Source organism: Haliotis cracherodii, unplaced genomic scaffold, assembly GCF_022045235.1.
Source record: "Haliotis cracherodii isolate W230 unplaced genomic scaffold, xgHalCrac1.p SCAF_2, whole genome shotgun sequence".
Taxonomy (NCBI): Eukaryota; Metazoa; Mollusca; class Gastropoda; order Lepetellida; family Haliotidae; genus Haliotis; species Haliotis cracherodii.
The window spans coordinates 50,155,936-50,300,114 of record NW_027266275.1 but is presented as its reverse complement, the minus strand read 5'-3'; the positions used below and the strand labels follow the sequence as shown (position 1 = coordinate 50,300,114).

The window sequence follows — 144,179 nt, the reverse complement described above, 5'->3', positions numbered from 1 at the left end:
GTGAGAAAACACATACAACATAAGATTGTGGCAGTTATTATTAAAAGTGCACCAACTGCTCAGGAGGTTACTCGTCCATATCTCTAAAGACTGTCCAGTGTGGAAACAGCAAATGGAAATAAACAAAATAAAATTCACAAGAAGCATTCGTTTTGTTAATTGGTTACCAATTCGCCTGGAACCATATCTTCAATAACCAGTCAAACAATTTTGACATTAGTGAAAACGGATTCTCAAACTGCAGACTCACTTCAAAAAACATCTCAAATTCAATCTGAAACAAATATTAAACAGATTTTTAAAAGCCAATTCAAAGCTAGCCAGAACCAAAGTTGCAGATTTCCAAATGGTTTAGAAATTCCTAACAAACTATTTCATAAGTTTGGATCACTTGAGGACATGGATGTATCTGAAAATATCCATCCTCAAAGATAGTGCGGGTTGAATCCCAATAAAGCCAATGAAAAGATAGTTTATTATTCCAATACTATTTTTCAGTGGAATTTAAGAGGACTAACCGATTCTCTAACCGATTCCAACCTACGAATTCGAATGGCCTTTGTGGAACTGAACATTTCACAACGACCCTTTCACCAATATATACATCTGACATTCCACCTTCTACCAATTTTTACAATAGCTAACTGGTTTCTATTTCAGACATTGTGCATAAACATGTTCAGACATGAGTGTTTCAGTTATGTCGCTGATCCTATTCAGCGCGTTTTTGACTGTTTTTAATGAGATTGCTAATGAGTGTAAGTACTCTGCAAATACCCATATACGTTAATCATGGTTTAATACCGATTGTAAACAAGCTAGGAAAACCAGGAAAAGGGCAGAAAAATAGTTCTGCCATAAACTAACTGTCAATAATTTAAATAAATTAAAAACATTAAAAGCAAAAGCTTGTCACACGTTCTAACAACATAAACGCCACTCCGAACACCTAAGGTTTGGAATAGGATAAAGGATCAAAACCTAGAGATCACCATCTTAACGAGGGTGACACACTTTTAACCGATAAATGTGATATAGCAAACAAATTAGAAAAAAACTTTAGCTAAACACCAGTCCTCATCAAATTTTACAACAGTAATTCAAAGACGTGAAGAACAACAAGAAAGAAAGAAAAGTAATGTTATTCTGATAATGGTGAGGATTATAATGATTTTTTTCCATTCATGAGCTGAATACTGCCATAGGGTAAGCTCATGACACTGTTACAGGTGCTGATAATATTCATTACCAATTGCTTAAACAGTTACTTGATTCCTCTTCGAAGACATTGTTGGCTAATGTTGATGATATATGGATAATGGGTAAAGTTGTAAGATCATGGAAAGAATGGTCAATAACAGATTAATATGGTACTTAGAAAGAAATAATATACTTACAAATAATCAACGGGGCTTTTGAAAATACAATAAAGTACCACTGACCATTTGGTTCGATAAAAATCACTTGTTAAATATGCTGTCATCAATAAACAACACACTTGTTGGGTAGGCATTACTTGAAACACACCGTATCTATATTTTTCGATTCAGAAAAGGCATACGTTACGACCTAGAAACATGGAATTCTAAATATAACATCACATTTTTTAACCGGAAGGGCATTTCGACGTCCGTGTGGAACCACCATGTCTAATCTTTATGATCCAGATCAGGTTGTCCCACAAGGTAGCATCTTATCAGTAACGCTATTTAGCATAAAGATTAAAAGTTTACTTAAGGTTTTAAAAGACTGTGTTGATTTTTCCATCACAAGCGACAACTATTTCAAAGTTTCATCCCAAAATGGATCTTTTTTAACAATATCAGCTCTCATTTAATTCTTGTTGGGTTTTTTTGTAAAGTGATAGAAGTATAGAAGTGTTAAATAAGTTTGAAACATATGGTTTGTAATAAATAAATGATCTTTTTAGACTTTGAAGAAACAAAATGGTATCTGAGATTGTTTGTGGCTGTATCCTCGAAGGGGGTTGTGGTAGTGTTAAATGATTGTTCCCAAGAGTGGGTAAAAAAGACCACGCAATTCCAAGTAGTTTTTTTTTTGCCACCTTTTTAATCGTAGAATATGTGTTCTTTTAACTTTCTAGCTAAGAGTCCTTCTTTTCAATCCAGCGCATTAGCTACTTCAGTTGAATCTTTTGAGGTTAATGGTTCAGCCCCTTTGTATTGACAAGCTATATCTACTACAACTGATGCATATTTATGTTTTGCATCTTACCTTATCATTTGGAAGAAACAAGAGATCTGCCTGAAGAACGTCATTAGTTGTGGAAATGTTCAACTTTTTTCCTAGTATATATCCTGGGTTTGGCAAGTATATTGCCGTATTCCTTGTTTCTTTAACCGGTCCTCAGACCAACATCTTTTGATAAAGCAGCTGTTGTAACCCTTGTTTTGTGTTGCTCATTTATACCTTTCCAGTATCCTTGCAGGCAATTATAAATTTTACTCATTATTAATTAATATTGATGTTGCTTTATACAACAAAAACATTCCATCTAGTTAAGTGTTTACATAAGTGTGTAACACTGAGCGATTATAGGCCATCAAAATAGGAACTTGAAATGCAGTTTAAGTATTTAATGCAGCGACGGCTAATAGCCTTATAGTAGATATGATGACATGGTTGCAACGGATGAATCTCATGGATTTCAAGCCAACATAATACAGTTATTAAAAGAAAAAGAGTATTAAGTCTGGTCTCCTAGTAAAAAGAAAGCATTTATAAGACCTGGACGTGCAATTATCAAACTGCATTTTGAAAATAATTACATGTCACTAAGAATTTTGAAGGAATACCGTGAGACTGAATATGATATAATTGATACAAAAAAAGCTATGACAACTTTTGCATACATTTGGCTGCAGATACAAAAAGATAAGTGGTAAAAATTAGGGCTGTGTTATGTGAAGGATCCCATATCCTTTGTCTCCAAAATCATTATCTTCGAACCATCAAGCAGAAATTTGAAGAATTATATGAGAAGGATTTTCCTAGATGAGACGTGAAAAATGCCTTTCATACAGTCAGCAGTCAGTGGGTACCCAGTTTGGACTGCAAGGAGTTCTTGAAGAAAGTTACCAATGGGAAAAGGTGAAAGTCTTATTATTCTCCATGTTGGCTGTGCTTGTCAGGGTTTACCTCAGGTTGTGACCTTGTCCGTCGAGCCAAGGCATCAGGGTGTACCACGCAGAAATGAGGGGCAAGACGTTTCTGGAGTGGGTGAAAAATAAATTGGTCCCTGCTTTGTACGCCAAGTCCCGCATTATCATGGACAATGCACCATATCACAGCATGCAGGATCCAGACAGCAAGGCCACGACGTCTAATAGTCTTAAAGTAGATATAGTGACGTGGTTGAGACGGATGAATATGACCTTTCCTTCCAGTGCTAGAAAACCACAACTCTATGAAATCATCAATTCTAACAAACCTGAGCCCATGTATATTGTTGACAATTACATCAAAGATCAAGGCCTAGGTCACCCCAACTTACAACATAACCTTTACCACGGATATCTGAACCCAGAATAGAGGCTCAGGGGCATCGTCAAAGCTAACGTTGAACGATTGAACACAAAGTTTGAATTGCTGGACGTTGAATTCAGGATGACACGCAGTCTGATTAACATTTTGATTCTTGAGGATATGAAGTTGATGTGATACTGGGCTCAGTGATGGTGCTGGTAGTATCAGACTGATCTGACTTGACCTATGCCATCTCAGTTTGGCGAAGAAGGCGAGTATTGGCTGATAACCAAATTTGGGGGATCAGCAGAAGAAAAATTGGTTTCACATTAACTTTTATTTACTTTGTTTGGCTTAACTTTGCCACTATGGGCACAATGTTGAAGAAGCAAACTTGTTGGCACCACAATTCGCACAATGGAAGTCCTTATCACTGAATTCGAAGAGCATTTTGAGGCATGGCCAAATGGTTGACATATATAGCATCTTAGAGGATTGGGGATATACACCTCCACTCCAAAATTTGAATATCCCGCTTTTAGAGATTGAGTTGAGCAAGCAAGAGGAAAGAGATAAGTGTTCGATTTGCTGATGACACCATTTGTTTTGTTGTGAAGTGTTTTACTGAGGTGACGCTTTGGCTCTTGAATTCCGCTGCAATACCCTGTTCAGCCATGTCACATTTTCAGTTGTGCTTTCAATTTACAGACGTCTCGGTTGTTTTTATTTCATTTCGAGTTGAACCAGGCATTTGTTGTGACATGCTGAATCAATAATATTCGGCATCACTGCTCCCCACCCACCACCGAGTGTCAACAAGAACAGTGTTAAACTGCAAAGGATATCCAAGATGGAAACACCAGAGATACAGGGCTGTTATGCTCCAGTATATATGACACGCCCCCAAGGGTTTGGTTGAAAATGTAAACACGAGGCAGAGGGACAAAAACAGGGCCGGAGACCCGAGGTTTTGTCCCGAGGCAGAGTGTTTACATTTTCAAAAAACCCCGAGGGGAAGTGTTTTATATGTCATATAAATCGACAGAAAATACGAAAAATGCACTTTTTCATGACAAATTTTATTTGGGTATTTTGTATTTGTATAATTGTAATGCATGGAAGAGGGAAACTCAGAAACGAATACATCCAAGCACATGCACGGGCATCAGACTTTCCATGATTTGCACGTGCTGGAAGTTCGCGATTTAAGTCGTACACGAGGGACGTCTTTTCATTTCTGTCAGCAGTACGGTGCAGGACAAGAAGGATGGAGAGAAGAGACGGCGATGATATTTTTGTGACTCAGTCGAGCTTATTGAAATTGAGGAAAAGGATGATAGTGAACGTGAGTTTCAGTTTAGATTTGGTGATCCTCTGGAAAGCATGGGCATTGATAAGGAACTCGAAATTTGTGTACCTAAATCGACAAGGTTCAAAAGCGACTGGGCCCTTTCGGTTTACCAAAGATGGCAAGAGGAGAGAAGACAAAGGGCTATGGATTGCAATTTTGATCTTTCGAGTGAATGTACTCAATTTTATACCTGACAGGCAAGTTGAATTTTTGTGTATATGCCGTTGACGTAAGTGATACGAGTTTTACTTAAAAACATATAATTGTGTAAACAAAGTGTAAATTGCACCTAATTTTACAGACCACATTCTGACCATGAGTGAAATTCAAATTGTAATGACCCGGATTGGATAGTTGATTGGAAACTGATCTAAAGCAGACATATACTCTTAATTTACGTCAGTGTCAAGCATATCATTATTTTTCTCCTCCGGGTCATAGGGCCGCTGAAGGATCTTCAATCATTGTTAAGAATGAACTACTTTGAATGTTGCTTTTACTCTGTGCTCACTGAATATTCCGCCTTTTACAGCACTTCAGCTATCGGATCTTCAAGCTCTCTATGATCAACACCCTAAACCCTGTTTAATCATGGGTGATCTGAATGGCCACAACCCACTCTTGGGTGGTACAAACACTAACACTAAATGTAAAATACTTCAGGATTTCAGATCCAATCATGACCTATGTATACTCACACGCAAAAGAAACGCAAGTGGTTTTAAGCAAATAGGTAACAAATGCGGAACCATAAATTGATACGACTTTTAGCACGTAGTGAAGCCTGTTGGTGTTATCAATATTTTGGTTACCATTTTGGAAGCCCCGAGTAAAAACGCAACATAAAAAACGAATCGCAAAAACGCACCATTTCAATGAATATGTGGGTATCATGCTCCCATTTCTCGCGAAATCGAAAATGCCCGAACTGTCACGAACTGTAGCGGGTATAAAACTGTAGCCGATTCTAGGACCTACCACTCCTTGGTCAACAATGCCACGCCTAACTCAAATTCAGAGAAAGCAGGCTATCGGACGTGTGGAAGCTGGAGAGTCTGTCCAAGATGTCGCCCGTAATTTCAACGTTAACATAACCAAAATTGTCCGTCTCCTGCATCGATACAATGCTACACAGACCACAGATGACCTTCCTCGGAGCGGTCGTCCTAGGGTCACCAAACCTCGACAAGATCGGCAGATTACCCGTCAACACCAGCGACATCCGTTCCTAACTGCAAGTGAAAGTGCTCGACAGACCATAGGAACACATAATCGACACATTAGCCGGGACACTGTGATCCGACGTCTCCGTTCCAACAACCTCAGATGTCGCCGACCAGAACGTCGTCCTGTTCTCCAACCACGGCATCGACAAGCACGACTTCAGTGGGCACAGGGTCATCGCAGTTGGCGTCATCGTGAGTGGAGGCGTGTCATCTTCTCTGATGAAAGTCGCATTTATGTCTCCCATGCAGACGGAAGAGTAAGAATTTGGCGGCGTCGGGAAATGCGTAAATGAAATTACTGATGAATGTATTTCAAAGTTCTCTAGAAATCCACATATTCGTATCCATGGTTTTCGAATATGTGGATTTCTAGAGAACTTTGAAATACATTCATCAGTAATTTCATTTACGCATTATTGAAAAGAAGCTATGAAAAAGGCAATCACATATTTGCGACGCCACCCAACTGTCCATAACCTAATAGAACTTTAACTGCAAAATTTCGTCATACGTTTGAACAGAATATAGGTCAATCGTGGCTAAAGTATGTTCCGAAAAGAAATTCCCGAAAACCCATGTCTAAGATTTGGATTATGGTGTAAAGGATCAAAGGTTCACTATCTTAAAAATAATGTGACACATTATTAACGCTAAATCTGATATAGCTTAATAAATTAGGAGAAACTTTAGCTAAACATTCTTCCACCTCAAATCATACCCCCAAATTTCAGAAATTTAAAGAACATGAAGAAAAAAAAGGAAATTAGTTTTTAATTCTCTTTATGAAATATTTTCCGTTCATAAGCTGCATACAGCCTTAGAGCTTGCTCATGATACTGGTACGGGGTGCTGATAATATCCATTATCAATTACTTAAACGTTTACCTAATTCCTGTTTAGAGACATTGTCAACTATATTTGATAATATCTCGACAACGGGTAATTTCCCTTCATCGTGGCGAAATGCTGTCATAATTCCAATACCAAAACCTGGCCGTGACTATACTGATCCTTCTAATTTTAGGCCAATATCACTTACTAGCTGTGCTTGCAAGACCATGGAAAGAACTTATAACTAATATTCAGTGTGATTGTAGGGAAAAATAGAAGTACCATTGACCTTTTGGTGCGTTTGTTAAAAATGCCATTCGAAATAAACAACACAACGTATCTATATTTTTCGACTTTCGAAAGCTTATGATACGACCTGGAAATATGGAATTTTAAAAGATCTTCATGAAATGGGATTGCGAGGTCGTTTGTCCCGTTTTATATCACAGTTTTTAACAGATAGATATTTCCAGGTACGTGATGAATCAGCCTTTGCAGATTTCTATGATCAAGATCAGGGTGTCCCTCAAGGTATCGGTAACGTTGTTTTATATCAAAATAAATAGTTTTAAACGACTCTATGGGTTATTTTTTGTCAATGATTTTCATGTATCATGTGGGGGTAAAAATATGAACACAACTGAGCGACAATTGCAGCTTTGTCTACATAAACTCAATTATTGGTCTCAACGTAACGGTTTCAAGGTTTTAAAATAAATAAAAAATTGCATTCATTTCTGTCGAAAATATAGACCACATAGGGACCAAGAATTACATCTAGCGGGAACTCCATTTAGAGTTGTAAAGGAAGCTAAAGTTTAAGGAATATTTTTTTATCATCACCTAACTTGCTTACCACATATTAAATATCTGAAAGCTAAATGTCTGAAGACACTGGTTTAATTAAAGGTTGCTTCTAATTCCAAGTGGGGAGGAGAACAGTCGACCCTCCTCCACTTGTAAAGATCACTTATAGGTTCTAAACTCGATTATGGCTCCATCGTCTATGGAGGAGCTTGTAAAACTAACCTTACATTACGCGATCCAATACATCAGCAAGGTCGAAGACTTTGTCTTTGATCTATAATAACTTCTCCCATTAACAGTCTGTGTCCTCTTCATGAGCATCTGTATAGTAAGAAGTCCACTTTGGGTGTCAGTCTAGATTGAAGAGGTCATATTGAGACTATGTCTATTGGTCATTCACGATATATTCATGAATATTTATTCGATGATGAAAGAATCAAAGTCAAGCAAGTCCTGCTTGACGGTATTGAATTGTCCTTCACATTGGATCAATATTTCAAAGTTTCATCCCTAAAGGATCCTTTCAACATAGGTTCACATTTAATTCTTGGATTTTTAACAGAAATTGAATTGACTCGTGTTTTTTACGTACATAGTTGTTTCTTATAAATTGGCAGTACATAATTGTTTTATATAATGAGTTGTAAGTAGCCGTGCCTACGATGGAGGTTGAAGTAGCGTTAACTTATTTCCCCCCAAATAGGGTATCGTAAGTCCATGTCATTCAAAGCATAGTCATATATACCATTATCTTAAACGTAGAATATGTCATTTTAATTTTTGGATATAATTGCATACAATCGGCAGTGGCTGAAGGGCTGGTGTAAATCCTGCTGGGGAACCAGGCAGGTAGCAGAAGTATCGTAAGTACCCACGGTCCCTAGTATGGTGGCAAAACTTTGGCTGCTGGCTGCGTAAATCCCGTTTTTATATTGTTATGAATAGTGATTTATTTTTATGGTTCCCTGCTAGTTATAAATATCAATATGTGATAACTCTAGTTATTTCGCTGCCCTTTTATATTTTACATGCATTTGTTATGTACAATCTTTGAAAGTCACGATATGGCTGAAATACTGACGATGTGACTTTAAATTTTATCTCACTCACTCATTCAACCTCCAGACTACCTTCCTCTGACGACACAGGGACGCAACCTACGGCATATGTGTTGCCCAACTCGGTGGCTTCTTACTACCAGCAATGGGTTGCTGGCGACACATTCCACCTCGGGTCGCCATGGGGCAAATACTGAAAGAATATTTGTTTGAAGGCGCAAGATTTATTAAATGTTGTCTCCAAATCAAAGTGGGGAGGGGATCAGAAAACACCCCTCAAAACATACAGAACACTTATGATTATGACACCATCATAACAGTAGGGCTTGTAAAAGCAATTAAAATTATTTGATGCTTTTCATCATCAATGCCTAAGGCTTTGCCTTGGAGCCTTCAAAAGTCCTATTCATAATTTGTATATGGAATCTGACGAGCCATCCCTTGAACACCGTCGCATTAAATTATCTGTGCAGTACATCGCAAAATTACGGGAGCAATGGGGAGTGGGCAATATCAATAATGGATCTGTTTAATAATGTGCCACCTCATTTAATAATTAGCTTTTTGAAATGCATTGAAATGATTCATATTTTTTTATTCTGTGTACAAAGTTAGCACTTCACAGTACCAATAGTGTTTAACGTGTAACTGGGTTTGTTAGTGGCTGTATCATCAAAGGGGGTTAAAGTACTGTAAAACTATTGTCCCACTGAGAGGGTATATAGGATCACATCATTCAAGGATACCTTTGAGTCGCAGAATAATACAAATCGATCCATTCTAGTTCTAAAATATAAATCTGTGATAATCTAGTTGTTTTACTGTCCTTTGTTGACAGGTTTTATAATCTAAATATGTTTTATTACTCTTTAACTTAACTAAGTCTGACTTAACTATGGCTGAAATATTGCCGATTTGACTATGAATATTCACTCACTCACTCATTTTGGTTAATCTTACAATGCAGACATCTTGATTAGACAATCATTAAAAAACCATACATGTCCTCTCCATGGGGATAACTAAAATGTATAGGTCCAGGATATATAATTGTCTACTCAATTTATGGATTGGTATTTCGGTTATGGGCCGGAAGAGCGAAACCTAGCCATAATCAACTCTAAAATCTCTTCGCTTTCGTGTAGCTACAGTAAGACTGGTCACGCTACAGTAAACACGGGATATTGCTATGCCGGGACTCAGAAATGCGTATACCGTAATTACAGTAGTAATTTATTAGATGCTGAAGTATAGTATAGTTGCACAAAAATACTTTACATTTAACAAATTTAATAACTCTAATACTTTAATATTTCATAGATGCACATTATGATTTCTACAAAAAACAACAATAACTTATATCTTAAAATATAATGGTAAATACATAAATACATTCTATAATAAATTTGCGGTTGCACTGGCATACACGTTGTGTTCAAGTCATTCACTCCAAGTGGATCAGGTCACCAATGTGATCTGTATACTCAACGTCGCTGATGACGTTGTTGACGAGATTGTCTTTCAGAGCCTGAAGACGGTTGTCAATCAGCCAGTATCTTCTCTTTCTGGGTGGTGCTGACCAGTGGGCTCCAATTCGTTGAATGGCGACTTCTACGTTGGATTGTTCTCTTTGAAATAGCGTAACAACTTCAAAAATGTGACAAATACCTGTGGTATCTAAAAATAAGTAATAATAATAAGTAAAATAAATAACTGAATAGTTTGTTAAGCAAAGTCTTTTGAGTCTATGTCTTTCAGATTATTATCATCATTATCATGTGCATTATTTTCTTACCTGCAAAACCGCTTGAAGAATGCCGTTTTCAGTGATCACCGACGCTCTGCAGGCAGCAACAACGCAGTTCCAATACTTCTTCTCACGGACCGTTTTCTTACAACAACGAAACTTGAATCCCTCATAAAACAAGTGCTGACCACCTCGCACGGTATCAACCATGGTCACTCGAACTTGTGCATTAGCCATTTTGGACATAGTTAAATAAGTTGCACTCTTTGTATATACCATCAAATACATACTGTATGTATTCTTAAGAAACGACTCTCCTCTAAACCCATCGGTATCATAACCCATATCAACTAAGAAACTAATTGTTTGGTCAATTAAGAAACTGATCATCTCTTCATCCAACTGTATTATTTTTTTACGAAACGACTCTCTAGTAAATGTCCTCTCCTCTCCTCTCCTCTCCTCTCCCATCCTCTGTTTGTAACAGCACGGGCGCTAATCTAAACTACGGTAATCCGGTGTTTTTATAGCAATTAATCATTTTCGCCTTCGCAGGACAAATACCCCAACTTGGGTTTTCGCTTTACTGATACTAGGGAAAATTGGATATTCGCTAACCCGGCACGACACCGGTATTTCCGCTACCCCGCGTGAAAGCCGGGTTAAGACGAGACGCATATAGACATATAAGAGATAGCTACTTGTCGGCGGAAGAGGGGATAGATTTTGTAACAAACTACATATTTCCGTATTAGATTGGGCATTTTAGTTTGCACCCAAACACTTCCAATTATATACTTGGCATGTATGGGCAGTATGTGGGCAGGTATGTATGTGATCAGGAAATGGCTACGTCACCACAGACGTTAGAAACGTTACGATGTAAAAGTAAAATCGATTTGTCAACGTGCAACATCCCGACATTCTACAATCCTATTATATTCACCTTGAACACTGGGAGTAATTCCTGTGGAGTTTTTTTTAAAACGGACTTCGTGGTCTTCGTATACACACATTACATACATGACTATTGTTGAAGGAAATATAACAATGTAAGAAGTTTCATGCATTTTGAAAAATTTAGATACATCTAAGTCTTCACTTCCATCCCATTCTAAAACAGAGTAATAGAGACATAACTGAAACTTGTTAAAAACAAGAGAAACATCAATTGGGATCAGATCTACACTTGAAAACTATCGTGAATATGTTGACTCTTTATATAGCTTTACTACACATACTTGTCACTGGTTTAGATCATCTAACCGTTTTGATGTAGTTCCTCAAAGCATGCTCGGTTGACATCAAAGGGTGTGCTGCAACTTAAGTGCCCTTGTCAATAATCTACTGAGAACTCCTTGCATCAAAGTACGTAGGATGTTGGCATTCGAAGTGATATGCACCGAAGTCTATGATTCGGGGACTGACATATTTAACACTGATATAACCAAAGTAATGACAATCACGTATAATTACAGTTTTCCTCGGGTTATGCTTCTAACGAGTTTGTCATGTAAACTTGAACAAATTTTCAGTTACCTTTGAAGAACATGAAAAAATATTTCCAATAAGTGTTATCATGTTTATATGCAGTCATTATGTAATGAACATTTGCAATGAAACAGCTTTATCACACTGGTGTTGTGTTCTGGAAACTAATTCAATCAAATATGCTGTAATCCAGTGTGAATTGATCTTTCTTTGATCGTTGTGTTAACATGGCACATACAGGAAACAAAACAGACATTTTAAATTAAATGCGTGTAACGTTTTTCATGTGACGAAGAGAGCTATGATATGAGTTCGATTTCTGCTAGGGGCATAAAATATTAAACATTGATCATGCATGAGATGTAACAACAAAGCCTCATTTAGCTAGAATGTTTCGCGTTTACTCTGGAGATGCTCTGTCGCATATGCATCAACAGCTCAATCTACATTTCCACCTCCTACTCAGTTTCCAACAGAAACGAAGTGAGTGTTTTACTTCGTTCCCCAAACTATTCCACTCATTCCATCGCGTTTCAGCTCAATATGAGCGACACGTCAACTCACACAGGCCAAAGGCGCTCACCGCTGATGAAAGAAACGAGCATTGTTTCTTTTGTCGAGAAGCTAAGATTTGTTGAATGCATAACCAGATGACAAACCTTAGACAGCCATGTAGTGAATTGTCTTGATATAGGGTGACGAAAATGCAATGCTCCACAGTCGTCTGTTCTCGTATAGTTTAGGGTACAAAATATGTAATTTGTCCCACGTTTGAAACTGAGACAATGTCTGATTCGAATAGTCGTGAAGTGTTAGATTGACAAACATCACAAAATATAATCCTAGAGATATCCAAAGTGATGTTTGAACGTATGTATGAAGCATGATGGCACTGACAATTTGCAAGAGCCTCGTACCCTTTTAAACGACGAGTGAAAACGAGAACAAGAAGCACATGTCCAGAAAGTGTTATGCAAATGTAATGGATTGCTTACTGATATCAGTGTCTACTTAAGTCAGCTATGTACCGGTCACCAGATAGCTGTGCACGTACATTGCACATGGGAAATTGAACCGGGAATATTATCTTGGGAAAGCTATAAACACGATAATTCAGTTGCGATATGGCAGGACTCTTTAAATGATAAAAATGAATGTACTTGCAGTTGACCCTAAAATTATTATATATGTATAGCTGGGTCTAGCGACATTTCTCAAGAGAAGTGGTGTCTTATATATGTTTGCGTTAGGGAATTCTGAAGACGCTCTGGTAATTCGATTGCAAAAGATTTAGAACGTGTTTAATGTAGCATGAAAAACATTAGGATGATACGGTCAAATATATTTGTCTGTTCTTCAGAAACTAATTCTGACAATGTCTCCAATTTCTCCCCCGATACACTTTTGTTCAGGGTTGGATGAGAATACAGAATTTGTGTTAAAGAAAATTAAACGCCTGTGCAACAAAATGTCCTCTGACAAATAACAGAAATTGTAGCTATTCGTGAATCGTCAAGCAGTCGAATCGTTTCGTTATGACAATATTATGACAAAATTATTTTATATTTGAAAGATAAAAGAGACCGCTAATGGTTACATGTATGACCAAACATAACCGCCGTGACATTAGCTGGAATATTGCTGAAACCGGCGTAAAAACAAAACCCATGTCAGAGCTGAGTGACGTGCAATGATGTACAATGTGAGTGAAATAGATTTCACAGCATTCTTTCAAGAATTACACACTCACAAAGTAACAGTCAGGTTCAGGGTGATGGTTTGTGAAACGGTTAAAGCTTAAATGACTCTGTGTAAGAGTTCACATTGCTCCTCCATCCACCGAACGATAGCTTGGTCTGTTCCAGGCACGATTACTTCACCTAAAGCAGGAACATTACTGATTATGATGTGAAATAACCTTTATAATTATGACGTCTATGTATGAAATATAATTATATTTCTGAAATGTACACCACTAATAATCGAATCTAATTCGATGAACAGTAGTGTCAGTAATATCAGTTGATGTTCGCGGGAACAGAGCGTCTGTTTGGGCACTTACTGTGATGGTAGAAGTAAAAGCAAATAAAAAAACAAATAGATGTTGATAAAAATCGTTATATCAATAGCAAATTACGCCTGACAAAAGAAAAATGTGCGTGAAAAAGCATTGAGAAGTGTATAGTCACTACCATCATTAACCAAATAATGACGTCGAGTTAGATTACGTATGGTATCTCAGGGGCCGACCATCTAATATTCTTCGGTGCGGGAGCGCGTGTCTTTGCGATTATACACACTAATTTGTGCCTTGGAAACGGGCAAACACTTATGCTCAGGAATTTGTGGCTTTAATTTACGCTGGTGCCTGGAATAAAACGTCTTGTGAGAAGAAATTATGTTTTTTGGCACAGTTTTCCTACTTCTCACATGAACACGTCGTGATTTAACTGAAATAGTGTTCACATTGGTGTCAAACAAATTCACTCAGACCTGTGAAGATCCGAGGTAGAATAGGTCTTCAGCAACCCATGATTGCTGTACAGGTTATACTTGTTGTAAGAAGCGACTAATGGGATCGGTTGCTCAGGCTCGCTGACTTGATTGATGCATGTCATCGTATCCCATTTGCATGGATCGATGCTCATGATGTGAATCACAGGATTGTCTGGCCCAGACCCGATTATTTACAGACTGCCGTCATAAAGCTGGCATATTGTTGAGTGCAACAACAAACAAACATGATAAACAAACTGTTTGATGAAAGCGACCAAGTCGCAATTCATGTCTTGAACATATTGTATAGAGAGGACTATGAAGCAAACTGTATTTTGGTGCCGTACGAACATTATACATCGAACTGAATGTGTGGGTACATTAAGATTTATCCTATCACAGCATTAATACACACATGATAAAAGCACATGTTGTCTGCCGTTACGAACATGTAATTTCCTCAAGCCAATGATTTCTTACTTACATGTAGTATTAATACCAGTCAATATCATTTAACACTTTTCGACTAGTGACGCCTTCCCGGTCTAGTGGTAGAGCGTAGAGTACTAGCAACCACAATAAGTGCAATAATCTTGGACGCGACGCTAAACCCCATCTCACCTCACCTCACCTTTCTTCTACGAGAAACAACGAATATCTTCCCAGAACATTAACAGTTAATGCCCTCTTTTGTGTATTGCAACGGCAAAATATGGCATCATTTCTGAAATTATGAGGGTAGCTCTATTTTGATCTGTGACAGTAATTGCAATATTTTGTCTACTCCAATGCCTACAAGCCAATATAAGTGGTTTAAATGACCAAAACAGGTGATGTATTACTGATCATTGTATTGTTTTATCCAGTTTAATACAAGCCATACCAAAGCCACACCAAAGCTGATTATCATGCACAGCTTGTACGTAGCTACGTGTCTTATATCAGTGGCTAAGATTGTAATTGTTCCTGTTTCTAAATTTCAACGTCCAATGAATATTAAAGATTGCGTGTTGTTTGAGGCTGCACTCAGCATTATTCCAGCTATATGACGGCGGCCTGATCTTGTGGGCAACAAACCACGCAATGGGTATACGATGACGGGCTGTCATCCATGCACAATGAGCCACAATTGGTTTGAATGTTACGACGATCATACAATGTTGCTGGTATAAGTTTTAAAAATTCGTCTAAATATATCTAGACATGAAGGGGATGCAATTCATGAAGAATGCTACATGAACACATAACAATGAAACAACAAATTTATAATTACCGCTCCAAGCAAGGAAAAGACCACATAAAATGCCGATTTTCAACTGTGTAACTACGAAGAAATCATCAGGGACATTGTTTTAAACCGCAAACCACATTCGTATTGTATACTATAGTTTCAGTTTTATTTATAGTATTTGCAAACAATCCTTGAGGATATATAGGTTGTACTACATGTTTAATATACACTTGAACAAGCCTATAAGAGTTACATGTACAACACTTTCACAACAGTAATAAGAGAGCGCTGCTATAGGTTCTACTACACTAAATCAGAACCTTTTGTGACTGTGCAGTTTTCGTAGCCTTAAGTGCAGACGGAGAGATATCTGAAGGCTGTGATTGGATGATATTGTGTAAAATTCTTATCTTATGTCTTTGAAATGTACATCCACCAGTGATTCAAACTGACCATGTCTTTCTATATTTAGTACTGTCTTTTTCAACATGATGATTCATGCTGAAAGTGACCACAGATATTTGAAAGTAGGTGACATTTGGTGCGGATCTGGGGGTGATGTGTATAGCTTCCTGTACTCGGAAAAGGAGCTGGCTAAGCTAGTCATTTTGTTTTGTTTTTATTGCTCCTCTAATGCCAAAATGTGCACACAGGTAGAGGTAACAGCTGTACTCAGTTTTAAATATGAATTGTCTCAACGATGTATGGAATTGACCCTTGACACCCCACCCCCCTCTTCTATGAAATTAGCCCCATATACATATTACGCGGGTAGAGTTACAGTCCTTGTTTAAAGTAGTTTTTTTGTGTTCATATGGAATCCTTCGACATGTCCCGGAATGGCACGATCGCGAATTGGTCAGGAATGGTCAAAGCATTATATATCCGGGCGTTTTTCAACAACCAGCAGTTCAGTTTATGACATCATGCTATTTGAATGTCGAGTAACTCTCGTTAAGAAACCATACGTATTCTATCGCGTGTTTAACCTATCTTCCTCCCCATGACGCCAGGTGGCCTTGACGCTTCCTACGTCTCACTAATGAGATGTCCAGTCACATCATGTCAGTTTCAGCAGCCAGTCAGAAACACCGCGTAAACTTGACATTGTATCCCCGCTTGATGTCGAGGGAGCTCCTAGTTATGAGTAATTCAATACGGTTGGAAGGGCGCAGGATGACACTCTTCCATCTCCAGGCAACAATAGTTCATTAACTTGTCTTTTGTGCCTTGTCACTTAGATGTTGTATCGTGTGTGATTTCTAGTCATGCTTGATGTTAGTTATAAGCACTTAAGAATAGGCAGAAGTTGCTTGTGTTTCGCTGTGTTTTTTTAATGTTTTGTTGTTGTTTTAGGGTGGGGGATTAATGTTCAGACTGTCATATTATGTCTCTGTAGAAACTATTTTGCTCTTACTTTCATTTGTCACCTCAGTCGTAATTTTCCATGTCAGCATTTGGCGACAGATAAATGTAGTCTCACGTCTGTCAGATAATATTCTAATACAACGGCTTAGCTCTTGCTGTGCCCCGATTCAATCTGGATGATTTATAACTGATTGCTCTTTATACGATTTGTATGTCAGGCATCGAGTAAATTAAATCCGGACATAATTGAAATAAACTTCTCGATACACAAAATGTCAGTACCAAACAAATCATGAACTACATATATTTTAAAAAATTTCTGTCTTTGAAGTAAAAGCACCAATTCATTTCTATTTCGGTGGGAGAAATTTTATATCCCAGACACTGGAAGGCCATTAAGCCGTCATAGGTCGCCTGATGACAATCTAAGTTTGTTGACCGAGCTACAGCGGGAAATATACATGTAGGTTCAAGGTCAAACCCTATCAGTAAATGCTATCTAGACACTGCCATTGAAGTGAGTGAGTGAGTTAATATTTAACGTCACATCGGCAATATTTCAGCCATATCGTGACGAGAAGTTAGACATTACTGATGTATATATTTAAACTTTATAAAAAAACTGTCATCGAAGGACAGTACGATAACTAGCATATCACAGATTAGATTTAAAACTAGTTGAGGCACATTTAAAAGGAGAAAGAATCAATTGACATCACAATATAAAAATGGGCTTGGGATCGTCAGTAACTAAAGGGAGATCACCATACCAGGGACCATGGGGACTTACAGTGCCATTGCTTCCTGCATGGACCCCAGCAGGTTTTTTTATCATCCCTTCAGTCACTGGCGATATTTTACCAGTTAAGCCAAATATTAAAAGGACGAAAAGTCTACGTTTTGAAATTCTGGCATGCATATAAATACTTCGAATGATGTGGGACTTACATACCCTCTTAGGGGGACGATAATTTTACGCTACTTCAACCCCCCTTGAAGGTACAGCCACTAACAATCTAAGTTATGAATTAGCACTACCAAATTTTAAAACAATACAGTAAATGCATCAAAATTTATGAATCAGTTCTATCTCTTTTAAAAAACATAGTATTAAATGAGAATTAACTTTACTAAAAAGATCCTTCACTGTTTTTAAACTGAAATATTTATCCCTTGTGATGGAAAAATCAATACAATCAAGCAGGACATGCTTGACCGTGATTCTATCATCACAAGGGATGCAGAACGGCTGCCATTGAAGATAGTAAACATATTTTTGTTAATACAATTAATTGTTTCCCATAGTGTGATCAATCAATACAGCGGAAACCTTACCATTGAACCTGAACGGAAACGTGAGAGACCATGTTCTTAAGCAGCCATTGTGAGCAGGTGTAATAAGGATTGCAACAACATGGGCGAATAACAGCGTACAGAAGATCATACGTCTGCCTTTAATTCGCAATCTATACAAGCTTCTCAGCAATACAACCTTACATATACTGAACCAAATTAAAAACTTCACAATCCTAAAATTTTAACATTTTGACCAGTTATCATTGTGGGCCCTTATTGTGTATTTAAACAGTAATGGCCATGTATTGTCTTCAGGTAACACCCGTTTTTGTGCAGGTGAATCGATCAAAATTATGTGCACAGCACTATAGTGGCAAAAGGGTTTTTTCACGTGCAACTGGTCACGTGGCTATAATACCGCACTTGTTTTCAGCCATACTTGTTAGCAGTTATTAACAAAAAAGAAAAACACAAGAAAACAAAAGTCTTTACGGCCATTTGTCATGCCACGCCTTTCAAATGTGCAACGTGAATGTGCCATCGGCATGTTGCAGACGGGAACGTCCGTAGCTGAAGTCGCAAGGACGATGGGCTGTAGTCGACGGACTGTTTATGATTTACAGACGCGTCTACAGCAAACGGGTACCACCGCTGTTCGCCCTCGGCCAGGTCGACCACGTGTGACGTCACATGCAGAGGATCGTCAGATTGTCTTACGTCACCTCTGTAACCGATTTTGACGGCTACATCAACCAAAAATGAACTGTTTAGGGGTAGACTGAGTGCGCAAACTGTTCGAAACCGTCTGAGAACTGCTCACCTTCAAGCACGACGGCCATACTGCGGGCCAATTCTGACTCAATTACACAGACGTCAACGTCAATTGTGGGCACAGCGACACTTTACTGGACTACAGTGATGAATCCCGATTTGCTGATGGTAGGGCGAGGGTGTGGAGGCGCCGTCATGAACGTTACGTCCAGTGTTGTGTACAGAAAGTTGACAGATTTCGAGACGGAAGTGTCATGGTGTTGGGTGCTTTCTGTGGCAATGCACGTTCCAGTCTTCTTGTCATCCGTGGCAACCTCAACGCTGCTGCTTACCGCGACCAGGTACTGACACCAGAACTTCTGCCTTTTATGGCAGCACATAGACCCGGTTTGACCTTCAAACACAACAATGCCAGACCCCACACAGCAATTTGGACAAGCAATTTGGACAAGGAATTTCCTTCAGAATGCGGGAGTCAACGTCATGGACTGGCCGTCAAGGTCTCCCGACCTCAATCCCATCGAACACGTCTGGGATGCTCTTGGCAGAAGTCTGCGCACTCTCCAGAACCAACCACAGAATTCGCAAGATCTTGGCACCATTTTGCAGCAACAATGGCGTCGTCTTCCCAATCATGTGTTCACAAGCATCACAAGGTCCATGCGGAGGCGTTGTGTGGCAGTTGTCAACGCACATGGTGGTCATACACGCTACTGAACTTGTGTGCCATCAGATTCTCGTGCTTGGGACTTATGATTTAAACTGTTGATGTTATTACCGAATACCGTAGGTGCTTGGAACAAATTATGGCTACCACCGTTAATTAAAATCCTTCCTTGGATATTAATGATTAAAAATTACCTTCTCTGATACATTTGTCCGTTGTATATCATATATGGGATTACTTTTAAAAATGTGAAGTTTTTAATTTGACTCAGTATATATTACAGATATTGCTGATAAGCTTGAAAATATTGTGCATCAAAGGTATATGTGACTTTTGTGTTCTTATGTGCGTTATAATTGGCCATTTTTGCCGAACATTGTCACCGTTGATGCACAAAAAACAAACACTTCCATAGCTTGAATCTAGATATGTCTTAAGTGTGTGTGATCTTTGTTTGGGCATATCTTCACCTCGTAATGGTAACAGTGACCTAGATTAGCACCTCTGTCGCACCAACAAACATTTTTACCTCAAGTAGCCGAAGCTTAACCAATCCATACTGATATGATGTTATATATCAACGCTCAAAATAATGTAAGGGAATCCATTAGAATGTGCGTGTTGCTGCCACGTGTATTGATGAAATACTAGTAAATGGAACGAGGGTAGAAAGTACTTAAAGTACTCGTGGTTTTCAAAACGCAATGTATGCTCGAGGCAAAGAGTTGCTTACTTCTTCAAAACAATTAATCGGTGCATGTACATCTACATACCATGAGTGACCCCAATAAAATCAAATAACTCTCTCTTTAATATTGTTAAGCCAATTGTGATGCGTCCTGTTTAATGTATTAAAGTGCGATCAGTACGACATCTCACGTAACTGTCTTTCAGAACAGATTTTGCACTGCTTGCTAAAAATGTTCTAAATATATCATTTAACTCTCTTCTATAGCGCCGAGTTTCCACCAGTCTGTTTACCGACACTTCACAAGACAGTTTAACTCTTCAAACACAGGCACCAAGAGTTCGAAACCTCAAAACAAACAGAAATTCTTATGAAACGTATGAAAAAAATAGGATTTCAATGATTTGGACAAGGTAGCAGACAAAACATTCATTGATGTTTTACATCTGGGTTCATCAAGGAGATCATTGTCTTGATATCTCACAGGCAGTAGGTTCCAAGGTGGGAGGCAATATAGAGTAGTGCATAATCATGAACAAAATCTTGATGTGGAGGGTGTTTCTCCCTAACACGTCTCGTTAACAGATCCCATACGTGTTCAATGGGTGCCATATCAGGAGAATATGCTGGCCATTCCATGCGAGTAACATTGTTTTGTCCCAGAAAGTCAGTGACTATGCGTGCACGATGAGGTCTAGCATTGTCATCTTGGAAAACCACCTTTGGGCCTATTCAATGAAGACAAGGAATCACCATTGGTCTCAGAATCTCATCCCTGGTAGCGAACAGCATTCAAATTCCCATTGATGACGTACAGATTGGTTCTGTGATGAAATGAGAAGGCCATGACACTATCACCACCAAAACGATTGTGCTGACGGACGTTGACGTCAGCAAAACGTTCCCCACGCCGTCTGTAGACAAGAACACGACCGTCATTATGATGCAGTGAGAACCGAGATTTGTCAGAAAAAAGAACTGCTGACCACTGTTATCTTGTCCACGGTCGGTGTTGCCGTGCCCATGCGTCTTTGGGTGCTCTGTGACGCGGAAGAAGAAGCGGTCTAACGGCGTGACGTCGGGGCCTGATGTTTCTTTCCCTCATACGGTTTCTTGTTGTTTGGTCACTGACATTTGTTCCTATAGCAGCGCTCAGTTGCCTTCGAAGATGGTTTGCTGTGACTGTTCTCCTCCTCAATGCTTCAACAACGACGTACCAGTCTTCTCTTCCTGTTGTCACACGAGGGCGTCCTGACCTTGGTCTATCACGTGCTGTCTGTGTTTGTTGGAATCTCTGACGTAATCTGCAAATAACGGATGGACTAACATTTAACCTTCGCGCAGCTTCCCGCTGTGAAACATTCTCCTTTAGCCACCTAATAGCTCTGGCTCTTTCTTCAATCGTGAGGTGTCGACGTTGTGGCATGTTGAATACAGTGATGCAGGTTCATAGCGACCTGCCTTTATCAACCCAAATTTCGAACACAAATTCCTTGTGGCTCGTGCTTCATGAGAATAAGTGAGCAAATGCACAATCTCCATTTTTACGGCAGCTGTGAGGATGATTCAATTTCTTTGTTCTGGTCATGAAGTCACTTGTGTAAGGGTAGTCTTCAAGATCAGTACGTTAGCCGCCGATCAGGAGGCCATTTACCAAATTTAAAAGGACTCGAATGAACAGTGCTACAGTAATATCAGTGTTCCCTAACTTATTTGACGAGCATATATATCGTGAGAGTGAGACGACAGATAGAACACAAAGATAGCTGCAGTACTTCAGTATTGAGCTGACAAGTGCCTAAGAAATACGAGGTGGGTGGTCTTACCAGTAATCATGTGAAATAAGCATACACGCTTGTAGTTCTCTGTTCAAGTCGAAGTAATCTATTGCCATTTACGTTGCATCTACTTCTGCTCCTTTATCAATATGCATCTCTTGGAGTGTCCTTGAGCTCAGAGATGTCCACTTTAATTCGAGATGGTATGGCAGCACCTAGGTTTTCTGTTTTATCGACATATAATCAGTAATACATTATACCAATAGTAGTAGCGGATTCCCAAATTACACCTGACTTTAAACGATTCATGGTTACGATTAGTCAAATCAATGCACAACCTGTGATGCATAATATGGTGTGCAGTCCATTCATTTGTTGCTGTCGAGTGTGGTGTGTCAAGAGTGGCGATAGGTCAGGTAATTATGTGGTGTTCCCAGTGTACTTATCTGGACGAGTTTTTAATGATGTATAAGATTTAGTACCCTCGACTGTGTGTAAGGGATTTATGTAACCCATGTATGTTAACCTTACATCAACAATAAGGCTGTGAATTATTGTCACCGTCTTAAATGGTGCAATACATTATTTTTGAAATTATTATGAACATCCTTCTTGTGGGTGGTTGTAGATTGGAATTTCTGTCAGCTTGACTGCGATGCAATCCAGGTAGGGTGGTTCAAGGTGAGTAACTGCTGTTGTTGATCTTTTTGAAACACACATAAAAGATCCTAGCGCCCGGTGGCAATCACACATCGACCTCCAGTGTGAGCAGCATTGCGGTAAATAATGAGCAAATGAGATCAAAGGCATCATGCAAGATGACGACATCAACACTGGGCCATCGAGAACATCGTAGTTGACAATGCACTGAAATAGTTCCTGACGTTCATAGGCTACGTTTGTTTTGTGGAAGAGGTGGGGTGGGAGGGGAGCAATCCACATTGTGTATGCGTATGCTTAATGAAGTGGGGTTTTTTCTGACCTAACATATTATATATACTCGCACGCAAAAGAAACGCAAGTGGTTTTAAGCAAATAGGTTACAAACACGGAACCGTAAATTGATACGAGTTTTAGCATGTAGTGAAGCCTGATGGTGTTATCAATATTTTTGGTTGCATTTTGGAAGCCCCGAGCAAAAATGCAACATAAAAAACAAATTGCCAAAACGCACCATTTCAACGTTAACATAACCACAATCGATACAATGCTACACAGACCACAGATGACCTCCCTAGGAGTGGTCGTCCTAGGGTCACCACACCTCGACAAGATCGGCAGATTACGAGTCAACACCAGCGACATCCGTACCTAACTGCTCGACAGACCATAGGAACACATAATCGACACATTAGCCGGGACAGTGTGATCCGACGCCTCCGTTCCAACAAACTCAGATGTCGCCGACCAGCACGTCGTCCTGTTCTCCAACCACGGCATCGACAAGCACAACTTCATTGGGCACAGGGTCATCACTATTGGCGTCATCTTGAGTGGAGGCGTGTCATCTTTTCCGATGAAAGTCGCCTTTGTGTCGCCAGTGCAGACGGGAGGAGTCAGAATTTGGCGGCGTCGGGGTTATCGTTTCGCTGACAGAAACGTTGTGGAAAGGGATCCATGGGGTGGACCTAGCGTCATGATATGGGCAGTGATTGGACTTAATGCGGGACTTGGACTCATGTGCTTTCTGAAAGTTGGTCAAGGTCAGGGACACGGCGTCACTGCTCAGCGGTATATCGACCAAGTGGTCAGACCCCACGTTGTTCTATTTTTTGCATAACATCAACACATTTTCCAGCAGGACAACGCTCGTCGCCATGTTGCCAGAGCTACCATGGCCTTTCTGCAACGACAACAACATCCGTGTTCCACCGTGGCCAGCCCCATGATCAGCCCTGATCTAAACCCCATCGAACACTTGTGTGATGAGGTTCAAAGGCGTCTGCACAATGTGCGCCCAGGCCCTACAACTGCCGATGAACTACGCACAGCTGCTCTGGATGTGTGCAGGAGGATCCCTAGGGCCTTCACAAATCGTTTGATCCACTCAGTGTACAGGAGATGCGTGGCAGTGATCAATGCAAATGGTGGTCACACCAGGTATTGACTGACATTTTGGGTGTTGACCCGAAACTGTGTAAGCCATTAACATTTGAAGAAAAAAACAATTATGTCATCTGCCTTTTTATCCATTAAACTGTCTTCAGTCAAATTTTTGTCAATCTTGCCCTATTGGTATTTCTTGTCTTTACTGTTGAAAATAAATAATATGTATACTGCATACTCGACTTGCGTTTCTTTTGCGTGTATAGAAGTATAGAAAATCAATTAATCTTTTTCAAAAGATACATCTTGTAGACATCTGTGTCAACAAACATTAATATTATCGGTCTGACATGATGTTTCATTTATTAGTTATTACCAGGACATACATATATAACATACAAGTACGATTATTCATTGGGTTTTATAGAAGGACTTCCATTGACAAATTTGGTACAGATGAGTGACAATGATGCCACAATTAGGAACGATCCTAACAGATGAAACGATGCCAGGTAGGTCCCTGTAGAATCTTTCAGGTAACCTGTAACAGAGTAACACATCACCGCAATCAGAAATGCTAGAAAGAGTGCGTTAAAGACAAATATGAGATTTATGAAACATTTACATAACATCTGTGCAACCCAGCCACATCATAATTTATTTATTTATTTACATTAAGACAGGAATGAACGAGTGAGTTTTAACAAAGAAGTCAGCAATGTTCCAGTTATATAACGGCGGCCTGTCTAGGACAGGTACACCAGTGGTTGATAGCACGAGCAACGTGCTACGTCGTTCAACATCCCGTGACTACTCCATCGTACATTTAGCCTATACTGAACCAGATTCGACACGTGGTCACACTATATGTACGTAATACACATGATATCAACAACAGATATGCCTATACGTACATGTAAATGTATACGTTCACTTTCATTCTCTCTCTAAATTCTACACAAATGATATTGATGGTTTACCAAGAAGCACGGGCGCTACAGTGCTGGCGATTCCCTCACAACACAATGTAATACCGAGGGACCGTGGTAAGTTGTCGATTCCGAGAAAGTCGATTAACACTGGGGTTACCAGGGAGAAGTAGCATCCCCCAACCAGACCAATCACCACACAATACAGAATAATGGGTGTAGTTGAAGAGAAGAATGACATAAATTGTCCAAGGGTTCCACTTATAATCAGTGATATAACAAGCAGCTTGTAACGTTTTATCCAGCCAGTGTCTGCCAATACTCCACAGCAAAGTTTTCCAACTATATCAGCTGCTCCAATAATTGTAACCAGGAGCGACGTCATCTTCTCGTCAAAGCCGAGATCTCTCGAATGGGGTACAATGTAAATAGTCTGTAGTGTACTGCCAACATTAGCAAGAGCCGATGCAATTTCCAGCAAAACAAATACAGGATTCCAACACAATGATAAACCTATCAGGTTGGTTGAGCAGCAGATGTTTCTGTTGTCCTTGTCGTGATGAAAATTAGAGCCAGCCTGAGGGAATAAACATTGAAAGATTTTAATTCTTGTGAATATCACGGTGACAGATACTTTTGTAAACATGTGTCGTTATGGATAGATTTAATTTTACAAAAGTTCTTCTTAACTGAAAATGATTAACCGGTACAACTAATTCGCTTTAGTGTCTTGCCTTTGCCTCTCGTGTGCTTCGTGTTCCCTTCAAATTGACTTGAGGATATTTCTCATTCATGTCCACAGTCTCAACATCTAGCCCGGCATGTTTACAAGGGATTACTGTCTGAACCAAATCTTTCTCTTTGCTTTGTTCATCCTCTTCTTCCTGAAGACTTTGATGAGGTGTGAGAGATTCACATTCCTCACACTGGCCCTGTTGGGGCTCACATGTTGCGATTCTGAAGGGCCTCATAATAGCAGCACATACACAACAATGCAACATTAACCCCGCTATCAATAGAAGAGTGCCGCTCAGACCGTACGTATCAAAGAGAAAGTAAACGAGAGGTGGGAAAGCAAACTGTCCTAAACTCCCACCTCCAATAGCTATACTGTTTGCGAGGCTTAACCGCCTGTTAAAATACTGACCGATCATTACTAGGCTTGGTCCGTGCATGAAGGCGTTCCCAACCCCTAAAACAGAACCAACTATATATGTATGACACCATTTGTATACACTCCCTCCTACGAACATATTTCGTACAACAATAGCTTCAGATATGCAAAACGTTTATGAAGATGGATTATATTGCATTTTAAAGATTCTTCGACTTTAAATCCCGAATATTCAGTTTGGAGGAAACTGTTTCAGCCAGACACATTGTGACGTGTACAACCGCTTGGGCAGGACACGCTTTCCTCTTTGATTGTGATTCATAAACACATGCTCATGATAATGTCGGAATCGTACCGGACTCTGCCTTTAGCAGAAATTTCTCATCATTATGGTAATAATTTTGTCGATTTTTTGTTTTGATATTTTATAATTATATTATGAATCTGTTAATAGTGAGTAAATAACAATATGGGTGGGAGAAATGTTTCGAGTCATGCATGATAAGCATCGGCTTCATTCATTGTACTTATGTAGAGAAGTGAACTCGGGTTTCCACAAGGTTATCCGTCGCCCCTCGTTATACTGATTGTAGTGATTTTTGCTGTTGAACTTATCATAAGGCGATCTTCCAAACAACACTTTGTAATATTAGTGAGTTAATATTTAACGTCGCACAGGCATTATTTCGGCCGTTTAGCGTATTTTTTGTTGATTCATGGATTCCAGTCTGTTATTGCAATATGTTATTGTGATCAACAATTATGTTGTCGGAAGCTTTAAACCTATTAACCAAACTGACATGAGAGTTAAATGCAGACCATCAGCGTCGGATTCACAAAGTATATTTGAAAACGGTTCTTGTCTCTACTTTCATGTTCGACTTGATATATGTAAAGTGAACAAACTGCCCCAATTCTTTAAGTATAGTCTTGATGTATGTTGAATACATATTGATCTCACTGATATTTGTTCTCTAACTGCGATTGGAAAACTGTTAAGACGGTAAGAAGGGATAGTATGTCTTCTATGCAGTATATTCGGTGGATAATCGAGGCTAGTTATTCTCTGCTGTTGAAGTTTCATATGTTAAGCTATAGATACATATTTGTAGTGTAACAGGGACGAATTTAATGATTTTATAATGTGTACATAAATATATAATTAATCATTGGCAGACGGCGACTTGTTTATATATATATATACTCTTCAAAAAAAGAAACTTGACACTGACTTTCAAAATGTAATATAATGCGATTGTTTCAAAATAGGACACAGAAACCATAATTGAAACACTGTTTGAAGATCAATGTACACAATGTTCAAAACATTAATCGTGTCACCTAGACAGACACAAGTAAACGATACAGTTAATGTCACAGGGGTACAGAAAATGTCAGTATCGGTTGTGCCCACCACGTGCATCAATCACCGCTTGACACCAACGACCCATAGATGCAATCAAGTTGTCAATAACACGCTGTTGGATGTGCTGCCATTCATCCTGAAGTGCATCAAGAAGCGCCGGAAGTGTTTGGGGCGGTGGATTCCTTCTTCGAACGCGTCGATCCAACTCGTCCCACAGATGCTCAATCGGGGACAAATCTGGTGACCGGGCTGGCCAAGGTAATGTCTGGATGTTGTGGTGTAAGAAGTCCTGACAAACATGTGCAATATGCGGTCGAGCGTTGTCCTGCTGGAGCTGTCCGCCATGAACGTTGACGTGAAGAAGAACGTAAGGCTGTAGGATCAACGCACACCTGCCAATGCACCTGCCACATGCACGAGAGGCGTCCTACCACCGTGATGAAATCCGGCCCAAACCATGACACTTCCGCCGCCAAATTGGACAACCTGCTGCACACAGTTGGGGGCGTAATGTTCACCCCGACGTCTGTAGACACGTGCGCGCCCTTCAGCACGTGTGAGTAGGAAACGGGACTCGTCAGTAAACAGTACATTTCTCCACCTTGCACGTGCCCATCTAACCCTCTGTTGGCAGCAAAGCAGACGGTCCGCCAGATGACCTGTGGTCAATACATGACGTCGAACAGGCGCAAAATGTCCAGCCTCCCTCAGTCTCTTGCGTACCGTTTGATCTGATATTCTGCGTACCACAGGGATCTGTGTGGTTGTAGACGTGGCTGTGGTAGTGCGGTCTCGGAGGTATCGCAGCCGGATGTATCGATCTTGTGATTGGGTTGTCACCACTGGTCTTCCTGACCTTGGTTGGTGTTGTTGTATCCGGTCCACAGTGCGGAGATCGTCTGTCTGGATACGCCAAAGTGCCTGGGGCCACTTCTTGCTGAGTTGCTCCAGCTTGTAATTTCCCAATGGCGTTGTTCCGTTGAGCTGCATTCAGTCTTGGCATTCTGTCACCGCCTCTACTGCCGTTAAAAGGACTGTATGAACAGCCGTTGATGTGGATTTTTATATCCATTCAGCAGGGGGGCCTGCATGCCTAAATGCAGGATCCTGTGCTGCACGTTTTTTACAGGCGGTTGCGTTCGGATGAAGCTGTAAAATTGATCCCCAAACGCTACGTTTATGTGCTTTGCATGTGCTTTCGCGAATTATGGACATATCATCTTTCTGTTTGACTTATTTGGTTCTCATTTAAAGTAATTATTGTAGATATTTGGCAAAAAGTGGTTTTACATCTATGTCAAGTTTCTTTTTTTAAAGAGTATGTTATTGCAATTAATCGTCAGTCCGACTGCCTCTTGTTTTTATGTCTACTGGACAGTTCTGTGTCACAGGGCTGGTTCATTTTAGGGTTAAGGGTATTGTGTCTGTTTGGGTTGATATATTTTTATGTCATTGTCTTTGGTGCCTTTATACCGGCCAAGGCCTAGCTGCTAGTTTGATTGGTCTTGTTTCAATTCAGTGGTTTTGTATTAATGTCATCCGCCATGTTACTAATAATTTGCACCACACTGTCACTGCATGAGGACTGCACACCAGTTGTAGTATTGTCAAACTCAAAGAGTAGTTATTATACATTTTAGTTTATATATACATTGTAAATCAAAGTACAATATAAATCATTGCATAAAATGGATATGAATACGTTCGTGATAAACCTAGTGTAATTACTTGTATGAATATGGGTATGATTTGTTTTCTATATGTTTAATCTGGTCAATACGCTGGCTAGTAATTCTTGTTTTGACAGTTTTTTTCTGTGTGATCGGGTATCGTATGTACCATTGTAGGACTTCATAGTGTTAGTTCTCTATATCCTATCCAGTTGACAAGGAATACATCTGATAAGTGTATTGTCCTGTATGTAGGATTCTCGCGCGCGTTTGTTGTCCGTCTGCTGCGTGAGTTCTTTGCGCAGTGTCTGTAGTCTGTTTTATTAGTATGCCATGTGTTATCATAATAGTCTTTATGTCAACAGTCATTTTGTTCATTATGTGTAAACACTGGACCATACAAAGACTTGTGTAATGTTGTAATATTGTGTTATACCCGTATAAGATCATAGACGGGCACTTTATGTACTTTGTTCATTTGGATGACATGTTCACCAGGTGGTATTTTATGTTGTGGCTATTGTGTAATTATTGGTATAACAGGGTGTCTTCTTCCACTACTATGGAATAAGCGGATATAAACCCGTAGCCTGTGGTTAACACCACTATCTAATGGCTGCAACATGTGGCGGTGTGTAATATAGTGATGAAAGCGGTGTATTCTCTTCCAGTACTAACTGAGTGTCAGGTAGGTCAGAGGTTGTATTTAGTCGGGAATCGTGTTGGGAGACACGAAGTAGCTACACACAATACAAAAACGATCTTACCAATCATCGCACCGCACGAGAAAAGGAGGTGTACCATATCAGTGGCCATAGAGCTTATTGCTATTCCTGTGGATGAGGTTATTGCTCCAAAGAACATCAGCTGTCTGTAGCTGTATTTACGAGCAAAAAGGTGGAGGCAGATTGGAGCTGAAATTAAGAACCGTCACAACATTAGGTTCTGTGATTACCACAGTAGTTCAAATGGAGTCAGTTTGAATATGTAAAAGTGAAACGGATTCATAATCAATGCATATATTTATTGTTAGAGAACTAGAGAAAATAAATCCTAAATATTTATATGCATTTACAGATAAAATTGTCTTCCCTTTCAAAACCACACTTCATTAGCTGATAAGCGACCACCTGTACAACAATATTTGCCTTTTCTAAATTGACTGTTAGACCCCACACAGCTTAGTTTGATTCAAGAATGTGAAATCGCTTCTGTAATCCTTGTTTCGCGCCAGATACCAGAATGACAGTAAACATAAGTAGCAATATTTTGAACATGTCCGGAAACAAATGCTCTCCACATCCTTTCTTAACATTTCTTTTGAGAATTTGTTTATCAAAAATGAAAATAACAATGGACCTTATATGCAGCCTTGCCTTAGTCTAATTTGACACTCAAAATAATTTGTACAACATTTGTTATTACCTCTTACACGTGTTTTTAGGATCCTCCATTCTGCATCCCTTGTGATGAGAGAATCAGTCAAGCATGTCCTGCTTGATTGTGTTGATTTTTCCATCACAAGGGATAAATATTTCAACGTTTCATCACTCGAGGATCTTTTTAACATAAACTCTCATTTAATTATTGGATTTTTAAAAGAAATTGAATTGTTTAATAAATTTTGATGTAGAAAGTTAGATATTTTATAAATTGGTTATGTATAATTATCAACTGAGATTGTTAGTGGTTGTACCCTTGATGGGGGTTGAAGTAGCGTAAAATTATTATCCCCCAGAGAGGGTGCGTAAGCCCAATTCTTTCAAAGTAATTTATAAATACCAGGTTTTTAATCGTAGAATGATCGTTTTAATTTTGGCTAATTTTCTCTACAACCGCCAATAACTGAAGGAATGGTGTAAATCCTGCCAGGGTCCTTGCAGGTAGCAAAAGTACTGTAAGTCCCCATGGTCCCTGGTATGGTGGCCTAACTTTGGTTGTTGGTGATCAATAGCCTGTTTTTATGATGTGTCGTCTGTCATTTTATTTAAAGTTATAATCTGTGATATAATGCTAGTTGTTGTACTGTCCGTCGATGACAGGTGTTTTATTTTAATGTCCGTATTATAAATGTTCTCGTCACGATATGGCTGAAATATTGCCGATGTGACGTAAAGCTTTAACTCACTCACTCACTCACTCATTTAAATATTAACTCACTCTTCCAGTCGAAATTCAACTGGAAATTCATTTGGCCCATTATCAAACTGGTGTTTTGTTTTGTGTAAATATTGTTCTCACGTCCAACGAGAAACTTATTATGCCGATCACCGTATGCGTGTAACGCTTTGTGCTAATTTATGAATCTAGTATTATGAATGTGGCTTAAGTAGACACATACGCAGTAACTCAAATGAAGTATAGTTCTAAATGTTGTAATTTGCAGAATGGGCGAAAATGAGACATTGTCTTCTATGACGTTAGTAACTTTCGATTCAGTTTATATTTATTCAAGGTGAAGGTCCACATACATAACATAATGTTAAGGTTAAGGTGAGAAATGGATATACATGTACAGTGTATATGACGTTAACAAGAATGATTTCGGATCAAAAAAGTTCTTTTACAGAATTTGAACAATATAACAATTATATCATAAGTAACCATCATAAGAAAACGTAATTTTTCTCAATAGTTTGGTGGTATTATAGCTTTTTCTTATATCATCATACAAGGGACATTTTATAATAACATGAAACTCATCTTCAACAATATTCAAAATACCAAAGTGACAGATATATCCCTACCTTACACACTGTAGCCTGGCATCTATATATTTTATTTGTGAGTGGTATTAAAGAAATTTTGTCAACAATTAGATTCGACTGCATGAATGCTTATAGCACTAATGTACTTTGTATCTTAACAGAACATGTTACATGTATCTGGTGACACCTCAAATTATGTATCTGATATAATAAATAATTTAAGATTAGCCAACCTTCTGCTTTTTCAAGTGATAGCCACTTTTGAATGCTCTGCCGTTAATTAACCCAATTAGTTTAAAATATCTAAAACGACATCTACCCAAAATAACGTTACGTCACTTGGTGGAGAATCAGGGTATCTCTTACAAAATCATAAGTGTCAGGGGTTTATCTGCTCTAATCATAGATCATTAAGCGATTACTTAATAACTAAAGACCGCTTGGTTGTTGAATTGTCCTAACTGACCCTTTTCTCACAGTCGGACTGATCATGTGTGCTGAGCATGTGAAGTGAAGTTTACACACTTATCACTGGCTCCCAGACGGAGTGATCTTCTGTGTCAGTCTAGCTGGACAGACTTGCATAGTGGGTTTCTGGTTCAGCCACAGATTTGAGCTATAAGTTACTGATTTGTGAAGGTCAGTTACTTCAACACCTACACTGAATTTACTCTAAGAATATTCATATTAATTTACAGATATAACATAATTAAAATGTATTTCCTTACAGAAAGTTGATGTCATACATTTTACTATTGCAACCAAATTGGAAGGGTGTGTAATGATCGATTTATTTGTCTCCCTAATTAATTTTACTTCCTATTAACGTTTCAATTGTCATTTCATCTTATCTTATCAGTGGTACTTATTTCATGTTTTGAGAAAATTACATAATTGGCGATGCATATACATGTGCTTGATGATATTACACCACGTTGACGTCATCTGGCTACTAAACGTCTTCATTGCATCATTGAGTTAAACATAAAACATTTCAATTGAAGTCACTGAAACGCTTATTTCACGAGTAAAAATGATTAATTACGCGGAAAGTTTATCTGTAATGAAATGTTTTGACAGCAATGAAAGTATCAGGTCAGCCACCATTCAGAAGCATATCGGAATGTGTGGCACATATAAGTATTGTCCTATATAATGGTCTCGCCAGTTGTATTTAGCACATGCAGGTATAGGTCTTACCAGCTAGACAGAAGGCAGCTGCCTGCATACCAAGAACGGCTGACGTCATTGACGCAGTAGCGTGAAAGGTGTCTCTGAACTGCACGAAGAGGATTCCAAACGACTTTAGCAAGCCGACTACAAAGAAGTTCTGAACCATGACAGCTGGGAATGATAAAAAATAGGAGAACCCAAATATGTTTTACTTTTGAATACATATCTTACTTAACTCCTCAATGCATGTAATGCTGGGAACATTTCACATAAAGATAACGCTGTGGGAGGTCCAGCTGTAAAAGTTGTTGTTCCAACTATTTGTGTGGCTAACAGACTCCCACAGCTGCCACGTCACCCCAGAAGTGGCGAAGTCATGTAAAATCACATAACTGCATTATCTTAAGACTAATGGTGGGAGGTAGCACTGGGACGGACGTGCACTTTAGACAAAGTAATGAAGGATAAGTAAACAAATGTAAACGATATTTAGATTTTACTTATGTTTTAACTTACCCTGCATTACTCCTTAATTCATCTTTATTGGACAGTACAGAGGGGTCATACCTGTGATCCTTGATAAGCCCTTGTACAGCATCCTGAGCGATGAACAGAAACCAGTGACCATTCATGTCAGAAGGAAAAAAGAGAGCATTGGGAATGTCTTTATGTCCAGGCACAAAATCAGAAACAGAGAAAAGCCAAAGCCAAAATCTAAAACTGACCTACCGAGCTAATGCGAACAGCATGTAAGCCCACTAGACTGGGGTGAAATACCAGCAAAGTCGAAATGCCAGATCTCGTCTCCTATGGAATCAGTAGCGTCTGAGGTTCGTGACCTGTTGAGCCATCACCAATGGTCCAAACCTGTGGAAGGATTCCACGTCCTCCAAAGTCTCTCAATTAGTCACTGGCAAAGACTGTATCTCAAAGAGAGGGGAGGTATTGTGAACAATCTGTCCAGCTGTGCTGGGAGTCGATTCTTGCATGTGAAATCCAAATGCAGCCCACGATGAACGGATCCATGCGCCCTGTGCTCGAAACGGACCAGAATGAAGTCAAGAGTATGTAGTTTGCTTACGCTCGCTGCAGTAGCCAGAGCCAAGAGGAAAACTGTGTTCTAAGTGAGGTTATAAAATGAAATGAGGTGAGTTAAAATAGGGTTCAACATCGCGACCAAGATTATTGCACTTATATAGCGACGTGCATGCATGTGTGTCTGTGTGAGTGATTTTAAAATTTAACGTGGCATTAGCATTACTTCAGCCATATAGCAAAGAGACCAAGTTGATACATACACAGTTTATTCTTTTGTACCGAGTTATATTTAAAAACAATTTATGAAACATTTGAGCATAACAATATGATGTATAGAGTTTTAAAACCAAACCAAACCAGGCCACCTGACTTGGGATCTTGAGGACTTACAGTACCTCGGCTTCCTGCATGATACCACAGCAGGATTTACATCGTCACTTTAGCTACTGATGGTTGTGCACACTACTTGCCTATATTAAAAAACACTCAGCAATGAGTTGGCTTAAAAACATTGGTTGATGATAGTCACATCGATTATTATAGGATTACATGTCACACAGGGGGACAATAATTTCAGTTACTGGTGGTTGTGCACAATGCTAGCCAATATTAAAAAATACTCATCCATACTCAACACTGGTTGATGATAATTACATGGATCATAATAGGATTATGTGTCACACAGGGGTACAATAATTTTATGACATTTTATGCCCCCTGACAGAGCCTTTAATAATGTCAGTTGATAATAGCATCACACCAAATGTTAAAACACGCATTTAATTATTCACATACATATTTAAAATTTATTATACAGACCAATTTCTTTCAAGTAATTTGAGATGAGATACCTGCTGACACCGGAAAAGAGATCTTTCAGATTTACCCTTTGATAATGTGAATCCCAGTCAAGCAATATATGCTTGGCGGTCAACCTTTCATCACAAGGGATACATTTAGGAGGTTCGTCCTTATCTGTCTTCAGCAGATATTCGTGGGTAAACCGACTGTGGCCATTGAAACATTATCGTAAAACGACCTCGTCATGTCTTGACTGACAACCAAAGTAGGTTTGACCAATTGTTGGTTTTAATTCGTGAAGTTTATAGCTTCCTGCCTGGGTGTCTCACCTCTTTTGCATGAGATCCCGAGTAAAACTCTTGATGGTTGGTTTGAAATCACTGTAGGGATCAGTAGTGGAGTTAAGGGTTAGTCAAGAACTGCTTTAGCTGCAGCATTGACTTTTGAGTTAACTGTTATGCCTACATGACTTGGTAACCAGCAAAAGACGATGTCACATTGGCCAGTAGAAAGATCAAGTACTAAAATATCAAGGATAATAGGGGGTATTGTGACTTTTAAGTGCCTGAAGGCAAGAAAACGAATAAGAGAAAATGATGATATTTTTAGATTGGTTCTGTTGTTGAATATAGGTCAAGCTGTTAGAATAGCTTTTACCTCAGCAGTAAATATAGAACTAGAATCTGGGATTCTTGAGGGGACAGTTCTGGATCCAATGATGGCGGCCAGTTTGCCACCATTCTTGGACACGTCTGTTAAAATGGACCTGTGAGAATTCTATTTGTAGCGTAATTGGGGGGGGGGGGGACAGAAGACGGTAAAGTGGAATGATATTTAAATCTATTTCAACTGTGATGATAGGTGTTTGAATTATGATTCCCATTTTGAAACAGGTTTTCATAATGAGTTTGGCAAACACAATTATATGCTGGGGTATGATTTATTTGAGTGCAATTTAGTGATATTTCAGCGAAAGTTTAATACGGCTTTTCGAGTGAAGGTTCATCAGCCGCCACAAACAAACTGTCAATGGGAGAGGTCCTAAAAGCTCCATGACATAGATGTTGTACTGTGTCCAATTTTTCTAAGTTGCTTTTGCAGACTCCACCATAGACAATGGAACCATAGTCTAGTTTGGAGCATATTTACGATCTGTACATGTGAAGGAGGGTGGTCTGAACCCCTTCCCATTAGGAATTTGAAACGACTTTTAACAAGTTGAGAGCCTTCAGGCACTGTGCCTTTAGATATTTGATGTGTAGTAGGAATGTCAGAAGCAAATATATCTTGATCCTTATGCGGTTTGTATTTACTTGAAATTGTTTGTTGTTTAAAAATTGAGATATGAACTGAGGTAATCTGCCCCTCAATCCAAATTCAAGCAAATATTTTAAAATACCGTGTTTCCACGTTGTATCATTTGCCTTCTCTTGGTCGAAAAGGATTGATACAGTATGTTTTTTGTTGACAATGGAATTCTGAATAAATGATTCTAAACGCACCAAATCGTCAATGGTACTTCTGTTCTTTCGGAAACCACACTGGATGTCACCGAGTAGGTTATTAGTCTCCAAGTACCGGACTAATCCATTGTTGACCATGGGCTCCATGGTTTTCAACAACAGCTAGTTAATGATACTGAATGGTAATTGGATGGCACAGCTTGTTAATGATACTGGATGGTAATTGCATGGATCTGTATGATCCCGTCCAGGCTTTTGAATAGGAATAATTATAGCATTGTGCCACGAAGGAGGGAAATTTCTTTTTGTCCATATTTCCTCAAACATATTAAGTAACGTTTCCAAAAATGAATCCGGCAAGTGTTTCAGGAGCTCATGGTGGATGTTGTTGGCTCCTGTTGCCGTGTCATGAGCTTGCCCAAGGGCAGTATATAATTCATGGAGTGAAAATGTTTTGTTATAGTCCTCGCCATTATCAGAGTTAAAAGTGACTTTTTTTCATTTCCCGCTGTTTTTGAAACCTCTGAAATTGAGGATTATAGTTTGATGATGAGGAATGGTTGCCAAAGTGTCACCAAGTTTCTTGTCAATTTCAGATTTAGTAGTTGAACGTGTATTACCATCTTTGAGATGGTGAGCTCAGGATTCTGGTCCTTTGCCCTTAATCTTTTGAATCATGTTCCACACCTTGGACATAGGTGTGCTGGAATTTATTTTTGATGCGTAGTTCCTCCAGGATTGATGTTTATTCTGTTTAAAGATATGTCATTCAAGTTGTGGACAGTGGGATATCAGTGGAAATATTTCTCAGCTTTCTTCCTATTCTTCCTAGCTTGTTTACAATTATTATCGAACCATGGTTTACGTATATGAGGGTTTGCAGAGGACTTAGGAATTCTTTCGTCTCCAATATCATTTAATATATCTGACAAAAGTTTATTGGATCAGGAAAATTCCTGAAACTTTCAGGTTTTAGTTTTATCAGTACACAGAGTTTGGAATAAAGGCCAGTTGGCCTTCATAAAGTTCCACCTCGTTGAAGGTGGTTCGTCAGACGGATTAATAGTTGTAAGTATTGTTGGAAAATGGTAACTTCCACTGAGGTTATCATGGACCGACCTTTCGAATTCATTTAAAATATTTGAATCTGTGACAGGATGAAGATATGTGTTATTACTGTCATTGAAGATGCATAAATCATTATTTCCCTTATTATTTGTATCAGTACTCCCCCATTGGGGATTGTGGCCGTTTAAATCGTTCATCACGATACAAGGCTTCAGGGGCTGATCGTACAAAGTCTCAAGATCTGATTGACAGTGTAAAAACTATGTTCAAAGTAATACGGCCAGCAACAGCTTGTAGAGAAGCGTTGAGTGAAACAGGGATATGGATAATGCCCTGCTTCACCAGGATAGAGGAAATTCTTTCCTGTAGCTTTATCACCAGGAGGGGAAAACGAGTGGTAAGAACTGTACTGACAGGTATCAAATAGATCTGTGTTTTTAGATATGTTTCTTTGAGACTAAAAGTTGACGGTTTAAAATCTCAGATTAAAAGTTGTATTTCATTTTTAAAAATCTTAATACCTCTGTAATTCCATTGTATTATGCTTTGTGGATTCATGGTGGTGCTTCCACTGGAGAAATGTCATGCGAAAATAAGGAAGATGGATTTACCTCCATGTCCAGAGGACCAAAGGATTTATTGACCTCTACTGGGAAATCTAAAGGAGAAATGGCTTTTGGTGTTTGCAGCTGTTGTTTTTGCTGCTCCCTTTTCAAAAAATTATTTTCCCTGTTTGTAAGTGTAGCAATTTCTGGTTCTGGTTCTGAGACTCAACATTATTTACTGTTTTGTTTTGTTTTGGAGGAGTTACAAACGAAGGTGTCATGGCTGGTTTTTGGAGTGAAGCAGTGGGAAATGGCTGGACAGACTTGACCCATGTCAGATCAGTCTGGCAGTCGATGGAGGCAGTGGTTACAGGAGGACGAGAGACAGCAGCAGAGTATGGGGAGAGTAGAAGTGGTTGTGGTAAGACCTACAACCCTCTTAGCTTCGTGGTATGAGAGATTCTGTTCAGTTTTGATTTTTATGATTTGTGATTCATGTTTCCACAGAGGGCAGGATTTTGCAGAAGCCATATGGTTCCCTACGAAGTTTTCACACTTCACGTCCTTCCTGCAGTCAGTGGCCTCGTGCTTGTCACTACAGCGGTAACAAAACAGCAGAAGCATGGCAGGACTTGGCAGGTGTAGCACTAGAGTGGATTGGGTATATACACCTCCACTCCAATGATGCGGTAACCAGCCTTAATCGATTGAGGGATAGATGTTCGTGGGAAAGTGAAGAGGTAGGTGTTGGTCGGTAAGGCCCTACTATCCTTCTTCACAGTGAATCGTTTAGCAGCTGTTAAAGGACTGTTGGTCAAGTTCCTTGGCTAGATCATCTTTGGACATGCCGGGCAGGCACGAGCTCTGTCACAGACAATGCCCTTATGCACTGACACAACAACGTTGATATTGACAAACGCATTTAATTTGAGAAGATTGACAGATTGTTGTCTCCGTGCACATTGTACAAGGAGAAAGCCAGAACAAAGCTTTGTGACATTTGTAACCTCTCCAGTGATACCTTTAGAGATTGCAAATGGGTTAAATGTATTTGTTTTTTTTGTTTAAAGCTTCTATAACCAAGAAACGTAATCAGTAGTCGGATAGAGTGGACGTAGTACTCTCATCAGATTCATTGTGACGCTTTTTTTAACCAGGGTGTTTGGAAGCCATGTCGAAAGAAAAGTAATTCGGCACGTCTTTTCCCGAGCCAGAATGGAGTGTCAACAGTGGATCTCCAAGCTGCAAAGACGGGGGATAAAGTGGTGGTATACTCCAGCAAATTTGACCCGAAGAACTATAGCATTCGACCAAATTACAGTTCAGGCTGGTTTGGCCCATGACAATCAATTGGAGAAGTACAGAATTCGGAGGTCAGCATCACCAGATTGACCTTTTGAGCATAGGGCTCTAATGAAGTTTTGTAGTTTGTGAAATATATACTGACCCCGGAAGAAACGTCACCCCAAGTAACATTGCATGAAAAGTTGTCATTTAAGTATCTGGGTAATGTTTTGTCAAAGTTTCTAAAATTTAACATCACCTTGTCCGGAAAAATGAAATTCAATGATAAAAAAACAAAGCAGATGACAATAAAACCGATCGCCCAAACGAATCACGGCAACGGCCAAGATTGACAAGAAATCAGCGACACCAAGCCTCTGGACTATTGCAAGCTGGACAAACCGCCCAGCAAGTAGCCAATGCTTTTCAAGTCTACGTAAGGACCATATACAGGCTCCAGCAACGTTAACTGACCACCAAAACTACAGATGGTCGACCACGTAGTGGAAGACCAAGGGTCGCCACCCGACGTCAGGATCGTCAGATTGTGCAACAGCATCTTCAAGATCGCTTTGTTACTGCCGCGGAAACTGCTAGACAGACCACGGGGACACACCAGCGACACATTAGTGTGGACACCGTGCGTTGATGATTGACGACCAGCCACATCCACTGTCACAGGCCACAACAAACCCATTCTGACACCACGTCATCGCCAGGACAGTCTTCGGTGGGCAACACAGCCAACTCATTTCATTACTGTGGATAGTAGAGCTTTGATAGTGACGACTTGAAACTGTGTCGAGAGCCAGTACCACGCGAAGACACTGCCCAAGAGGTAGAAGGGCTAATCACAGTAGCAGGAGACGCCGGTGGAGCAGCAGCTGAGTGCAGAGGGGGCGCCATGGGCGCCATGGGCGCCATCAACACAGGGATCAACATAGTAAGAAGCAGCAGACAAAGGAGGCGCCAAGGACAGGTGAAACTTGGACTGCATCGCACGAATCGCCCAAAACGGGCTACAACTCATTGGCTCCAACGGTACAAGTGTAGTCATCAGGATGGTCGTTATCGTCAGGGGTGGTGCAAGCGCCAACATTGGCATGGACGTATAGATGGGCGCCGCCATCTGTGTAGTCATCGGCGTTTGGAGAGCCATCTCAAGTGAAGACATCAGGGTCTGAGGAGATGTGAGAGTTGCCCCCGTGACGAAGACTGGAGAGGTGAGTTCAAGCCCATATGTGACGAGTCGGGTGGCTGCATCTCAGCCGAAGTAGTCTGCGTGTATACGATAGTAATGGTAGATGGAGTATCTGCTGTGTCAGACATCTCAGGTTGTCTGTGCGCCTGCTTCGTGCGACGTTTGCTCGATACCCTCGGGTATTTTTTGAAATGTTGAGAGATGAGGGAACGGTAGAAACAACTCTGAGATGTTGCCAAGCAGGAGTCCGTGCAGTCCAAACACAGAGGGTGGGGATCCCTGTCAGACATGTTGCCGTGACAATTAATACAAAAGTTGTATTCATAAAGCGGGCAACAAACAATGAAACGAGGAGGTAATTTATTATTCAGAACTCATTGGTTTGTAAGAGGAAGCATTACTCAAAGAAAGTGTAATTAAACACTTAGACACACACAAAAGGTATAGGAAATAAAAATTAAACAAATACCAGGCCATAAAACATTAAATCACGACGCAATACACGAGAGCGTGAACACGTGGAGAAATCAAAATGGCGGATAACAACAATACGCATGATGTATACCGTGACTCAGTATAAAGTAGGGTAGAAATAGCAAAGAAGGGATGCTAGTAGATTTTGTTGGCTTTACACGCCTCGTCCGTTTGAAGACTAGCAGTAATGTGATTATACATGACGTCACCACTTCCGGGGTCACGTGGATGCCATGCCAGGGTAATAGCCACACCCATAGTTGGAAGAACTTTTTGTGTAGATGGACGTCTCACAGCTTGGTTTTTCTGTTAAAAAACAGCAGTAATTGCTTTTAGGAGTAACGCAGGAAAAGTTAAAAATTAACATCATTCCGGATTTCTGATGTACAGTTTACTTGACACGGAAACCGACTTATAATGAAAGTAATCTAACGACATATTCTCATTCACTCTATCATTGATAAATGATAAACGAATATCACAGTAAAGCAACATTTTCATGACATGTCGCTCATTATATATTGAAACATAAGTCTGCTGAGGTTTTTACAAGGCCGTCACAACATTGCGAACTAGAGTCCTGACGCGATAGAACTTATGTGACGTCTCTAGTGTTTGTTATCCATTTGGTACACATTAGGAGACAAACATACAGCAATCATAATCTTTCTGAAAAATATGTTTCAATCAATAAAAAATATGTGGATACCTATATGTATAACAACTTTGAATGAAGTTGACTCACCAAATGTTACCATCCATGCCCATCCCCTGTCTTGCGTTCTGCCTGCCATATCTATCAACATTGAACAACACCTTCACCACAACGCTGTCTTCAATCAAATTAGAACATGCTCAAGAACCCATAAATGCTTCAACAACAAACATGATTAATACACCACCAATCCTTCGCTAGTATTACCGGCAAGTGTTTGTGAGCATTCTTGTTTGAGGATTCCTGGATATCAACTCCCAAATGTGCATGACGTCGGAGATTATTAATAATTCATTTACGAGCTCAGAACAGCACAAACAAAATGGCGGTGTTGTCACTCGCACTAATCTGTAACTTCAGCGTGTACTACCCAAGATACGTGACCTGAATGAACGCCACCGCCATCGCTAGTAATTCCCCTGAATGCCTGTATCGATCGTTAGTATGAACATTAAGTTCCATCATCCTTATTCTACCTACTTACCAAGCTGTTCTCACTCCTCCCCAGCGATATTTTATGATAGAAGTCGACAGTCATATGCGAGATTCATTTTCTTATTCACATAATGAAACCCACCGTTTACATAAGCTGTGTGCAGGTACCACAAAGACATTGATCTTGCGATCAAACGTTCACCTCTTCTTGACCCCAATCGCCTTTCCTGTTCTCATTTCGAATATAGAACATAAATTCCGCGAGGTAAGTATCTAACCAGACAAGTATAGCTCCTAGTTTCCTCTACGAGGTGTCATGACCCTATGAGGACACAGGACAGTAGATGAGGGTCTACACAATGAACCGTCAAAGGTAACCTGCCGGACAAAAAAAAGTATACACTAACAAATCGGATTTGATCCGATAATTACAAACATTACACAACTATGATACCCACTGTCAATACATCATCATCGAATGACCATGTTATAACTTCTTTGAGAGGCTTTTTGATGTTGGAGTACTAACTCATTATAGGATACATTGATGGACAACTTCTTTATTACAATTAGGAGTGGCGTTTCGGTGTAAGCTTGATAACGGTTTTAGAACCTGCATCGAAACGTCGCTCCTATTTGTAATAAAGAAGTTGTTCATCCATATATCTTATCCTTACTTAACCATGTTTTGTTTGTTTTATTTTAAGCAACCTTCACACATGGGTGTATACTTACTTTTACCCGGCTGTTTATATCATGTTCATGGCCTTAACATGCACGATTTCCGTATATTGTTTTGAATCATTTTCAGATGTTTTCCGCTGTTATACAGATGGATTCTCGCTTCGTTCAAGAAACGCCTTTCTCGATACTGCCAGAATAAGACCTGTATCTTGTAGGTTTATGGAGATCTTATGAACCCTAAAATCATAAAGAAATATATGCATGCATTATTACAAGCATTATATGTTCACAGAATTGAAATTGAAATATATATGCAAATATCTCTTTCCACATGGAAACAAGAACAAAATAACAACTTTAACTGAAATATATATAAATGAATCTTGAATGTCAATTTTGTTATTACTTAGCAAGAAACTTACATTATTACATGTGTTAAATGTTCACAGTGAGTGAATGAGTTGGGTGTAACCCGAAGTGATGCAGGCCTCAGACGTTTACCATTTTGATGAAACCCACGAGCACGGTTGTTGACAGACCAAGAAACGTAATCGTGGAAAACCGGGATTCGAGCCCATCATCATATATTTCTGGCGTGCCCAATTCTGCTTAGACCACTGGGCCACAGCCCCCCCCCCCCCCCCCCCCCTGCAATTGTAAAACTAAATATTAATAAAAAATATTAAATGACTCAAAATGTACTTAACTGCACAAATCAATATAATGTATCCGCCACAGTAACGCGTATAAATGAATGTCATAATAATATTCTCGTGTGAAGCCTTTAGGTTTATGTGCGCCGTCTCTCTTAACTAAAGTTTGCCCGATGTTTTTGTTATGTACGTTCGTAGTCATGTGATGCATTAAAACGACAGCAACATTTCCAGCACGTTATTGTGATACCCTTCTTATAACTAACTCCTCAACAATAAAGAAGATTAGTCAGGCCTCTGTTTGACCCCAGCCTCGCTGTGGGCTGAAGGCAAGCTCAGCAAACACCGTCCACTCCACTACACAAAGCAGCGACTACGTTGCAGTCGCTTATCAGTGTGCGAGCTTAGCCTCAATCTTTTCCCGTTTTCCCGTTTTCAGTTAGGTGCCAGATTTATTTATGTTTCTGGCCGCTCTGTGTGGGGCTTCTTGGTCACTTCGAGGGGGAAACTGGGGACTGTCTTTTATCCAACTTAAAATAGGAGGAGCTACAACTGTAATCGTGTTTTTAATTGGATAAAAGACAGTCCCCAGTTTCCCCCTCGAAGTGACCAAGAAGCCCCACACAGAGCGGCCAGAAACATAAATAAACACTTCCTGTGACAGGGGTTGTGACGTCACTATAGGAGCCTTTAGCATTGAATCTATTTATAACCTGTCTGAAAGCGAGGCTTGGTTTTCATCTATAAGCGGTATGTTCATGATATAACCAACCCATGGTAGGCGATCCGATAACACACGCATGAGGTGCTTATGGGAATACTGAATCTCAACAAACCATGCTCAGAGCCATCCCGTTGGATGCACGCGAAAAAACACACCCATGAACTATTCACCTGAGCGATTGTAATGGAAAGATAATCAAAGAACAGGACAGTTAAATTTGAGAAGTGAGAGGGCTGTACATCAGATTCATCCCTGATTGAACGATTAAACCCACTAGATGAAACCTTTCACTTTGTATACGGTTAAATCTGCCGATGTTAATTTGTGGTCCACGCTTTGAGTTGAAAGTGTAAACCCGACTCAAAAGAAAATTATCCTTAATATACACTTGAATAAAACATAAATGTTCGTCGTTTGTCCTTGGTGACAATGAACACAACTATAATACTACTGTTTTTTGATAAGTTAAGTCATGAATCGGCCATATGTGTTTGCTCATCTATTTGTTTGGTATTGTTACTTGTTGTCACAAATTAACTTACCCTCATATAAACAATAGAAGGGAACCAAACATTACGGTTCTCAGTAACAATTAACAGTTGTCAAATGTGAGACGAATTTGTTGGCATGATCAGCTTCTTTCAAAGGCACGGGTGGTAGCAGGGAGTTTATAAGTTTTATATATTCCCTGAATTTAAAATATGGTGCAGGATTCTGCGGGCTAAACACAGAGGTATCGTAACACCATAAGTCTGACAGTGACTTGGGGTTAATGGTAGTATGCGTTGTACGAGTGGGGACATGTCCCTGAGACAGTGAGCGGCTGGGCTGGCCTTAGTCTGTCTTACAGACCCTGAAACAAATATATATCAAAAACAGCCCATGCATGTCTATAATGTTTGGCAAGTCTAGATCACTGCAGTATCTGAAAATGAAGAGAGTCACTGGGCTCCTTTTTATTATATTTTTATTAAGATAACTGAACAACTGTTTTTTTATGTACGATATGTTCATTTCAGAGACTAGATGTTAGTCTAGGCTGGCCTACGCCTCCGAGATACTGGACACTGCAGTCCCATATTCATATATGAATACTCTTGTCGGACGTCAGGCTGTGAAGACCACTCTCTCTCCCTCTGGTGTTGAAACCAGGCTGTGGTTTGTGTGGTGAGGCGAAATAGGGTTTAACGTCGCGTTCAAGATTATTGCACTTATATTGCGACATGCATGCACGTGTGTGTTTGTGACCGCTTGTACTAGTCCGGACTAATGGCAAGTTAATAGTGCTGTCCCACTGATATACCATGCCGCAGTTTAACATGAATACCCCATTCTGACACAGTATACAGACTCCGAGCCGACCAGTCCTTGTTTTAGCCTCTTTTGGTTGATGCTGCCGGGGATTAAAGCCCCGATCTTTCGCTCTCCTGGCGGACGCTCTCTGTTGTTTGTGTGCATCTTTCATAACGGCACGTACGTTCACAGTTCTTGTCACCAATATGATTATTACAAAACAAACAGTTTGGGTCCTTTTAGAAGATGTTATAAAAGTTTTAGTGGCACATACGCATAGCATGTACAATATATCGAGAGGCGGTATAAGGGAGGCAACTCTCGTGAAGCTGCTGTCTCGATTGTGAGGCCCCATTGAAGTATGCTTATTGTTGTGTTTGTTGTTTAACGCCGCATTCCACACACTATATTTATGTGTGTGTAGCAGGTGTGCTTCGCTGAATAAGGTGGCAACACGGCCACGGGTGTGAATTCCATTTATTTGATGACTTGGTAATAACCAAGTAATGTGGTTTATATTTTACACTCTGAGATACACAATAACACTAAATGAGAACATCATTCCCACAGTGTAAAATATAACAAATAAATGACACTTCATTTGACAGGCAAATCCAAATATGCCTACCACATACATCATACACTTACTTAGAACTGAATATTTATATATATATATATATATATATATATATATATATATATATATATATATATATATATCAAGATAGTTCTTACCGTCATAAGAATATTGATTACTTTGAAACAAGCAATAAAATCATTGCTGCATGTAACTATACAACACTGGCATTACCATACATCAGTAAAATAGGTCCTCCACTGGATATTTCTGGTATTGAGAACCCAAGTCTGTCTGTGGGTCCACAACGTCTCATATAACTACATAGTAGTACAACGATGGCCTGGCAGCATCTCGGAGGCGTACGAGGCCAACCTGCCAAGCCGCTGTCCGAGGGTCAAGTCCCGACTCACTGAAAGCGTACTATCTTTAACCCTCACTGTCAGACTGCCATGTATCGTGTTACGTTACATATAATGGTCAGCCTGCAGTATCCCGCGTCTCATCCACAATGTTAAGCTTCAGTGGCCAACCGGCCAATCTCACATGTTAATTACAAGCCGCTGACCCACACTTGACCCTGTGCTGCTGGCCATGATAATGATACCCCAGCTGCTGTTTTAATTTGTATTGGCAGCACTGTGAATATTTAAAGAGATATAAACAACTTAAGTAACTGAGGGAATATATAAAACGTATATAGACTACCTGTTAAAACATATATACCCTGCCAAACTGTCAATGATATTAGCTTTAAATGACAGCAATAAGTATAGACCAACTTGAATCACATTATTCAGATATAGAGACTGTGCATATCAAAGACATATCTAAACACTTCTTACTGCGTGTACAACGTAAAAATAATCAACAGACACACCTAAGTGGCATATGTTTACATGTAATGCTAAACAAACATACTAGAATACTGGCCTCCAGGCGTAGGTCATATGTCAAATTTCCACACCTGAAGTGCCACGGCTTACCAGTGATATCAACATACCTACAAGTATGGAAATACGCTAATGATGCTAAATGTACAATAGAACCTACTTCCCTACAAAATGCTCGAACACGCGTGGACCATATTATCACATCAGTGCTACTTTAAATTATACAAGTTTTCAGATCTAAATATAGCACTATCATAAAGCAAAGAAAAATACCAAACATTATGGTATTATTATTATTATAAATGTCCACATATTTACAATGTATTAGGTATATGCATGATATGCATGCTTTAGAAACATTATCCGATAAGATAAGAGTTTCTTTAGACACCCCCTCCCCTGTTTATACATTTCCTATACGTATTTATATAATCTTATTTACTGGCTGTCGTCTGTCAGTGACTTGCCAGTGTAGTGACTTAGGTGGAAGTGAGGGTTAAAAAGCAACAAAGCTAACGTTATGAGAACGAGAGCGTCACTGAACCGGAATATTTCCCTGGCTGATACAATGTGGCTGGTAGGGTAGGGACTGACTCAAGAATAACCAACTTAAAATCTTAAGGGTGTAGTATCACCTCTTCATTAAAATCCTTGAAACCCATACTGCAAACTAATACCAATAACAAAGTGGTAATATTACTAATCTTACTTGTGTGGTCAGGTCGGGATTTGGGGGTTAGTTTAAGGGGATTTGAGTGGCTGACGTAGTACCTACCTTTGTATTCCTTGTTTTAGTAGCTTCTGCCCACGCGGGCGTAGTGGCTCGGGAGACATGACGATGTCACGCTCCTTGCATGCTCGGCTAGGCGGAAGCCATGACTGAGAGAGCCGGGATGTAAGGAGCGTGTTCATTGGTTGTATCCGTTTTCTTGGTCACACGGTCCGGATGTGGGGTAAATAAGCCTACGCATGGGTCGTGGTAGATCGCCTGAGCAAAATCAGTCGCAGCAAAGTCGATGGTCATGTTCAAAACTTCTGACACGCGATTCATAATCGTAAGAGGTCGCAGACAGATCTTACATGGTCGTACCGCCAGTCGCGCATGGACGCACCACCAGTCGTGCCTAATCGCGGGTCAACAAGATGCACGATTGGTCGTGCAACTGGTCATGCTACCTGACGATTGGTGGTATCACCTGTCGTGCGACCAGCCACGACCTGTCCCGACTGGTTGCACGACATAACGATTGGTGGTACCACCAGTCTTTAGTTCGCAGATTAGTATAGTTGGAGTGGCTTCTGGGGTTCAGATCACTCTCCACTACCACACCCTAAGACAGCATTTCGCTATGGCGGGTGTACCAGTGCTGCCGAGAAGACTTCAATTGACGCTGATGACAGTTGGCTCTGATCGATTGTGCGAGCGGTCGCAGGTCGCCACGATTGATTGTACGATCGTTCGCTGATCGTCACGAATGATCGTACGATCGGTTGCTGATCGCTACCGCTAGTCGCACGAATACCTACGATTTAACTTCTCCAGTTGTTGGTGATCGCACTACCACGCGTACCGCCAATCATACAAGAACCTACCACCAATCACAGTATGCGATCACAAATGGAGATCGTAGCAAACATTGCCGATTGGTCGTACCTCGGCGAAATTGCCAGCAATCGCACATTCCAGAAATCGTACGATCCGGTGTGACTGTGGCTTTAGGGTTAGATATGGGTGGGAGAGAATGAACATAGGAATATAATGGGTTTATTTAAGGATATTTTATTTTACCGGAGTTAGAGAGGTGTTTGTAACATATAAAGTTGAAGATTTGGTGCATAAAGGTAGGTAGGCCTGTCCATCAATTAAGTTGATGAAGGTGTGCCCTCTGTATGTATGTATGTGTTGACCAATTCCAACCAGGATGTTGACGGGTCCCGTGTAGTTTGCTCTGATATGGAATATTTCAGTTGTATTACCACTAGGGAAGTAAAAAAGGTAAATATTTCAATCTCAGGCAAAACACAGTTTATTTCTTCATTTTGCCACACATCTTCCTAATATAGAATAGCATGCCAAGACTGCAGATCTGGCTACCGCAAGTGTTGTCAACATCATTTGTTATGATATTGCGGGTGTACATGGCGATCCAGACGTTGTATTGGCATAATAAATGCAAGCACTGCAGTATAGCTCTACTATTTTTTTTTCATTTTGTGAATATCTGTACGAGTTGATGCAAAAGGCTCCTTCATTATACAAACAGGCATAAAAATTACAAACAAACGTTTCTGAAACGTAGATCATATTGGGTTTAACGCCGCTTTTAACATTATTCCAGTTACATCACGGCGTAGGAAAGGTAAGTGTGAGAGAGAGCCCGAAGTGATGCAGGTCTCAGCAGTGTAACACTTCGGTGAAACTCACGAGCACGGGTTTGTGCTGCCAAACCTAGAAACAACCGGGATTCAAACCCATAATCATAGGTGTCTGGCGTGCCCAAGCCACGCAACTCTGCACAGCGAATTAAGATTCTTCGGTCTATCCGTTGTTGGGGTATGTATAATCTGGAATATGGTTAAACAAAAACAATAGAGTGTATAAGCATTCTAGATTTACAACTGCCAGCAGTGACCCAGTATGACCCTGACTGTTAACCCGCGCGGAATAGCTCTTCTCAGCACGTGGAGATGTTGTTCTGGTCAAGTTTGCCAGTGTATGAGGTATCATCGCAGTGATATATGCCCACTTACTTGCATATGTGGCCTCATCCTATACAACAATTGTCTTGGATACATCAGTATGTAGTACGAACAATTAGAACGGATAATGACTTTTATTGCATAACAACAGGTTTTTTTTATTATTGCACAACACTTAACACATTTATTTTTATTGCAACCCAACGTGTTATTTGAACAATCAAGTTTAAGGGACATGTGTCATGTTGGGGATGCTGACGTGAACATGCAAAGTGATAGCTAAGTATCTTTCAATGAAGCGATGTTCCTTCGTGGCATAATTTGAAACAAATAAGTCTCGCCCAGTAGCACCATGGAGGCAACAGATACACCGACAGCACAAGCTGCGAGGGCACTGTAGTAGTCGTGTACGTGTAGTGTAGACACGTCTACATCTATAGACTTGTCAGAACAGGACTCCTGGGTGGGAACCCACTTCCCATACCATTTAGGATACAGTCCCGTGTCCATCACAGACAACACCCTGTAATGAAAATACCGAAAGTACATGCATTTGCTCATGTTAGATTAACGTTATGCAGCTTTGGTTGCAGAATTGCAGTGCAGTTACTACTTGGATTTATTCTTCCAAGAGGTTTTAGTGAGGGGAACATAGCAGCAATGTATATTCTGCAAAGAAAGAAACACAAAGGTAAAGAGGAAAGAATAAGGTGTTACAGAAATTTGATGAAACGATGGAAATATCGCAAAAACAAAACCACGTGAGAGCCTGGCGCCGAAACACATCGACATGACACGCAACATCACAATTCTATAGCAAGGCACGTGAACAGAGAAAACATGACACGATTGACGGAAGCCCAACGCAATAACATCATCGGTCGAGTGCAAACAGAGGTATCATCTTTGGCCGTAGCCAGGTTTTTCCACGTAACACCAAGCACCATTACAAGACTGTTGAACAGTTATCAGACACACGGGACAACACGTGACCGTCACAGAATAGGGGAGATTCATACGGCTACGTGAATTACGGTCACCACGGCCAACTAAGGCAATACCAGGATTGCGTAGGATATCAGCCCAGGAAATGAGGAACCGTTTACGCGCTGAAGCTCTTCGCCCCAGACGACCAGTTCGCGATGGCATTTTGATGGACCTGCACGTCACTGATGTCAAGGTCACAGGGTATGGCCACAACTGTGATGGAGATTTGATTTAGTGACGCGTAACGTTTTATGGTTCGCCGTGCGGATGGTAGATGTCGTGTATACAGGTGTCTCGGGGGACGTTATGCACGAAACTGCACACAGGAAGTGGACAGATTTGGTGGTAGTAGTGTGGGTCGCCACCTTCTACACTAGTAAAACAGGCTTGGTGCAAGTTCTGGGGATTTAACGGCTCAACGTTATACGGATGAGATTTTTCGCCACGCGGCCTTTTCCAAAAAGACACAGGGCTAGACTGACAACAGCCTGTTCAGAAATCACAACATCAAGGTCCTGTCATGGCCCTCCATGTCTTCATATTTTAACCCAATCGAACATGTATTGGATGCACTGGATCAACGACTGCGAGCACGTCAGCAGTAGAATGGATGAACATTCCTCAATGCACAATTCGGTATCTCATTGCTTCCATGGAACGACGATGTCAGTTAGTTTTGGACTATAATGGTGGCCATACACGATATTGAGAACAGGGGTACTTCACATTGACATTCTACTGTTCCATGTGTGAGATATGGAACCTATTTCAATGACAATGATGTGTGCCAATTTTGAACAATAGATTACAATCTGATGATTATTGATATGACATATAAAATATACATTTAAATTCACGGGTTTCTGTTTATTTGCAGAGTATATTTAAGTCTCAGAGTCGGCCTAATTAGAAATTTATATTTGTCTGCATCATGCTCAATTTCGTGGAAGTTACATGCAGAAAAAGCTAGCGCGGGATTCGGTTGTAGGGATCTGAGGAAGGTCAAATTAAAGATATGTCCTTACTTTGAGTGGAAGAGTCTCGCTAGAGGAGAATGCAAAGGAAACGTCATGCTAGATACGGTTGGTAGGAAGGCTTCTTTCATCTTAGCAAGACTACATGTACCATTCATGATAACATCAGAAGCCACGTTTGACTGCATGTACGCAAAGTATCCCTCATGCAGTCGTTGTAGCTGGTACACGTAATCAGCATCTCCAGACTTGGGACCAACAGCATGTGTTTGTTGTATTTTCTTCCATATTTTTTTCAGCGTTGTCTGATTGGAGCTCTGAAGAAAACAAGCGTTGGCCTGTTCTTTACTTTGTACAGGTCTGTCCTGTTGTGAGGAAATCTAGGCATAGAGTAGAGTAGAAGAATCTTTCAAGGGAAGATAACTTTTCATCATTTGTCCTTATCGTACATTGGTACGATAAGTATTCCCTTAGTACATATGTACCAGAAACGATTGTGTATCTCTTTCTGAATTACAACAAACTTAAACAATTCAATAGTAAGTATTCATTGACAATCATTTATCAACTATCCCAGCTTACATGTTTGTGCACAAATAGTCACTTAATTGTTTGGTCAAATCAAGCGATTTAAGTTCTATTAGTATCATAGTCCATGCCAGTTGGACGTGTGTTATATTAATTGACACATTAATTACTACGATGCAAATCAATGTTACTTTATCATGTTTGACAAGAACGGAAGCGAGTTTCAACAGGTGTGTTGTCGCGACAAACTGTTACTGATCAAGAAGATGATTTGTCAAAACACCATTGCATCGTAGTCGACAATCATTTAATAGACATTGTGCAGATTAGTAGACAGCTAATTTCTTAAAACGCTCACCATTATAGCCAAACTAAGATAACTCCCAACAGGTGCCCCAATATCGTACACGTCTTGGTTAGCCAGCTCCTCCAGGGTACGGAATGGGACGACTGTTCTACTGACAGTGAGGAATGCCATAAGGTTACCTCTGTAGATAGCTGTCATGATGAGGCAGAACAACCACCAACAGCTGAACAGCATCCGCCCAGAGTCAAACATGGGGATGTCCACTGAGGCTAAAACAATTATGAATATAAATATTATAAACGATAGAATACGAGGTTTGATTCATATCCTTTTTGGTCCACACCTTCTTCATTATTTACGAAATTGTTTTCAATGTTATACACTCTTCAAAAAAGGAAACGCACAGGTTTTATGTAGTTCATTGAACTTGACTTAACAAAAAATACGGAATATAAATTGGATATATGTTATTGGAAAATGTTGGTGGCCTGATATTCGACAAACGGTGCGTCAAAACGCAGCCATTGTCGATTTGCAATGTTTTAAACGGCATTGTTTTCACATTTGTTCAAAAATGTCATGGAGGAAAAACACAGTAAAGCAAAATCCACGTGCGAGTTATGGCATTCGTAACTTGTGGTAGTGGCTATAAAAAGGCAAGCATAAGCCAATAATTTGTCATTCAGTTGTTCGAAAATGCCGAGACTCAGCGCTGCCGATCGGAACATCGCAATAGGGCGTATCCAAAGAGGGGAATCGCAGTGTTCTATTGCATGCCACTTCAACGTTCACCACAGCACCATTTGCCGCCTTTGGGACCGATACCCACAGTTCAATTCTACTGCACTTCGTCCAAGAACCGGCCGATCAAGAGTTACCACCCCTTGCACAGGATCACTAGATTCGACTGTTCCACCTATGTCATTGCAATGCCACAGCTACGGAGACTGCAGGACGCATCCCTGGTTTGAGGAGTATATCGGATCAGACTGTCAGGAACCATCCTCGCGAGGCTGGAATCGGACCCAGAAGACCAGTTATCATGCCTGTTTTGCCGACGCTTGCGTTGGTGCCATACCTTACAGCCTTGGACGTTTGAGAAACTGGAGACGAGTGTGGTTTAGCGATGAATCATGATTTCTTCTTCACCAGCAAGATGGAAGACAACGTGTTTATCATCGTCGAAATGAGCGTTTAGCTCCACTGGCGGCAGCGCGTGGCGGTAGTGTCATGGTGTGTGTGTGTGTGTGTGTGTGTGTGTGTGTGTGTGTGTGTGTGTGTGTGTGTGTGTGTGTGTGTGTGTGTGTGTGTGTGTGTGCCGCAGACACTCCCCAACTGGCCAACGCGTCGCAATCAGAATGGCGCAGAATCCCGCAGGACAGAATTCGTACACTTATCCAGTCAGTGCCGAGGAGATGCAGAGCCGTGATTGCTGCCCGTGGCGGTCACACGAGATACGAGTTCAGCGCAACCCTGTGGCCTTATGTGACATGACAATGACCAGTTTTCAATGCCTTTGTACAACGACAACATGTGACTATCGAGCTCCAAAATCTATTATATTAAATTAAAGTCTACCTTTCCGTGTCTTTTTCTGAAGAGTGTATATGTGAATGACACTTTTAAGACCTAATTGCATTGGTAAAAATATGGTTCATATATCTTTTTTAAGAAACTCCATGGCCGAGGACTTGCTCACAGTAATCCTTTCTCCTCAGGCATAAAATATCGACAATGTTCACGCATTTTAGTTACACGTATGTATTTAGTCAAGTCAGAAGTCCAAAACTTGCAAGCTTACGAAGGAAAAGACAGGTTGAACGAAATACTTACATATTATCTCACATACCATTTTCATTCAAATTCCCCTACATATTATCCGAAGAGTTGTATACTATGACGTTAACTAGGTATTGTATGGCATAACGTATGGTTAACTAGGTATAGTGGTAACTTGAATATAATTTCACCAAGTTAACTTTTTTTACCGGAGAACATTGATTCATTTCTTGTCGGAACAATATGTGTTAACCACTCACCCTGATTCAGAGGAGGCATGATTCCCATCAAAAGACCACCAGAACAAACGGAGTTTTTCATTATTCGCCCATCTTGAGATGGATCAGGGGTTGACTTAAGCAGACATACGTGTAGCAGTCCAACGGTGAGCATCACAACAACTCCAACAATGTAGACCTCCCATTTAAAACAAGAGATCAACACTTTCCATATCTTGCTTTCATCTTGCGATGTTTTATAGATCACTGTTGAGTATTCCATGAGTACAGGATATGTAAACTCCATCACCTCAGCACGTTCAATGTTAAATGCATAGGGAACAGAACACATGTCTGCTTCCTGGAATAACACGAAGTGAGTGGTGCAATCAACTTTGAGATGTGCAGGCAGTTTAAATTCTTGCAGGTTGTGTATTTCACAGATAGTCATCTTGATTACGACATTAACATTTCAACATCAACATGAAAAAATTCTCTGGCTTTCACAGCATCTGCTATTTGGCGATATCATGTCAAATGTCATGTTCATTTATTCATAAATATACTCTTCTTCCCGAGGCAAGGGCGTTAACTGATTAATATAGTCCAGTTTCCACTCTTGCCGAACTAGGCTGGACTGCCGGAGTTATATTTTGGCTTGACCAATGAGTGTTTGCATAGTCCAATCACAATCATGTAGAGAACAAGACATCCGGTTCGCAAAAAACAAAGTGCATGATTTGCAATGCATGTGTACCGCCAACTGGGTATCGACAGACATTTTTTCATGTTTTTAATCCAGGTGCTTCAGTGATTTGATGCACTTCACGAGTTAAGACCCGGTTTATTACAATATCTATAGATCTTGATTATCAATCAGATCAGATCGTCTTGACTAGGCGCCGCCATGTTGTCTGAAGCAAATGCAAGTGCTTTGAGAAGTCGTATATGATTGGTCAATAGGAGGGACATAACGAACCACTGGTGGCGCTGCGATCAAGCCTGGAAATTCTAGCCTGGTTCGGCTTAACGCCCTTGGTTAACGCCCTTGCCCCGGGAAGATGAAATATCACCAGTGTCATTCGGGTTATATTCTGAGAATTTCATAGAGACGTCATGCTTGTAACATCATCTGCACATTGGAAAGCACGATAAAAAGTCATACAGTTCACCTCCCTGTAAAACAAAAATCTACCTCTCTTTGGAGCAGGCCTACAATTCCCGTCCAATTCCCGTCTTCGGTCTTGTGTCCCCACAAGTTGTCCGGGGGCTCGATGTACTTGTAACTAGTAACAGATCGTGATTTCACCACAAACTTGCATAGGGTGTTATTCATAACACATGTCAAGAAAATTAGAAAAGGGTGAATATTTCAGCAGAATGTTACTTGTAGCTTTTGCTATCATAAGTTTCATAATTATATATAATCACACCACGCTAAAGTTTGATGTAGTATCAATTCTGGTTAGAATTTTTACCAATAATATATTTAACCAACGATTCCTGCTTCTCAAACAGATCAAGACACAGTTACCTGAAATTGAAGCTTTTTGAAAGGTAGTCCATGTATTCACCGGATATACCACTATAGGTAACGATGCCACTGTCTCGCTCCTTTACACTGAAGGGTTTCCACTGGCAAAATCAAAACAGGAAAACACATAACTGTGTGTCAGTAATTTGTATGAGGTATGTATATATAACATGTTTGTTAGCTATATTGTGGAAGCCAAGTCACTAATCACGATCAATCAGTGGGCGTATCACATTAGCATAATATATGTATTACTACCTCAAGCGCCACAACCATAAGTTTTCTTCCATTGAGACCAAATCTAGTATTAGGGAACACCGTGGAGTTGTTTAGGCTGATTGTGCTGCCTCTGTCAAGAATGTCCCACTGTCTACCTTCCTTCGCCCAGAGCAACGTGGCGACCTCGTTTATCGTTGTATTCTACAAATATGAAAGTTGAAAACTAAACAATACTTTCATGTTGTTTAAGGGTAAAGTTGGCAAATAGTGTGTGAGTGAGTTTGGTTTAATGCCGCTTTTGACAACAGTTGAGTTTTATCACAGCATCAGTTGAATGTGGGAAGAATGGTTAACCCATGACCATGGGTTCTCTGGGGCAACTATGCAAAGTGACTCTGAGATTATGACTCTTGGTTTCGTACTATCATACCGATTAAATCAAACTTAAATTATCACACAATTGCGCGATGTGCATGACTTTACAAATATACTGATATGATATATGTCCGATTTACTATGCAGAAGTTTAGTTTGAAACTTGAATGCTTAGTTATCTTAACCTGAACAAACACTTTAACTGCACAACTTCTTGGAGACAAAAAGATACATTCTTTACCTTAATGTATTTGATATTTATTATGTTACGCCCGTCAGTTCTACATTTATATGTTCTTGTGATGTGATTCTCGAAGACTCTGAACAAATCGCAAGCAGCAAGATATTGTGACATAGAGACGTGAACGCGAATATGGTCTAAGATAGGTGAACCTACCTTGTTATCGGTCAGTAAGATAACATTGTCCATCTTCAAATTTGTGACAGCAATGCCTGTGTTGTCATTTGGAATGAGAATCCACTTAGAAAAATGTCTCAACACAGACTGCTTGCCGACCTTCATATCAAGCTCCAGCCCCTGAAAAACGGACATGCAAGTTCATCTACAAGTATTGTTAAGATCACAGCTACAGTGACAAGAATATGTCTTAACACGTATTCTGTATTTTCTGTATACTGATATTTCTTCGCGAAATTAAGGTGTTGGTGTCAGAGCAACAACATCCATTGGAAGTATGAAGTTTGCCGCCATGCATGTAACAAACCTTAAGAAATATACTAATATATAGAAATGCACATGGTATGTAGGTATGTTTCAACCTTGGCAAGACTGCAAGAGCTTAATGAATGTGTCTATTATATACGCGTTTATTCCTCCCGTCGCAAGAGCTTGTACAGGGCAGCTAGTATGTACGTATATCCTTTACCGTGGCAAGAGCTTGTTGAGTGCACCTGGTATATACGTAAATACCTATCGTGGCAAGAACATGTTGAGTGCATCTAGTATCTACTACATTCCTTTAGTGGAAAGAGTTTAGTGCGTGCATCTTGTATGCAAGAACATGTGTATATACATGTACGTATGTTCTTACCGTGACTAGAGCTTGTTGAATGCACCTTGCCGAGCAGGACAGGACAACGTTGAGCCTTCTGCGCATCATATCGATATTCCCATGCTGAACCAAGTCGTCAATGACTGATGTCAAGTCATCCTGAAATGTATCCTCTCCCGTAAACTGTATTTTTGTTCGATGCGTCAAGTTACCAGTGAGTTTGTATAGACAGGTATCTGAAGTGTGAAAGTGTAAATGTGCATGGTCATTGCATTAATTTTCATTAAGCATTATTTTAGAAATTAACGACACGTGGTCGTTATTCTTCCTACACTGTTTTATTGAACGATAAACAACGATCACAAGTCGTTTATTTCTTATATGAGATATCAACGTTATGTTCAGCCCATTGAAGGATGTTGATAAATGTGCAACTTTTTAAAATAGTTACCTAACTTTAATAATGATGACTCCCTGAATAGAATCCGACCTCGTCAATGTCAGATAAGTCCATTTTATGAACAGGTTCGTTACGTTTTGTCGCATATTCTCTGTACCTTTCGTCTCCTAAATCCGATTGTCATATCCCTCCCACGTTTGGATGCGATCGTTCGGCTACTACGTTTTTCTGAGGAACCCCAGCTGCATCTATGGAGGACAACTCGCAAGACACTTCCCGCTCAAAAATTACGTCGTCCAATATTTGACGTCATCAAATTAGAAGCGCATATCCGAATATCCAGAAATGAAGTCACGATGGAACATTTCTTTTAGTGTGAAATAAACCACGCTTCGTTCTTCATTGCTCTTTGCGATTTATTGCGTAGCTATCTTATATTTAGTTTGTAGAGAACTGCTTTGCGTGATTTGCGTGTTTATTTACTATTACCACTGTGTGTACATTATGGACATCTACTCACCAACTGTTTTGTTATCGACTGGTTTCAGCCACTGTAATGATAAGTGTTAATGTCAACAGAAGTCCATTAATCTATATTAAGTAGTCATACCCAAGCAGTATCTAGCAGCTAAGCCAACGAGAGTGCTCCCCCTTGAGTAGTAACAAGATGGCCACCATGCTGACCACATGGTCTGAATAAAAGGGCTTTTTAACACGAAGTACCTTTCTTCAGTTATTGTTACAAACCACTACATGGTGTCAGAAGTAAGTCTACCCATCAAAGAAGTTACTGACAACAATAATGAATAACTTGGAGCCTCCCAAACCTTTGGAACTTGCTGGAAATGTGAGTGAAAACTGGCGCCGTTTCAAGCAAGCATGGGAATGCTACTACACCATTACTGTTGATGGTAAAAACAAACTTGATGTATACAAGTCATCTTTATTGCTGCATTGCATTGGAGAAAATGCCAGAGAAGTATTTAATTCTTTTGAATGGGTTGAAGAGGAAGATAAACAGAAAGTTGAAAAAATCTTAGAAAAATTTGAGCAGTACTGTGTTCCCAGAAAAAATGTGACATTTGAGAGATACAAATTTTTTACATGTTCACAAAAGGCAGACCAGACAATAGATCAGTATGTTAGTGAATTGCAACAAAAAGCTAAATCTTGTGAATTTGGACAACTCAAAGACAGTTTGGTTAGAGACAGAATGGTGTGTGGCGTGTACAACAGTGCTTATCGAGAGAAATTACTGCGTGATGATAGATTAACTCTTTCAAAAGCAATAGACACATGTCGTGCTGCAGAAATGGCAAGTTGTCAAGCTAAAGAAGTAAGTGAAGATTGTGCAGTTCATTACATAAAATCCAAACCAAAGTCAAAACCAAAACAGAAAATGAACTACAAGCAAACAAGTAAACAAGAAACAGTAAAACAAGAGCTTTGTGGACGGTGTGGAAGAAATCATACCCGAAAACAGAAATGTCCAGTATCTGGTCAAAAGTGTTTGAAATGTGGTCTTCTCGGACATTTTGCTACACAATGTAGATCTCATTCAGGTCGATCCCGACGTGTCTATGATATTGATGCAGAAGCATGTGATTATCCACCAGAAGATGCAGAATTCTTCGTTGATGTTGTGGATACAGACAGTCAGAGGGTCTCTAACTCAAAGGCTTGGATGATGTCACTTGACATAAATGGAACACAGGTACCCCTCAAACTTGACAGCGGCTCAGACATGAACCTCATCAGCTTGTCACAGTGGAATAAACTAAAATACCAGCCACCATTAGAACCTCCTAAGATGAGCCTAAAAGCTTATGGTGGAATTGACATACCTGTTGAAGGACAGGCAGAACTCACAGTCACCTACAAAGGTAAACCATACAAGACTGTATTCATGGTAACGCCAGACAACAATAGATGTATCCTTGGTGTGGAGGATTGTGAGAGACTGAACTTGGTTCGTAGAGTTTACGAAATCAATGTTGATGAGAAAAATTTGAACAGCCAGAATTCTACAAAGCCAGAAGATATTCTAAGTGAATATCAAAATGTATTCACAGGGCTAGGATGCTTTCCTGGTGAACATACCATAAAAGTGGACAAAGAAGTCACACCAGTCATAGAAGCTTGTAGAAAAGTGCCATTTGCTCTCCATGATCAACTTAAAGAAGAGTTGAACAGAATGAAATCACTTGGAGTGATCACAGAGGTTACAGAACCTACTGAATGGGTTAGTTCGATGGTGATTGTGCACAAGAAACAAGGGAAATTGAGAATATGCCTAGATCCTCGCAATTTGAATCTAGCAGTTCAGAGAGAACACTATAAACTCCCAACTCGTGAAGAAGTGATGTCGCAGTTTGCTGGTGCTAAAGTGTTTAGCAAGCTGGACGCCTCCTCAGGCTTTTGGCAAATGAAGCTAGATCATGCCAGCTCAATGCTGACAGCATTCAACACACCATTTGGGAGATACCGTTATCTCAGACTCCCATTTGGTATTTCAAGTGCGCCAGAAGTGTATCATCGAACCATACATCAACTCTTCGAGCACATTAGAGGTGTAGACACCAGTATGGATGACATGATCATCTTTGGTAAAGACACCAGAGAGCACAACGAGCGACTGAAAGCAGTACTTCAGAAGTGTAGAGACAGTGGTCTGAAATTGAATAGAGAGAAATGTGAAGTGGGTGTCACAGATCTTACCTTCCTGGGAGATAGGATTTCTGTTGATGGACTCAAACCAGACCCTAACAAGGTGAAAGCCATCATGGATCTTCAGAAACTCACAGAAAAGAAGGAACTGCAACGGTTCCTTGGGATGGTTAATTACCTAGGAAGGTACATTTAAGACCTCTCAACAAAATCAGCACCACTTAGGCAGCTGTTGGAAAAAGACAGTCATTGGTCTTGGTCTCATGAACAGGACAAATCATGGGAAGAACTTCGAAACCTCATCTCACAAAGACCGGTTCTTCAATTCTATGATACCAAGAAACCCATCAAAGTGTCTACAGATGCATCAAAACATGGACTTGGTGCCATACTGCTGCAGCAACATGAAGATGCATGGATGCCAGTAGCATATGCGTCAAGGGCGATGACCACTGCAGAGACTCACTACGCACAGATCGAGAAGGAAGCACTAGCATTGTGTTTTGGAGCTGAACGGTTCCATCAATATGTGTATGGGAGAAAGTTTCTCACAGAAACTGACCATAAACCACTGATTCCCATCTTCAAGAAAGCTCTGAATGACTGTCCTCCACGTATTCAACGTTTCCATCTTCGCATGCAGAAATATGACATGGAGGTAATGTACACTCCTGGTCGAGAGATGTATGCAGCAGATACCCTGTCAAGGAACTTTCCTAGTGATCAATCACCCACCAGTACAACTGAAGCAGATGTACAAATGTATCTTGACAGTATCTTGTCAACAGTGCAGGTGTCAACCGACAGATTCGCACAGATCAGAGCAGAAAGCACCATAGATCCAGAAATGACAGCTCTAAAAGCAATCATCTTGACAGGTTGGCCTAATGAACATTCACAGTGCCTAAGAAACCTGGATGATTTCTGGAATTATCGAGATGAACTTTCATGTATTGACGGAGTAGTCTTCAAAGGCAACCGCATCGTCATTCCCAAAGGTATGCGGAAACTGATGTTGCAGAAAATACATGCAGGACATCTGGGTCAAGAAAAATGCAAGCAGAGAGCTAGAGAAGTTCTATTCTGGCCTCGAATGAATCATGACGTAGATGTCATGGTAAGTGGATGTGAGACGTGCTTGAACTATCGTCATCGTCATCAACCTGAACCACTATCACCTCACCCAGTAGCTACTCAGCCATGGCAGTATGTCTCCACTGATCTTTTTGAACTCTACTCAAAAGACTATCTTTTAGTTGTGGACGCATACTCTAACTTCCCAGAAGTCATTGCTTTGTCAAATCAGTCCAGCCAAGCCGTCATCAAAGCACTACGATCCATATTTGCCAGACATGGTTCACCAGTTGAACTGTTCAGTGATAACGGACCATGTTATGCAAGTGCAGAATTTGCAGATTTTGCTGTTGAATGGGACTTTAAACACTCTACATCTAGTCCTAAATACCCCCAGTCAAACGGTCTTGCAGAACGCACAGTCCAGACTGTCAAAAACATCTTGAAAAAGTGCATTGACAGTGGGGAGGATCCTCATCTAGGACTGCTCGCCTATCGTACCACACCTCTAGCTGGTAGTTTCTCTCCGTCACAGCTGTTAATGAATCGGACAATCAGGTCCAATCTCCCACTGAAGAAAGATCTCCTTCAGTCAAGTACACCTGATCCAGATCAAGTCATCAAACACAAGCTGGTTTCGAAAGAGGAACAAAAGTACTACTTCGACCAGAAAGCATCTCCTCTATCTCTACCCCAGTTAGAACCAGGTAGCAGTGTGAGAGTTTATCGAGACACAAATAATGACTGGAAAAAAAAAGGTAAAATAGTGCAAAAGGTAGCACCAAGATCCTACCTTGTGCAAACAGAGGGAGGTGGAAGACTGAGACGAAATCGCCGTGATCTCCTCCTTACTCCTCATGACAACACACCTCGCATTACAACTAACCAGCCTGCAACAACAACAACAACTACAACTTGCTTGACAACTCCCGAAGCACAGCAGAGTGGTACTACAACACGATCTGGCCGAGTCATCAACAAGCCATCTCGTCTGATCGAAACCGAGTGATGTGTGAATTCTGAACTGTTAAAGTTTCATGTTTCGGAAGTTGATTTTCAGTAGACAAGGTTTTTGTCAGAGACTTTAATTGAGTTTAGTTTAAGTTCTAAAGTTAAGAGAATGGCAAGCCATCATAAATGTGCAAACTGAATGACAAGAAGAGACACTCATCAGGAAGGAACTGAACATGATCAATTTGACATGATGTGTCATTTTAAGCACTCATTGAAAAAGAAAAGAAAAGAAATTAAACTTATCTATTGTTGATGTGCTTAGCCAGGCTTTAAAGTGTTTACATTGTTACCAGTTTAATTCAGAGTTTATATAATGTTAATTTCAACTTAGAAAGGGAGATGTAATGATAAGTGTTAATGTCAACAGAAGTCCATTAATCTATATTAAGTAGTCATACCCAAGCAGTATCTAGCAGCTAAGCCAACGAGAGTGCTCCCCCTTGAGTAGTAACAAGATGGCCACCATGCTGACCACATGGTCTGAATAAAAGGGCTTTTTAACACGAAGTACCTTTCTTCAGTTATTGTTACAAACCACTACAGCCACCATCTAGAATAATTTATACAATATGAACTGTATAGAATGTGTACATTAACATCGCATGCACGATTTGCAAGCTTCACATAAATATATTGCTCTGATTTTGTCTTGTCAAATGCTGAAGTTCGATAATGATCTCAATAATCTCTGTTCACCTTAATGGCACATAATAACCATTCTGAGGATGCTTGGTTCTCTGAGCAAAATATGATCACACTCCCATGCAGTGAAATAACAAGGTGGTTTATTTGTGTATTGACATACTCAAACCATTGCTATTTAACAAAAGTGTATTATAATAAACTAAAGGAAAAACTGAAGTATACCGAGCTGTTGTTTTATACTGTAATTCAAAATTGAAAGAACTGTTATAAATTCGATTATTTATATCTATTCATCACTCATTTCTGCAACAGGTTATAAATACATGTAATAATATGTGACTGGGTAATTTTGTCTAAAAAGTAAACTGGTTCAATGAAGAATTGCGTAAGAAATGAATTTGCAACCACATACCCATATCATGTTTGAAATGTTGTAATTATGTGCCGAAAAATAAAAACATAAGCAAAATTATATTTTAAAAAATAAATATTCTTTGAGTGTTGGCTAAGCGCGAGTACAATTCATTTTTATCATTTACTTAGATATTTTCAATTGACAATGAAACTGATATATAGTTTATCATTCTCGTAATTCGAAGACCAAAACTAAGACATGTGTATCATACATGCATGTTGTTATCATAATTTGGGAAAACACCTCTCTGTCTTTTATCTACTATAATCTCTGAATCTTCGTACCTTGTTCGCCATCGTAAATAATGTAGACAGTTTCCATCTTCTCCATTAAGATGATGTTTGAAACGGCAGCCATTGTATGACAGTCAGTTTCTGGTGGATTTGTGCCTGACAAAACAAACCTTATGATTATGACACCGCATGGAATTCTTAGCCTGTACTTCGTTTTTCCCCTTTCTGTGTTACTTTGTAATGACAGCATTATCTGTTTTTGGTTATTGAGAGATTGATTATCTTTGCCGATGTTTATTTATGGAACATGATTGGTGAGACATTATTGATATTTGTATTTTGTGCATTTCATCATCATTGTTTTAATAGTTTCTGATCAGAAAACCACGAACAAGAAAAAAAGCAAGACAGAAGGAGCCGACACCAAATGGCAAATAATCAGTAAGAAAAACGTACAACTTTATGAATAACAACTTCTGGTTTATAGCATATAACGACGTTTCGATTCGTGTCTATTTCTTAAATAGATCTTTATAGGCAGACGGAATGTAATACCCTTGATCTCTGTTGATCAAAGTTTTGTGACAGCGGATTTCTATATCTTCTGAGAGTTTTCTTTTGGGGAAGTCCTTATGTTTTGTTGAGAGGATTTGGACTTTGTCAAAATGAATTTCAATGTGTATGGAATTTTTGCTTGTAAGCCCATGAAGATCTACTTAAGCAATAGACTAGTTAAATTAGGATCCAATCAGCCTGTCACAACTGTATAAACCCTTTAATCCTCACCCTCACTGTATATCTGTGCTTCATCGTTAATCTTACTGTACATTTGGTTTCATCAAATCATCTACTTGTTATCTATTACCGTTGTTGTCAATGTTCATCTGCTGCTTATCACAACATGTCGTGCATATATACCTTGGTTGTTGTCACTCCAGCTTGATAACGGTGTAAGAATCTACACCAAAACGTCGCTATATGCAATAAACCAGAAGTTGTTATCCATAACGTTGTACGACAATCAAACAATTAACACCACTTTGAACAGTATTTCAGTTATATTCTTGTTGTATGCATCAGTAATGCACATATATTCCTACCGTAGTAAGGGCTTGTTGCATACATTGGTATATGCACGTGTATTCCCACCATGGCAAGTGCTTGTTGAATGCATCTGGTATATAGATATTTCCTCTCGGTACCAGAGAACAAATTATGAGTGAGTGGGTTATTTTTTACGCCACTTTGAGGAGTGTTTCAGTTAAGCTATGCGGCGTTATGGGGTGTGAGGTTTGAGGGGTGGTTCCGAAGTGACGCACTTCATAGACAGCATAGGACCATAGTACATTTTGGGAACGTAACTCTGTTCAGTGAATTGGCTAGATATCACTAGATATGTTATTCAGATGCAGGTTGATAGAAGATATGGGGCGGTCGGGTAGCCTAGTGTTTAAAGCGCTCGCTCGTCACGCCGAAGACCCGGGTTCGATTCCCGACATTGGTACAATGTGTGAAGCCCATTTCTGGTGTCCCCCGCCGTGATATTGCTGGAATATTGCTAAAAGCGGCGTAAAACCATATTCACACCCTCACTGATAGAAGATATAACCTCCTTATCAATGTCGTGATAACGAGGACGATTTGAGTATCGAGTAACCACAGATAAAATCCATGTTTCTATTGAGGCTAGTTATTATCTAATGTTCGTTGGATGTGATAAAGCATTGATGAGCATTATGTGGCGGGGATTATTATAACGTCATTATTAACATGTATGATGTTGCCGTATGAAGCGAAATAATTACACTACTAAAGTGAAATCGTAAACATTAACGTAATCTGACTTACCTGTGTTCCAACGTGTCTGTGTTATCTGTTGAACCGTCGAAACACATTGGACCAGGATACCCAGAAACAACGGGAACAACATCTCTAGAACAACGAGGCCGTGAATACAGAAGACCTGGGTGTTTATATACTTTATATTAATCAATAGGATACACTTTGGAGCCAAAAAGACAAATCACATATGTGTACTTTTGAGTGATGAACAAGTTTTACGAGAATCGTACTTACCATTCATATTTTATTTTATAGCCAAAGAGCTAATGGCATATTACTGCAAGATGATTTTTTGTCTTTTTCGCAAACCAGGTGGTTTTGAAAGTCATTAGCTAAGTGATGATGGGTAATTGGTGCGTCTGCTAAATGAGAAAGGCTTTAACAATTGTTTATGGATCAACAAAACGCGGCACTCGGCTCAACAGAGTAAAGAAGCCTGCTTGTTAATATATGTTAAAGCTATAGATATATAGATAGATGGATAGATAAAATGCGAAAGTCCAAAGTTGATCTCTATCATATACTCTATCGGTCCCACCATTGTGATTTTCAGAAGTACATGTATATCCAAGCTCTTTCCAAGTGCACGACATCGTCGTTACAATCCCGTTAAAATCGCTGACACCAGTGTTGAAGCCGCCATTACAAGAATCTGGAAATTTGCCCTCTGACCCTAAATGTAGTGACAATTATATTTTGGGATATGTCTTTGGGCATGCCATCCTGATGAATTTGAAAGGTTTTACGACTAACTATATTCTAGATGAATTTTCGTTTTGTTTGTTTCATCAGATTGGTCTTTCTAGAGATGAACGCTTCCTGATGAGTTTGAAAGGTTTTACGACTAACTATATTCTAGATGAATTTTCGTTTTGTTTGTTTCATCAGATTGGTCTTTCTAGAGATGAACGCTTCTGTCCATTTTGTGTAGTCTGTGTAATTGAAACACGGACTTTTTGGCATTGAATGTCAGTATTATTCAGATCTAAGAAATAGTCTTATACCTAAATATTACCATTCCCAACCTTCATTTGATAAATTTTGCACTCTTATGTCTTGCCAAAACGAACATGTTATTAATGAATTAGCTCACTATATTTTTCTTGCTTGTAAGAAACAACAATAATTTTTCAAATGTATGCAATAATTCAATTGTTTCACTATGTATATCACTTGTATTATCTGGCTCTATTGTTGTAATCCACTGTATCCATATTGTATAATGGGCCGGTGGACTCTTTACTGAAAATAAACTCATTCCATTCTATAAACATTTGTTGAATCTTGACTGATTATTCTGAGATTATCTCTCATATTCTTAGTTGGACAGAGAGTGAGTGAGTGAGTTTGATTTTACTCCGCTTTTAGCAATATTCCAACAATATCACGGCGGGGGACACCTGAAATGGGCTTCACACATTGTACCAATGTCGGGAATCGAACCCGGGCCTTCAGCGTGACGAGCCAACGCTTAAACCACTAGGCTACCCGACCGCCCAGTTAGAAAGAGAAAAGTGATAGTCACCAAAGGTTGACGCTGCTGGAATGTTGTTCAACATGAAGGGAAAATTGACTGTTGGAAAGTTGAAGTCATCCCACTTGTCATGCAGTCTTGTGGATAATTGATCTAAATCAAATATATGACCAAATTGATGCACCATTATGCAATTAAACGAGCAATATGCCTAACATAATATATAAATTATATCCTGTTCTGTCGACACTTTTTTTAACCATTCGATTTTTAATGTAAATAATCAGTAGCATAACTTCATATTCCATGGATGCAGACTGAATCGAGTTAGGGACATCGATTCAGTTACAGTTTGCTTATGATTTATAGGCTTTGTTCAGCAACGCTATATATTGTCAGTGAATGCTGCATATTTGACAAATAGTCCTTCTGACCGACATTTGAGCAGAGGCTAACTCGTTGAGTCAGTTCTTTATGAAGATACATGCATTCAGTACCACGATGTGTATCGATAAAAAAGAAAACTTTGATATAAAGTGTTTCAGTTGTTATACATCTTTAACACATCCAATTAGCTCGCGCCAATCCTAACTAAGATACCTCCAAACAGGTACCCCAATGTCCTACATGTCTTGGTTTGCCAACTCCTCTAGGGATAAATGTGTGCAATGGTTCACATAATAGCAACTCTTTACATCTTATACCGATTAACACCACAAACTTTCCATACTAAGAGTTATCATAATTACCATGTATAGTGTCATGACATTGACTATGGCGTTACCGGACGGATACCTTTCGGTAATAATTACAATATGCACCTTAATATAGCTTATAAAGATGGGAATCTATTAATCAATGATAACATATTGTAATGTTGTTACGCCATTGAAGTGCTGCCCTTTATTAAATGAATGACTGAACTAATAATATAAACTTCTTGGCAAAAAGAGGGTATACACCCATGTGTGACGGTGCAAAAAACGAAACAAGCAGGAAATGTTTACCCAGTTCATATTGCTATTACCTGACGATCAAATAAAACTTTATCAGAAGTAGCAATATATTAATGTAACCACAGGACAATAAAGACCATGGTAACGTGGTGAGCATTCTTAAGGGGGCTACCCTCTGCATGGATAAGTGTGCATAAGAATGTGTATGAAATATGATTTGACCATAATGCAATTATTACACTCTTCATTCACAGTCTGGCTTAGATCTTGGCTGTTAATCAGCGGGTGTGATCTGTGTTGAACACGTCAAGTCAGGTCGTCCCAGATATGCTCGATTGGCGACAAGAGGGCACTGGCCAAGATATCATGTTGATGTTGACGTTGGCGTAAAGGAAATCCTCTACAATACGTTGTGGGTGAGGTCTGTCTTTATCATGATCAGATGTTGCGCTGTCAGTGTTGTCCCCTGTCCAATAAATCACCCATTGCCACCCTTACCCGAAGAGCATTGTATCTGCAACTCAATTACTTCAGCAAGACAAGAAATCCAGCACCTGACATGTGATGATAATATGACTAATATTTAGACAAAGTAATACATTTGCTTTCAAAAACAGCCTGCCATGGAAGGAAAGTAAAATGAGCAGTAACATATCACAGATTTATGTTAAAAACAAGCTTGAAAACAATAACGAGATCCAATTGTTAAACGACACAAACTTTGGTATATGTCAGTCTGAAAATAATGTAATTAATACAGTCAATAACTTAGTCCAAAATCAATTAGATTTGTACCTGTGAGTCGTTGGTCTTATTATATGCTGATAATAATGTATCATTTACCGAAACATGTGACGAATTGCAAAACGCTCTAGAAACATTTGCAGTTCATTGCCATATGTGGAAACTGAACGTAAATGCTAGCACAACAAAAGTTACCTTTTTCAGCCTACGTACGTAAACCACATATTTGTCATTTAAACAATGTACCAACTGAAACTGTGAAAGAATATGTATATAACTTGGCGTGTTATTTCAGATATCAAGCCACCATCGCGATATGACAGACAGACAGGCAGATTTTATAAGACTGATAATTAACATCTTGTTTTAGGCCTATTGTTAAACATCGGAATACACTTTGCTCCAAGATGTTCATACTTATCACATACTAATAAAACATATAATGTATCCTCAGTTTCTTCTAATTGACAGTTTTTACAGATTTCAACGTCCTTTTTTCACATCTACGTATAAAATTTACACTGAAATTGTGTAATGACACTCTGAATTTACATAATGCCCTAACAAGCGATTTATCATCTAACATACTTATATACTTCTCTGGTTCTATAGCAGACTTAATATCCTTTAATGAAGTTGCATTAGTGAAGGATGCAGATTTGTGATGCTGGAAATTAGGGTAAAACTTATGCTAAACGATAGCAACTTCATGTGGTTAAGACATAGTAATGATTGTCTAAAATGTAATTATATACATTAAATGAATAGTTTGAGCAGTCATAGCGTACAACCACAGAAAGGTCCACCAAAGAAAAAGACATATTTAGTTATGTACAACAATTTATTTATGTTAGAACCGTATCTGTTGTTATTATCATATAATCCATGCACCCGTGTCTCATGAATAAAAAAATCATAGGCACCCTACTAAAATGTGATTTTGGACAATATCGATAGAGAAAACCAAACTGCGTGTCATTGAAACATTTGTAATGAATTCCATTTCATTTTAGTTTGCAAATTTTAGTGTAAAAAACTATTTCTGTAAAAGTACATCTGTAGAACAACATATATAACTAATGCAACCTTATTATGCCCCATTAGGTGTCAAAATAAAATCTGGTATAAAAATATGGTCTATTAATGTTTGATTACACACGTATAACCTTTTTCCTGTTCTTTCAATAGCAAATCCAGCATTGTGAATCCCTAGTCCAAACCTGTCCCGTGCTGTCTGTGTATATTTGCCCAGTATATACTCCGTGATATAGACAGTCGTCATTTTCACACACACACACACACACACACACACACACACACACACACACACACACACACACACTTATATAGTTATATTGTTAAACTCCATCCGTTTCCACCCTGCCTTCTTTGACTTCCCTTCCTTGTCCCTGTTGGCTCGCCTATTATCCTGTTATCTTTGTACATAAACCGTATCCCATCTCAAACCTACTTCGCCTAATTCATCTACTTCCTTAATCAACCTATGTAATTGATTTATTCAGTCTGGTGAGGAGGCAAGAAATAACTTTAAAACATGACAAACGACAACGAAATTGTTATTCATAAAAAAATGTCACATATTCTTAATGTCTCATGAAAATAACAACATACCATATACTATTGATCCTAGGAATCACAGCGACTTTATGTGTATTTCTTGTTCAATCCCGACGTAACGAAATATGTTCTGTTTGCAGGAACACGACGTTGTGGAGGGAGCAAGAAACATTTAAAAACCAATGGTCGAAATCATTAATTTAATGTTACAGACGTGATTCTGAGAGTCATTTACCAAAGTAGTTATGGGCATCTCATCTCAAGTCCTTCCTTGCAGTTTGTTCATATTTACGCATTACCTTTATTAATAGTTCATAGCTCAACAGATTACATGTTTGTATGAATGACTGATACGTAACAACCCAAAGACATTTTCTTAAGTAGCTGTGTTCTAATGGTATCAATCATAGTAATTATTCAGTTAATGTAATCAAGATTTTCAACAAGATGCATATTCATCGTTAATGTGACGCAGGTGGTATGTGAAGCCATTAATCTCAGTTTTAATTGGTTTTAATATGCGTCGTATTTATTTTCGTGTTCATCGCCGCCCGAACGTACTCAGGATGCCCATTTTAACAAAGAAGTTTCTAATGAACATTATAGGTTGATTAAACATTAGTACTACTATTTGCTTAACATATGTTTCATTTATTGGCAACAAACTAATAACATGCTTGCATGATAACAGCTGCAACATGCAGTTTCTGTCTTGTGCTGTTTAGTGAGTGAGTGAGTGAGTTAAGATTTAAAGTCACATCGGCAATATTTCAGCCATATAGTGACTATAACAAATTAGACAATACATCAATTTAGAATATAAACCTGTCGACAAAGGACAGTAAAAGTACTAGATTATCACAGGTGTAGGTTTAAAACTAGTAAATGATCATAAAAATTCACAATTCATATAATACAATACGTTACAATACAACGTAAAAGTGGGCTATAGATCACCAGCAACCAAAAGGTAGGTCACCATACCGGGGACCATGGGGACTTACAGTACCTTTGCTACCTGCAAGGACCCCGGCAGGATTTACACCATCCCTTCAGTTACTGGTGATTATGGACAAGTTTAGCCAAAATTAAAACTAACAAATATTCTACAATTAAAAACCTGGTATATATAAATTACTTTAAATGAAGAGGGGTTACGCACCCTCTCAGGGGGACAATAATTTTACGCTACTTCAACCCCCATCAAGGGTACAACCACTTACAATCTCAGTTAAGAACTATATACTACCAATTTATAAAATATATAACTGTAGACATCAAAATTTATTAATCAATTCAATTTCCTTTAAAAATCCAAGAATTAAATGAGAGCTTAGGTTAAAAAGATCCTTGAGTGATGAAACTTTGAAATAGTTATCCCTTGTGATGGCAAAATCAACACAGTCAAGCAGGACATGCTTGACTGTGATTCTTTCATCACAAGGGATGCAGAATGGAGGATCTTCACCTTTTAAAATATACTCCTGAGTGTATCGTGAGTGACCAATACGACATCGTCTTAAAATGACCTCTTCAAATCTGGACTGACAGCCCAAGTAGGTGTAACCAATATTAGGTTTAATTTCATGTAATTTATTGATACCTACTTGGGCGTCCCACTTCTGCTGCATTAAATCTCGGATGTAAGATCTAATCATGGGTTTGAAATCAGTGTACGGGATCAGAAGTGGTGTCACAGATTTGTTGAGTGCTGCTTTTGCAGCATTATCGGCCATGGTGTTACCAACAATTCCGACATGGCTGGGTAACCAACAAAAAACGATGTCGTATTGGCCAGTAGCTAGAGAAGTAAACAATTCAATAATTTCGAGTAAAAGTGGATGTTGATGTGACATATTATGAATAGCCTGCAGGCACGAAAGAGAATCAGAAAATATAATAAACCTCTGATATTTTGACTGTGTACTAATATATTTGAGAGCTACTAGAATGGCATTGGCTTCTGCTGTGAAAATAGAACAGTTATCAGGTAATCTGGATGAGATAGTCTTGGATCCAATGACAGTGGCACTGGCAACGGTGTCACCATCCTTGGATCCATCTGTAAAGATTGATTTGTAAGTATCATATGAATTTCTTAATTCATTATATTGTTGTTGATAAACCAGCAGGTTTGTTTCAGATTTCTTTTGTTTAGTTAAGGTTAGGTCCACCACTGGTTTCACTAACTGCCATGGCGGAGAAGACAAAAGCTGAGTAGGGGCTATAGTGTCAAGATTTATTTTAGCAGCAGAAATATGGTATTGTATTCTTATTCCAAGTGGTGGAATAAGAGATGATTTTTTTTATAGAGATTTTCGTAAAGGGGATTAAAAACACAGTCATATGCTGGATTCGAGTGATTAGAATATAATTTAGAGACATATTGTAAAGACAATTTTATGCGACGGTGTTTTAGGGATGGCTCATCAGCCTCCACATACAGACTATTAATGGGTGAAGTCCTGAAGGCACCAAGGCAAAGCCTCAGACCTTGATGATGAATTGTATCCAATAATTTTAAATTACTTTTACAGGCTCCACCATAAATGATGGAGCCATAATCCAGTTTAGATCGGATAAGTGCTCTGTAAAGTTGGAGGAGGGTTTTCTGATCCCCTCCCCACTTGGAATTTGAAACAACTTTCAGCAAGTCAAGTGCTTTCAGACATTTATTTTTCAAATACTTTATATGCGGTAAGAAGGTCAAATGGTGATCGAAAATGATGCCCAAAAACTTGGCCTCCTTTACAACTTTAATAGGATTGCCAGCTAAAACTAGTTCTGGGTCTTTATGAGGTTTGTATTTTCTGCAAAAGTGGATGCAGTTTGTTTTAGATTTTGAAAATTTAAAACCATTTTCTAATGCCCATTTATGAATTTTATTTAGACACAATTGCAGTTGCCTTTCGACAGTATTCATATTTTTACCACAGCATGAAATATTAAAATCATCAACAAACAGTGATCCATCAATTGAATTGCTTAAAACTTTTGAAAGGCTATTAATTTTAATACTAAATAAAGTGACAGACAAAATACTGCCTTGTGGGACACCCTGATCCTGATGATAATGATCAGACAGGGTAGAACCCACGCGGACTTGAAAATGCCTGTCGGTTAAAAACTCAGATATGAATTGCGGCAAACGGCCACGTAATCCAAAATCGTGTAAATCTTTTAAAATACCATGTTTCCATGCAGTGTCATATGCTTTTTCTAAGTCGAAAAAGATAGACACTGCATGTTGTTTATTTATTATTGCATTTTTAACAAATGATTCTAACCGTACTAAATGGTCAACGGTACTTCGATTCTTTCGAAAGCCACACTGAATATTTGTAATTAAATTATTTGATTCCAAGTACCATGTTAATCTATTGTTGACCATGCGTTCCATGGTTTTGCAAACGCAACTGGTCAATGAAATGGGTCTATAATTTGAGGGATCACTGTGATCCCGTCCAGGTTTCGGTATGGGTATAACTATAGCATCACGCCAGGAAGAAGGAAACTGACCTGTTGTCCATATATCATCAAAAATCAACAAAAGGGTTTCTAAACACGATTCTGGCAAGTGCTTCAGGAGTTGGTAGTGTACATTATCAGCTCCTGTAGCAGTATCATGAGCTTGTCCAAGAGCAGTATGAAGTTCATGGATCGAAAATATTTCATTATAGTCTTCCCCATTATCGGATTTAAAATTTATAGTTTTCTTTTCCTGCTGTTTTTGAAATTTTTGGAATTGAGGGACATAATTTGAGGAAGAAGAATGTTTCGCTAACGTTTCACCGAGTTTATTTGCAATATCCGATTTATTTGTTATAAGGTCATCCCCAGACTTAAGATGGTGGGTACTACTTTTAGAACCCTTACCTTTAATTTTCTGTATCATGTTCCATACCTTGGACATGGGCGTTCGTGAGTTTATTTTGGAAACATAATGTTGCCAAGATTGCCGTTTATTTTGTTTAAACGTACGCCTGGCTTTAGCATTTAAGATTTTATATTTATTCAAATTATGAACCATTGGATGACGACGGAAATAGTGTTCAGCCTTTTTCCGTGCCTTCCTAGCTTGTTTGCAGTCATTGTTGAACCATGGTTTACGGATGTGTGGATTTGTAGAGGACTTAGGAATACATTCATCAGCGATTTTGTTTAATTCATCAGAAAATAATTGCACAGGATCAGTCACGTCAATAAATAGGTCAGGCTTCAATTTTTTGGATGCGAGCATTTCAAATAAAGGCCAGTTGGCCTTAGTGAAGTTCCATCTTGTTGAAGGAGGAACATCTGAAGGTAAGACAGGTTTTAAAATGGTAGGGAAATGATCACTGCCACAGAGGTCTTCGTGGACGGACCATTCAAATTCGTTTAATAAATCAGAGTGAGTGAGTGATAAATCAAGAGCAGAGTAGGTACCTGTACCGGGATGTAGATATGTGTTTGAACCATCATTATGTATACACAAGTCGTTGTTTGAAATGAAATCTTCCAAAAGTTTACCCTTGTTATTTGTCTGAACACTACCCCAGAGTGGATTGTGCCCATTTAAATCACCCATAATAATACAGGGCTTGGGTAGTTGATCATAAAGAGCCTGAAGTTCAGACTGTCGAAGGGAAGAAGATGGTGGAATATAGAGCGAACACAAAGTAAAAACTATGTGTAAGGTTACACGGACGGCAACAGCTTGAAGAGGAGTAGCAAGTTGAACAGGGCTATGGATAACGCCGTTTTGCATGAATATTGAAGAACCTCCAGTGGCTTTTGCCCCTGGAGGTGAAAAGACATTGTAGGAGGTATAACCTCTTATATCGAAGTGATCAGTGTCTTTGTAATATGTTTCTTGAAGACACATCGCCGATGGTTTGAAATCCTGAATTAAAAGTTGTAAATCATTATAATTATTCTTAAGTCCTCTACAGTTCCATTGTATTAAATGTGATGATTGATTCACGGTGGCTCAATGGGAGATCTCTCACGTGAACGTGAGGAAGAGGAACACCTTTCGCTACTGTCTGACGATGGAGTCACCTCCATGTCTAAAGCACTAAAGGAGTTGTGAGTAGTTACTTCCGAAGAAGAGGGGGTACTGGGTGATTGATTTCTATTTAACTTTTTTCTTTGTTTTTTAGATGATTTTCGTTCCAGAGAAGATGGTTCTTCAGGAGATGTTTCAGGCAATGCTGCAGTAGAAGTTTCAGTAGCAGCTTCAGGAGATGCTTCAGACGAAGTCTGAGTTTCAGCCTGAACACCATACGATAGTGATGTGGATTTACGTTCAGTGATAGCAGTGACGGAAGTACTTGGAACAGGTCGATTTGAATTGACCCATGTCAAATCAGTCTGACACAGTACAGATGAGAATTGTTTAGCAGATTTGGTCACGGCAGCAGAATAATTCAGAGTTGAAGGAGCTGTTGATTGACTGGCAACAAGCTCCCTAGCCTCTGCAAAAGAGATGTTTTTTTCACATTTCAGTTTTAGTATTTGGGTTTCTGTTTGATATACAGGGCAGTATTTAGAAGAGGCCATGTGTTGGCCTTCACAGTTTGAACACTGTAGATCCTTAGTACAATCCATACTCTCATGGTTGCCACCACAACGATGACAAACCATGGGGCGTCTACATGTTTTCGAACCGTGACCAAACTTTTGACACTTGTAGCATCGGAGTGGATTGGGGACATACACATCCACTCCGATGTTGACATAACCTGCTTTTATTGATTGTGGAACCGATGGACGGGCAAAGGTGAACAAATAGGTGTTTGTTTGAATGATATTTGACTTGTCATCCTTACGGGTAAAACGTTTGACAGATAGTACTCCTTGATGTTTGAGTTCCGAAACAATCTCATCTTCTGACATGTCTGAAAGTGAACGTGTCCTGTCGCGAACAATGCCACGACAAGAGTTCAATGTTCTATGCTTAGAAACAGCAACCTCAACATTAGCAAAGTGTGTGATTGATAATAAATTTAGAGATTGCTGTTTCCTCAAGCATTCAACCAGAAGAGATCCAGTACGCAGTCGTGTGACATTTTTGACTTCTCCACAACATCCATGAATTGCTTTGGATACAGCAAAGGGATTTAGTTTTAGTGGTTCATGATCTGTGGCTTCGATCACAAGGAATCGAGCCCAGGAATCAGGAAGAGTATCAGCTTCATCAGAAGAACTAGAGTCCAAATGACGTCTTTTTGAACCAGAGTGTGAGTTAGCCATGATTATGTTGAAGTGATTCAGCAACCCTGCTCCCCACCCACCACGGAGTATCATAATAGACAGTGTTGCAAAGCACCGGATCTCCAAGATGCATACACCAGGGCTACAGGGTTGTTATACTCCAGAAAATATGACACAAACAGCAATATCTGTATACCAAAATAAATGCCAGGCTGGTTCTGCCCATGACAAGAAATTGGATACATACTGAGTTTGGAGGTCAACATTACCAGATTGGCCCATGAGCCACCGCCTTCAGGCATGGGACTCTAGGCAAATTTGTACATATAATTTTCAAGGAGAACATTCATTTACAGTATTCAAAAATACAGAACATAATTAACATGAATGTGTACCATACACAGGGCATGGCATGACCAGCCGATTGATAGAACCGGGCCCATTCTACCACCCGTCTAGGTGAAGTTAGGGTCAAAGTGGTGTGTTGGGCAAAGGAACACTGTTCCTGGAACCAGTGCCCTCAACCACCAGAATCCCTTCCTCCACCGACACAGGGGCGCAACCCACGGCAAACAGGTTGCCCAATTTCGTCGCCTTGTACGACCAGCAATGGAGTGCTGTGGACAAATTCTACCCCGAGTCCACACGGGGGAAGAGCTATTAGCGCTACCCAGCACTCACCACGAGGAGGTTGCTCTTCACGAGTGCCTGTGCTGTTTAGTTGTTGAAATTGTCGCCAACGTTGTGCACACCTGTGCCCGTTGGCTAACTGTGCCAGGATCCCTTTGCGGTGATTTCGGACTCACGATTCGCCTCGAGCGTGTTTGCGAAATTAGATCTCTCAGTACAATGCTCGTGGTCGTAAAGAACGTCTACGTGTAAACACACAAGCCATTCTGCACAAAATTTTGCTCTAATTGACATCTCATACAACGTAAATGTAATAAGTAGATTTTCTCCAAAACAATTTACGTGTAAATCATTACATACGACATTTGAATAGATGTTCCTCGGAGCATTTTCATTTATCAGTAGCCTTGCCCATGGAAGAGGGACTTGGACATTTGGTGAAATTGTGATGTGGTTTTTTTCTCATGACCAGCTCCGCGGAAGCGAACAAATTAGGCTACGTTTACAAATTTCGTGTTTAATGATATACTCTGCACAAAAGGAAACGCAAAAGTTGTAAAGTCGTATATATCTGACAGTGTTGTCGACATCCATACAAACTTAATACTAAAGATGAATTAGGAATTTCTGATTGGATTGAAATTGATTTGTGTGGAAAGAATTAGGTACTGCAGACATTTGACGAAAAGATGGAAAATCGCAAAAACACAACCGCGTTATAGCCTAGCTCCGAAAAACACCAATATGACATGTACGTGCAACATCAATTGTGGGCTATGAATACTTTGGGTTTTCATTTGCATGCCATCACAATCTTACAGGAAGTGAACAGCGAAAACATGCCACGACTGACGGAAGCCCACCGCAACAACGTCATCGGTCGAGTGCAAACAGGAGAATCGTCTTCAGCTGTAGCCACACAGCACCAAGCACAAGACTGTGGAACCGTTATCAGAAACACGGGACAACTCGTGACCGACAGATCCGGTCGACCACGTTTCACTACTATAGCATTGGGCAGATTCATACGGCTACGTCACTTACGTGAAACAACCACCACAGCCATCTCTACAACTACGGCAATACAAGGATTGCGTTGGAAAACCGCCCCGGCAGTGAAGTAGGCGTCGTGTTTACGGGCGTCTTGGGGGATGTCCTGTACGAAACTGTATACAGGGAGTGGACATTATTTGGTGGTATAGGCCGCCAACAGACGTGGCGCAAGTTCTGAGGAATTTAACTCTGCCTGCAGTCGTTGATCCAGTATATTCAATACATGTTCGATTGGGTTTACTTCTGGAGACCAGAAGGGCCATGGAAGGACCTTGATGTTGTGATTCCTGAAAAAGGCTGTTGTGAGCCTTGCTGTAACAGTGAGTGGGTTATAATTTAACGTCCCATCGGCATTATTTCAGCTATATAGTGACGAGACCAAGTTAAATATATTCACAATTTAGTTACTTATGCAAAGTTATATTTGAAAACAATTTATGAAACATATTTCAGCATAACAATATCATGTATGCAGTTTTAAAACACGGGCTATAGGCTACCAGTAACCAAAGCTAGGCCACCTCGCTGGGGATCATGTGGACTTACAGTACCTCGGCTTCCTGTATGACACCCCAGCATGATTTACGTCATCACTTTAGCTACTGGTGGTTGTGCACAATACTAGCCAATATTAAAAAAATACTCAGCAAATACTCAACACTGGTTGATGATAGTCACATCGATTATGATAGGATTACATGTCACACAGGAAGACAATAATTTTGCAGAACTTTAACCTCCTGGACAGAGCCCTTATTACACTAAGGAGGTTCGTTCTCATCTGTCTTCAGCAGATATTAGTGGGTAGACCGATAGTGGCCATTACGACATCTTCGTAAAACGACCTCGTCATGTCTTGATTGACAACCCAAGTAGGTATGACCTATTGTTGGTTTTAATTCGTGAAGTTTATAGCTTCCTACCTGGGTATCCCATCTCACTTGCATGAGATCCCGAGTATAACTCTTGATGGTTGGTTTGGAATCACTGTACGGGATCAGAAGTGGAGATAACGGTTTATAAAGAACTGCTTTAGCTGCAGCATCGGCTTTCGAGTTACCTGTTATGCCTACATGACTTGGTAACCAGGCAAAGACGGTATCACATTGGCCAGAGGGAGATCATAGAAGAGTTCTAAAATATCTAGAATAATAGGTTAATATGATGAGACATTTTACAGTGCCTAAAAGAAAGCCAACGAATAGGAAAAGATGATTAAATTTTTAGATTGTTTTTGATGTTTGATATTGGTCAAAGCTGTTAGAATAGAATTAATAAATATAGAACTAGTATCTGGTATTCTTGAGGAGACAGTTCTGGATTCAATGATGGTGGCACTTGCAACTTTGCCACCATCCTTGGACCTGTCTGTAAAAATGGATCTGTGAGAATTATGTTTTGTTCGCAACTGGTTGTAAGCTTGTTGATAAACCAAAGTATTTGATTCGAATTTCTTTAGCTGTGTTAGAGTGAGGTCTACTTCTGGCTTCGCCATGGCCATCTGTCAGGGAGGAAAAGACAGAACTCGCGAAGGTGATATTATATATAGATCTATTTTAGCTGCGGTGATGTGTGGTAGAGGTGGTGAATCAAGTTGGACAGATTTTGAAACAGGTTTTCACATTGAGTGCGGAAAACGCAATCATTTCCTGGATTTGATATGTGAATACAATTTAGTAATGTATTGCAGTGAAAGTTTAATGCGGCGCTATTCGAGTGAAGGTTCATCGGCCTCCACATACAAACTGTCCCGAAAGCTCCAAGACAGAGCATGTTGCCCTGATGGTGTATTTTTTCTAATTCTTCTAAATTGCTTTTTACAGGCTCCACCATAGACAGTGGAACCATAGTCTAGTTTGGAGCGTATTAACGACCTGTACAAGTGAAGGAGGGTGGTCTGATCCCCTCTCAACTCGGAATATGAAACGACTTTTAACAAGTCGAGAGCCTTCAGGCACTTTGCCTTGAGATAGTTGATGTGTGGTAAGAATGTGAGATGATGGTCAAATAAGAGGCCCAGGAATTTGGCCTCCTCTACTACCTTGATGGGAGTACCATCTAAATATTGATATGGATCCTTAGGCGCTTTGCATTTACGACACAAGAAGTGAACTATTAACGCTATTGTTTAATACTTTAGTGAGACTGTTAATTTTAATGCTTAATTTTAAGTGTGCCTGATAGTATACTGCCGTTAGGGACGCCTTGATCATGATCGAAATGATCAGACAGGGTAGAGCCCACTCGTACTTGAATTTGTCTGTTGCATAAAAATTGAGATATGAACTGAGGTAATCTGCCCCTCAATCCAAATTCATGCAAATCTTTTGATTAGCATATGCCTTCTCAGATCGAAAAATATTGATACAACATGTTGTTTATGGACAATGGAATTTTTAATAAATGATTCTCAACGCACCAAATGGGCAATGGTACTTTTCGGAAACCACAGTGGATGTCACTGAGTAGGTTATGGTCACCAAGTTCCAGACTTATTTATTGTTGACCATGCGCTCCATGGTTTTACAAGCACAGCTAGTTAATGATATTGGACGGTAATTGGGTGGATCTGTATGATCCCATCCATGCTTTGGAATAGGAATAATAACAGCATTGTGCCACGAAGGGGGGAAATTTCCGGTTGTCCATATTTCATCAAATATATTAAGTAACGTTTCCAAACATGAATTGGGCAAGTGTTTCAGGAGCTAATAGTGGATGTTGTCAGCTCCTGCCGCAGTGTCATGAGCCTGCCCAAGGGCAGCATGTAATTCATGGAGTGAAATTGTTTTGCTATAGTCCTCACCATTATCCGAGTTAAAATTGACATTTTTCTTTTCCTGCTGTTTTTGAAACCTCTGAAAATTGGGCATGAATTGGGCAAGTGTTTCAGGAGCTAATAGTGGTTGTTGTCAGCTCCTGCTGCAGGTTTATGAGCCTGCCCAAGGGCAGTATGTAATTCATGGAGTGAAAATGTTTTGCTATAGTCCTCACCATTATCCGAGTTAAAATTGACATTTTTCTTTTCCTGCTGTTTTTGAAACCTCTGAAATTTAGGATTATAGTTTGCTGATGAGGAATGGTTTGCCAAAGTTTCATCAAGTTTGTTGGCAATTTCAGGTATAGTAGTTGAACGTGTATTACCACCTTTGAGATGGTGAACTCAAGATTCTGATCCTTTGCCCTTAATCTTTTGAATAATGTTCCACACCTTGGACATGGGTGTGCGGGAATCGATTTTTGATACATAGTTCCTCCAGGATTGCCGTTTATTCTGTTCAATGGTACGTCTCGCTTTGGCGCCCGTGATTTTAACAGTATTCAAGTTGTAGGTAGTGGGATGTCTGCGGAAATATTTCTTGGCTTTCTTCCTATTTTTCCTAGCTTGTTTACAATCATTATCAAACCATGGTTTACATATATGAGTGTTTGCAGATGACGCAGGAATGCTTTGGTCTCCAGTAGCATTTAACTGATCTGACAAAAAACATGTATACGATCATGAATATTCCTGAAACTCTCAGGTTTTAGTTTTTCTGTACATAGTGTTTGGAATAAAGAACAGTTGGCCTTTGTAAACTTCCGCCTTGTGAAAGGTAGTTCGTCAGACGGATTTATAGTTGTAAGTACTGTTTGAAAATGGTCACTTCCACAAAGGTCATCATGGACCAACGATTAAAATTTGTTTAAAATATTTGAATCTGTCAGTGAAAGGTCAAGGGCAAAGTATGTGTTAGTGGCGGGATGATGATAGGTATTAGAACCATTATTGAAGATGCATATGAATAAATCATTACTTGAGATAAAATCTTCAAGGACTTTTCCCTTATTATTTGTATCAGTACTCCCCGATAGGGGATTATGACCATTTAAATCGCCAATGATCATTTAGGGCTTCGGGAGCTGATCGTACAAAGTCTAAAGATCTGATTGACAGTTATGAAAGGTGAAAGTTACAGTGCACACAGTGTAAACACTATGTTCAAAGTAACACGGACAGCAACAACTTGTCGAGCAGTGTTAAGTGTAACAGGGCTATGGATTATGCTCTGCTTCACTAGGATAGAGGAACCTCCTGTACCTTTATCACGAGTGGTAAGAACTGTGCTGACGGATATCCAAAGGAACAGTGTTTTTAGATATGTTTCTTGGAGACAAAAAGCTGACGGTTTAAAATCTTGAATTAAAAGTTGTATTTCATTAAACTTCTTCTTAAGACCTCTGTAATTCCATTTTATAATGTGTTGTGGATTCATGGTGGAGCTTCCACAGGTGAAATATCTCGCGAACGTGACTTTGGTGTACCCCTGTTATTGTCATGTGAAGATGGAGTTACCTCCATTTCCAGGGGACCAAAGGAATTATGGACCTCTAAAGGAGAGGTGGCCTTTGATGTTTGCAGCTGTTCGTTCTGCTGCTTCTTTTTCAATAATCTTCTTTCCTTGATTGTAAGTTTAACAATTTCTGGTTCTGACTCAGTAACTAGTTTTAGAGTCTGAGACTCAACATGTTTGACAATTTTTGGTTTTAAAGGTGTTACAGACGAAGGTGGCACAGCTGTTTTTTTAATTGCAGCAGCTGGAAGTGGTTGAACAGACTTGACCCATATCAGATCAGTCTGGCAGTCGATAGAGGCAGTAGTGACAGGATGACGAGAGACTGCAGCAGAATAGGTGATGGTGGAAATGCTTGTGGTGAGCCCTTTAACCCTCTTCTTGGCTTCGTGGTACGAGACATTTTGTTCGGTCTTGACTCTCTTGATTTGGGACTCGCGTTTCATCACAGGGCAGGATTTTGAAAAAAGCCATATAGTTCCCACCGTAGTTTGAACACTAAACATCCTTCCTGCAGTCAGTTTCCTCGTGCTTGTCATCGCAGCGGTAACACACAGAAGAGCCATGGCAGGACTTCGATCCATGTCTAAGGTGAAGAGGTACGTGTTAATTGGTTCAACCACACCATCATTCTTAAAAGTAAATCGTTTGACAGTTGTGACCGACTGTTGTTCAAGTTCCTTGGCTATATCGTCTTCGGGCATGCCGGAGAGGCAGTGAGTTTTGTCACGGACAATGCCTTTACATGAGTTCAGTGACTTGTGCACTGAGACAACAACTTTAATAATGTCAAACTCATTTAATTTGAGAAGACTGACAGGTTGTTGTCTCCGTGCACATTCTGCAAGGAGAGAGCCAGAACGAATCTTTGTGACTTGTTTAACCTCTCCGCAGATACCAATGATACCCTTGGAGATTGAAAATGGATTCAATTGGATTTGTTCTTTGTCTAAAGCTTCTATAACTAAGAAACGTTGCCAATAGTTTGGATCGAGTGGGCGTAGTATTTTCGTCTGTCTCTATGTGTTGTCTTTTTGAACCAGGGTGTTGGGAAGCCATGTCAAAAGGAAAATAATTCTGCACCCCGTTTCCCTACCAACCATGGAGCTCTGTGAGGTCGTCCGTTGTCTTGATGGAAATTGACTTGGCTTGTTGCATAATGGGAAGGACGCGTGGCCGAAGTATCTCATCCGTGTAACGTTGTGTCGTTAAATTCGATTGATATAGATGATCTCTGCAATAAAAAGAAACGCAAACGTGATTTAGATGCATATTATAAATGTCATATATATAACCAAAAGATGGTAATCGAGTGTTAAAAATGGGCACACATCATTGTCAATGACCCAGGTCTGTTGATTTTTGCAGAGTAGATCTTTATTTATCGATATTGAACATTTAACGGAAACGTAATGGAAACGATAAAGGTTTGTTGACCACATGACAGAATGTTGCCATTTGGTCTTACATTTAAGATCACTTGTCCAAAGTTATGTTGAGTATCTATTGTTTTCAAATGTGTTCCAGGGAATCGTTTGTGGACGAATAAAACATTGAAAGTATAAACTGTGTCAGTGTCGTGCCCATCGGTACGTACAGATACACTTGGCACACTGACACAAAGAAATATATACGTCATGTGACAACATTTTACTTTACACTGTACACTTCTCTTTGAGAAACGTATACATGTCAGCAAATGTTAAGCACCACCAAGTTTAAACAATCCTATTTGTTTCAGGAACAGGTTTCACAGTCGTCTAAGGCGCCGCAATTCGCTGTGCAGAATTTCATTCCTAATTCGCCAGATTCGCATCGATAGGTGCGGAAATATGTACGGTATGGTACTTTGTAGCTTGATACTGTGGCATGAATCGTGTGATTATAAAGTTGTGATTGAATTTTGATGAATACCTGCGTATTCTGCACATGTAGATGTTACACGCGGGATCCTGATCGCCCGCGTGTAACATCTACATGTGCAGAATACACAGGTCGCGTTATTTAGTTATAATTGAGGCCTGATATATAAAGTGTACAACATTCCAGTAGAAGGCCAGTGACTGGTTCAATATGCATTTATGCATAAAGATGTTCAGAAGAATTTCATGAACAACAACCATCTAAGCACATGTCACCGCTAGGGTACAATACTTTTGCTGTGAAGGCTTTTCAATTGGCTTCTCACATGTCTAATTAAATAAAGGCTACGTCCCGGGAGAGCCACATCCCCTAATTAGGAAAACTCCTGGTGGCGCTGGTGCATAATCACATTTCATTGACACAGGATGTGGTTTCCCAGGTATCAGGCCTTTCAGTATAAGAAATGTATGAACAAATATATGAAAAGATATAAATGTAAATTAGCCGTTGAAATTAGAGACTGGCAGAAGAAGAACCCAAGGGACTACTGAAAACTACTGCGTAAACGTAAGCGTGCGCATAATGACTCATCCCCTGGTGTTAATGAACTATATGAATACTTTAAGAATATAAACGCACAAGAGTATGATGATACAGTTCCACACATGTACCCCTAGATTGTTCAGTTCTTAATGTTGCCATAACACAACAAGAAATTAGTGAATCAGTATCACAAATGAAAAGAAATAAAGCATCAGGTGAAGACTTTATGGAAAACGATTATATAATTGACTCAATAGATTTATTTCTCCCATTTTTAGGGAAACTTTTTAATGTCGTACTTGACACAGGTGAAGTTCCCGACTCATGGTTATTTGGGGTCATTAAACCTATCTATAAAGGTAAAGGTGACTCGTGTGATCCTAGTTCGTATAGACCCATTACTATTTTGAGCTGTCTGGGAAAACTTTTTACATGTATACTTAACTGTAGATTATCCAGATTCTTAAACATTAACTCTTTATTATCCCCTTGCCAAGCCGGTTTTCGTAAAGGTTACTCAACAGTTGATAACATGTTTGTTCTTAATTCAGTTATAGAATTCCTAAAACACAACAAACAGAAATTGTACTGTGCATTCTTTGACTTTTCCAAAGCTTTTGACAACGTTTCGAGAGTTTGTCTTTGGTCAAAAATGTTAACTTATGGTATCCAAGGGAAATTCTTTACATTAGTACAAAATATGTATTCCAATATTAAATCCTGTATCGAGTTTAATCATGAAAAATCTGCGTTTTTCCCAAGTTTTTCTGTCTGTAACTGTAAAGAAGTTCCGAAATTTTAGCGAGCAACTGCCCAGACATAAGGAGGAACAAGATGACATAGATATTAACCCATTTGTAAACTGTACAGCCTGAAGTATGTTTGTTGCCACATATCAATAAAATAGTTCCATATTGGCTGATTTATTTGTTGTAATGTAAGGGCAGAAATAGCATCAGTTTTTACTGACAAATATCCCTTGTAAAACATTTCAACATGTTCAAATGACACATCGAAAGGCCATTGTGAAAAATTGCACCATGTTAGGATTCTTAAATACAGTCTCAGCTTGACATTGAGTACTTTAAACTTTAAAGTGAAAAATACATTCACAACAAGTGAGCTGTGTCTGCCAATCAGAGTCGGTGAGTAAATTGGAGTAGGGGACTAATTTCGAAGGTAAACTTGTTTCAACGTTTAACAACTACATGTATTTGTGTTTGTATGAGACGATGTGTGTTTAATTCGATATATTTTACTTCAAAGCATGTTATCACAATAAATTAGTTGATTAGTGTTTGCAGCGGTAGAAACTAACACTTTCAGTCCACTAGTCCTAAAATGATAGCAAAACCTTTAAAATGTCAAAATGACTAGTGCCAATTTCTAACCCTGGTGTTTGGATGTTGTGTTTGTGTGTGTATGTATGAGTGTATTTAGGTTGGTTTCTTGTTTAACGCCGCACTCAGCTATATGACGGCGGTCTGTAAATAATCGAGTCTGGACCAGACAACCCAGTGATTGATATCATGAGCATCGAGCCACAGAATTGAGATCAATGACATGCATCAACCAAGTCAGAGAGCCTGACCACCCGATCCCGTTAGTCGCCTTTTACGACAAGCATAATGGCCTTTTACGGCAAGCATGGGTTGCTGAAGACCTATTCTACCCCGGAATCTTTACGGGTCGGTCGAGTGTATTTAACTTAAATCATGAATCTTATACTTGTTTCTCTGTGCTTTTACAATGTAACCCAAATTTTCTCGGGAATAATAAAGTATTCTCTTATTTATGTCATTTCTGAACAAAGTGTCATATCAAGGTTAGATCTCTGTCAAAACGGTGCCATGGAAAAGCCAAACAAATAACCTAGAAATAAAAGTAAATACTGCATTGCATTAATCTGCATTTCAAGAAAATGTGGCAATAATTCATGGAATGATATTCACCTCGGTGAGGATCTCTCTGCATTGTCGAACAAGTTATTTCCTATGTAATGTATGTGTTGAATGACCCTGACTTTGTTGTCAAAATATTGTTTTGACATTTGTTAAATATGGGGATAAATGTCATCTCTGAATGTTTGACATGAATTATTATGATTAGGGTAGTTCTAAGTCGGAATCACAACCGGGGTCTTTTCATTTGAATCAAATGTACAACATGTACAGTTTGGACATTTCTGTGATGTGAATGCTACTTATGTTTGTAGAATGTCCGGATGAATAAAAGAGACAGTCATCCGTGCAGCATCAATGCAAAGAAAGACCATAGAAGAGCAACAGTGAGTGGTAAATATTTTGAAATTATTCTGTTTGGTTCATATGGTTATTTTGCAAATATGTCTTCAGTTTGTTCCTTATCGCTGTGGGCACGGATGTCCTATTATCTAAGGCACTGTGCAGGGTTGCATCTCTTGGGCTTAGCTTACCTGCATCACTTAGGACTTTCTTCCCACATCAAACTAACATGCGGTGATATATCTGGAATACTGTTCAAAGCAGTGTTAAAGCCAACTCATTTATTTAACACTGCATCCAGCAATAGTTTGGCTATATGTCAAGGATTGTAAATATATATTTTTCCATGTTGATGAGTTGAAACAATCACTAAATGACATCTCTTAAAAAGATTCCCAGCATTCCAAGCCTAATTAATAGATAAGGTTGTGATTGAGTAGGCTCATTGATCGCATGTAATCATACCACATTGATGTGGGATATTGTCCATAATAGTTATCATCGGTTTGTCTGGACCGAGTTCATAACATTAGTCACTGGTTTGTCTGGTTGAGATTTGAGATGTGATTATCTTAAATGTTTAGCATATAACAAGACTCACATATGACAACTTAAGTGATTTTGCTGCCTTCTATCTGTAAGTACATGTGGCAACAATTCTTTTTGATTGCTAAAATCTTTTTACATAATGCTGCAGAAACTGAAGTCCTGCTTGAGATCCCTGGATGAGTACTCCAGGTTGACAGTCTGGAAGGACCAGACAAGGGAGTCCTAAACAGAGGCTGCACCCCTTCAGATATCAGAGGTGATTTGCAGACAGCGATGATGAGGGTCCTGTTATTTCAATGGAAACCCAGAAGTTGTATGCCAAATGGTACTGGGACAAACAAAGGCTGGTCTGGCTAATGTGAGAGGACCAACCAATGCCAAGCTGGAGTGGAGTTCTTCCAGGACATTCAGGAAATCCTTGTAAACACTTGAAAGGAATGATAAATGGGACTTATTGTCTTTAAATGTGGACCCAAACACCAAATGGAAAGTTCACAATTCTACTAACACAATGCAGCAGAGATAGAGTCTAAGTGGTATCCCCTCATCCTGGTTCCTGTTCATCCATGGCAATATAGAAAGAAAAGGAGGATTGAGGGAAAGTAAGTTCTTTGAACTGGTGAACATAATCCGTAGGTACTGTCAAGCGAACAGTTATCACACTCTGTTATGAGTATTGAAGAATAGGATGAAATTGCATACTGCATCAGGAACCATCATGTGAACACTGTTCAATGTGCGATATACTATAGGCATATGAATAAAAGAAATTGATAATTTGATTGTTGCTTATGTTTCATTTGCCAGCTGTGTAAATGGGGATGTTTCATGATTTTGCCTCAGTTTAATAGCCACACTTATCTTATGAAACCATGCATTACTTGGCCATCTCAAGATAAATAACACATGTTTCCTTTGCTCTGAAAACGTCTGATGACACATTGATCTGTTATGTCAAAGGTCAAAGTCATTGTTTTGACAAAGATCTAACCTTGATATGACACTTTGTTCAGAAATGACATAAATAAGAGAATACTTTATTATTCCCGAGAAAATTTGGGTTACATTGTAAAAGCACAGAGAAACAAGTATAAGATTCATGATTTAAGTTAAATACACTCGACCGACCCGTAAAGATTCCGGGGTAGAATAGGTCTTCAGCAACCCATGCTTGCCGTAAAAGGCCATTATGCTTGTCGTAAAAGGCGACTAACGGGATCGGGTGGTCAGGCTCTCTGACTTGGTTGATGCATGTCATTGATCTCAATTCTGTGGCTCGATGCTCATGATATCAATCACTGGGTTGTCTGGTCCAGACTCGATTATTTACAGACCGCCGTCATATAGCTGAGTGCGGCGTTAAACAAAAAACCAACCTAAATACACTCATACATACACACACAAACACAACATCCAAACACCAGGGTTAGAAATTGGCACTAGTCATTTTGACATTTTAAAGGTTTTGCTATCATTTTAGGACTAGTGGACTGAAAGTGTTAGTTTCTACCGCTGCAAACACTAATCAACTAATTTATTGTGATAACATGCTTTGAAGTAAAATATATCGAATTAAACACACATCGTCTCATACAAACACAAATACATGTAGTTGTTAAACGTTGAAACAAGTTTACCTTCGAAATTAGTCCCCTACTCCAATTTACTCACCGACTCTGATTGGCAGACACAGCTCACTTGTTGTGAATGTATTTTTCACTTTAAAGTTTAAAGTACTCAATGTCAAGCTGAGACTGTATTTAAGAATCCTAACATGGTGCAATTTTCACAATGGCCTTTCGATGTGTCATTTGAACATGTTGAAATGTTTTACAGGGGATATTTGTCAGTAAAAACTGATGCTATTTCTGCCCTTACATTACAACAAATAAATCAGCCAATATGGAACTATTTTATTGATATGTGGCAACAAACATACTTCAGGCTGTACAGTTTACAAATGGGTTAATATCTATGTCATCTTGTTCCTCCTTATGTCTGGGCAGTTGCTCGCTAAAATTTCGGAACTTCTTTACAGTTACAGACAGAAAATACCAGAACCGTTAACTACTACAAATCAAATACTGTATGGGTTTCACTGAAAGTGTCGCCACAACTGAAAATCTTCAAATACCTGTATTTGGCTATAACTTTGACTATTTTTTTCTGTTCCTGCCTATTATCTATTCCTGCCTCAGGTAAGGATGCAGTGATTTATTTAAGTGCACACATATATCACAGATAAACTCCTGAAGCCTATGAAAGTTATTTACAAGTTATACACATAAGGAGAAGGTGGAGAATGTATTGATGTCAACTTCTTTATTATGATGATCACAACATTTCGGAGTATGTACTTACTCCTTCATTAGGTGAATATTCACAATTCTGCTCCAAATGCTTAGATCAATGCTCATATTGTCAACCATATTTGCCATTTTTATATCATATTCATGTGTATAATACATTTTATTTCTAATAATGGCGTAATTGGGACACACAAATATAAAGTAACCCAATACTTTCCGTAACGGGCGACAATGCTTGTCTAAAGAGTTGACTAACGCCATCAGGTGGCGATCAGGCTCGGTGACTTGGTTGATGAATGTCATTGATCCCAATTGTGTGGGTCGATGCTCATGATGTCAATCACTGGACTGTCTGGTCCAGACTCGATTATTTACATATAGTCGGAATATTGCTTGAGTGCGGCATAAAACAACAAACCAAATCATAAGTGCGGGATGAGTGATTTGAAATTAGCAAGTGTAATGTGACCTTCAATCACTACAACCTGATCTGAGTCTTGAAAAGATATGACTTTGATTCAGTGAAAATTTGCATCATGATAGTTTCAACTGTAGATAAAGTTAATCTGTTTTTTGTACAGTTTCTGTTTATTCAATATAAATGTTGTTCAAATAAGCTTTGCCCCTTCACCAACCCTATTCCTGTTTTGGAATAAATAGTGTCTAATAATTCAAACACAATCACTACTAATCATCCTAGTGAACACAACAAAGAAATGCACATCAAAAACGTCATTATTATTATTTCTGATCTCTGATAAATTAGAAAAAAACTGTTATCCAGCATGATACATTTCCTTGGTCCCCAGAAGCATGTTACATAGTAAACCGACTCGATAAGTTGAATAGCAGTCAGCGTGGTTGTAAAGGCACAACTGACTAAGCTTACTTACTTACTTACGTTTGGAGATTTAACGTGCGCTTTCCGACTGGAGCGTATTTCGCACACGGGCCCGGTCGGGCCATTTAGCGTGGTTTTGAAGGGAAAATAAAAGTGTTGCAACCAGAGGGGGGTTTTAGTGGTTGCTTATATAAGTTTTGGAGATTTTGAAATTTGGAATGCATGCCTAGGGGTGTGGTAGTGTACTAAGGGAGTGTGTTGGTGTGTGTTTGTTTGTTTATGTGGTGTGGTTGAGTGTTTTTAGATGCGGATCATTAGATTGGTTTTAGTTAAGTATACGCCTAGTGCTTTAAATTGTTCTATATTGTTATGTGGATTTAGGATTGATTCTAGGGTTATGGCTTTATCTAGTTTTAGATTTGTTTGGAGTGTTGCTCGGTGGGTTTGGTAGTGCGTGCAGTGTAAGAGTGCATGTTCTATTGTTTCCAGGTGTGGGCAGTGTGGGCATTTTCCGGTTGCGTGTTTTTTTTATTTTTAGGAGTTGACTGTTTAGTTTGGTGTGACCTGTTTGGAGTTTGGTGATTATTCTATCAATTTTCTTGGATGGATGGAGGATTTTAGGTTTGGTTAGAGTTTTTTTGAGGATTTTGATTATCTGTGTGTTTGTTTTTAAGTATGTCTTATGCCATTTTTGGGTGATTTTACGTTTGTTAATGCTTTTGATCTCTGCTTTAGATATTGGTAGATTAAGGCTTATTTCAGGAATTTTGAGGGATTTTTTGGCGGCTTGATCGGCGCTTTCGTTTCCATATATTCCTACGTGGGCTGGGATCCAGATAAATGCTATTTGTTTGCCTGCCTCTGTTAAGTTATTTGCGCTTTTGAGTATTTGGTTAATGAGTTTAGGGCGGTTTTTTGTGTTTTTATTTTGGAGGGCCTGTAGTCCACCTAGTGAGTCTGTGAGTATTAGGATTTTTTTATGTTTTTTAGCATGTTGGTTATAGAGGGCGGATGCTATGCCCATTAACTCTGCAGTGAAGATGGATTGGTTGTTTGGGAGTCGATAAGATTGTGTGTTCCTATTTGGTTGTGCTATGTGGACTCCGAAACCTGTGCGATTTGTGATCGGATCGGAAGATCCGTCTGTGTAGATGTGGCACCAATTTGGCCAGTTTTCGTGTATGTAAGCTAGTGTGGTGGATTTAGCTATGTTTGGATCGGTTTGTTTGTTTATTGAGTTTGCCAGAGATGTGTCTATTTTGGGGATTTTTAGTGTTGGGGTAAATATATTTGATGGTTTGCAGTTTTGTTGGAGGTTATCTATTTGGTTTTCGTTTAGGTAGTTGAAAATTCGTTGAGATATTGGAGTAAGTAAAGGGTGCTTCATAGTTAGAGCCTGGTTACGAGGGCGGATATTTCGTTTATGAGGTTTTGGATGAGAGGGTTTGATTGGGACGAGGCCCAGAAATTAAGGGTTTAGTGTTGCCTACGTAGGTTTAGTGGCATTTCTCCTGTTAAGGCCTGAAGTGAAGTGAGAGAGGTGCCATGTTGGGAACCTGTGACTATTTTAAGAGCTTGGTATTGGATTGAGTCTAGTTTTTTGGTTAGGTTATTGCTAAGCGTATCATAGATCGCACATCCGTAATCTAATTTAGACCTAATTAGTGATGTGTAGAGAGAGAGTAGAGTATCTTTGGAGGCCCCCCAGTTGGAGCCGGTGAGGCATCTTAGTGCGTTTAGATCTTTGCTGCATTTAGTTGTTAAGTTTTTAACGTGGGCCTCCCATGTTAGGTGTTCATCGAAGATTAGCCCTAGGAATTTGGTTTGTTTTTGGAATTTAATTGGTTTATTGTTTAATTTAAGATTTGGGGTGGCGTGTTTCATTTTTCGGTGTTTGAAGACTATTCCTGTAGTTTTTTCGGAGTTTAGGGAGAAGCCCCACTTGTCTGCCCATTGCTGTATTTTATTTAGGGATTTTTGGAGTAGATTTTGGGAAGTTGACATACTTTTTGTGCGGATCCAGAGGGCTCCGTCATCTGCGAATTTGGATGTTTTAATTTTAGGGGATAGGCCCTCGAAGAGGTCATTGATCATTATGTTAAAGAGTTTTGGGCTAAGAATACTGCCCTGGGGAGTGCCGTTTTCTAGGGGACACTGGTCCGATAGAACCTGGTCTATACCCACTGTGATTTTTCGGTTATTTAGGAAGTCCTGGATGTAGTTAACGATTTGTCCTTTTAGTCCTAAGTTTTTGAATTAGCCCGTTGTGCCAAACCATGTCGAATGCTTTTGAGAAGTCCAAGAAGATGCTTGTAGTATATTGTTTGTTGAGTTGTCCTGTTTTGATCTCCTGTTCTAAACGGGCGAGATTGTCTAGAGTTGAGCGGCCAGGAGTGAACCCGCTTTGGTCTGTATTTATGGTGTTGTTTAGAGTTAGGTAGTGTTGTAATCTATTTTAGGTCATAGATTCCATTACTTTACATAAGTTTGAGGTCAGAGATATTGGCCTGTAAGAGTTAGCTTGGTTTGTAGGTTTGTCGGGTTTAGGGATAGGGATAACTAGAGCCTGTTTCCAAGAGGTTGGTACCTGGCCGTTGAGGTAGATTAGATTATAGAGTTTGAGTAGTGACTGGAGTAGCTTGGGAGGGAGTTTTTTGATTATTTGGTAGGATGTTAGGTCTAGTCCTGGGGCTGTTCCCCTTTTCCTGTTTTGGAGTACATAGTTTAGTTCTTCTATTGTGAAGGGTTGGTTTATTTCTAGGTTATCGTTTAATTCTTTGGTAGATTTGTATTCTGTTTTGAGTTTTGTTTGGAATTTATCACTGAAGTTTTTGTTACTGCTGATGGTCGAAAAGTGTTTAGCTAGGTTATTTGCTTTTTCGCTGGGGTTGGTTGAGTTATTTATATTAGGAATTTTTTTTGTGTCTTTTTAGGCCTCTAATGGCATGAATTTTGCGCCAGACCGTCCTGGCATCTGTGCGGTTATTTAATCCCTCGCAATTTTTTTTCCAGTCCCTGGTTTTGGCTATTTTGACTAGGTTTTGGACCTCATGGTTTAGTTTGTGGGCTATAGGTATGTAGTTATGGTCGCGTTTGGCTTTATTGAAGGCTTTTTTACGTTTTTGTCTGGTTTGTTCTATTTCCTCGTTCCACCAGGGTACTGAGGGTTTGCCTGATTTGTTTGCTTTTCTAAAGGGTATTGAATTTTTAGCTGAGGTGATTATGTATTCTGTTAGGTTTTTGCAGAAGGTTTCTGGGTCATATGTTCTATCTCGTTTAGATTGGCTTGTTTGCAGATATTTTGGAATTTATCCTAGTTAGCCTGGTTATAGTAAAATTTGGGTTCTGAGTTTTCGGGTTTGTTGGGGACGTTGGTATTTCCTATGGTTATGTTTATTGGGAAGTGGTCACTTCCTAGTGGGGCGTCGTGAACTTCCCATTGAGTGCTTTGGGCTAAGTCTGAGGTGCATATACTTAGGTCGATAGCCGACATGTCTCTATTGCTTTTATCATATCTGGTTGGTTGGTTATTGTTAAGTAATACGAAATCGTTGGCCTCTATCCATTCAGAGATTATTTTACCGTGATTATCTATTTTTTTTCCCCGTGCCCCGGGAGGGGTGGTGGGCATTAAAGTCTCCTAGGAAAATTGTTGACTTTTTGCCTATTTGTTGAAGTATGTTTAGATCCTCTGCTTGGATTTTTTGTTGATGCCAGTGGTAGATATTTATGATGTTTATTTTGTTGTTGTTTAGGGTGATTTGAATACCGTTGGTTTCTAGGTTTGGGGTGTTTATTTTGATCTCTTCATAGTCTAAGTCTTCTCTAATTAGTATGGCTAAGCCTCCTGATGCTCTAGTTGTTTTGGTTTTAGGACGATATGATCTGACTATGTTATAGTTGGCTAAGTTAAATTTTGATTTATTTGAGAATTTAGTTTCTTGGATGCATGCTACATGCGGTCCTTTGTTTAATTTAAATTTTGCTTTTAGTTCGTGGCTGTGCGAGTTAAGCTCGCCAGCATTCCACTGAAAAATATTTAGTCCTGTCATTATTTGGGTTTTTAGTGTTTGGAGATTGGTTGTTTTATGGGATTATTTTATATGTCTGAGATAATTAGTTGGTAACCTGTATTGAAGTCTTTATAGTTTTGGGTGGTGAGTTTGAGTTTGAATGCTACTTTATGCAGGGCTTTAGTGCTAGCATCTGGATTTATTTGTTTTAGCATGTAAGCTAGAAGGAGAGTAACACTATTTAGCGTGTTTTTGGGGAGAGTTTGGGGTTTACGTTGTAGTTTTTTGGTTCTTTTAGGTGTTGAGCGTGTTATTTCGTTTATGTCATCATCGGTTTCTACTTCGTAATAGTCTGAGTTATCGTTGTTTAGTTCCTCACTCTCCATGGGGGTTGGTAGCGTGTCTGGTTGTGTTTGCGTGTGCGTGCTGGGCGTGTCTGTGTCTTGGCTGCTGATTGGATTTTCGGGTTTTACCTGCTCGGGTGTGGTTGTTGTTGCCCTGGTGGCTGTAGGCTGAGTGGTGGAAGGTTGGGTGGTGGCGGGTATAATGCGGTTTGTTTTGCGTGCAGGTGTGGATGTTGTGAGAGGGTTGGGGGTGGTGAAGGTTTGGGGGTGGTGTGGGTAGTGGGTGTGGGTGGTGATTGCTGGGTGTACTTCCTGGAGGATACCATCCCATGCGGAGTTTAGATGTCGGGGAATGTTTGGTTGCGGTGTGGGTATGAGTGGTTATTTCGTATGCTGTGTTAGTTTTCTTGTTTGGTGTTTGGCCGTATCTATATTAATGTGTCTGTTGGCCTGTTTTTTGTGAGAGTGTGCCTGTGTGGGCATTTGTTAGAGAGTGAGGAGTGGTTTGTTGTTTTACAGTGTATGCACCATGGTGCGCAAATCCCTGGGCATTCTGTTTGGGCGCATTTCCTGCATTTGGTTTTTTGAAAATTACATCTGTTTGCTGTATGGTTGTATTGAAGGCAGTTAGAGCATTGTTTTACCTGTTTAATATAAGGTTTTACTTCTAGTTTTGTTGATGCGCCGAAAGAGATGAATTTTGGGGCTTCAGGATATTTAGCAGTTTTTTGAAAGTTGACGATAACGATAGGGGTGTTTGAGGTCTTTCCATTCCTATATGAAGTTAGTGATTTTGGGTTGAGGGGAGGTGTCTGTGTTATCGTTTGCTTCGTTAGCGTACATTATTAAGTCATCTTCTGTTTCTCTAGGGTTAACCCTAATTACACCTCTGGTGTAGAGCTGCCAGTTTGGAGTTTGATGTGTGACTGTAAATTGGAAGATTTGCGTTATCTTTTTGGCTGCGTTTAGGGATTGTAGGTCGGGGAAGATTATCTGGAATCCTTTATTTACTTCTTTGATTTTATCGAAATTGATTTTTTGTTTTTTGAACCAAATACCTACTTTATTAGCTGTGAGAACTTTATTTAGGGTGTTTATGGGGCCGGCGGCGCAAAAGTACAGAGCGAAGGTGACTATGGATGCTGGGAAGGTGGGTGATGCGGGTGTAGTGTTGGAAGTGTCCAGCTTCCGTTTCTTAGGGTTCGTAATGGGTGCAGGCGATTCGGCAGGTTTGGGAGGTGAAGCTGCTGGAGTTTCTGTGCCGTAATCGTGAGGTATGAGGGTGTTGGGTGTCCGGTCGGAAGTGTTGTGTGCTTCGGCCGGTGTAGGACTGACTGACTGATATAAAGATTTAACGTGCGCTTTCCGACTACAGCGTATTTCGCACACGGGCCTGGTCGGACCATTTAGTGTATTCCGAGAAGGGTGAAAGTGGTGTGTGCAACCCAAGAGGGGGCTTTTAGGGGTTGCTTATATTGATTTTTTGAAATTTTTAAATTTGGAATAAATGCCGAGGTGGGTGGAGGAGGGAACTAAGGGAGCCGGGTGAGGTGGGTGTTTGTATGTTTATTGGATTTTGAATTGGTAGATTAATTAATTTTTAGATGCGCTTAATTAGGTCTGTTTTGATTAGGAATACGCCTAGGGCCTTGAAATTTTCTAGTTTATTTTGAGGGTTTAGTATTTCATCTAGAGTAGGAACTTTATTTAGATTGAGGGCGGTTTGTAGTGTGGTTCTGTGTGTTTGATAGTGGGTGCAGTGAATGAGTGCGTGTTCTGTGGTTTCGGGTTGTTTGCAGTGGGGGCAGTTGCCTATGGTGTGTCTTTTAAGTTGTTTTAGGTGGTTATTTAGGTTGGTGTGTCCTGTTTGGAGTTTTGTAATTAATCTGTCAATTTTTTTAGAGGGGTGTAGGATTTTAGGTTTGGCTAGTGGTTTTCTGAGCACTTTTTTGATTTGGCCATTTGAGTTTTGATATTGATTATGCCATTTTTTGGTTATTTTTTGTTTGTTTACACTTTTAATTTCTGATTTTGAGATGGGTAGGTTTAGGCTTATTTCTGGTATTTTGAGAGATAATTTAGCTGCTTTATCGGCGCTTTCATTGCCGTAAATTCCTACGTGGGCGGGGATCCACAAGAAGGTTATTTGTTTGCCTGCTTTTGTTAGGTCGTTGGAGCTTTTAAGTATTTGGTTTATTAATTTAGGTCGTTTTTTGGTATTTTTGTTTTGGAGGGCTTGTAGTCCACTAAGGGAGTCAGTGAGAATTAGGATTTTTTTGTTGTTTTTAGATTGTTGGTTATGCAGGGCGGAGGCCATGCCCATAAGTTCGGCCGTGAATATAGATTGGTTGTTAGGGAGTCGGTAAGATTGTGTGGATATAACTGGTTGTGTGGTATGGACTCCGAAGCCTGTGTGGTTGGAGATCGGGTCTGAAGATCCGTCAGTGTATATGTGACACCAATTTGGCCAATTTTCGTGTATGTATGCAAGTGTGGTGGTTTTAGCTATGTTTGGGTCGGTTTGTTTATTTATTTGGTTAGCTAGCGTTGTGTCTATTTGGGGTATTTTGAGTTTAGGGGTGAAGATATTTGATTTTTTGCAGTTTTGTTTAAGATTTTGAGTTTGGTGTTCATTGAGGTAGTTAGTTATTCTTTGGGATATTGGGGTGAGTAAGGGGTGTTTGCGAGCTAGAGCTTCGTTTCTTGGGCTAATGTTTTGGTTAATTAGGTTTTGGATGAGAGGGTTTGTTTGGGACGCGGCCCAGAAGTTAAGGCTTAGATGTTCCCTGCGTAGATTTAGTGGCATTTCTCCTGTAAGGGCCTGAAGTGAGGTGTAGGAGGTGCCATGTTGAGTGCGTGTAATTAGTTTGAGAGCCTGATATTGTATTGAGTCAAGTTTTTTTTAAAGAGAGTTGTTTAGGGTATTGTATATGGCACAGCCGTAGTCTAGTTTTGATCTAATTAGTGTTGTATATAGTGAGAGGAGGGTATCTTTGGAGGCTCCCCAGTTAGAGCCGGTGAGACATCTTAATGTGTTAAGGTCTTTGCTGCATCTAGTTTTTAGGTTTTGGACGTGAGCCTCCCAGGTGAGGTGTTGATCGAAAATAAGTCCTAAGAATTTTGTTTGTTTTTGGAATTTGATTGTTTGGTTGTTTAGCTGGAGGATTGGGTAGGCAGGTTTCATGTTTTTATGTTTGAATACTACTCCTGTTGTTTTATCTGAGTTAAGGGAGAAGCCCCATTTGTCTGCCCATTGTTGTATTTTATTTAGAGATTTTTGGATTAAGTTTTCTGCCATTTTAATGCTTTTAGTGCGGATCCATAGGGCTCCGTCATCCGCGAATTTTGAAGTGTTTAGTTTAGGGGATAAGCCCTCGAATAGATCATTTATCATTATATTGAAGAGGGTTGGGCTGAGGATGCTGCCCTGGGGAGTGCCATTTTCTAGGGGACACTGGTCCGATAGTGTATGGTCTATACCCACGGTAATTTTGCGATTGTTTAGGAAATCTTGGATGAAGTTTATTATTTGACCTTTTAGTCCTATTTTTTTAGTTTTTGTATTAGCCCGTGGTGCCATACCATATCGAAAGCTTTAGAGAAGTCGAGGAATATGCCTATGGTGTATTGCTTGTTTAGCTGTCCTGTTTTTATATCCTGTTCTAGTCGGGCAAGGTTATCGAGAGTTGATCGGCCAGGAGTGAAGCCGCTTTGGTCAGGATTTATGATGTTGTTTTGGTCTAGGTAGTGCTGTAGCCTATTTTTAGTCATAAGTTCCATTATTTTGCAGAGATTTGAGGTTAAGGAGATGGGCCTATAGGAGTTTGCCTGATCTGCTGGTTTATTTGGTTTAGGTATTGGGATTACTAGAGCTTCCTTCCATGAGGATGGGACCTGTCCGTTAAGGTAGACTAGGTTGTATAGTTTAAGTAAAGTTTGGAGTAGTTTGGTAGGTAAGTGTTTGATTATTTGGTAAGAGGTGAGGTCTAGGCCAGGGGCTGTTCCTTTTTTTCTATTGTTTAGTACGTGATTTAGTTCTTCTATGGTGTAAGGTTGATTTATTTCTAGGTTGTCTTGTCTGTTTTCTTTGGAGAATTTGGTTTCTTTATTTAGTTTATCTTGGAATTTCTTACTGAAGTTACTGTTGCTGCTAACTTTAGAGAAGTGTTTGGCTAGGTTGTTGGCCTTTTGGGTGGGGGTAGTTGAGTTGTTTATATTGGGGCTTTTTTTGTGCCGTTTGATGCCTCGGATGGCGTGAATTTTGCGCCACACCTTCCTAGCGTCGGTGTGGTGATTTAGCTCCTCACAGAATTTTTTCCAGTTTTTGGTTTTAGCAGTTTTAACTAGGTTTTGCACTTGGTGGTTAAGTTCATGAGCTGTTTTGAGATGAGAGGGGTCTCGTTTAGCTCTGTTGAAAGCTGATTTGCATTTTAGTCTAGTTAGCTCTATTTCCTCATTCCACCAAGGGACAGTGGGTTTTCCTGGGTTGGATGATTTGAAGGGGATTGCGGATTTGGCTGCGTTGATTATGAAGTTAGTTAGGTTTTGACAGAATGTTTCGGGGTCTGTTGTTTCTAAATCGTTTAGATTAGCTTCGTTGCATAATTCTTGGAATTGGTCCCAGTTGGCGTTTTTGTACTGAAATTTAGGTTCCTGTTTAGGGGTTTGATTTGGTATTTTTATATTTCCTAGGGTTATATTTATGGGAAAGTGGTCGCTGCCTAGAGGTACTGGGTGGACGTCCCACATCAGACTTTGTGCTAAGTCTGGCGTACATATTGTTAAGTCGATAGCCGACATGGTGTGGTGGGTTTTGTCGTATCTAGTTGGTTGGTTATTGTTTAATAGTATTAGGTCATTTTTTTCGATCCACTCTGATATTAGTTGTCCATGGTTGTCTAGTTTATCTGCAATGCCCCAGGTAGGATGATGGGCATTGAAGTCTCCTAGGAAGATGGTTGATTTATTTCCTAATTGGTAAAGGACATCTAGGTCTGTATCTTTAATTGGTTTTAGTGTTGAGTGATAGATGTTAATGATTTTTATTTTTTGGTTATTGATGGTGACTTGGATTCCATTAGCTTCTAGATTAGGAGTGTTTACTTTAACTTCCTCGTAGTTAATATCCTCTCTAACGTAGATGATTAGACCTCCTCCTGTTCTGCCTGGCATGGTTTTGGACCTGTCGGTTCTCACTGCGTTATAATTTGGTAGGTTGAATTTAGTTTTATGTGAGAATTTGGTTTCTTGAATACAAGCTACATGGGGACCTTTATCTATTTTGAATTTAGCTTTGAGTTCAGAACCATGGCCGGCGAGGCCATTGGCATTCCATTGAAAAATGTTTAGGCCTTCCATTGGGAAACTGGGTGGATTTTTGTTTGGTTTAGGCTTGGTTTAGGTATTTACTTTAGTAGGTTATTAAGGTTGCTGCTGAGACGGTCGAAAGAGGTGTTGACGAGTTTTAGTTTATGTGCTACACCAAAGAAGGCTTTGGAGCTGGCTTCTGGATTAGACTGCTTTAACACGTAAGCTAGTAGGAGGACTAAGTTGTTTAGATTTTTGCTTGCTACGTTTTGGGTGAGTTTTTTTCTATAGCTTTTGGTTTTTGGGGCTGACAAGGTAAGCTCGTTTATTTCCTCTGAGGATGTGTACTCGTCCTCTTCGGTTAAGTTGTCTTTAGTTTGGTCAATCTGTTCGGTGGTGGGTTGCATGCTGGGTTTGGGTGCGAGAGTCTGAGTGGTTTCTGTAGTTTCCCTGTTGACTGGGTGTTCGGGGGTTGCCTGTAGGTTTGGGAGTGTTGTTGCCCTTGTGGCTGTGATGGCTTGTGTTGGTGCTGGTTGTGTGGTGGTCGTTGTGCGTTGGGTTTTGCTTGCGGGTGTAGATGTGGTAATTGTAGGGTGAGAGGCGGGGAGGGTGAGAGTGTGAGTTTGTGGGATGTGTGGGGTGTTTGTTTCATTTGCGATGTATGCGTCTCGCTGATTTTGGTCCCATACGGAGACTGGGTATACTGTTTTGCGTGCGTGAGTGTTGTTGTTTGAGGGTGGTGTTGGTAGTAGTGGTTTGTATGCTTGCGGTGTGGGTTTTTTGGTTTGGATTTTGGCCGTGTTTATGTCTATATGTCTGTTGGCCTGTTGGGTGAGTGATAGTCTGTGGGGGCATTGGTTCGAGAGTGATGAGTGTTTTATGGATTTGCAGTGGATGCACCAGGGTGTGCATATGCCTGGGCAGTCCGTTTGAGCACAGTTTTTGCATTTAGTTTTTTTGAAAGTACATTGGTTAGCGGTGTGATTATATTGTAGGCAATTAGAACATTGCTTTACTTGCTTGATGTAAGGTTTGACCTCTAAGTTATGGTTAGCGCCGAAAGTGATATGTTTGGGGGCTTCAGGGTGTTTAGCTGTTTTTTTTAAGTTTATTATTACAATAGGTGTGGGGGTGGTTTTCCCGTTTCTGTTTGATTTAATCCTGCGGAGGCTAGTTATTTGTGGTTGGGTTTGGATAGTGTTAGCTTCTTTGGCGTATATGTCGAGGTCCTCGTCGGTTTCCCTTGGGTGCACTCGAATAACTCCCCTCGTGTATATTTGCCAGTTAGGTTTAGAGCTATTTACGGTGAATTGGAATATTTGTTTAATTTTAGTTGCTGCTATGTAGGATTCTTGATTTGGGAAGATTATCTGATATCCTTTGAAACTACGTTTGATGTTTAGGTAATTGATTTTTTGTTGCCTTAGCCACATGCCTATTTTATTTATGGTCAGTGTTGGAGCTAGTTGTACTGAGGGGGTGGCCGAAAAAAAGTAGAGGGCCCATGTGGTGATGAGGGCTGCGGGTGAGAGGGTGTGTGAGGTAGGTGATGCCGATGCGTCTAGTTTGCGTTTTTTTGAGTTGCATGCTTGGGGAGGTGGGGTGCTGGGTTGAGTTTCCATGAAGGAGGCTTGAGGGCTTTCATCGCCGTAGCCTGCGGGAATGAGTGAGGGTGTTGCCCTGTCGGAGGTGTTGTGCGCCTCCGCAGGTGTAGGGGATGTAATGCCAGATATTTCGCATATCTCGATTTGTCTTTGGTCTGTCATGCTGGGATTGGGTGTATAGGATGTGTGTGTGAGTTTTGGTGTTTGAGGTGAGGGGTTGTGGATGGAGTGTTTTGGAAGGGGTGAGTAGTGTTTGCGGTGTTTTGGTTGTTTTGGGTTTGTGAGTTGTTTAAAGCTTTAAGAGATTAATTGGAGTGTTTGAGTTTGTTTAGGTGGGCTTTGTGAGTGTAGTTTTAGGTTTGGGCTTGGGTGTGAGCGTTGATTAGGAGGTGTAGGTTGTTGTGAATGGATGGGTGAGTGGTTATATAATTACCTTTGAAGTTCTCCCTGGGCTTGCTATCAGCGGTGCTGTGCGTGGGCTTGAGGAGGCTCTGGAGGCTTGGAGAGGGGTTGCTCGCTTGGAGTACAAACTGCAACTGTAGGAGTGTCGGGTTGGTGGATGTCTGCCAGGATGATAACACGTGCGTCGGACATGTTGTTGTAGATGAGGTTGGGTGGAAGTGAGTGAGATTTGGTGAGTAGAGTTTAGAGGTGTTGAGTGTGGTTGTTTGGAGGAGGGTGCTTTGGCAGGTGAGGAGGTTTGGTGAGCTGTGTTTAGATGTATTAACGGATGGGTTTAGGAGTGTGGGGTTTTTTTATTAGGTTTTTGTTTGTTTGGCTAAGGGTTTTTAAAGTTTTTAATTGTTTGAGCTTGGCTTGGGTGTGAGTAGTTCTGAACTAGTGTGTGTGGGTGTGTTGTGATAGTTACCGAGGGTTTGCTCTTGGGCTGGCCAACATGGCACCTCCTACACCTCACTTCAGGCCTTAACAGGAGAAATGCCACTAAGTCTACGCAGGGAACAGCTAAGCTTAAATTTCTGGGCCGCGTCCCAATCAAACCCTCTCATCCAAAACTTAATAAACCAAAACATCAGCCCTAAAAACCAAGCTCTAGCTCGTAAACACCCCTTACTTACCCCAATATCCCAAAGAATAACAAACTACCTAAATGAACACCAAATTAAAAATCTTAAACAAAACTGCAAACAATCAAATATCTTCACCCCTAAACTTAAAATACCCAAAATAGACACAACACTAGCTAGCCAAATAAATAAACAAACCGACCCAAACATAGCTAAAACTACCACACTAGCATACATACACAAAAATTGGCCAAATTGGTGTCACATTTACACGGACGGATCCTCAGATCCGACCTCCAAACACACGGGTTTCGGAGTCCATACCACACAACCAACTAAAACCACACAATCCTTCCGACTCCCAAATAACCAATCAATATTCACGGCCGAACTAATGGGCATGGCCTCAGCCCTCCACAATCAAGAATCCAAAAACAACCAAAAAATCCTAATACTTACTGACTCCCTAAGTGGACTACAAGCCCTCCAAAACAAAAATACCAAAAACCGACCTAAATTAATAAATCAAATACTTAAAAGCTCCAACGACCTAACAAAAGCAGGCAAACAAATAACCTTCTTGTGGATACCCGCCCACGTAGGAATATACGGTAATGAAAACGCCGATAAAGCAGCTAAACTATCCCTTAGAATCCCAGAAATAAGCTTAAACTTACCCATCTCAAAAACAGAAATTAAAAGTGTAAACAAACAAAAAATCACAAAAAAATGGCATAACCTATATCTAAACTCAAATAGCAAAATCAAAAGAGTGCTCAGCAAACCACTAACCAAACCAAAAATTCTCCATCCATCAAAAAAAATCGACAGAGTAATCACTAAACTCCAAACAGGACACACCAACCTAAATAACCACCTAAAAAAATTTAAAAAACACACTACAGGTAACTGCCCACACTGCAAACAACCAGAAACCCCAGAACACGCACTCATCCACTGCACACACTACCTAACACATCGAACCGCATTACAAACCACCCTCAATCTAAACAAGGCTCTCACTCTAGAAGCAATACTAAACCCACAAAATAAACTAGAAAACTTCAAGGCCTTAGGCGTATTCTTAATAAAAACGGAACTAATAAAACGCATCTAAAACCATAATAACCTACCAAATCAAAATCACATAAACAAACAATCATCCACCATACCCAGCTCCCTTAGTTCTCCTCCCCAACCCCATCAGCATCTATTCCAAATCTCAAAATTCCCAAATTCTATATAAGCAACCCCTAAAGCCCCCTCTTGGGTTGCACAGACCACCCTCGCCCCTTTCGGAAACACATTAAATGGCCTGGCCGGGCCCGTGTGCGAAATACGCATCAGTCGGAAAGCGCACGTTAAATCTCCAAAGTAAGTAAGTAAGTAAGTCTTGGGCTGGCTAACAGTGGGTACTGTGCTGGCTTGGGAGGCTTGGCTGGGTGCGGGTGGCTTGGTGGCTGGAACGCTTGGATGGCTTGGATGCTGGAGAGGTGTTGCTAGCTTGGAGTACAAACTGCGACTGTGACTAAGCCGTCACTACTCAATTAAGTAATTAACAGACAATTGCAAGTACTAATACCCACCCAACACTAATTGCCCTGTTAATCCCTAGTCCACAATGAGTTGACATTTTGCTAATTAGCTGTTTTTAGAGTAGCAAGGTAATAAACATCAAAGGTGGGGCAGGCTTTGATCATGGGTTCTGTAGAAGAGATGATGTCACTTGTTTTATGTTTATTTAGGATTAGCTACATCCCTTGATGCTACCAAGGCAGCCCTTGGGATTATCAGACAGTTTGGCTAGACACAAACTGATGTCTCCCTTGTAGCACACTATGTGTCAGACACAGACTTTGACCACTCTGTGCAGATGCATATCAATGCATAAAGAACATTGGGTAGATGATTAAACAATGCCACACAAGTCAAAGTTGGGTTTCACTGTATTTAGAAACAGACGATGGATCCAAAACTTTTTAACAGTAATTATGATTAATTTAAACTTTGCCAGGCCAATATTTTGGCAGATTTGCATGCTATTGTTAATCTTCATTTAGTTAATTTTCAAAAAAGATAGGATAAAGGATAAAATATGATAATGAGTCATGAATATATGAATTCAGATCAGAACAAACAGGGAGGGTCACCCCAAAATGTGAGAGTCTCTAGGGGAGGCTTTTGACAAAATGGACAATAAAATATAAAGTGCTTTGCATTTTCTTTCAGGGAGGGTTGTGTCAAAAATGAATGAGAACATACCGGTAATACATGACCGGCCCCTTTATTGAAAGATACATAGTTTTTAGTTGATGGTTCAGGTTGTACTTTTCAGTTGAATTTCTTATCACTGTCTATGATGGACTACCAATTAACGGTAGATATTTAATATCCATAATAACTTAGATAAATGCTTCTACAGTCTCATCCTAATTTGTCAACATTTCAATATAGCTTCCATTAATGAATTAATGAATTTGGTGAGAATATCTATTGTCTGAACTCCTAATATACTTTCTTTTGTATTTGGTGTGCAAGGGTAGCCTAGTGGATGAAACAGTCTCTGAAACCCGGGTTCAATTCACCACATGGGTACAATGTGTGAAGCCCATAGCTGGAATATTGCTAACAAGCTGCATGAAACTATACCAACTCACTCGTTCATTATGTTGTATTTTGAGATCACTTACATGACATGTGTTTGGATAATTATGAATAGTTGCATTTATGTATTTATGTATAACCTATGTAACTTAGTTTTGCATAGTCTTGTTTACCCTTCCTTACATTTTGATGTAATGCAAACATTCAAGCAAAATTCAGGTGAACCTTGTGGTATTGTTTTAGAAGACCGGATACATTTAGGTATTTTCTGAACACTTTTCTGTTTGCAATGGCTTATTTACATGTTCAAAGATTGGTTAAATATCAGTTGCATGATAAATTGTCAATACCTCACTGTTCGAGAAAACAACTTTAAACATTTGTAAATATGTGTGTTTCATAACTTTTGACTAACAAGTGTCTAAAGATGTTATGAAATGTTTCAGGTACCTGGATTTCACAATCTGACACCATTACTTACTTACTTACGTTTGGAGATTTAACGTGCGCTTTCCGACTGGAGCGTATTTCGCACACGGGCCCGGTCGGGCCATTTAGCGTGGTTTTGAAGGGAAAATAAAGGTGTTGCAACCAGAGGGGGGTTTTAGTGGTTGCTTATATAAGTTTTGGAGATTTTGAAATTTGGAATGCATGCCTAGGGGTGTGGTAGTGTACTAAGGGAGTGTGTTGGTGTGTGTTTGTTTGTTTATGTGGCGTGGTTGAGTGTTTTTAGATGCGGATCATTAGATTGGTTTTAGTTAAGTATACGCCTAGTGCTTTAAATTGTTCTATATTGTTATGTGGATTTAGGATTGATTCTAGGGTTATGGCTTTATCTAGTTTTAGATTTGTTTGGAGTGTTGCTCGGTGGGTTTGGTAGTGCGTGCAGTGTAAGAGTGCATGTTCTATTGTTTCCAGGTGTGGGCAGTGTGGGCATTTTCCGGTTGCGTGTTTTTTTTATTTTTAGGAGTTGACTGTTTAGTTTGGTGTGACCTGTTTGGAGTTTGGTGATTATTCTATCAATTTTCTTGGATGGATGGAGGATTTTAGGTTTGGTTAGAGTTTTTTTGAGGATTTTGATTATCTGTGTGTTTGTTTTTAAGTATGTCTTATGCCATTTTTGGGTGATTTTACGTTTGTTAATGCTTTTGATCTCTGCTTTAGATATTGGTAGATTAAGGCTTATTTCAGGAATTTTGAGGGATTTTTTGGCGGCTTGATCGGCGCTTTCGTTTCCATATATTCCTACGTGGGCTGGGATCCAGATAAATGCTATTTTTTTGCCTGCCTCTGTTAAGTTATTTGCGCTTTTGAGTATTTGGTTAATGAGTTTAGGGCGGTTTTTTGTGTTTTTATTTTGGAGGGCCTGTAGTCCACTTAGTGAGTCTGTGAGTATTAGGATTTTTTTATGTTTTTTAGCATGTTGGTTATAGAGGGCGGATGCTATGCCCATTAACTCTGCAGTGAAGATGGATTGGTTGTTTGGGAGTCGATAAGATTGTGTGTTCCTATTTGGTTGTGCTATGTGGACTCCGAAACCTGTGCGATTTGTGATCGGATCGGAAGATCCGTCTGTGTAGATGTGGCACCAATTTGGCCAGTTTTCGTGTATGTAAGCTAGTGTGGTGGATTTAGCTATGTTTGGATCGGTTTGTTTGTTTATTGAGTTTGCCAGAGATGTGTCTATTTTGGGGATTTTTAGTGTTGGGGTAAATATATTTGATGGTTTGCAGTTTTGTTGGAGGTTATCTATTTGGTTTTCGTTTAGGTAGTTGAAAATTCGTTGAGATATTGGAGTAAGTAAAGGGTGCTTCATAGTTAGAGCCTGGTTACGAGGGCGGATATTTTCGTTTATGAGGTTTTGGATGAGAGGGTTTGATTGGGACGAGGCCCAGAAATTAAGGGTTTAGTGTTGCCTACGTAGGTTTAGTGGCATTTCTCCTGTTAAGGCCTGAAGTGAAGTGAGAGAGGTGCCATGTTGGGAACCTGTGACTATTTTAAGAGCTTGGTATTGGATTGAGTCTAGTTTTTTGGTTAGGTTATTGCTAAGCGTATCATAGATCGCACATCCGTAATCTAATTTAGACCTAATTAGTGATGTGTAGAGAGAGAGTAGAGTATCTTTGGAGGCCCCCCAGTTGGAGCCGGTGAGGCATCTTAGTGCGTTTAGATCTTTGCTGCATTTAGTTGTTAAGTTTTTAACGTGGGCCTCCCATGTTAGGTGTTCATCGAAGATTAGCCCTAGGAATTTGGTTTGTTTTTGGAACTTAATTGGTTTATTGTTTAATTTAAGATTTGGGGTGGTGTGTTTCATTTTTCGGTGTTTGAAGACTATTCCTGTAGTTTTTTCGGAGTTTAGGGAGAAGCCCCACTTGTCTGCCCATTGCTGTATTTTATTTAGGGATTTTTGGAGTAGATTTTGGGAAGTTGACATACCTTTTGTGCGGATCCAGAGGGCTCCGTCATCTGCGAATTTGGATGTTTTAATTTTAGGGGATAGGCCCTCGAAGAGGTCATTGATCATTATGTTAAAGAGTGTTGGGCTAAGAATACTGCCCTGGGGAGTGCCGTTTTCTAGGGGACACTGGTCCGATAGAACCTGGTCTATACCCACTGTGATTTTTCGGTTATTTAGGAAGTCCTGGATGTAGTTAACGATTTGTCCTTTTAGTCCTATTTTTTTAAGTTTTTGAATTAGCCCGTTGTGCCAAACCATGTCGAATGCTTTTGAGAAGTCCAAGAAGATGCCTGTAGTATATTGTTTGTTGAGTTGTCCTGTTTTGATCTCCTGTTCTAACCGGGCGAGATTGTCTAGAGTTGAGCGGCCAGGAGTGAACCCGCTTTGGTCTGTATTTATGGTGTTGTTTAGAGTTAGGTAGTGTTGTAATCTATTTTTGGTCATAGATTCCATTACTTTACATAAGTTTGAGGTCAGAGATATTGGCCTGTAAGAGTTAGCTTGGTTTGTATGTTTGTCGGGTTTAGGGATAGGGATAACTAGAGCCTGTTTCCAAGAGGTTGGTACCTGGCCGTTTAGGTAGATTAGATTATAGAGTTTGAGTAGTGACTGGAGTAGCTTGGGAGGGAGTTTTTTTATTATTTGGTAGGATGTTAGGTCTAGTCCTGGGGCTGTTCCCTTTTTCCTGTTTTGGAGTACATAGTTTAGTTTTCTATTGTGAAGGGTTGGTTTATTTCTAGGTTATCGTTTAATTCTTTGGTAGGTTTGGATTCTGTTTTGAGTTTTGTTTGGAATTTATCACTGAAGTTTTTGTTACTGCTGATGGTCGAAAAGTGTTTAGCTAGGTTATTTGCTTTTTCGCTGGGGTTGGTTGAGTTATTTATATTAGGAGTTTTTTTTGTGTCTTTTTAGGCCTCTAATGGCATGAATTTTGCGCCAGACCGTCCTGGCATCTGTGCGGTTATTTAATCCCTCGCAAAAAATTTTCCAGTCCCTGGTTTTGGCTATTTTGACTAGGTTTTGGACCTCATGGTTTAGTTTGTGGGCTATAGGTATGTAGTTATGGTCGCGTTTGGCTTTATTGAAGGCTTTTTTACGTTTTTGTCTGGTTTGTTCTATTTCCTCGTTCCACCAGGGTACTGAGGGTTTGCCTGATTTGTTTGCTTTTCTAAAGGGTATTGAATTTTTAGCTGAGGTGATTATGTATTCTGTTAGGTTTTTGCAGAAGGTTTCTGGGTCATTATGTTCTATCTCGTTTAGATTGGCTTGTTTGCAGATATTTTGGAATTTATCCCAGTTAGCCTGGTTATAGTTAAATTTGGGTTCTGAGTTTTCGGGTTTGTCGGGGACGTTGGTATTTCCTATGGTTATGTTTATTGGGAAGTGGTCACTTCCTAGTGGGGCGTCGTGAACTTCCCATTGAGTGCTTTGGGCTAAGTCTGAGGTGCATATACTTAGGTCGATAGCCGACATGTCTCTATTGCTTTTATCATATCTGGTTGGTTGGTTATTGTTAAGTAATACGAAATCGTTGGCCTCTATCCATTCAGAGATTATTTTACCGTGATTATCTATTTTTTCCCCCGTGCCCCAGGAGGGGTGGTGGGCATTAAAGTCTCCTAGGAAAATTGTTGACTTTTTGCCTTTTTGTTGAAGTATGTTTAGATCCACTGCTTGGATTTTTTGTTGATGCCAGTGGTAGATATTTATGATGTTTATTTTTTTGTTGTTAAGGGTGATTTGAATACCGTTGGTTTCTAGGTTTGGGGTGTTTATTTTGATCTCTTCATAGTTTAAGTCTTCTCTAATTAGTATGGCTAAGCCTCCTGATGCTCTAGTTGTTTTGGTTTTAGGACGATCTGTTCTGACTATGTTATAGTTGGCTAAGTTAAATTTTGATTTATTTGAGAATTTAGTTTCTTGGATGCATGCTACATGCGGTCCTTTGTTTAGTTTAAATTTTGCTTTTAGTTCGTGGCTGTGCGAGTTAAGCCCGCCGGCATTCCACTGAAAAATATTTAGTCCTGCCATTATTTGGGTTTTTAGTGTTTGGAGATTGGTTGTTTTATGGGATTATTTTATATATCTGAGATAATTAGTTGGTAACCTGTATTGAAGTCTTTATAGTTTTGGGTGGTGAGTTTGAGTTTGAATGCTACTTTATGCAGGGCTTTAGTGCTAGCATCTGGATTTATTTGTTTTAGCATGTAAGCTAGAAGGAGAGTAACACTATTTAGCGTGTTTTTGGGGAGAGTTTGGGGTTTACGTTGTAGTTTTTTGGTTCTTTTAGGTGCTGAGCGTGTTATTTCGTTTACGTCATCATCGGTTTCTACTTCGTAATAGTCTGAGTTATCGTTGTTTAGTTCCTCACTTTCCATGGGGGTTGGTAGCGTCTCTGGTTGTGTTTGCGTGTGCGTGCTGGGCGTGTCTGTGTCTTGGCTGCTGATTGGATTTTCGGGTTTTGCCTGCTCGGGTGTGGTTGTTGTTGCCCTGGTGGCTGTAGGCTGAGTGGTGGAAGGTTGGGTGATGGCAGGTATAATGCGGTTTGTTTTGCGTGCAGGTGTGGATGTTGTGAGAGGGTTGGGGGTGGTGAAGGTTTTGGGGTGGTGTGGGTAGTGGGTGTGGGTGGTGATTGCTGGGTGAACTTCCTGGAGGATACCATCCCATGCGGAGTTTAGATGTCGGGGAATGTTTGGTTGCGGTGTGGGTATGAGTGGTTGTTTCGTGTGCTGTGTTAGTTTTCTTGTTTGGTGTTTGGCCGTATCTATATTAATGTGTCTGTTGGCCTGTTGTGTGAGAGTGTGCCTGTGTGGGCATTTGTTAGAGAGTGAGGAGTGGTTTGTTGTTTTACAGTGTATGCACCATGGTGCGCAAATCCCTGGGCATTCTGTTTGGGCGCATTTCCTGCATTTGGTTTTTTGAAAATTACATCTGTTTGCTGTATGGTTGTATTGAAGGCAGTTAGAGCATTGTTTTACCTGTTTAATATAAGGTTTTACTTCTAGTTTTGTTGATGCGCCGAAAGAGATGAATTTTGGGGCTTCAGGATATTTAGCAGTTTTTTGAAAGATGACGATAACGATAGGGGTGTTTGAGGTCTTTCCATTCCTATTTGAAGTTATCCTCCTAGTGCTAGTGATTTTGGGTTGAGGGGAGGTATCTGTGTTATCGTTTGCTTCGTTAGCGTACATTATTAAGTCACCTTCTGTTTCTCTAGGGTTAACCCTAATTACACCTCTGGTGTAGAGCTGCCAGTTTGGAGTTTGATGTGTGACTGTAAATTGGAAGATTTGCGTTATCTTTTTGGCTGCGTTTAGGGATTGTAGGTCGGGGAAGATTATCTGGAATCCTTTATTTACTTCTTTGATTTTATCGAAATTGATTTTTTGTTTTTTGAACCAAATGCCTACTTTATTAGCTGTGAGAACTTTATTTAGGGTATTTATGGGGCCGGCGGCGCAAAAGTACAGAGCGAAGGTGACTATGGATGCTGGGAAGGTGGGTGATGCGGGTGTAGTGTTGGAAGTGTCCAGCTTCCGTTTCTTAGGGTTCGTAATGGGTGCAGGCGATTCGGCAGGTTTGGGAGGTGAAGCTGCTGGAGTTTCTGTGCCGTAATCGTGAGGTATGAGGGTGTTGGGTGTCCGGTTGGAAGTGTTGTGAACCTTGTGGTATTGTTTTAGAAGACCGGATACATTTTTGTATTTTCTGAACACTTTTCTGTTTGCAATGGCTTATTTACATGTTCAAAGATTGGTTAAATATCAGTTGCAAGATAAATTGTCAATACCTCACTGTTTGAGAAAACAACTTTAAACATTTGTAAATATGTGTGTGTTTCATAACTTTTGACTAACAAGTTTCTAAAGATGTTATGAAATGTTTCAGGTACCTGGATTTCACAATCTGACACCAGCTACATTTAAGAAGATCTTGCTCACACAATTCAGACAAGGGACTCCCCGGAAGATGAACAGTACTCCTGATAACAACCAACAGTTTCACCTCAGAAAGTGATGATTCTGAATGAATAATGCCACATCAGTGTGACTGTAGGTGGTTTTATTATGACACTAATGAAGTCTGAATGAATTTATGCCAAAGCACTGTGACTATGTCCAGGTTGTGTACACCGATGCTGACTATACAAATCTGAATGACTTTTGTGGTTTACTGCAGAAACATAATTGACTTTAGATATTCTTCTTCAATAAAATTCTTCTGAGATTTGACTATTTTGTTTATTTAGAAAATGGCATTGAAGCGTCTGTTCTGTAAGGCCTTGCAAACACCACTGGTTACTTTATGCTAGTTCCTCTTCTTGCTTGATCAAATTTAAATTTGTGATATGTACCAATGAAATGCCATATAATCAATAAAAAAGATTTTTTTCCAAAAACATGATTTGTTTTTCTTCATTAGCATAAAGATACATAATACTGATCAGCCATAACATAGGTGCTGAACAAATATAAAATGTACTAATGACCTGAATGTTTTCCTACTATAAATACAACTCACTTAAGTTGTTGTAGTTCCACCTTAGTAGACAAATGACATTGATATTTTTTCTGTACTTTATTTAGGTGTTTTCTATGGATGCCATTATTCTTATGCACCAATTTGGGACAATTGTATTCTGTTTTATATTCCCATGAAACTACACTGTCCCGATATAACAAGTACTGATACCGTTCCAAACTTATCTGTTAATCTCAACAGGGCCAAATGCCAAAGCACATAGCCAATGACTCTCCATATTTTTCTGAGTGAGAATGATGTTTTGCCACTTTTAGCAATATTGCAACAATATCATGGTGGGGGACACCAGCAATAAGGTTCACACATTGGACCCACGTCGCAAAACAACTTGTGAACAATGCATGCCCACATATCTCAGTTTGAGGAGAATATTTACAACTAAAATAACACAGAATATTACAACAGGTACCTGTAATGCACAGGCTAAAATTATTTACCAGAAGCAAGTCATGAAGAAAAAATTTGCATCCGGATACCTTCCGGAAACCTTCCGGAAACCTTCCAGATGCCTTCAACAACCTTCAAATTGCTTGGTATTTTCAAGTTAATTTTTTTATGTGTTTCACACTTAAGTGAACAAAATGCACCCCCCCAAATTTTGACATTTTTTTGGAAGGTTTCCGGAAGGTATCCTGACCGGATCCAAAATGGGAAGGTATCCGGAAGGTTTCCGGAAGACGAAAACCTACACTTTTTTGCTGTGCAGTTGTTCTAACTTGTCGATAGTACTTCATTGAATATTCTTCCGCCACTACACTTCGACAATCTGATCTTCAGAACCTATATGAAATTCTCCCATGCATAATCATGGGTGATCTAATTGTCCACAAACCTCTTTTGGGAAGTGTGAACACCAACAATAAAGGAAAGGTACTTGAGGAATTCATTTCTAACCATAATTCATGTATTTGCAATAATGATTCAACCATCTGTTTACATTCTGCAATATGAACTAATTCAGCATTTGATTTAAATTCAAATCTATTTACCGAATTTGAATGTTCGGTCCATGATGACCTCTGTGGAAGTGATCACTTCCCCACCATCTGTTCTTCCATCTTCACCTGCAAAATTAACCCCTGAACCATTCAAAGATATTGCTGATCCGATTCAGTTGTTTTCAGACAAACTCACTGAAATAGCTGATCAAACAATTCCTAAGTCCTCTGCGAATTCACATGCTCGTAAACCAATGTTTACTAATGAATGTAAACAGGAACGGAAGTGTAGAAAGAAAGCGGAAAACTATTTCCGCCGACATCCTACAGTTTTAATTTAAATCATGTATGTCCAAGATATGGAACATTATACAAAAATGAAAGGTGAAAGTTCAAAATCTTCTGTTCACCATCTTAAGGAATGTGGTAAGCTATATCAGATATTGCCAACACATTTCGTGAAGTTTTGGCTTAACTTATTATGTCCTTGAATGTACAACCTTTCAGAAACAAGAAGAGAAGAAACAGTAATTTTATTTCTGATAACGTGGAAGAATATAATGAAGTGTTTTCCTCACACGAGCTACATACTGCCTTTGGGCAAGCGGCAGGGACAGATAATAATCACTATCAGTTCCTGAATCATGTGACTGAATCATGTTTTGAAATCCTTTTAAATATATTTCATCAAATATAGGAATTTTCCTCCTTCGTGGCACAATGCTATTGCAGTCCCTATACCAAAGCCTTGGCGGGATCATACTGATCCCTCTAATTACCGCCCAATATCTTCAAGTAGCTGTGTCTGTAAGACCCTGGAACGAATGGTAAATAATAGATTAGTTTGGTTTTTGGAAACCAATAATCTCCTTACAAATATTCGATGTCGTTTACGCAAAACTCGAAGTACTATCGACAAGTTAGAACAACTGCACAGCAAAAAAGTGTAGGTTTTCGTCTTCCGGAAACCTTCCGGATACCTTCCCATTTTGGATCCGGTCAGGATACCTTCCGGAAACCTTCCAAAAAAATGTCAAAATTTGGGGGGGTGCATTTTGTTCACTTAAGTGTGAAACACATAAAAAAATTAACTTGAAAATACCAAGCAATTTGAAGGTTGTTGAAGGCATCTGGAAGGTTTCCGGAAGGTTTCCGGAAGGTATCCGGATGCAAATTTTTTCTTCATGACTTGCTTCTGGTAAATAATTTTAGCCTGTGCATTACAGGTACCTGTTGTAATATTCTGTGTTATTTTAGTTGTAAATATTCTCCTCAAACTGAGATATGTGGGCATGCATTGTTCACAAGTTGTTTCGCGACGTGGGTCCAATGTGTGAACCTTATTGCTGGTGTCCCCCACCATGATATTGTTGCAATATTGCTAAAAGTGGCAAAACATCATTCTCACTCAGAAAAATATGGAGAGTCATTGGCTATGTGCTTTGGCATTTGGCCCTGTTGAGATTAACAGATAAGTTTGGAACGGTATCAGTACTTGTTATATCGGGACAGTGTAGTTTCATGGGAATATAAAACAGAATACAATTGTCCCAAATTGGTGCATAAGACTAATGGCATCCATAGAAAACACCTAAATAAAGTACAGAAAAAATATCAATGTCATTTGTCTACTAAGGTGGAACTACAACAACTTAAGTGAGTTGTATTTATAGTAGGAAAACATTCAGGTCATTAGTACATTTTATATTTGTTCAGCACCTATGTTATGGCTGATCAGTATTATGTATCTTTATGCTAATGAAGAAAAACAAATCATGTTTTTGGAAAAAAATCTTTTTTATTGATTATATGGCATTTCATTGGTACATATCACAAATTTAAATTTGATCAAGCAAGAAGAGGAACTAGCATAAAGTAACCAGTGGTGTTTGCAAGGCCTTACAGAACAGACGCTTCAATGCCATTTTCTAAATAAACAAAATAGTCAAATCTCAGAAGAATTTTATTGAAGAAGAATATCTAAAGTCAATTATGTTTCTGCAGTAAACCACAAAAGTCATTCAGATTTGTATAGTCAGCATCGGTGTACACAACCTGGACATAGTCACAGTGCTTTGGCATAAATTCATTCAGACTTCATTAGTGTCATAATAAAACCACCTACAGTCACACTGATGTGGCATTATTCATTCAGAATCATCACTTTCTGAGGTGAAACTGTTGGTTGTTATCAGGAGTACTGTTCATCTTCCGGGGAGTCCCTTGTCTGAATTGTGTGAGCAAGATCTTCTTAAATGTAGCTGGTGTCAGATTGTGAAATCCAGGTACCTGAAACATTTCATAACATCTTTAGAAACTTGTTAGTCAAAAGTTATGAAACACACACATATTTACAAATGTTTAAAGTTGTTTTCTCAAACAGTGAGGTATTGACAATTTATCTTGCAACTGATATTTAACCAATCTTTGAATATGTAAATAAGCCATTGCAAACAGAAAAGTGTTCAGAAAATACAAAAATGTATCCGGTCTTCTAAAACAATACCACAAGGTTCACAACACTTCCAACCGGACACCCAACACCCTCATACCTCACGATTACGGCACAGAAACTCCAGCAGCTTCACCTCCCAAACCTGCCGAATCGCCTGCACCCATTACGAACCCTAAGAAACGGAAGCTGGACACTTCCAACACTACACCCGCATCACCCACCTTCCCAGCATCCATAGTCACCTTCGCTCTGTACTTTTGCGCCGCCGGCCCCATAAATACCCTAAATAAAGTTCTCACAGCTAATAAAGTAGGCATTTGGTTCAAAAAACAAAAAATCAATTTCGATAAAATCAAAGAAGTAAATAAAGGATTCCAGATAATCTTCCCCGACCTACAATCCCTAAACGCAGCCAAAAAGATAACGCAAATCTTCCAATTTACAGTCACACATCAAACTCCAAACTGGCAGCTCTACACCAGAGGTGTAATTAGGGTTAACCCTAGAGAAACAGAAGGTGACTTAATAATGTACGCTAACGAAGCAAACGATAACACAGATACCTCCCCTCAACCCAAAATCACTAGCACTAGGAGGATAACTTCAAATAGGAATGGAAAGACCTCAAACACCCCTATCGTTATCGTCATCTTTCAAAAAACTGCTAAATATCCTGAAGCCCCAAAATTCATCTCTTTCGGCGCATCAACAAAACTAGAAGTAAAACCTTATATTAAACAGGTAAAACAATGCTCTAACTGCCTTCAATACAACCATACAGCAAACGGATGTAATTTTCAAAAAACCAAATGCAGGAAATGCGCCCAAACAGAATGCCCAGGGATTTGCGCACCATGGTGCATACACTGTAAAACAACAAACCACTCCTCACTCTCTAACAAATGCCCACACAGGCACACTCTCACACAACAGGCCAACAGACACATTAATATAGATACGGCCAAACACCAAACAAGAAAACTAACACAGCATACGAAACAACCACTCATACCCACACCGCAACCAAACATTCCCCGACATCTAAACTCCGCATGGGATGGTATCCTCCAGGAAGTACACCCAGCAATCACCACCCACACCCACTACCCACACCACCCCCAAACCTTCACCACCCCCAACCCTCTCACAACATCCACACCTGCACGCAAAACAAACCGCATTATACCTGCCATCACCCAACCTTCCACCACTCAGCCTACAGCCACCAGGGCAACAACAACCACACCCGAGCAGGCAAAACCCGAAAATCCAATCAGCAGCCAAGACACAGACACGCCCAGCACGCACACGCAAACACAACCAGAGACGCTACCAACCCCCATGGAAAGTGAGGAACTAAACAACGATAACTCAGACTATTACGAAGTAGAAACCGATGATGACGTAAACGAAATAACACGCTCAGCACCTAAAAGAACCAAAAAACTACAACGTAAACCCCAAACTCTCCCCAAAAACACGCTAAATAGTGTTACTCTCCTTCTAGCTTACATGCTAAAACAAATAAATCCAGATGCTAGCACTAAAGCCCTGCATAAAGTAGCATTCAAACTCAAACTCACCACCCAAAACTATAAAGACTTCAATACAGGTTACCAACTAATTATCTCAGATATATAAAATAATCCCATAAAACAACCAATCTCCAAACACTAAAAACCCAAATAATGGCAGGACTAAATATTTTTCAGTGGAATGCCGGCGGGCTTAACTCGCACAGCCACGAACTAAAAGCAAAATTTAAACTAAACAAAGGACCGCATGTAGCATGCATCCAAGAAACTAAATTCTCAAATAAATCAAAATTTAACTTAGCCAACTATAACATAGACAGAACAGATCGTCCTAAAACCAAAACAACTAGAGCATCAGGAGGCTTAGCCATACTAATTAGAGAAGACTTAAACTATGAAGAGATCAAAATAAACACCCCAAACCTAGAAACCAACGGTATTCAAATCACCCTAAACAACAACAAAATAAACATCATAAATATCTACCACTGGCATCAACAAAAAATCCAAGCAGAGGATCTAAACATACTTCAACAAATAGGCAAAAAGTCAACAATTTTCCTAGGAGACTTTAATGCCCACCACCCCTCCTGGGGCACGGGGAAAAAATAGATAATCACGGTAAAATAATCTCTGAATGGATAGAGGCCAACGATTTCGTATTACTTAACAATAACCAACCAACCAGATATGATAAAAGCAATAGAGACATGTCGGCTATCGACCTAAGTATATGCACCTCAGACTTAGCCCAAAGCACTCAGTGGGAAGTTCACGACGCCCCACTAGGAAGTGACCACTTCCCAGTAAACATAACCATAGGAAATACCAACGTCCCCGACAAACCCGAAAACTCAGAACCCAAATTTAACTATAACCAGGCTAACTAGGATAAATTCCAAAATATCTGCAAACAAGCCAATCTAAACGAGATAGAACATAATGACCCAGAAACCTTCTGCAAAAACCTAACAGAATACATAATCACCTCAGCTAAAAATTCAATACCCTTTAGAAAAGCAAACAAATCAGGCAAACCCTCAGTACCCTGGTGGAACGAGGAAATAGAACAAACCAGACAAAAACGTAAAAAAGCCTTCAATAAAGCCAAACGCGACCATAACTACATACCTATAGCCCACAAACTAAACCATGAGGTCCAAAACCTAGTCAAAATAGCCAAAACCAGGGACTGGAAAATTTTTTGCGAGGGATTAAATAACCGCACAGATGCCAGGACGGTCTGGCGCAAAATTCATGCCATTAGAGGCCTAAAAAGACACAAAAAAACTCCTAATATAAATAACTCAACCAACCCCAGCGAAAAAGCAAATAACCTAGCTAAACACTTTTCGACCATCAGCAGTAACAAAAACTTCAGTGATAAATTCCAAACAAAACTCAAAACAGAATCCAAACCTACCAAAGAATAAAACGATAACCTAGAAATAAACCAACCCTTCACAATAGAAGAACTAAACTATGTACTCCAAAACAGGAAAAGGGGAACAGCCCCAGGACTAGACCTAACATCCTACCAAATAATAAAAAAACTCCCTCCCAAGCTACTCCAGTCACTACTCAAACTCTATAATCTAATCTACCTAAACGGCCAGGTACCAACCTCTTGGAAACAGGCTCTAGTTATCCCTATCCCTAAACCCGACAAACCTACAAACCAAGCTAACTCTTACAGGCCAATATCTCTGACCTCAAACTTATGTAAAGTAATGGAATCTATGACCAAAAATAGATTACAACACTACCTAACTCTAAACAACACCATAAATACAGACCAAAGCGGGTTCACTCCTGGCCGCTCAACTCTAAACAATCTCGCCCGGTTAGAACAGGAGATCAAAACAGGACAACTCAACAAACAATATACTACAGGCATCTTCTTGGACTTCTCAAAAGCATTAGACATAGTTTGGCACAACGGGCTAATTCAAAAACTTAAAAAAATAGGACTAAAAGGACAAATCGTTAACTACATCCAGGACTTCCTAAATAACCGAAAAATCACAGTGGGTATAGACCAGGTTCTATCGGACCAGTGTCCCCTAGAAAACGGCACTCCCCAGGGCAGCATTCTTAGCCCAACACTCTTTAACATAATGATCAATGACCTCTTCGAGGGCCTATCCCCTAAAATTAAAACATCCAAATTCGCAGATGACGGAGCAGACAAGTGGGGCTTCTCCCTAAACTCCGAAAAAACTACAGGAATAGTCTTCAAACACCGAAAAATGAAACACGCCACCCCAAATCTTAAATTAAACAATAAACCAATTAAATTCCAAAAACAAACCAAATTCCTAGGGCTAATCTTCGATGAACACCTAACATGGGAGGCCCACGTTAAAAACTTAACAACTAAATGCAGCAAAGATCTAAACGCACTAAGATGCCTCACCGGCTCCAACTGGGGGGCCTCCAAAGATACTCTACTCTCTCTCTACACATCACTAATTAGGTCTAAATTAGATTACGGATGTGCGATCTATGATACGCTTAGCAATAACCTAACCAAAAAACTAGACTCAATCCAATACCAAGCTCTTAAAATAGTCACACGTTCCCAACATGGCACCTCTCTCACTTCACTTCAGGCCTTAACAGGAGAAATGCCACTAAACCTACGTAGGCAACACTAAACCCTTAATTTCTGGGCCTCGTCCCAATCAAACCCTCTCATCCAAAACCTCATAAACGAAATATCCGCCCTCGTAACCAGGCTCTAACTATGAAGCACCCTTTACTTACTCCAATATCTCAACGAATTTTCAACTACCTAAACGAAAACCAAATAGATAACCTCCAACAAAACTGCAAACCATCAAATATATTTACCCCAACACTAAAAATCCCCAAAATAGACACATCTCTGGCAAACTCAATAAACAAACAAACCGATCCAAACATAGCTAAATCCACCACACTAGCTTACATACACGAAAACTGGCCAAATTGGTGCCACATCTACACAGACGGATCTTCCGATCCGATCACAAATCGCACAGGTTTCGGAGTCCACATAGCACAACCAAATAGGAACACACAATCTTATCGACTCCCAAACAACCAATCCATCTTCACTGCAGAGTTAATGGGCATAGCATCCGCCCTCTATAACCAACATGCTAAAAAACATAAAAAAAATCCTAATACTCACAGACTCACTAAGTGGACTACAGGCCCTCCAAAATAAAAACACCAAAAACCGCCCTAAACTCATTAACCAAATACTCAAAAGCGCAAATAACTTAACAGAGGCAGGCAAAAAAATAGCATTTATCTGGATCCCAGCCCACGTAGGAATATATGGAAACGAAAGCGCCGATCAAGCCGCCAAAAAATCCCTCAAAATTCCTGAAATAAGCCTTAATCTACCAATATCTAAAGCAGAGATCAAAAGCATTAACAAACGTAAAATCACCCAAAAATGGCATAAGACATACTTAAAAACAAACACACAGATAATCAAAATCCTCAAAAAAACTCTAACCAAACCTAAAATCCTCCATCCATCCAAGAAAATTGATAGAATAATCACCAAACTCCAAACAGGTCACACCAAACTAAATAGTCAACTCCTAAAAATAAAAAAAACACGCAACCGGAAAATGCCCACACTGCCCACACCTGGAAACAATAGAACATGCACTCTTACACTGCACGCACTACCAAACCCACCGAGCAACACTCCAAACAAATCTAAAACTAGATAAAGCCATAACCCTAGAATCAATCCTAAATCCACATAACAATATAGAACAATTTAAAGCACTAGGCGTATACTTAACTAAAACCAATCTAATGATCCGCATCTAAAAACACTCAACCACACCACATAAACAAACAAACACACACCAACACACTCCCTTAGTACACTACCACACCCCTAGGCATGCATTCCAAATTTCAAAATCTCCAAAACTTATATAAGCAACCACTAAAACCCCCCTCTGGTTGCAACACCTTTATTTTCCCTTCAAAACCACGCTAAATGGCCCGACCGGGCCCTTGTGCGAAATACGCTCCAGTCGGAAAGCGCACGTTAAATCTCCAAACGTAAGTAAGTAAGTAAGCTTAGTCAGTTGTGCCTTTACAACCACGCTGACTGCTATTCAACTTATCGAGTCGGTTTACTATGTAACATGCTTCTGGGGACCAAGGAAATGTATCATGCTGGATAACAGTTTTTTTTCTAATTTATCAGAGATCAGAAATAATAATAATGACGTTTTTGATGTGCATTTCTTTGTTGTGTTCACTAGGATGATTAGTAGTGATGGTGTTTGAATTATTAGACACTATTTATTCCAAAACAGGAATAGGGTTGGTGAAGGGGCAAAGCTTATTTGAACAACATTTATATTGGTATACAGAAACTGTACAACAAACAGATTAACTGTATCTACAGTTGAAACTATCATGATGCAAATTTTCACTGAATCAAAGTCATATCTTTTCAAGACTCAGATCAGGTTGTAGTGATTGAAGGTCACATTAAACTTGCTAATTTCAAATCACTCATCCCGCACTTATGATTTGGTTTGTTGTTTTATGCCGCACTCAAGCAATATTCCGACTATATGTAAATAATCGAGTCTGGACCAGACAGTCCAGTGATTGACATCATGAGCATCGACCCACACAATTGGGATCAATGACATTCATCAAACAAGTCACCGAGCCTGATCGCCACCAGATGGCGTTAGTCAACTCTTTAGACAAGCATTGTCGCCCGTTACGGAAAGTATTGGGTTACTTTATATTTGTGTGTCCCAATTACGCCATTATTAGAAATAAAATGTATTATACACATGAATATGATATAAAAATGGCAAATATGGTTGACAATATGAGCATTGATCTAAGCATTTGGAGCAGAATTGTGAATATTCACCTAATGAAGGAGTAAGTACATACTCCGAAATGTTGTGATCATCATAATAAAGAAGTTGACATCAATACATTCTCCACCTTCTCCTTATGTGTATAACTTGTAAATAACTTTCATAGGCTTCAGGAGTTTATCTGTGATATATGTGTGCACTTAAATAAATCACTGCATCCTTACCTGAGGCAGGAATAGATAATAGGCAGGAACAGAAAAAAATAGTCAAAGTTATAGCCAAATACAGGTATTTGAAGATTTTCAGTTGTGGCGACACTTTCAGTGAAACCCATACAGTATTTGATTTGTAGTAGTTAACGGTTCTGGTATTTTCTGTCTGTAACTGTAAAGAAGTTCCGAAATTTTAGCGAGCAACTGCCCAGACATAAGGAGGAACAAGATGACATAGATATTAACCCATTTGTAAACTGTACAGCCTGAAGTATGTTTGTTGCCACATATCAATAAAATAGTTCCATATTGGCTGATTTATTTGTTGTAATGTAAGGGCAGAAATAGCATCAGTTTTTACTGACAAATATCCCTTGTAAAACATTTCAACATGTTCAAATGACACATCGAAAGGCCATTGTGAAAAATTGCACCATGTTAGGATTCTTAAATACAGTCTCAGCTTGACATTGAGTACTTTAAACTTTAAAGTGAAAAATACATTCACAACAAGTGAGCTGTGTCTGCCAATCAGAGTCGGTGAGTAAATTGGAGTAGGGGACTAATTTCGAAGGTAAACTTGTTTCAACGTTTTACAGCTACATGTATTTGTGTTTGTATGAGACGATGTGTGTTTAATTCCATATATTTTACTTCAAAGCATGTTATCACAATAAATTAGTTGATTAGTGTTTGCAGCGGTAGAAACTAACACTTTCAGTCCACTAGTCCTAAAATGATAGCATATAGCAAAACCTTTAAAATGTCAAAATGACTAGTGCCAATTTCTAACCCTGGTGTTTGGATGTTGTGTTTGTGTGTGTATGTATGAGTGTATTTAGGTTGGTTTCTTGTTTAACGCCGCACTCAGCTATATGACGGCGGTCTGTAAATAATTGAGTCTGGACCAGACAACCCAGTGATTGATATCATGAGCATCGAGCCACAGAATTGAGATCAATGACATGCATCAACCAAGTCAGAGAGCCTGACCACCCGATCCCGTTAGTCGCCTTTTACGACAAGCATAATGGCCTTTTACGGCAAGCATGGGTTGCTGAAGACCTATTCTACCCCGGAATCTTTACGGGTCGGTCGAGTGTATTTAACTTAAATCATGAATCTTATACTTGTTTCTCTGTGCTTTTACAATGTAACCCATCACGAAGCCCCCACTTATCGTAAGCGTTTGATACCTAAAACCTTTGAGTGATGTCCTAATGAGTGAGTGAGTGAGTGAGTGAGTGAGTGAGAGAGTGAGTTTGGTTTAGCGCCGCTTTGAAAAGTATTCTTGTTGTATCACGGCGCGTCAGCTTAATGTGGGAGGAAAGTGTAGGTCTCAGACGTTTACCACTTTTGTAAAACCCACGGGCAGCTAAAGGGTGCTAACAAAACCTAGAAACATAATCGGGGCGAACCGGGATTCGAACCCACGATCATAGGTTTCTGGTGCGCCAAAGGGACGCAAGTCTGCACGGCGAATTGCGACGCCCTAGACGACTGGGCCACCCGTGCCCCCGATGTCCTAATCAACACCTGATAACACGCGACGTATTATTCTTGTATTATATTTTTCAGCATGTAACCTTTGCACTCTAATCAGAAAACTATTGGTTTGTTAAACTAATCTTCGTAATTCGAATTCTCAAGAAAGTATACGATATTATTTAGCTTAGATAAAGTCGTAGTACACTCACGCTATGTTTCGTTTCACTCGGAATAACTATCATACTTGTAATTGCCTACATCTACTTGCGATCCGTGTGAAGCTTCTTTTCAATATCACGTCCAATATAAATCGAATCATAAGCATTGACTGACTTAGGTAATAACACATCAGAATTCACCTTGCCTTGTTCTGGTACAATAAGACAACATTTGCAGATGGCCAGCTGTCTGATCCAAGAAGTGCTAGATTTCTTTGGTCATTTTTTGAAGACCCTCTCAGCAAAGAAAGGCAGGTTATTATATTACATGAAAAGATCTAGTCAGAAAGTCACATATTTCAGTTTGGAAGATATAGCCTCTTGAGAAGGCCCCTCTACACTGAAGGTTATTCTGTAGTTACATCTGTAAAGTGATTTCATGTTTGTGCGTGAAGTCGTTCATATGGTTGATGGTTTTGACTATCAATTTCCATTTTGATATATCTAGTCACACATGAACAGCTTATACATATTTAGGTAACACAAATATACTGAACAAAAAAAGTTCCTATGACATTGAATAAGATTTAATGCAAAGTTATGTTTTTTACTGAATCAATTTCGGTTTGCAACAGATAAAATACTCCTGTAAGTGTTCAAATTGTTAAATTTGCCATACTGACTTCAGAAAATGCGTGATTTCATAAAACAAAATATGAACATGCCAAAACGTCAATTTACAAATCAATAGCGTGTGTGTCCACCTCTGGTTGCGATGCAAGCAACACATCTTCGTCTCATGGAATGGACCAGGCGTCGCACAAAGTCCTGTGGGATATCTGTCCAGATCTGGTGGAGCATGTTTCAAAGTTCCTGGATTGTCTGTTGAACACGTGGTTGACGTCGAAGGCGCCGATCCATCTCATCCCACATGTGCTCGATTGGTGAGAGATAAGGGGAGCGAGCCGGCCAGGGGATGACATTCACGTTGTTTTGTTGAAGAGAATCCTGAACAAGTCCAGCAATATGAGGCCGGGCGTTGTCATGTTGAAAGGTAATGCATCGGCCGCAAAAACGGTAGAACAACAGAGCCGTTGATCTCGTCCCGGTAGCGCTGTCCATTGAGATGTCCCTCTACCACTATCAAACGGGTCCTCTGTCTTGCTGTAATCCAAACCCATACCATAAAGCTGCCGCCCCCGAACCGATCTTCTTTCATGACACAATGATCGACGTAACGTTCACCTCGACGTCGGTACACTCGAATCCGTCCATCGCTGTGGCTAAGGTGAAATGAGACTCGTCAGTGAATAGAACTTGTCCCCACTGCATGGCCTTCCAGCGTAGACGCTGTCTGCACCACAGTAGACGTGCATGTCAAAATGGGACGTCTGGCGGGTCTTCTGGCGACAATCCCTGCACATCTGAGGCGGCGACGTACGGTTTGTGAAGATATTAGTCGAAGGCCAGGGATGCTTCTTGCAGTCACTGTTGCTGGCTGGAATCGATATCTTGTTGTCTTGTCTTACGCGTGGCCTGCCACTCCGAGAATGGTCACTCACTCACTCACGTCTGTTGCCAACGTTGCCATAAACACCAAATGCTGTTTTTGTGGGCGTTAAATTGTCTTTCAACATCACGTTGTGTCGATACTGCTTCAAGCATACCAATGGTTCGCAGACGTTCATTTTCGGACAGGCGTGGTATTTCGTAATGTTGAATAATAGCCTAATTTTGTTGTTTTTCTGAGTGGTTGTTGTCAGCACGATGCTAAACAATGCATATGGAATCCCGTTAAGGCACATGTTTTTATACCCATTCTGGGGTAGTGAAATGCATGGGGCTTGCATAAAAGTCAACTTTTACACTTTTGCAGTTGCGTTTTTGTGACTTGATTCCATACATGTACTACAATATTGAAAACCAAACTTTACTTGTTTGAAAAATACAAATTATTGGTGTCACAGGAACTTTTGTTGTTGAGTATACATTAGGCACAGCAATGCCTTGTCAGCGTACGTATGTGCCATTACCATTTCCAAACTTGAAGAAAACAGCGGACGAATATGTGTATATGAGGTTGCATAAATTGGTGTGCAGGGAACAAAAGAATGGACATGGCCACTGGGAAGATCTACAACTGCAAGATTATACAAATATACTGAAATGACACATGTCTAATTATCCTACTTTCACTGGGTAACGTAATAAAACCGATGTGAACAGATACAACCCCGTTTACTTGACAAGGACAAATACGAGACTGATTACAATAGAAATCGGATCTCGCGTCACTGTCTATGACTCCATGTGCGGGCACACACTACTGTTGGGGACCGCAGCGTCTGCACCATGCTCTTTGTTTGATGTTCTGTGAGCTCTTTCGATTAGATATGCTTGTGGTCTATTAACTGGAGTATACGTACATCTAATTTTCCAATTAGAAGTAAACATACTAAACTCTTTGTGTGAAGACAGTACCATTTTCTATATGTAAAATACTGGGCTGACCTAATATGGAAAACACACGTTCCAGCACTGGATCGCCGTACGAACTGGAATATAGCAAAACGTCCTACTCAGATCATCCAAACATGTAAACACAAACACATAAAATTATAACCACAACACGAACGTGGAAGTGAGCCAATAAAACCACTGTAAAGAACAGTAACACCTTGATCTAGGTATAACACGGGGACCCTCTTTACACACAGAACATTTCTCCACTATTTCTGATGCATCAAAGTGACCCAGTTCATGACCTTGTTTGTTGTTTAACGCCGCACTCAGCAATATTCAAGATATATGACTGCGGTCTGTACATAATCGAGTATGGACCAGACAATCCTGTGATTGACAGCATCAATCCACGCAATTGGGATAAGTTATATCTTCAAACAAATTTGTCGACCATATTTTGTGATAACAATATCCTTTACAACTGTTTAAAACACGGACTATCAGCCACCAGTAACCAAAGCTATGTCACCTTGTTGATGACCATAGGGACCTACATGTATGGTGCCTCAGCGTCCTGCTTGATACCTCAGCAGATTTACGTCATCAAATCAACTTCTGGTGGTTGTGCACTATACCAGCAAAAAAATACAAAAATGCTCAGCAATGAGATGGCTTAAAACACTGGTTGATGACAGTTACGATTATGATAGGAATTACATGTCACACATGGGGACAATCATTTTATGGTACTCTAACCTCCCTCAATAATGTCAGTTGATAAAAGCATGATACCAAATTACTAAACAAGCAATTATTTGTTCACATACATATTTAAAATGTATTATACAGACCAATTTCTTTCAAGTAGCTTAAGATGATATGCCTGCTCACACGGGAAAATAGATCTTTCAGATTGACAGTTTGTTATGTGAATCTTTTGCTATTGCAAAGTCCATTCAGTCACGCAATATATGCTTGATGGTGAACAGTTCATCACAAGGGATACACTTAGGAGGTTCGTCCTGATCTCTTTCAAACAGATATTCGCGGGTAAAACGACCTAAACATGTCTTGACTTACAACATAAGTAGGTATGGCTGATTGTTGGTTTAAATTCATGAGGTTTATTGATTCCTACCTGGGTGTCCCACCTCTTTTGCAGGTAATACCGAGTATAATGTTTGATGATTGGTTTGAAATCACTGTACGGCATAAGTGGAGACAACGGTTCTAAGAGCTGCTTTCAGCATCAGCTTTTGAGTTACCTGCTATGCCTACATGATTTGGTAACCAGCAAAAGACGATGTCACATTGGCAAGTGGAGAGATAATTGAAAAGCTCTAAAATGTCTTGGATTATAGGGTGATTCGAGGAGAAATTTTCAGTGTCTGAAAGCAAGACAATGAATCTGAAAAGATGTAGCTGGGTTCATTGTTAAATATAGGAAAAAGATGTTAAGACAGCTTTGGCCTCAACAGTGAAGAATGAAATTATTAAGGAAGGAGTTTTGAATCTATTGGTAGATCCAACCATGGATCTAAGAAAATTATATTTTGTTCGTAATTGATTATATTGTTGTTGATATACCAAAGGATTTGTTTCGGACTTTAGATGGGTGACAGTTAGGTCAACCCCTGGCTTCACCATCTGCTAGGGAGAAGTCAGTAGGGGGATATCATATTTAGATGTATGTTTGAATTCTGATTCCATGTGGTGGAACCAGGTTTGAAAAAATTCGAAATACGATTTCATACAGAGGGTTGAAAACACAATTGTATGCTGTGTTTAACTGATTTGCATGCAATTTAGTAAAGTATTGTATTGATAGTATAATGTAGCATTGTTTGAGGGAAGGTTCATCAACTGTCCACAGGAGAGGTTATTAGCCTTAGATTTTGGTGGTAGTACTGTCTAATTTTGGTATTGCAGGCTCCATCATAGACAAAGGTACCCTAATCTATGCTCAACAACAAAAGTCTCACCAATCGAGCACATGTGGGATGAGATGGACCACGTGTCAACCACGTGTTCCACAGACAATCCGAGAACCTCGATATGGACAGATATCCCACAGGACTTTGTGCGATGTCTGATCCATTCCATGAGACGATGTGTTGCTTGCATCGCAGCCAGAGGTGGACACACACGCTATTAATTTGTGTATTGACATTTTGGCATGTTCACGTTTTTTTATGAAATCGCGCATTTTCTGAAGTCAGAATGGCAAATTAAACCATTTAAACACTTACAAGGAGTCTTTTATCTGTTGCAAACCGAATTTTTTTCAGATAACTTTGCATTTAATCTTATTCAGTGTCACAGGAACTTTTGTTGTTCAGTATAGTTTTGCACGTATAAATGACCTGTACAAGTGAAGGAGGATTGTCTGATCCCCTCCCCACTCAGAATTTGAAACGATAGATAATAAATGTGTGGTAATATTGGAGTATCATCTAAAAATAAATCCGGATCCTAATACGGTTTGCATTTACGACAAAATTGAATACAGTTTGATTTTGATTTTAAAAAAATGAAGCCGTTTTCGTTCGCCCATTTTTTAATTTGTTTATTAAGACAGAGCTGTAGCTATCTTTCTATTGTATTACTATTCTTACCATGACGAAACATGTTTAAATCGTCCACAAAAAGTGAAATATCAACGCTATTGTTTAATACTTTAGTGAGACTATTAATTTTAATGCTGAAAGATGTGACTGATAGTATACTGCCTTGAGGGACGCCCTGATTTTGATCAAAATGATCAGACGGGGTAGAGCCCAATCGTCCTTGAAACTGTCTGTTGTTTAAAATTTGAAATATGAACTGAGGTAATCTGCCCCTCAATCCAAATTCATGCATTTGTTTAAAATACCATGTGTCCTTGTTGTATCATATGCCTTCTCAAGATCGAAAAATATTGATACAGTATGTTGTTTAAATTGTGGACAATGGAATGTTTAATAAATAATTCTCAACGCACTAAATGGGCAATGGTACTTCTGGGTTTCTTTTCGGAAACTGCACACTGGATATCACTGAGTAGGTTTTTGGTCACCAAGTACCAGACTTATCGATTGTTAACCATGCGCTCCATGGTTTTCAAACACAGCTGGTTAATGATATTGAATGGTAATTGGGTGGATCTGTATGATCCGGTCCAGGCTTCGGAATAGGAAGTAATAGCATTATGCCACGAAAGAGGGAATTTCCCGGTTGTCCATATTTCATCAAATATATTAAGTTACGTTTCCAAACATGAATCGGGCAAGTGTTTCAGGAGCTGATAGTAGATGTTGTCGACTCCTGCTGCAGGGTCATGAGCTTGCCCTAGGGCAGTATGTATTTCACGGAGTGAAAATGTTTCATTATAGTCCTCACCATTATCAGAGTTAAATATGACATTTTCTTTTTCTGCATTTTTTGAAACCTTTGAAATTGAGGATTATAGTTTGATGATGAGGAATGGTTTGACAAAGTTTCAGCAAGATTGTTGGCAATTTCAGATTTAGAAGTTGAAAGTGTATTACCATCTTTGTGATGGTGAACTGCAGATTTTGAATCTTTGCCCTTAATCTCTTGAATCATGTTCCACACGTTGGACATTGGTGTGCGAGAATTGAAACATAATTCTTCCCAGAGAGACGTGTATTTAAAGGTACGTCTCGCCTTGGCATTTGTGATGTTAACGTTATTCAGGTTGTGCACAGTAGGTGTTGGCAGAAATATTTCTTAGCTGTCTTTAGCTTGTTTTTTAGCTTGTTAACACATCATTATCAACCATGATTTACGGATATGAGGGTTTGTAGAGATTGGCATGATGTTGTCTCCAATACAATTAATATTGATCTGAAAATAATTATATAGTATCAGGAACATTTCTGAAATTGTATGGTTCTAGTTCTACACTGCATAATGTTCGGAATAAAGACCAATTGGCATTTTGTAAATTTTTACCTTGTTGGAGGGGGTTCATCATCGGGATTGATAGTTGTAAGAATTGTAGGAAACTTATCACTTCCACAAAGGTCAACATGGACTGACCATTCCAATTCGTTTAAATATTTGATTCCGAAAGTGAAAGATCAAGGGCAGAGTGTGTGCCGGTGACACAGGATGTAGATAAGAACATTTATTAGATCAATCATTGAAGATGAATAAATCTTTGTTTGAGACAAATTCCTCATCCCTTATTATTTGCATCAGTATTCCCCCATGGGGGCTTATGACCGTTTAAATCGCCTATGATTATGTAGGGCTTCAGGAGCTGATAATACAAAGTCTGAAGATCTGACTGATGGACAGTTGAGCAAGGTCGAAGATACGTTGAGCATCATGTAACCTCCCGTAGCTCTATCACCGGGAGGGGAAAACAAGTGGTAAGAACTGTACTGACTGATGTCAAATTGATTTGTTTTAAGTAAGTTTCTTGGAGACAAAAAACGACAGTATATTTCAATACAATACTTCTGAAGAACTAAGCAATTCCATTGTACAATGTTTTGTGGATTCATGGCGGTGCTTCCATATAGAGATATATCATGCGAACACGAGGCAGACTTTGTAGAATTCCTGTTAGTATCGAGTGGATATGGAGTTATCTCCATGTCCACAGGATCAAAGGAATAATGGACCTCAATAGTGACCTCAAAAGCAGAGGTGGCTTTTGGTTTTTGCAACTGCTCTTCTTGCTGCTTATGTTTTAATAAATTCCTTCTTACTTTGTTAGATGAACAATTTCTTATTCTTGTTCAGGTACTGGTTCTAGAGTCTGAGACCCCACAAATTTTACAGTTGATGGTTTGGAAGTTGCCACAGGCGAAGTTGTGAATGTGTCCACAGCACCCCATTGCTGGCCATAAGAGGCAACCGAATTGTGCAACCTGTTTGCCTGTTTGCTATGTTGGTGGGGGACGGGAGTCGGGTGGTTGGGGTCACTTGAGCCCGGAATCGGTATTCCTTTTGCCCAGTACACCACATCGACCTTTACTTCATCTCGACGGGTGGAAGAATTGGTTCTATCAATCGGCTTGTCATGTCAAGCCCTATGCCAGAAACTTTGATATGAATTTGAAACCAGCTGGGCATTTATTTTGGTAGGCACACTGAGCTAATTGCTGTAGTATCACACACACACACACGTGCGCACTCTGCATCACCGTCTTTGTTGACACTCGATGACAAGTAGGGAGCAGGGGTGCTGAAAAAAATCTTTCCACATATCTGTTTACTTTTGCACGTCCTTGTTTACCACCATCAGTCAGGACCTTGATTACACAGCTGCAGTTATTTATTCTGCACCTCTATCAATTTTTGCAATCACATGCCTGACAGATCTGTCATGGGTACATTCTGATAATTAATGATCATAATTCAACTCTTATTTACATCTTGCCACTGGAACGTATTCACCACTTGATCTGTCTCTCTCTGATTCAAACCTTTACAACGAATTTGAAAGGTCAGTTCACGTGGAAGTGATCACTTCCCTACAATGCTTAAAACTGATATTGCCAACAAACCTGGAGAAACGTTAGCAAACTATTCTTCATCATCAAATTATGTCCCTGAGTTACGTACCAAAATATAAGAAACAACAGAAGAAAAACATTAATTTTGAATCTGATCATGGTGAAGATTACAATGAAGTGTTTTCATTACACGAGCTTGCCCTTGAATTAACTCATGAAACAACAATTGGAGTGTATAATATTCACCACCGTATTCAATGCCTCGAAACACTTTCAGAAATATTTGATCTAATGTGGACTTCTGGGAAATTTCCTCCATGGCATAATGCCATTGAAGTTCCAAAAGCAAAGCCTGGACTGGATCATATAGAAACTTCTAATTATCAACCTCCATCTTTATCCAGTTGTGTTTATAAACCATAGAACGAATCGTAAATAATAGATTAGTTTGGTATTAGGAAAACAATAATTTAATTACAAATATTCTGTGTTGTTTCCACAAAAATCGAAGAGCCATCGACCACTTAGTACGATGAGAATCCATTGTAAATAATGCTATTGTAAAAAACAGGCCTATGATACTACCTGGAAGCATGGCATATTCTAAAGGATTTACATGCTTTGGTTTGAGATACCTTCCGCCTCATTTTATATCACAATTTTTAACAGACAAACAATTGCAAATCCGAGTGGGTTCCACCCTGTTTAACCATTATACTCATGACAAGACATTATTTTGTCTGTCATCATATGTTTCACGATAAACAGTCTGTCGAAAGTTTTATTACGATTCAGTTGATGGATCGCTATTTGTGGACGATTTTAACATTTCTTGTCTAACTATTTAGTTAACTGTAGTTCAACTATTGAGAGACGACTACAATTGTGTCTCAATAAAATCCTCAAACAGTCACTTGTTAATAGCTTTAATTTTTTAAAAACTTAAACTAATTGTATACACTTCTGTAGAAACTATAGACAGCACAAGGACCAAGAACCTTTTATATTTGGCACACCCATCAAAGTAGTTGGGGAGGCCAAGTTCTTGGGACCTATTTTCGACCACCACCAGACATTCTTGACACACACAAAAATATATCAAGGCAAAGAGCTTGAAAGCACGTGACATGCTGAAAATCGTATCAAACTCAAAGTGGAGCGGGGATCACACAACCCTTCACCGTTTGTACAGATCACCGATGCGCTGAAAGATTAGATTAAGATTCCATCATTTATGGTGGAGCTTGTAATAGTAACTAACAGAAAATAGATTCAATACATCATCAGGGCTTGAAGCTCTGTCTTAGAGCTTTCTTGCTGATAGTCTATATGTAGAGGCTGGTGAGCCTTTTTTATAACTACGTCGCTTAAAACTTGCATTACAATATATAAAAACATCGAAGTCAAACCCGTCAAATCCAGGATATGATTCATTTTAAATACTCCCTGTGAGGAATTAATCCAAACTAAACAGAAGTTGGTTCCCCCCTCTTTGGATCAAAATCAAACCACATATAACAGCAGCAAATATTGATCTTACACATACTTGGGATGCCAGTCTAGACATGACGAAGTTGTCTTACGACGATGTCGCATTGGCAAAAAGCTGTTATACCCTTGAGTATTTATTGAAAGCTGAGGATCCCCCATTTTGTGTCCCTCGTGATGGGAGAATTACAGTTCATCACATTTTGCTTGACTGTGAAGAATTTTCTCTCACAAGGGATACTTATTATCATTCAACGTCTTTTGGGGATCTTTTTAAAGTACCAATGCTTGTTTAATTCTCGATATTTCGAAAGCATATTATTGGATAATTTTTATTTTGAATTGTTTTAAATTAGTGTTATGTTATCACACAACTGAGATTATTGAAGGTGGTGCCACTCAAGGGATATAAAGTAATGGAAAATTATTGTCCCATTGACAGTGGCACGAGAGTCCATCTATATTGAACTGTTAAATATCAACTAGTGTTTTAATTCATTGATTGTAGTTTGATTTTTTTTAAAACTGGTTATCACTGCATATCACCACTCGTGACGAAAGTGACGGCATACATCCTGCTGGGAATCATGCAGGAAGCTAAATCACGGTAAGTGCCCATGATCCCAACTTAGGTGGTCTACAATCTCATTTAAATCAGATCTTAGTTCTCGCTACCGCTTAATAAAGATCTGAGGTCATCTTATTATGGGGTCACGTCAGACCGACCTTGCACGAACTTTGACCGACCAATGGATTGACCAATCAAAAGGCAGCTTTCTCGTGCTTTACGGCACTAACTTCAAATTCTGGAATGACTAATAGATGGTCTAGATTGTATGTATTCAGTCGTTAAACACATAACTATAGTTCGGAATACCCCTGTTAAAGTTTTCAAAGTTTGCATGATTAGAAATCACATTCCGACTGTCACTTTCATGCTCTGATTGGTCGGATGAAAGGTCGTTCTGACGTGTCCCATAATGGGATGTCTTCATATCTTTGTTTAGCGGTAGCGAAAACTAAGGTCTGATTTTAATGAGATTGGGTGGTCTAGGTTTGGTTGCTAGTTGTCTATAGCCAAGTTTTACTTTACAGTTTTAGTTGTATATGTACTAATCTACTGAAAGATTCTTTGTTTTAATATTGCTCAGGTTTGTTTTATATCTCAGCTGTGATATTTACCTTACTGTTTTACTGTCCGTCGTCGAAAGGTCGTTAATAATATTAACTACCTTGCACTCATTGAGGTATTGCTGCAATATTGCCGAGGCGATGTAAATCACTCACTTGACCCATGTCAGATCAGTATGTCAGACATTAGAGGCAGTAGTAACAACAGGACGAGAGACTGCAGGAAGAAATAGTAGAAGTGGTTGTTGTCAGACTTGCAACCCTCTTCTTAGCTTCCTGAAAGTAAATGTTTTGTTCCTGCTTACTCTTCAGTATTTCTAATTCACGTTGCACAAAAGGGCAGGATTTAGAGGAGGCCATATGGTTCCTACCACAGATTGAACACTTCAGATCCTTCCTGCAGTCAGTGCTTTCGCCAGATTCAAACAGCAGAGGCATGAAATTACTTTGATCCATGTCCAGACTCTTAGCAGGTATAGCACTGGAGTGGAATGTAGATGTACACCAATGCTACAATAACAAGCTTTAATTGATTGTTGAATCTGTGAAAGGACAAAAGTGAAGAGAGGTGTTGGTATGTTCAACGGCACCATGTTTCTTGACAGTAAATTGCTTCACAGCTGTGACAGACTGTTGAGCAAGTTCTTGGACGATTGCATCTTCAGTCATATCAGACAGGCAGTGGGCTCTGTCATGGACAATGCCTTTACATGAGTTCAGAGTCTTGTTCTTAGAGACAGCAATTTACATGTTGACAAACTCTTTTAATTTGAGTAGATTGGTGGATTGTTGTCTCTTTGAACATTTTGCAAGGAGAGAAGCAGATCCAAGCTTGGTGACATTTGTAACCTCCCTGCAGACACCAGCCATACCTTTGGAGTTTGCAAACGGATTCTGTTTGATGGGTTCCTTGTCACAAGCTTTAATAACAAAAAACGTGCCCAACGTGTAAGATAGGTTGGGTGTACTTTCGTCAGATGCCTTAATTTTGAACCCGGGTGTTGGGAAGCCATGTCGAAAGGAAAATGATTCAACAGCCCTTATCCCAACCCACCATCGAGTGTCAACAAGGACAATACTTAAGGAGAATAAGGTGGTGTTATACTCCAACAAATAAGACACGAAAAGCTAAAGCTATCAACCGAATTAAAAGTTAGGCTGGTTCGGTCCATGGCAATCAATTGGAGGTGTACGGAATTCACCAGATTGGCCCATGAGCCACCACCTTCTTGGCAGAGGGCTCTTAGCGAGTTGATCAATTCATACATATGTATAATATACATTTAGAATGAATATATTTTTTAAAATACAAAATGTTTGTTCGAAATATTGTAGGACATAACATGACCAGCCGATTGATAGAATTGGGCCCATTCCACCACCCGTCTAGGCAAAGTTAGGGACGAATTGGTGTGTTTGACTAAGGAACACTAATGCCCAATTTGGTTGCATCTACAACCAGCAATGGAGTGCTGGGGTCACATTCTATTCTGGGTCCCGGCGGGGGAGTTGCAATTACGTGTCCAAGCTTTCACTTCAGAAAATATTTTCAATAACGTTCTTTGGGTCTAAAGATTTTTGAAATTGTTGATATCACCAGAATTAGCAGAATGTTGTGGATTGAGTAGTATTCTTGCTTACATGTTCAACGTCTATTACAAGGAAGACGAAAAGGTTCAAACACAAGTATGGAACACACTCACGTTACAGTTCGATGAAGAGCACATTCCTTTAATTTCTTCCTAAAAGTCGCAAGTTCTCTCATGAACACTTGAACTCCGCTGCCACCACTGTACGATCTTTAGGCCCACATAACTCGCAATACAAATTCAAAGACGTTTACTTGAAGAAGGCATGTACAAGACTGTTATAATGGAAATCGGATCATGGGTCAATGTCTGTGTCTTTGTTGGGTACCGTTGCGTTTGAGGTAAGCTGCCCAATACCAAGCGTAATTTAAGTGAGCTAAAAGCTTGATTACACATTGAATTTAACCTGATCAAATATTGAAACTGGGCAAATCAGGTTTGGGGAAAAGAACTGCATTCTTTACAATCATGTATTTGACGTTAAGTTACACCAATCATTTCTTACATCCACGCGTCTATGTGATGTGCAGGCTGAGAGGAGGACAGTCTGATTCTAGAAGACGTGAATATAAACGTGAATGCAAATACGGTTGAGAATAGGCACACCTACCTTGTCATGGGTCAGTATGATAACATTGTCCATCGTCAGATTTGTGACATAAAAGCCTGTGTCGTCATTTGGAATGAGAATCCACTTGGAAAAATGTCTCAAAACAGACCGCTTACCGACCTTTATATCCAATTCCATTCCCTGAAATATGCAATGATTACGACGAATGGCTGGTGTTAGTGGATGGTATATACATACATAATGAAGGATAATGGATATAAGTATATAACTAAATGGGCTGAGTTACATTGTAACAGTTTATTCATTATAGTATGCGCAAGAAACACTAGCATGGTGTTAACACACCAATCAATCGAAATTTGGGTGAATCAGAATTTTGGGTGAATCTTGGATTCGAAGCAATTATCATTCAGTTCCGGACACAGGCAAGACACGCCGTTCATATTAAGGCACATTCAAACACATATGATAAGAGGCCTGAACTTGTTATGTGTGTAGTAGATTACAAGAATAGATACATACTGTGTCAAGAGATTGTTGAATGCATTTGTTGTTGCACAGCAAGACAAAGTTGAGGTTCTTTTTCATCGTATCGGGATTTTCATCATTGACAAGATTATCAATGACAGATGTCAGCTGATCGGCAAATATGTCTTGTCTCATGATTTGCACTTTTATACCATGTCCTAAGTTATCAATAAGTGTGTAGAGGCATGGATCTGAAACATACACATAAAACATAAAACTGTTTTATACCTGTTATAGGATAAAGCGCGTCAGAGGGGTTTTATGACATTAAAACCCAGGTCCGCGAGAGAAGTATATATCATGGGGGGAGTTTTTATATTACAGAATCTCATGAAATCACTCGGGGATTTCAGATCATTATACAGACAATTATAACATTCGATTTTGTCCCACGGGGCTGGAAATGCTCCCATGTAGAAACTGAAAAAGAAAATATAAGTGTACACCTGCTGCTAAAACAAATTATTGTATCTACCCATTACTTTGAAATGAATTGGCAATGCTGATTAAGACAAGAATGATATTCCACCATTATGATGTGACGGTTCATGTTTGACGTTCACTTCAGAACTCACCATGGTATGCACTTCCACCATACCACTTAAGTATTCTCCAAAGCGCAGTATTTACAATCATCAAATTTTTGTACTTAAATTCCCTATACTGCAATGTTTTATGTGCACATGACATGAAGGAGGGTAGTAGAGGCGCAAAGATGGCAAAACCTCGAAATGCGTTCCCTTGAGTTGTCCTTCAAAACTATCTGGCGTCAACTGAGCTACCATTAGACATTAATGGTAACCGTACAGGCTATAGTTTCCTAGTATCCAACCGCCCTTTTTTACAGGGGAAAAATGGGGAATGGGGACGAAGTACTGCAACCTAATAGAGTAAGTTGACCTCTTTGGTCATATGTCCGATTGGGCAGATCAGAGGTCAACGGTGACGACAGTATTGACCTTTTTCACACTTCGGTACTTCCGGTTTGAAAGCGAGGCCTGGAGAGCATCGGTGCTCATGTAGGTGGTGTCAACATACAGGCAGTAATGGCTCACTGCTCGGTCCCTTTCTGTACGAGCGATCGGAGAAAAGCATTTCACAAAAAATTGACAAGAACATCGTGTTCTAGGTAAAATAATTACTGTCTATATGTAATTACCAAATTTTCTTCCAAATTTCGAGACATTCGTCAACTGATCGATGAGCTCTTGACAACTTCTTCACACGATGAATGAATGGGTTCACATAAACAGTCGGCAAACCTAATGTTATGTAAAAAATGTATTATTTATTTAAATGTTGATAATCTGGGGAAAGATTTATTTGAATGCAATGCCACCTTACACTTGAGAAATAGTTATGTAATAAATATTTCTGGTTTGGGTATATTGACTAAGCATGTCTGTCTCCAGACTTAAGGCTGCCTGAAAAAAATGTAAATATTATTTTGATTAAAGGATCCTACAGGTTGATGAAATGTTATGGTTATGATCATTTTGCTATCCTACAAGTCAGGTTTATTTCCAGCAATCCTAGTACTGAAAATGTTCATACATTAAGGTAATACAAGTAACTTCTACCTTATGTATGCTACTTTTAACGTTTTATGGCCATAGATTTTGTATTAATGGTTATCTACAAAAAAATATTTTACAGCTTCACTAGTTTGAAAAATAGAAACTTAATAATATTGTTAAATATGTTTATTGATGTTAATATTTTTGTTTCAGATTGATCGCAACATTTTGTTTGCTCTAACCACTTCAAGCAATGTGAAATTAAAAGAGGTATGGGAGGGCACAAAAAGAGGCTTATTCCAGGAGCTGTTCCATGTATTTTTACATCGAACAGTGCCACCAAGAGTAGACCAACCAACAAGGTCCAGGACAGAAGGTTTTGATTTGACAATATCTTATTATCATATAAATTATTACATATAATATACAGTTCACTGAAATAGTTGTAATCATAATTTGTCATGACATTAATATTTTATTTAATCATTCATTTTTATTCCAGTGCATGTACTGTACAGTGTGTGACACAGTAAATGTATTATGATTATAATAATGCATAAATATATTATTATTATAATAATGGCAGATTGCTCCCAGACCTGGTAGCCAGGAGCGCGGAAGATATGTCCGATTTTGTAAAAGTACTGATTTAACTTCGAAATTTTACTGCACCCGCAATCTTTGTTTATTTGCCTTGACTTCTGTCATTGACTTATTACATTTCTTGGTGTGAATGTTGTTCTAACTGCACCCAATTGCTTAAAATGAAATCAAAAGTCTAAAATATTTCTGTGAACCCCGCAAGAGTTTTCCTCTTTATTTACGAACGAATATGAAATGTTCCGTTACTTACACTTTACATGTTACTTACACTAACACTGCAGATCTGGCTTCGACTACTGACAGTGACCCGACCCAAACATCTGGATGTGTATGCATTTTGCCCTCTAGAGGAATGATAAATGAAAGAATGACACCTGTCTGGTTTCCAACTATACAAGCTACTTGTCAAATTACATTCCATTCATTACATCAGTCAACTTGCCTCTTACTGATAATATTGTTTAGATTTTACGAGGGATGAAATTTATGAAATACAATGTAGTTGAAGTAAACCATCGAATCTGTTTTTTTCATTTCATTGCAGAATTCCTCATTGAAATATATTCTCTCCAAGTGGTAATCATCTTTGAACCAAACAAAGAAATCGACCCACCTGGCCCCAGTGAGTAACATTTCACCCATTACTTGATGATAATGCTGGATTGTTTCTTTGAGCTTGTACGTACCTTGAGATGTTAACTTAAGGTAGTTGATATTTGATATGGATGATGCAGTGGAACATTTGATTTCTAGCAAACCCCAAGGGTCACACTCAGACGGGTCATATACCCGCTTGTCTGGTGAAGTGGCTAGATATGGACATGTATGGTTAATGACAATTCCACAAGCCGTACTTCATAGCCTCGGTTTCTCTTTTGGATTTCAGTAAAGAGTCACTAGAATGTTCAAAATTATCTTGTCTGGCATGCACAAATTTAATGTTACTTGAAGATAGGCGATGTGCCTTAAGTTCAAACCACTTCTTTTGTTCACATTGATCTTGTGTTTCCTGCTTGTGAAAAAAACACTCTGTGTTGATGAAACTGACAGGCCATCGATGAATGTTTGTTGGTTTGATGTAAGTGGACCATTTAGTTTGCTATTAAAATCAGGCGTTACAAAAGATGGGGGAAAGAGGTATGAATGGTTTATGATATGACTTTTGTTTATGTTAGATGTAGGAGGCTGTTGAAGTGAACTGGTTGAACCTTGGGAACTTGACCAAACGCAGATTGTTTAGAGGCAAGGGATTGTTTAGAGCAGACCTCAAGCCCCAAGGCGTCTCTTTTTTAAAGGGACAGGTTTCGCATTGGAAGATGATGAGTGAGTAAGTGTAGGAGCAGCAGAGGAAGTGTTAGAGGCAGTAGATGTAGTAGAGACAGCATGTGGAGTGTAAAGGCAGCAGATCTAGTTGAGGCAGCAGTTGAAGTGGAGGTAGTAGAAGAGGTAGAATTTGTCGATGACTTAGATGTAACAGATACACTGGCAGGTGTTTATGTTTTTAACAGTGATTTGGTCTACCTTTTGGGCAAAAAGGCCTTTACTTCTTTGTGGAACATGCCATGTCTGTGGCAGCGATGTTTTTGACAATGCAGGTGCCACTTTTTTTAAGTCAAGGGATTGATAGTGTTGTAACAAATACAGTAAACCAATCACATGATAACATTTGCCCTGGCCAGATTCACAATTACATGAAGTCTGCTCAATGAGAGTTGAATCGGTTGTAATGATCCAGATCTGAAAAATATCATTGGTAGTCTATTTTTATTATTGTTTTATGTGGTAATGTCTGCTCATTGTAATAACACTTTTTTCTTATGCAAAGCAAAATACGCAAACAAATCAAAACAACTTCACAGCCAAATTAAAGTGTCGTTTATTGTTTACTAAACAATGTGATGTAATGATTATCCCATCAACAATACTGGGTGTCACATATATTATAAAAACCGCAAGATGTATGTTTTTGGAGAACTTTGATAAGATTATATTTAACGGAAAAATCACTTCCGGGTTGCCGACACAACCAAGGCCCTACCTTCAACATCGAATATGTATCCCTTGCAAAAATTGCCATAGGCTCTTTTTAAAACTTTTCTTGGGACTTTTGCAATTTGGTTTACCCAAGTTTCACTAAAACCGGGTCTTATGACCGGGACACATTTTATAGTTTTGGTCCACACACTCTTCGCGTTCATATTGGTGGAAGCCATTTCGATACTGTTCCTTGACACGGAAACACCCAATGCTCTCCAAGCTTCGTTTTCGATCCAAGGTGGCGAAAGTGTGAAAAAGGTCAAATATCACGGCTTTTTACAATGGAAATATCAACCTGCAGTGCATTTCTTAACGTCTCTATGTATTCTTACCGACATTACTGTCAGCTATCCTTCATTACTTTATGCTAGATCCAACCAACGCTCTGATGTACTCTTATTGTGATGTAATAGAGGAACTGTCTTCGAATGAATTATCAAACAATAGTTATAGTTATGCTTAATAGTCAATATTCCAAAAGTTCCATCCGCGCCCCCAGGTGGGAGGAATTATCTTAATTACACCTGCAAGTAATAATAAATAGTTTTAGGTATACATGTAGGTCATGATAATCACCTAAATTCTTACAACCAACTAGTAATTTACCCTACACATTCAGGGCATGTTACTATCGGGTATGTTAGATTCTGATAGAATGATTTAATAGATGACAGTCCAGTTACCCACAAGCCTCATGTTCTTGAGTTTTATGCATATAACTTTTCCCTGTGTTATGATTTTAGTGTTTCCAACTTTGTAATAACAGTCTCTAAATTGGGGTAGATAGTGTATGGTACAGACATCTTATTTTGATAATTCTTAAACGAAAGCAACTCGATTTTTTCCCATAGTTGGCATATCTCGTCAATTTCCGTGTGAGCATCTTTCAGTATGTTTTCTCTTTATGAGCTTTTTGCTAATAAAATCAGAAACAGATTGATTCTCTTTATGGTTTCTTAAGCACAGCATCTGTGTATGTTTCCCTTTTCACCCTTTACATTTCAAAATCCATAACTTAATTATTTTGTCTTTGTATAATTGTAAGTTCACCTTTCATTTTAGTAACCATATACAAATTATAACTGTATACTTTTGCTCTAAATTGATATTTTTTATTCCATAATATCGATCCTGGCTAACCTCCTAAGCTCACTAACACATTCTCGTTGAAATGTTGGATTCTGTACTGATCCGCACACACGCTTCACGTAAACAATAACCTTCAGTACGCTCCTGTGTGCAGAGCATTTATAGTTACTATGATTCTTTCCCGTATTAATAAAAAGCACGCCACAATATTCACATACACATCTTTTACCATAATGAATTGGTTCCTCCCAAGCATCGTATATGCTTAAATATTTTATTTCTCTGAGCAGTTTGTCAACGTTCAGCTAGCTCGTGTCGCACCTGTGAGTGATCAAGTGTTTTGCTGTACCCGCGCATTGTCGTGTTAACATTGTGAAAGGTTTGTCCACTATGACTTTGTCTATGGAGTTATCCAGTCAAGTCGTTGTGTACTTTCTTTAGTCTAGGCAGCCTGGGCGGCTTCAAGCTGTTCTAAAACCTCTTTTACTTTCTGCATATAACTATGCAGCGTGTTAACTATTACTCTTATTATCAAATAAAAAGATACTTCTCGAAAAGGGGAGAGCATTGACAATAGCACCAGCATACCGTTATTTTAACTGAAGCCCTTATCATGAAGAGAAATAAATATTCTATATGTTACTTTATTGTGTCTGCCTGGATAAGTAATTGTTGGTTGGTGTATCCTTTCTTGGCATGGCTCGTTCCACATTGACGACAATCATACCGATATCATACCCCTAAATGTTGAGTTTGGGTACTGACACTTTG

At 39.5% G+C, this 144,179-nt stretch overlaps 3 protein-coding genes across 4 annotated transcripts; all 3 read right to left on the bottom strand.

Moving 5' to 3' along the window:
* Window positions 1-24,745: 24,745 nt before the first annotated feature.
* Window positions 24,746-48,022, bottom strand: LOC139469215 (monocarboxylate transporter 13-like). Of its 2 annotated transcripts, XM_071251351.1 has the most exons (8): window positions 47,922-48,022; window positions 43,058-43,243; window positions 41,918-41,968; window positions 33,326-33,469; window positions 30,185-30,331; window positions 26,002-26,459; window positions 25,319-25,844; window positions 24,746-24,879 (listed from the first exon to the last, which is right to left on the bottom strand). In XM_071251351.1, exons 3-8 carry the CDS (start codon window positions 41,964-41,966, stop codon window positions 24,746-24,748), a joined length of 1,458 nt encoding a protein of 485 aa, XP_071107452.1. In that variant the 5' UTR covers window positions 41,967-41,968; window positions 43,058-43,243; window positions 47,922-48,022. The 2 variants fall into 2 exon arrangements, with proteins under 2 accessions (XP_071107452.1, XP_071107453.1); XM_071251352.1 differs by lacking the exon at window positions 41,918-41,968.
* Window positions 48,023-50,125: 2,103 nt separating this feature from the next.
* On the bottom strand, window positions 50,126-66,158 carry LOC139467632 (probable glutamate receptor). Its single transcript, XM_071249158.1, has 11 exons — window positions 66,077-66,158; window positions 64,280-64,384; window positions 57,820-58,016; window positions 57,165-57,305; window positions 56,432-56,593; window positions 56,174-56,274; window positions 55,835-55,925; window positions 54,682-55,000; window positions 52,694-52,911; window positions 51,859-52,124; window positions 50,126-50,369 (listed from the first exon to the last, which is right to left on the bottom strand). Exons 1-11 carry the CDS (start codon window positions 66,156-66,158, stop codon window positions 50,126-50,128), a joined length of 1,926 nt encoding a protein of 641 aa, XP_071105259.1.
* A 16,794-nt stretch (window positions 66,159-82,952) lies between these two features.
* On the bottom strand, window positions 82,953-84,192 carry LOC139467651 (uncharacterized). The gene is made up of 2 exons (XM_071249174.1): window positions 84,135-84,192; window positions 82,953-83,875 (listed from the first exon to the last, which is right to left on the bottom strand). Exons 1-2 carry the CDS (start codon window positions 84,190-84,192, stop codon window positions 82,953-82,955), a joined length of 981 nt encoding a protein of 326 aa, XP_071105275.1.
* Window positions 84,193-144,179: the final 59,987 nt, after the last annotated feature.

Coding starts and splice junctions, on each gene's coding strand:
- LOC139469215 (XM_071251351.1), bottom strand. CDS start 41,966: ATGGCAGGCAGAACGCAAGACAGGGGATGGGCATGGATGGTAACATTT. Junction 33,470..41,917: donor GGCATGGATGGTAACATTTG/GTGAGTCAACTT, acceptor TATCATTCCCAG/CTGTCATGGTTCAGAACTTC. Junction 24,880..25,318: donor TGTAGCGCCCGTGCTTCTTG/GTAAACCATCAA, acceptor ACTCTGTTACAG/GTTACCTGAAAGATTCTACA.
- LOC139467632 (XM_071249158.1), bottom strand. CDS start 66,158: ATGTTGTTCCCGTTGTTTCTGGGTATCCTGGTCCAATGTGTTTCGACG. Junction 64,385..66,076: donor ACAGACACGTTGGAACACAG/GTAAGTCAGATT, acceptor TTGTTTTGTCAG/GCACAAATCCACCAGAAACT. Junction 55,926..56,173: donor TCAAAAAGCTTCAATTTCAG/GTAACTGTGTCT, acceptor ATCTGTTACTAG/TTACAAGTACATCGAGCCCC.
- LOC139467651 (XM_071249174.1), bottom strand. CDS start 84,192: ATGCAACAAGCCAAGTCAATTTCCATCAAGACAACGGACGACCTCACA. Junction 83,876..84,134: donor CGACCTCACAGAGCTCCATG/GTTGGTAGGGAA, acceptor CTCTCCTTGCAG/AATGTGCACGGAGACAACAA.